The 121,615-nt window shown below is 32.6% G+C and overlaps 1 protein-coding gene and 1 long non-coding RNA gene across 2 annotated transcripts; one reads left to right on the top strand and one right to left on the bottom strand.

Annotated features, from left to right (window-relative positions):
- Positions 1-24,518: 24,518 nt before the first annotated feature.
- On the bottom strand, positions 24,519-25,569 carry LOC127723294 (uncharacterized). Its single transcript, XR_007991986.1, has 2 exons — positions 25,334-25,569; positions 24,519-24,895 (listed from the first exon to the last, which is right to left on the bottom strand). It is a non-coding gene; the product is annotated as an uncharacterized LOC127723294 (long non-coding RNA).
- Positions 25,570-27,390: 1,821 nt separating this feature from the next.
- LOC127723881 (potassium voltage-gated channel protein Shaw-like) lies at positions 27,391-93,450 on the top strand. The gene is made up of 4 exons (XM_052230599.1): positions 27,391-27,544; positions 64,508-65,162; positions 66,329-66,370; positions 93,208-93,450. Exons 2-4 carry the CDS (start codon positions 64,641-64,643, stop codon positions 93,448-93,450), a joined length of 807 nt encoding a protein of 268 aa, XP_052086559.1. The 5' UTR covers positions 27,391-27,544; positions 64,508-64,640.
- The last annotated feature ends 28,165 nt before the right edge of the window (positions 93,451-121,615 follow it).

Genomic DNA, 121,615 nt, shown 5'->3' with positions numbered 1-121,615 from the left:
GGAATTTTATGAAATTTGGACAGAAGCTATTCTATGATCAAACATATCATGTCAGAAGACAGTAATGACATCAAAATTTTGAAAATTTGTTTTTCATTTTTATACGACCGCAAAAAATTTTTCTGGTTGTATAATGCCATCATGTCGGTGTCGTTGACGTCGTCCGAAGACATTTGGTTTCCGGACAATAACTTAAGTTTAAGTGTATGGATCTGTATGAAATTTTACCAAAAGGTTCAATACCACTAAAGAAATGTTAGGATTGTTTTTGGGGGTGATGGTCCATAGGAATTAGGGGCCCAAAACAAGCATTTTTCTAGTTTCAGGACGGTAACTTGTGTATATGTATATTGATTGCTCTGAAATTGTACCACAAGGTTCAATACCACAAGTCAAAGGTTTGGATTCATTTTGGGGGTAATTGTCCAAACCGTTCAGGAATTAGGGGCCAAAAAGGGGCCCAAAACAAGCATTTTTCTAGTTTGTGTATACGTATATTGATTGCTCTGAAATTGTACCACAAGGTTCAATACCACAAGTCAAAGGTTTGGATTCATTTTGGGGGTAATTGTCCAAACCGTTCAGGAATTAGGGGCCAAAAAGGGTCTAAAACAAGCATTTTTCTAGTTTTCAGGTAATAACTTGTGTTTAAGTGTATTGATGTCTCTTAAAATGTACCACAATTTAGAAAAAGAAAATTTTCTTCAAATGTTATTTTTTTAGGAAAGGGGGGGGGCGGGGGGAGGGGTTAAAATAAATTTTTTGGGGGGAACAATTTTTTACTCTCAAGATTTTAGAAATTAACAAGAAAATTTCTTCAAATATTTATTTTTGGAAAAAAAAAGGGGGGGTAAATTTTTGGAAATTGGGGGTCATAATTGCTAATTCTTTGTATATAGTTTGAAAACAGATTTACTAAGTATTGCGCAACAGCACAGTGTATTGCACAGAAGCAAGAAATCTTCAATTGAATATAAATTCAAATCATATACCCAATTTTAAGTTCTTTGACTACATTAATTCTGTGTCAGAACCTATAATGTGTCAAATATTTAATTACAATCCAAATTCAGACCTGTATCAAGCATGAATATTGTGTCCATTTTTGCTGCAACTGTTCAGGGTAGGACCTCTGCGGTCGTATCCAGCTGCGCTTGGCAAAGCAGTTTATTCTGTCAAGTGCTGAAAAAATGACTGAGTTTTAGGAATCAACATATTACTTTGACACAGACAGCAGCAATCTCAGGCAAGAGACAGTGTTCCCTGGAACACTTTAAGAACTTTTTTTTTTTATCTTAATTTGGGTTTGAAGCTTAATGATAAAATCTGTTTCAGTATACTATTAATTTGAAAGAAGGTTGTGTGATGACCTCTATTTTAGTATTGACTAAGGTCTATTTATAAACTATGCTTAACCAGTGCTAGGGGTAGATTTGAATTTGCAATGACCTGTGAGTTTTTTCTTTGTAGTGAATGACTCACTGTTTTATATAAGTTACTTTGAAATTTAAATCACTTTAGCAGAAGACACATGTTTTACTTCAGAAAGATTCAACCATTTTTATTTAAGAAATAATTCTTTCATGCCATGCTTTATGCTCATTTTAACATGGGTAGGCATTATATTTGTCAATATCTTTATACCGAGCGTTAGCGAGGTGTAAAATATTGACAAATATAATGCCTTCCAATGTTAAAATTAGCATGATATACTCTCGAATTTGCACATTTCATTCAAGATCTAGACCGATTGTTATTTGCTATTTTAAAATCCAAGATGGAGGAAGACACCCTACCTTTAGGTGGGAATTTATCAATTTAATACAATTTGTCAATTGAAACACATACAAACATTTATTTTGGTTTAAAATGCCTGTATTCTTACTTTCAATTGAAGTTTCAGTAGCCAACTCATTGATTGCATAAATATTTACATTATTTTGCTTTACTTTTTCTTTATTAAATCTTTGTAAACATTCAGAAAACAATAGAATATAAGATCAGGTATAAAAAGAACAACAGAAAAGTATGGTTTATATTACTTGGCATTTGTCCTGGTAGTCCGCCCATGATCATAAACTTTAAAAAATCGTCTCCTCTGAAACTACTGGACCAAATGTTACCAAATTTTACCTAATGTTTCATAGGGAATCTTGTTGAAAAATGTATTCGAGAATTTTATAAAACAAGCATGGCTGCTGTGGCTAAAAAAGAACATATAAATGCTTTTATCTTCTTCATTTAAACCTGGATGATAGTTTTCTCATTGGAAATCATACTATATCTCCTTAATTTTATTAAGGAAGTAAAATGCAGTCTTTTGCTTTAAATTTTAAAACTAAAGCAGTAAGACTAAAAATTGGCGAATAAAGATGATCAGTAGGTCATGGTCTATCTCCTATGAAATTGTCAGAAAAATTGGACAACCCATTTTATTGCTGCTGAAATGTAATTTTTTTGCAAATTTCAAAGTTGCAGAAATTTTTAATGTGAGGGTTGGGGGGTATCACATGTTTGCGTTCCCCCTCCCCATCCCCTTTATTTTGAACAGTGGTGTAACAGCACAACATAAAAACAAACTATACAAATCAGTTGAAAAGAGCTCGACTCATTGAAGACTCCTCTACTTTTTCTCTGGTTCAAAAAAAGACATAGAAATATACATACATTGTTATAAGCAATAAGCATAAATATTAATTAGTTTTTAAAGATAGGAGACTGACTTGAGTGGAATAGATTGAGATGCCCTCTGTTGATAGGTGGAAAAAAGCAATATCTAATCTGATAGAAGTGAATACAATGAATTAATCTATTATATGAAACAGGAATTCTATTTTCAGTTGTAATTATGAAATACGGTTGTTGATCTGAGATGTATTGATTTGTTATATAAGAGAAGGTTATTGATCTTTGTTGATCTACATTGAGATGCACTTACTACCAAACATTTTTCTTCATACTCAATACTGTATGCTTTTGTTTAATTTTTGGTTTTTTTTTATTTAAACATTTTATTTTTTTGGAATGAGTGGAAAAGCATATATATGTGGTAAAATCAATTAAAAATTTATTTAGAATTTTTTTTTATAGTTCTTGCATCATTCCATGTTTCATCATGATATATACATATCATTTACAAATTGAATTTGTTTAACATATATATTATACATGTACTTTATACAGTTAGAAATACAAACAGATCAATTTTCAGGAAATTTTTAACCAAGTAAAATGCATTAAAGGCAATACTTAGTTCAAAAGTTGTTTTTATTATATAGACTTTATGAATTTTATATTTAAAAATATATATTCTGGGCGTAGAAATATCCTATTGCACAAGAGACAGTAGTTGGATCTGCTTCTCTATATGTTGACAAACATTTACATTTTTTTTGTCTCACCTGTGACAAAATTGGAGAAACAAATCATATACATGGTCTCAGCAACAGTTTGTTAAGTTTGTGACTAGGTCAGTTTAAGGGGAACCACTAATGGTAATCTATTTATATTAGGTATACATTTGTATAAGCATTGACACATCACATGTCCATATTGTTCCACCCACTCAGTCATGATTCATTAAATCTGGAACTTTTGCATTCATTTTATAATGTTTGTGTTTTATGGGGAACCACTTATTATAAGTCTATGATATTTGGTATGCATTTGTAGAAGCATTGGCATTTCTCATTTCCTCAGACAGGTTTTGTCCCTGCACCTTCATAATCATGGTTCATTGATTTTAAATGTTTTACATAGTTTACATGTTAAAGTAATGCCATTTTAATTCCACTTTTGCATTTAACTATAAATAAAACGTACAAGCAAGACATTTGTATGTGTCAGCAGTTTATTGAAACAATCTGCAAAAATTTAATTTGTTCTATTTGTGAGATTGAACTAAGAATTCGTTTTTTTACATTAGAATACCAAACTCACAGAGACACCAATTTTATTTGAAGTCTTAATTGAAATATAAAAATTGAAGAATTGAGAACAAAAACAAAACACATCTGTGAGGGAGGCAAAAAAAAAGGATTGAGAATAATGAGGTGCTGAAAGATAAAGAAGAGAGAAAAATTACATTAAAAATTGAAGAATGAAAAAATGACAGGCCCTCCATCCAGACCCTCATCTGTGTTCTTCACTTTACAGAATTTAGAGGAATCAGCATCTAGTTAAAAAGTTTGCTCCAACCATTGTTAGGGTACTGTCTTGAACTTTTAGTGGAGCTGTGGCTCTTTTCAAAAAAATTCTCAAGACTAAACTTGATGAAATGTTTACGAATTGAGTATTTTTTATTGTAAGAATTTTTGTGAATTAGTCCCATGAGCTTTTACTGCATTTTTAAGAACTCTGACACTGTGACTTTCAGATGAAGAACAGCAATAGAAGCACTGTTCCTTCTCTTTTGGCTTTGCCAAGTGAAATTGATGATTTGGTGTTGTGAATTGAATGTCAACAACATGTAAGAAAGAATTTTGCTCCAACCATAGGTACGGACTGTCTTGAAATTGCAGTGGGGCATTCACTTTTCTACATGTTGAAGGCCTCACTGTGACCTTGAGCAATTTAAAGAATCACCTTTCCTTCTCTTTTGGTCTTTTTGTCTTATCAAGTGGCATTCGTCAAAACTCGGCCGATTCCGTATAGAAGAAAAGTAGCGGATTCACCCGAGCATTGCCGATTGATCAAGTGGCAGTGATGACTTTGTCTCATGAATTGAGCTACCATTTCCTGTCTTCCTTTACAACCTGATTGGAAAATTTTGTATGTAACACTCGTAAATAATTAAGTCAGATTTTGTTACATCACGTCAATTAGAACTTTCACTAAATTCTTTCATATATACAAAGATTTGGTTTGCAATTTAGAATTGTTATTGGATATGGGATATCACTCATCGTATCACATTCTAATTGCTTATAGAGTCTGTAAATTAAGATATGATTCATGTTAACTCATTGATCCTTTAAATAATCTGATCACCAATGGTTAACAATTCAACACTGCAGTAGGATCATTGAGTACTGTTTTATCGGTACTATAACATTGATTTATTTTTTGATAAATATAACATCACTAAATATGTACTGTTATACAGTTATGAAAACTTATTGTCCTACAACATGTCGATACATGTAAAACATACTTATGTTTTGGCATTGCACAAGGTCATGTTTTACTCGGACTTGTTTATGATGTATTTATATTAAATCCGTTGGATGTGTACTGATTGATATTATAGTCTGGGAGAACATTATTTATTGATTAGGTGTAACTGGCTTTGAATTGGCTTTCAGTAGCTGCAAGTACTCTTAGTTATGTACTGTGTGTCCTTTTGTCTCTTTTTAGCTGTGTTTTCCAGCTTGCGACGAAAGTGGCAGAATGCTAGACATAGCAATTACATTCAGGTGTCGACGAAAACTATGAATAAAGCTTTATATTTCAGAGGGTAGAAGACCTGGATACTCCATACCTTGTATTAGATGCCTTATGTTACGAAATCTTCGTCTGTCAAATGTTCATTGTCCATCATCTCATTTTAATTGATCAGTGAAATGCTTAAACAATGCAAAGGTTTTTTTTGTCAAGTGAATTTCTTGTCTTATCAAAGTAAAAGGATATCAATATTTGGTACTTGGATTCCTTCCAAGGTTTTCATGTCCGTTAGACAGGTACATGGCTGTTAGACAGGTGTTTACTTGACCTCGACCTCATTTCATGGATCAGTAACCAAGGTTAAAGTTTTGAATAGGTCCGTTTCTCAGATATAATCAGAAGGTTAACTATATGTGGTGAAAGGATTGTAATGTGTACATGTCAGTCTGGTAGGTTTCATCTGACATTGATCTAATTTTCATATTTCATTGGTCAATGTTAATTTTTTGTGTTTTCGTCTGTTTTTCAAATACTATAAGCAATGGGTCATTATATATCGTGTATGGAATGATTGTAAGGTATTCATTTCTGTATGGCAGGTATCATATGACTTTGACCCCATTTTCATTTTTCATATGTCATTGTTTTAGGACATATGAAACGAGTTTCTTGTAATTATAACGAATAATCGACAAAAATATTTCGTTCAGTGTTTGTTGATCACAAACAAATTTGGCTGCTAATTAACTCTCGGATTTGTTGTCGAAATTTGCCGTGTCGTGACCTTTTATAAACAATTAACACATAATCAAGGAGCACATGATAGATAACTGAGATGATAGAGCTGAAATTCATTTGTTTTATATTTTCCACGCGTATGTAATTAAACTGTAAAACTTAACATTTGTTAATTTTTTTTGTATTAAATTGTTCTTTCAGAATCAATTAGCACGATTTATCTTCAAGTGTACGTTTTTTCACATTCTTTTAATAAGGGTTCTTTCCTCACACTTACGCTGGTCACTGCATACGGAAAAGCAATCGGCGAATTAAAGTACGGGAAGACAATAATTCAATGGCAGTACATTTTTTAAGGTTTTAAAAATACATTTCTTTTCGCTGGAATTTAGGAATTTCCCGTGTGCTTTATATAGTTATACTATTTATATGTTCAAAACTGGTTAGAGCAGTTGTAAAACAGATTCTTCAAATGTAGATCCAGGATTTTTAAAAAAGAGGGGGGTGGGGTGGGCGCGGGCCCCCAAACTAGACAAAATTTGTAGTGGAACCGGTAAAAAGTCTGGATTAACCATAAATGAAGCTTCATAAGGACATGGTATTGTTAGTTCATTTTCGACTTATGAGTTTGAATATCACTTTGATAACTTCCACCTCTATGTTTTAACCCTGCCACATATACACGAGCCTGTCCCGAAGTCTGGAATCTCGTCAGTAGTTGTCTACACCATATTAATAGACAACTTTCGAGTTCGTTGCATTTTCGTCAAAAACTTTGGTATTAGTGAACATCATTCGTGCGTTTAGGGGCGTCGTCACTTCCGTTCCTATGGTGAGCGATTGGTTGAAAAAAGATAATGCTATATTGATCATGATAAAAACGACCGATAAACAATCAACAGTACAAAACACCACATGAAAAACTAAAGAAAAAGCAACACGAAACCTACCGAAGATTTAATTTGTTTCAGAAGGGTTACAATCCTGCTTCAAATATGACTACCGTCGTGTTACTTCTATATAAAAACAAACCATAGATTTTAATATCTCTACTCTCTCCGGACTCCCTTATGTATAGACTTTCAGTGGAAAACGTCTTCAGATATAGAACTATGCATCCACAAGACAAATGACATCGACTTCTTATAAAAATCCATCCGACTAGTACTATTATGTCACAATACTAAGGAGGATAGGAATCCATAACAAGCTACTGAATACAGTCTCATTAATAAATAATTATAAAATCTAACTCAGAAATCTATATTTAAAATTTTAATTATCCATCATTAATACACCCCATTATTAGTAAACAGTCTATCTATATATATATATGTTTGATTGTTTGCTTGTTCCACGTTTGACGTTCAGGTTGAGCAAATAAAACAGACGTTTGAATGAAAAGAATCATGTACAAGGAAATTGTAAGGAAATTCCATTACTTTTTCTGTCATTTTTGTCGCTTGGTGTTAGATAGAGTGTCACTGTGCGTCCAGCGTTTCAAAAGTAACATATCTTTATATAGTGCCATCGCATTTTGCCAGGAACTTTGGTCGAAGGTTATGTTAATTCTGCAAAAGTTGTTAATTGATTTATACGCTTACGATAATTACAAATTATCGATATAAAATATGAGACTTGATCATAAACGTTTACTTATTGCCAATTATATTTATAAAACAAGATCATTAAAGATACTGTAAATACCAATTAACAGACTTTGTAAACATCAAGATACGGCAGCTGATCTCGTTGTATTGATAAATACCCGTATAACATGTCCAAACAACCACGGAGTAACACAAACATTTTATGACGTCTTTAAAACTGAAAAGTTGCATTTAATGAGCGATTTATTAAAATCAAATAAAATAAGAAAGCTAACATGAAAGAAATGAGTAAACATCCTTGGAAGCGGTTTGTACACAGGTTGGTTTGTATGCGAATTGCCCCGGCATTACCGCAGTGACCTGTACAGAAGCGTGCAATTGATCAGTGACCAGCGGCGTGTACACAGAGAATTTCAATGCGATGCGATAATCCACGCAAATGACGTGAATAGATAGGGTTTTGCATGCATGCAATTCATCGATGACCAGCGGCATGCACACAGAGAATTGCCACGCAATACCGGGTATGTTAATTAATTATGTCTTTTCTCCATCTTTGAAATTGATAACATATCGAACATATATTAAAAACGCACCAAAACTTGCAACTGCTTTCAACCAAACAAACGGTGGGCCAGTATGGAAATTCATAAATTTCATACTGTTGTCAGATGCGGATCCCGGATTTTCAGAAAGGGGGACCCAGTGGCCCCAAAACTAGACAAGGTTTGGAGTGGAATAGGTAAAAAGTCTAGATTAACTATAAATGTAGCGCCATAAAGGGGGCCGGGAACCCTGCCCCCTAAATGCGCATCTGGTTGTAATGAATAGCTAATTACTATTGATAGAAATTGAACCTTAGGTTATCTACTGAGAACTTCAAATATATATTTTACGGTTAAAAGTATAGATAGAATACTTATTTTCTTGCTCGCTTGGATCAAAGTACCGATTATCTATCTGCACTTACCTGTAAACTTAATTGTTATTTCACGTGCAAATTACCCATAATATTTTGTAAAACAGTTGTCTTTTTAAGTCAAAGAAATCTGTAAGGAAATCTGTAGCATAAGAAGTGTTTTGAACGTTCATTGAAACTCATAGTTTAACGAAAAAGAATATTTACATATAAAAAAAAATATGCAAGTCATTCCATAAAATTTTAATTCTAAATTCTTTTTCTAAGGAGTAAATCATGAAAAAAACGTTGATTACGTCACGGTCACATGACAAAATTATTTATATGAGTTGATAGACAAAAAATTTCAGCCAATCAGAAGACGTGTTACGTCCAAAATTAAATTATTTACATATAAAAATATGCAATTCATCATTACAAGATGAATATTAAATTATAATGCTCGATGTTTCTTTCGTCATCGGACTCCAAATTAGGAAATGTTCCTCAATTTTCAAGCAAGGATCGAAGTTCGTCAACTCGGCAATTAAAGCGTAGAACCTCGGGAAAGTTCGGAGAGCCGATGACCTTATTATAATCAGCTTCATAGGAAAAGTTGGATGTTTCTAGTAACGTCGAGAATGGAGGTAAAGAATTTTGACAAAGAGTATGTTCATGGTAGCTATAAAAGACTGAAATCTGGGAAAATGTTTTGTTTTCAATTTAAGTATATATATATATATACATCTTTAAATCACACTAGTCTTTCGATCTATAAAATAATTAGAATGATTAATGACCCTTGGCGAGTGAAAGTTATCAATAATTAAAAAGTTACCAAATCAAATGATTAGGCCGCATCACCTGTTAATAAACTAATATTTTGGGAATTATTTTTATCTTTTGCATAATTTTTTTAAGCATTACCTAAGATGGGGGGAAAGCATGATGTTTTTGGAGTGAAAAGAACGACATAAATTTTAAGGTCATTTGATCACTGAATTCCGAGACTCACTGACATATGTCGTTGTGCTCGTAAAAAGAATAAAAAGTCAAACATGCATTTAGTGGTGAACCATGAACGGCGGACGATAAATTGCATTGTAACCACGAGAGATTGAACGTTTTCGTTGTCATCGGTGACACAAATATTGCATAACGGACGTCATCCGAGTCACAGTGAACAACAACTATATTAAAGTAACCTGATCTAGATATGGTAATTACACAAAGGGCTCAACATTTCATTGTGGTGACCTTATCTGGTTACAAGACATGCAACGGTGTATAGTTCCTTGTAAAATACTTAGTACGCCTTTTAATCAACTTTAAATACTAGTTTTGAGCTTTCCTGATGAAGCGCTACGGTCGCACAAAATGTATAATGGATTGGTTTTTTTTTTCACTTACTGTCACTTATCTAAATATCTCCAGTTTCTGAGACGAAAGATACCAATGCGACGTTCAAAGCTCACAAGTCAAACAGAAACTGACAACGTCATGACAAAAAAAATGAAAGACGACGAAAAGGCAAGAAAGTCACTTAGTGCACATAACATAAATAGAAAACTTAGCAACACAATCCTCATTAAAAGCATACTACAAAGTACCTCAATTTTGCACTGATTTACCAAAAGAAGTATGCATAAATGAATTTTTGTGCTGTGATCCTTTTGGTGTGACGCTAAAAACGAGTATAGGTTCGATAGATTAAGACCATAATATGCTATTTCTAACTAACATGTCAAATTGGGATTTATTGACCAATATAACAAGAAATCATTGCTATAACAACAACTAGATAGGAAATATGTCTGCTTGTTGAAAATTGACTTATAAGTAGGGATGTCAACTCGATGAACAATTACTACTCTAGTACTCGTTGGTTTTATCGAGCGATACTCGAGTACTCGCTCGGAAATCTACAACACGGAAACACAAAAATACATACTTTACATTTTGTGGTGTTTGTTGTTCAACGGACGAAAAACCATCTACATAAGTATCTGGGACAAGGAATTACACACCGTAATTAATAGCTCATTACCTACAAGTACTAATAAAGTAAAAAAAAGTATTCTAATCAATATAATTTAATGAACACCTTTTTAAAAATTAATGGCGTTTTGCTTTTGCGCCGATCTGCATTTCACTTGCGCCGATTTTTTATTTCACTTGCGCCGATTTTTTCTTTCATTTGCGCCGATTGTGTACAGGTAAATTATAGGTGAATTGTAAATTATAACATTATATAACTATTGTCTCTTGCTAACCACGGGAAGGGGGGAAGTATAATTTTGAGCAGGATAAGTCAATTTAAAAGATAAAAGCACTCTGTTTACATCCACTAAAATCACGGAATAAAAATCTATTTACAGTATTCAAAGGCACAACATTAAAATCCATAAAAACGGAATACAATGAATTATAAATCTGTTCTTGCCGAGTATTTATATGCTACACAACTGATGAATGCCTTCCTTGTAATTTCATCTCTTCTGAACTTGTACTTGCCAACAACGAAATCCATCTTTTCTTTCTCCGGCTTGCGTACAGAGGCGGGCATTTCAAAAGTTCTCATTTTGACATAAGTAACGGTCTGGACTTTCTTCATGGCATCCATAAAGACATATATGTAAGGGTGGTGCGAATAGAACTGTTCATTATAATGCGAATGAAACGATTCTGGGACGTTTTCGTCCATTACAGTTTTCAACGGGCGCAGCAGCCCAGAAATAGGAGCAAATATAGAATCGGCGCTAATGAAAGAATGAAATCGGCACAAATGAAAGATCGAAAATTTTAAAAATCGGCGCAAATGTCATACGCCCAAAATTATAACAAGAAAAACCACATCGAACAATAGTATTTGGTAATCGTTAAGAAAACACATTTAATTAATGTTGACAAAGGCGTCAGGATTAGAAGTCTCACTATTCACTGATCACGAATGTCACCAGAGGATGCAATGAATTCATTTTATTTGGAAACATTTTCTTGTCAACTATCATTGAGGACAGTCGGTTTTGCAACTTCGTAAACTACAGTTTTGCAGACGAAAATGTTTGCTCTGACGGTACCGGCGTGACAGAGATGGCTAAGACACGTTTAGTTTAAAGTGTTAGCCTATGTATATATATAGTCCACGTATTTTCGGAGGCACATTAAATGACAATTTAGCAAAAGCATTCGAAACAAAATGTATTTTATTCACTAGTATGATTAATCAGTGATGCATATTTAATTTTCCGAAAGAGGTTCTCAAGGGATCAATTTTTTCATGACGTCCCAAATAGCACATATTTGGATTTTCCACGAAAATTCAATGAAAATACGTCAATTTCTATTGTTTTTAGGGGAGTTTGTTTACGGCCATACGTCGACAAATACTATCTTTTAACATATTTTTTGTTATAACACAATCTGACTTGCCTTAATTATGGAATTTGTCTATGCTTGCAATCTATGTTTCCTAGGCCTAAATTTGGTTAAAATCCAGATGATTTTGTCAAATTTCACCAAAGTCTCTACTTTTAGCTTGTTTGGGTTGTAAATGTTAATGCTTTTAAATAAACTTTACAAGTAAACATTCTTTATTTTGAACCAATGCAAAAAACTTAATTTTCCGGCCAAATATTGCCTTTACCGAACTTTTACGGAAAACTTTTAATTCTCTTCAATGATGAAGAAAATCAAAACTGTGTCCGGATATATTTGTAATAATCAGTAATCATTCATTCCGGCTCAATAAAAAAAAGAAAGGATGAACATGTTTTGCCTTGTTAACACCAGCCGATGTTTTAGGAGAAAATGGTTTTCTTTGGTTGTTGGCTTTTGTTTATGTTTTTATGCTCCGTCAATTTAATTTAGCAGAAGACTACAGCTCAATAGTTTTAATGAACAGTTAGGTTATAAAATTAATAACCGGTGTATTCTCCAGATCGATGTCGGTATCACTCATTATTCCGGGGAGGGATCAATATATACGTGAACCATACCGTAGCTGACAGTTTCTCTTATACGTCGAATATATACAAATATGATACATTTATTTCCAGTGCCCGGAGGAGATATAAAGATTTGTTCCCCCAAGAAAATCGTATTTCCTGAGGGCATCGCCGCGGGGAAAACTGACGACTTTTCGAGGGTGAACAAATGTTCATATCTCCCTAAGCCAAGGGAAATGATTGTTTTATTCCCCTGCATGTACTTTTTTTACTGTCTGATATTAAATACTTATTAACATACAATGTTTTATATCCGCCTGCTTCTGTAACTAATCACGAAATATACATTTATAAACCAAACCAATCAAAAGTTAATCATTATTCTCTGACGAGTTTAAGTTTTTCTTTATTTTGTTTTTACGTCTGAAATAATTTTGAATACGATAATGACTATACTATCGCCATTCTAAAAAAAACTGTAAAAAAATTAACCCGCAAGAACAACAAATTACGTCAAATACATGTATGTGTCGAAGTTATTCACATGGTAAGAATCTGAAGAGCTGTTATTCAGTGCGCATTCACACATTATATGTCTCTGAGCAAACCTACCCTTCCTCTAATTTCTTAATGCCGATACATATAATATATATGATATATATATATATATATATATGTATAGGACGTAGATGAAATTATATCGTATTGAAAAAAGAAAAATATTTAGGCACTACAAATATCGATGTTGGTCTTTTTTCCCACGCGAGTGCTACTATTAAACCATGGCTAGTTTTAAAAATATTAGACCTTGAATTAAAAAAGTATAATAAGTATGCGTAGCTAATACATCGCTTTAATGTGTATTTATCAATGTTATATAGGTCCTAATGTAGATATATACTGCATCGCATACGATGTATAGGCAGGTCCATAAAAGTTAAATTTGTATTGATAGTCTTGATCCTTCATGCTTAATTATGTATGAAAGTCTGGATACGGGGTTTACAGAATAAAGTATAATGGGCGAAAAAAAATATAAAGAATAGAGAAAAACGGACCAAAAAATAAATAAAGAATAGAGAATACTGGGGTGCTAAAACATAAATAATGGAGCATAATGGACAAAGAATATAAAGAATAAAGAAAAACGGCCTAAAAATAAAGAATACAAAAATGAAGACCCCCCTTCCAGACCCTTATGTATTAAGAGGTAGTTGGTGACATCACATTCCGCGGAAAATATTACGCAAGAGTTTACGAAGAGAATAACTGAACAATTCATCACTAGGCAAATATACACTAATTAAACTGGTGATTGGATTAATAAGAATGTTAGTATAATCGAATGGGAATACTTATGTAATAAATGATAAGACATTTTGTCTAACAAAAGATAGGTAATCTATGGCCCTACATAAATTGTAGTCAGAAAGTACATTCTTGCGCATACGGAAAACTAGCATGACATAAAAATTAAACAAAGAGACGTGGGGTGATTGCCAATGAGAAAACTACACTGTGTCCATTAAAGAGAAATGGACTCTGAGGAAATGGACAAATATGTAAGAATTATAGGTCACCATAAAGCCTTAAACAATGAACAAAACGTATACACCGTAGAGTATTACGCTATAAAAAAAGTCCCGTTTGATGCCACGACCTTTCGTGCCTAGGTATACATCTCTTTTAAATACTAGACAGTTCATAACCTTGATAAGTTACATTTATTTTTTATATGCAACACTGAGTTAAATATTTTCTTCTCTGGACGGCTTTGACGAAAATGTAGATTGTGGCTACTAAAGAACGTGCTCATCCGATTATTTTCATCAATTTTTTTTTCAATGCAAGTTGGCAGCAATTCGTTGTGTTGGTCTTTATAATTTCCGAAACAGAAAAGAACCCGGCATTTCACTTGATCCTATTTTTACCTAGTACCCCCATTATTTATTACAAGTTATCTAATAGAAAGAATATTCAACTACACATGTCCAGTCCAGGTCTATTTCCCAACTTCTAAGCAAGGACCGAAGCTCATAAACTCGGCGCAGGACTCCGGGAAAGTTCGGAAAGCCGACGACCTTGCTTCGGAAGTTGGGGTATTTCCGTCACGTTTTTGGTGAACTTCAGTCCTACATTTTGTGCTGTTCAACTTCTTGTTTCCATGCATAATAGACGTGTTGGTGTGTACTCCCGTATTTTTGTTCAAACAAATGATTATTTCATGTCTTTACTTTCCCATGTAATAATGTTTACTTTTACACAAGTAGTGTTTTCCCTGTTCTGTATCTGGTACCCTCAGATGATCATCGATTACTGTGAAGTGTTGATCTAGGACAACAATCGATTTCATTTTTCATAACATAATAAAATAATATTTAAGTTATTGATTAGCAGATTCTAAAATTGATTACACCTTCTGCCAAGATCGTAGTGACGTATGAAATAGGGATTTGTTTGTGACATTTTGGTGATTGAGGGTCCCTAAAGGAGAACCTTTTGAGGCTACCCCTATTACGACATCTTTGGGGGGGGGGGAATAAATTTGTATTATATAATATATCAACACAACTCCGTTTATTATTTCTAGACGCTTCAGAATAGATTAAATAAATGTATTGACTCTCTATAGACACCATAATTTATTATTCAGTCAAATCTTACACTCAACTAAATAGTTGGGCTATTTCCATTTTGTCATGAAGATTATATATGTTCACCTTGGGAAAGTCTGAATCCATATTCGACCTACAATATAAGAAAACTTTGCTAATTGTTTCATTTTTGTTTAAAAAACAACAACAACAAAGAAAGAAAGCAAGAAAACTACTAAATATAAAAATTCCATTTTCTAAACTATTTGTTTGTTTCACGATTTTTAGTGTGTTACAGAGATCATAATTTTCACAAAAATAAAAATCATCTGACAAATTTTCCATTATTTTTCGTGAATATATATAGCGACTAAAAAATTGACCCCACCGAATAACTGTTAGACCAGCAGTCGTTTAAGCCTACCACCCATTTCAGTACGTCTGGAGGTAGAAAGTGCAGATGGTCATTTGCGGAGTATGAATATCGTGATTTTATGTTGAGGGTTCTGCATTTTCAAGGTTAAATGATATATTATTATATATATTGTATAAATCATGTAATAATGAATTTGAGAAACTTTCTAGAAAACAAAATGCAATCAATTTACATCGTATTCCGTTTTAACCTGGTTATCGACAAAAAAAATCTGGTTATTAATTTGGGAAAAATACGGCCAATGGGAGGGTGGGAGTACGGGCGGGTACCTCTAGCTGTTTTCGTGCATTAGTTTGGGAATCGTTCGATCAATGTTTTTTTTAATTTTTTATCATGTTACTAATGACAAAATGGAGGTCAAGATCGATATCGAAAGTTTTCACTTTGAATTGCAGCACTACGCGGAGTTATGGTCCCTGATTGGTTTTGAAATGGCATTGTATATCGTTTCCGCGCAATAACTTGAGAAGCCTTCAACCAATTCTTTTCAAATATTGATATGTTGTTACTGAATACAAAATTGAGGTGAAGTTCCATATTGACGATTATTACTTTTGCCTTTCATGAGTTATGGTCCTTTATTGATTGGAAAATGGCACTTGATGTTGATTTCATGCGGTAACTTGAGAACTCTTGATCCAATCCTTTTTAATTTCCAGTATATGTTGTTTCTTATGACAAAATGGAAATTGACACTTTATGTTGATTCTGTGCGATAACCCAAGAACGCTTAATCAAATCTCTTTTTAATTCCCAATATATTGTTTCTCAAGAATGGATTTGACGATTTTCCATTTGCGATCAGGACATATGGCTATTTTAACAGTGACACTACCAAGATAAAAAAAAAGCCCGGTTAGCTGTCATTTGAACGCCTCTTGTTTCTTCTATTATTTGAATATACATATTTAATTGTGCAAGTCTTCCGTGAAAGCCTGCTAATAGCCATTAACTTTTGTAATGCCTCTTGTATGCTCTTTCGTGTTATCATCCTCTTGTACCAAGGTGTAGAAAAGATGTTGAAGCGGGACCGTCCGACCATGCCATACACGAGGATCTTACCCTAGATGGGGTTTACAGAATAGAGAATAATGGGCAAAAAGTGCCGTATAAAGGGCAAAACAAAAATAAGAATAGAGAAAAATAGGCAAAAAATATAAAGAATAGAGAATAATGGGGTGTTAAATTATAAAGAATAGAGAATAATGGGGTGTTAAATTATAAAGAATAGAGAATAATGGGGTGTTACATTATAAAGAATAGAGAATAATAAGCAATATAGATAATTAAAAGAGAATGATGGGTAAAATAGATTTCACTTAGTAAGAAAGGGTAACATTCAAATAACTGTTGTACTCTCAGTCACGTGTTAGATAATGGAATGTTATCGGTGTTCCCACTGTCTGTATCACTCTGCTCAGCTCTTCATAAAATTGCATATCACGGCTTTGTGACGTCAAATACGTTAACACTGGCCTAAATAACTTTGACCCGGACATATCATCGACGTCATAATGAATGAACCGACGTTGATAAGTTTGATCCGAACTTCAGTATCACGTCATCTCCTGGTTTGATGGCGAAAGAAAGAAAAACATGCAAATATACAAATACAATCCGATAAATCGATTATCAGGTTGTATATTTTATAACAATATCATTAATACTGTAATTTTTACTTTCAGTATTGCAAAAGTATCACCTTTCTCTAAAATATCTAAACTTATACGATTTACTTATATAATATGAATGTTGGTTAACTTTAGATAGGTATGTTTGTAAATATTGTCATGTTTGTCTTGGTAACAACCCAATATTTGGATTGTACACTAAAAAAATGATTTGATATGATTTGATTTGGTTGTCTGCATATTGATATTGCAATGTGAAGCCTTTTTGAACTCAATCGATAAAAAAACTTCATATATATTGTGGTTTGCAGCTGATATTTTACAATATCAATATGCAGACAACCAGATAATCGGTACTTATCCTCGTTTTGACCAATAAAACAAGTATTTTGATATGAAATGTGAAAAATAAAGACCATCATGCATCACTTTTCCAAATCCATGAGCTATTCAGGTTTCATATATTTATCAACTTGTCGTAGTATTTCTTTTACCGTCCCTCCTTCACTTATATCACCCTGCTCAGTCGCTCAGTAATTCTCGTATCCCCGCTTTGAGACGTGAGCAGTCATTATCAGTGACGTCACAATGTCTGAGGAGAACTTATCAGCGACGTCGCAGTATGTGAGGAGACATTATCAAGCATACTTTCGTCAAGCGTAAACCTTTCTAAGAGAGTGACAAGAATAACAGTAATAAAACAATAATCAGATTATCGGGTTTTCCTCGTTTCGATATCGTAAAATATCAGCCGCTCGAAACAATGTGTAGCTTTCAAGTTTTGCTCTTTCGCTGCGCTCACTCGCCACAAAGTTCACACTGTGGCTCGCAACTGATATTTTACGATATCGATGTGTAGAAACCCGATAAACTATACATAATAAGTACAAATGTATGTAGTATGTGTTTTATTGCTTACTTCATTTCCGTACGAAATGCATGAAATAGTTGCCACTGAACATTAGGCAAACAACATAGTGAATAGGAATATTGCCACATCCGGTCAGAAACTAAAGTGTTAGAGGCAAGTATAATGTCGAGTTAACAATAGAGGGCGGTTATTTCCAAATAAGCATAGTGTCAAGTCAACATTAGAGGGCGGTTATTTCCAGACAAGTATATATTGTCGAGTAAACCATATAGGGTGGTTATTTCCAGATAAGCATAGAGTCGAGTTAACAATAGAGGGCGGTTATTTCCAGACAAGTATAGGGTCGAGTTAACCATATAGGGTGGTTTTTACCAGACAAGCATAGTGTCGAGTTCACAATAGAGGGTGGTTATTTCCATACAAGTACAGAATCGAGTTAACCATATAGAGTGGTTATTTCCAGACAAGTATAGTGTCAAGTCAACAATAGAGGGCGGTTATTTCCAGACAAGTATATTGTCGAGTTAACCATATAAGACGGTTATTTCCAGACAAGCATAGTGTCGAGTTAACAATAGAGGGAGGTTATTTCCAGACAAGTATAGGGTCGAGATAACCATATAGGGTGGTTATTACCAGACAAGCAAAGTGTCGAGTTAACAAAAGAGGATGGTTATTTCCATACAAGTACAGGATCGAGTTAACAATAAAGGGTGGTTATTACCAGACAAGCATAGTGTCGAGTAAACAATAGAGGGCGGTTATTTCCATACAAGTACAGGGTCGAGTTTACCATATAGGGTGGTTATTACCAGACAAGCATAGTGTCGAGTTAACAATAGAGGGTGGTTATTTCCATACAAGTACAGGGTCGAGTTAACCATATAGAGTGGTTATTTCCAGACAAGTATAGTGTCGAGTTAACAATAGAGGGCGGTTATTTCCATACAAGTATAGGGTCGAGTTAACCATATAGAGTGGTTATTTCCAGACAAGTATAGTGTCGAGTTAACAATAGAGGGCTGTTATTTCCAGTCAGAAACTAACGTCTGTGCGGCAAGCATATTGTTGAGTTAACAAAAGAGGAACTTTATACATGTATATTCTTAAATTTCATGCTATCGTAAATCCTAGCCAATATAAAGACTATCAATCTATTCTGAATAATGCCTTTGATACCCAGTCCCTCTCCCCTAACGAAATATATCTCCTCATTCTGTCTCCATTCCCCACTTCATATATCTCCTCGATCCCTCTCCCATCCCACGTTATATACGTTTGTGTCTCTTCGATCCCTCTCCCATCCCACGTTATATAACTTCTCGGTCCCTCTCCCACCCAACTTTATAGATCCATTCGATCCATCTCCCACCCCACGTCATATATCTATATCTCCTTGATCCCTCTCCAACCCCAAATCATTATATATCATCAATCCCTCTCCCACCCAAAATCATTATATATCATCGATCCCTCTCCCACCCCACGTTATCTCATCAGGTCGTACGAATGTCTTGATTCAAGTGTCGGCGGATTGATTTCCTCTCTCCGAAAGCTTTAATTATTGAAAATAAAATTACAAAGCTATAAATTAATTCTACACCAGGTATCAATATTAGTTGTTATTAAAGGTAGAAATCGTTGAAACGGAAAACATTCATAACTCGTACTGAATTACACTGATGGCTGTGTACTGTATGTCATCTACGAAAAAACATACATAACTCGTACTGAATTACACTGATGGTTCTGTACTGTATGTCATCTCCGAGAAAACATACATAACTCGTATTGAATTACACTATGGTTCTGTACAGTATGTCATCTCCGAGAAAACATACATAACTCGTACTGAATTACACTATGGTTCTGTACTGTATGTCATCTCCGTGAAAATAATCATAACTCGTACTGAATTACACTGATGGTTCTGTACGGTATGTCATCTCCGTGAAAACATTCATAGCTCGTACTGATTTACACTGATGGTTCTGTACTGTATGTCATCTCCGTGAAAACATTCATAGCTCGTACTGAATTACACTGATGATTCTGTACTGTATGTCATCTCCGTGAAAACATTCATAGCTCGTACTGAATTACACTGATGGTTCTATACTGTATGTCATCTCCGAGAAAAAAGGATCATAGCTCGTACTGATTTACACTGATGGTTCTGTACTGTATGTCATCTCCGTGAAAACATTCATAGCTCGTACTGAATTACACTGATGGTTCTGTACTGTATGTCATCTCCGAGAAAACATTCATAACTCTTAATGAATTACACTGATGGTTCTGCACTGATCTCCGATAAATTAATCGAATATGGTGTGTCAGAATAGAAGAGGCTCAACATGTATTTGCATTTTCTCAAGATGGTGCTATAGATGAGGGTCTGGATGGGTTGGTGAATTTCTGCGTTCTTTGAATATTTATATCATTTATTCTTTTCTTGTTTTGTTTTTTTTTTTGACCATTTTTCTCTGTTCTTTAATTATTTTGACCTTTATTCTCTGTTCTTCATTTTTTGGTCTATTTTTATCTATTCTTTATTTTTGTGTCCTTTATTCTGCGCCTTTTCCCCATTATTCTCTATTTTATTAAACCATACAGACCCTCATTGAAGGGGCTCAAATTTTATTTGCATTTTCTCAAGATGATGCTACAGATTAAATCTCATTTTAATGTAATTAATTTCCTGCTCTTTTGTCATTTTCAAAAATTAAGATACATATTTACACTAGAAAACAATTATGACTTTGCATGATGTTTAATCCAATAAAAATATGCAAAGCGATGGTGGTCATCTTGGATGTCGGGTGCGGATATCTTATGAATGTATTTCAATCCAAACAATCTCAGAAAAACTTATAAACTGATCAATTAAGGACATAAATAACAAAAATAACCTGCACAAAAGTTGAAGGATATAACAACAAAAATAATTGACACTGAAGAAGGCTATTTATTAAGCCGAAATATTTGTCAACACGATTTAATAACAACATCTTCGTATAATACCATCTTATATAAGTATCGTTGTGCAAATCTCTAGACTTATATATATATATATGCATTTTGTGTCGCCGAATATTAATTTTCATCCTGTCTTGTTTAAAGTTTTTATTTTCAATTCTTTGCAGGCCAATTTATTCATTTTCAAAATCCTCCTGCCCTCTCCCCCTTTTGAAAATCAAATGATCGTCCTCTAACGGGTCAAACGATCGGCTTAGTTTCTACTTTTCATTATTATTATTATATGAAGTGCGCATGACATGTTTGATATTTGCCAATTGAACGTGAATGATTTCATTCATAACCTCTTGATTATATTGTTTTACAACTTAACTTTTTGTATTTCTATATTTAAAGTTATTTGCACGAATTTGCTTTTATCAAATATAGACAACTGAAATTTTGTAAAGAAATTTATTCTTGATTCCCAATGATGCCGTCCTTCTGCAGACTTGTGCCATCCGAGCTTGTTTCGAATATAATTATGCTACAGAGGCGGATTTAGGGGGGGGGGGCAGGGTGTCCGGATCCCCCTTTAGTTGTTGATTATTTAGGGAATCTCTGAAGCATGACCTCTTTGGCAGTCAGTGCCCCGCCCCCCCCCCCCCCCCCCCCCTTTATGAAAATTTCGGGATCCGCCACTGTGCTATGTAAAGATAACACTATTTTAGTTAAATGTGACTGTGCTATTAAGGTCCCTTTTGGTCATATAGTTCGCCTCGTTTTCAGTTATTTATACATCCTTGACCTTCAAATGTTTGGGTTTGAGCAGTCCTGATGAAGATAAAAACATAAAAGCGCTTCCGACGCACGAAATGTATAACGTGTCATATTTTCATTCATACATTGTTTTTCCTAAAAGGCTGTATGCTTAAGCTACGTCATTTGGTCCCTTGTCCAAAGCTGTCTCGTTGGCAATCAAACCACATCTTCTTATTTGTTATATTTATAATTTCAGAGGAATTTATCGACATTGATATTTTAAAAAAAAATGATCTATTCAAAGAAACAGCGACCCTTAGAATGACTATTGGTCAATTTATAATAGCAGATCCCTTTAAAATAGGTAAAAATAGACTATATATGCATAAAACTTAATTTTAAACTGTTCAAATCAATCATTTTTATATTTCTGTAATTGCATACTTACTTATTACTATATATAAATATATATATATATCGTCGCGACTAGGTAAAAATTGGATTTTCCCTTATTTATCTACATCAAGTAAATTTGAGAATCGCGAAATTAAATCGCCGCGAAATGAACTAGCAAGGGTTAAACGCGAAAAAAAGTATCCGCGAAAATAAGCTGGATTACAGTATAAGCAAGTACGGGTCGACCGGAATGAAGGTCGGGAAATTTGGACTGTCGCTGGAAAATGAGAGTATATTGGATACGGAAAGACATAATTCCTTGTAACATGCCACCTACGACTTCTTCGTCGTGCAGAAAGCATTGCAATTCCCCTACACGAGACATCAGATTCAACGTCGCCATTCCTACCAGACGTGGCTGTGTATTCATACTGTCATTACAATCCCGAATTGTCAATATGAAACGCCTTGATATTGTGTGTGGGGTGGGTGGGGCCGTACTCACCGGACACAGAGAAACATAGACTAATTTAAATTCTATATATTGGGTATCTTTGAATACTCACTTTCAAAAGATTCAGGATTTGGAATTTTAAGCACTCAAAACACATGATGTGTGTGTTTCTATTTGACTGTCATACACGGGTTTAGCTAGCTATAAAATCAGGTTTAATCCACCATTTTCTACATAAGGAAATTACTGTACCAAGTCAGGAATATGATAGTTGATTTCCATTCGTTTGATGTGTTTGAGCTTTTGATTTTGCCATTTGATAAAGGACTTTCATTTTTGAATTTTCCTTGGCGTTCGGTATTTTTGTTATTTTACTTTTCAATATAGTGGCGATTGTTTCATAGAGTTTACTGTGCCGCAAGAAATGATATAAGCCTTGATGACAATAAATATAAAACAAAAACAGATGATCAAAACATTTTCAAGAAAGCGTAACTACAGCTTGAAAATCATTTATATACCTGATGAAAACAGTATACAATCATATAGTAATTCTATGTAATTGAATTGTCTGGATGGGTGTCCTTCATTTTTGTATTCTTTAATTTCTCAGGCAATTTTACTCTATTCTTTATATTTTTTGCCCATTATTCTCTATTCTTTATATTTTAGCACCTCATTATTCTCTTTTCTTGATTTTTCTGGTCCATTTTTCTCCATTCTTTATATTTTTTGCCCATTATTCTCTATTCTGTTAGCCCCATCCACACCCTCATTTAGTGGGTCTTTCTTCTATTGAAGGCCACTGGTGTAGCTTTAGATAGATAATTAATAGATCCAATGTTTTCCTAATTTGCTGAACGACAATTAGCGTGGTTGTTTTAAAAGCAACAGAAACTTCAGTTGTAAAACATTGCTAATGTTATTCAACATCTTGAATATCTGATACTTGTAAACAGGTTTCTACATCATTAGATTAAAATTTAAAACACTATTACAAGATAAAACCAAATTGATGAAGTAATTCAAGATATCTATCTGATAGTGGTGTTGTTATCATCTTATTTATAACCCTAGACTAATTTTTATTTCAAAGTATTATTTCTTTACTACAAAGCACAATTCTCGAATTTTTTTACTTGTGTCATAATAAATTATGATTCAATAATCAAGCAATATTTTCTTAACGTTAAACCCAGACAACATTGGTACGTTGGCACAACATTGGCCCAATGTATCTACATGCATTGGCCCGACGTTGTTTTTAAACGTTGGCCCAATGTATAAGTGCAAAGTGGCCCTATGTTGGCCCAACGTGATGGCTAAACGTTGGCACAACGTTGTAAGGTTTTATACAATACATTGGCCCAACGTTGGTCCAATGATGGAATAATACTTGCCGATGTTGAACAAACGTTGGGCCAACGTAGTAAAACAAACTGTTAACAAACGTTGGCACTCCGTTGGTTCAATCTGTAAACTTTTCTATCCATATGAAGGATACTAAAATCCCTTCCAGACAACAACTGCAATAATTCCTGGTTCTTACATCAGTTCAAAATTGCGAAAGTAATACTTTTTTTAAATGTTGCAATTATTGCGTTTTACAGATCCACTATACCATGTTGTGTCTTACATACTACCCGAAAATTTTGTATTTTGCAACTTTCTCTCAATCTTCCTGAACATGCATGAAATATTTGTCAATGGACGTTTCAGTAACCAACAACCAATCAATCTCTCTCCAGGAATTGTACTTCTGAATATTATACCCATATTTGTATGAACTCAATCAACGTATCCATGTTACCTATTTTTCTTAAATAATATAAATACAAAGGTATGATTAAATATAATTTATTATTAGCTAGACAACCAGCAAATTTAAAAAAAGTCTTTTTTGTATCTATACGTTGCTAAATCAGATCTATAGAATGAAAATTTTAAAGTCTATTCATGATAATTCATTTATCCCATTTGTATAATATCATTACAGTTTATGTTGCAATATCCAAGCTCTGTATGACGACCTTGATAATTCATTTTATACAGCTATTTTTCTAGTTCTGTATTCCAACATGGTTTTTATTCACAAGAGTGTTCTTTTTGTTTTCTGCTACACTTTGTTTTGTCACTATTTCTGGCTCCGTCCAATGTTACATCCTTTTAATATCCAGTTTAGCATATCTTCATAAAAGTTATTTCACTACACGTACCTCTGTAATAGAGTAATGAATAAATGAGTACTCAATGTATGTATATTTAGAATATATTAAATCCTCCTAAAAAATAAACAAAGAGACAAAAAATGCATTGTTTCCGGTGTCCTGGCACATTACAATAGTTAGAAAAAATACTCTTTTTTTATATTTTCCCTAGCCTATACAATCCAAGGCAAAAGGCATATTGAATTCTTTACCATAATGGCTAGACTTAACCTCACTAGCTAGGTTAAGCAGGACAATTGAGTGTAGAAATAGATACAGGAAACTTTGTCAAAAAACGTTCTAAGTAAATAAATAAAACTAGTTGAAAAAAAACACAAAGTCAAATCTAAATACACTAGCATTAACGGTAGTATTAAACATGTTATGCATATATATCTGTGAAATTCGAATCCGATGTAGCATAAATGATGGCTATTATGTTAACTTACTTTCTTAAACTTAATCATTCTGGGCTATCAAATGGTAGAATGCATTTTTTCCCATCTCCATTCCCATGCATTTTCTAGCCAGGATGTTGTCAATAATTTCTATTATTCCTAGCTCTGTATTATTCCTTTTGCCCTCTGAATTATTTTGTCTTCTGTAGTACTCAAATATCTTACCTATAAATTTATATTTAAATGTAAAATTGTATATTAAAAAGAAAAGCTACTTCAAGTAATTCGATCAGACAATAATCTTTATAGTCTTTTTCTTTTATAAATATCCTTATGTGTGGTATAGTCCTTTTTTACATCCCCCCTATTTTTTTTATTTATTTCAAGCGTCAGCTTTTTGTGACTGATATTTACTCCTACAAACTACATGTATTCAAATATCGGTTTTCTTTTGCAAAAATTTTGCCGAGGACAAAAAACTAAATTCAGTCGAGTCCGTATAATTATATATAAATTACAACATTCTTGCAATGAATTTAATAAATAAATACTCTATTTGATATCTAAAACACTGTTACACATGCAAGTGTGTATATGATCAGGTTTCACAAATATATCGTATATGTTTGCATGCGATTTAGAAATAATAAAACTAACAAATTCATTTATATTTCTATGAAGTAGAAATCAATATACCACATTTCTGAAACATTACGGAACAAGGTACATCTTAAGACAGATTGTTTCCATTAACTTCAATAATGGTGATAAATGCAATCGTTATAGATTTCACAAATAAAACATTAAAATATTAGCAATTTACAATTTGTTTGATGATACTTATGTTCAGTGGCAAATATTTCATGATTATTTAGGATTGAAATGGTTTAAACAAAATCTAGAAAATATTTCGCCAGAAACGTATAAACTTCAAGATCAACATTATAAAATGATAGCAATTATATGTTTTAATTTTGAACAACATCCCTCAGATTAAAAAAAAACATATATGTTTGTCATTCACAATCGTATATATAACAGAATTTTTAAAGTTTTAACTTACATGTCACTTTCTTTTTCTTTGAACCTCAGATAATAAGATTTTCTCTTTTTGTTTTCTTCGTTTCACTGCTTTCTTACAAATACACAACAGGAAATAACCACAAAAGTGACCATCCCATTACATTCAGATTTCCTATAAACTTAATTACCATAGCAACTATTTCTATGAAATTTGTCTAACATATGGTCAACCTTATCAGAATGTGCTTGATTAACAGACTGGCTGTATCAAATATCACTCTGTATATAATTGGTCAATTATTATGTTTCACAAAGTTTAATGAATGAAGTTATAATAAATAATGATTGCAATAAATTAAAACTTTTAACCAGGCAATCTATGTTAACGATATATTTATTTTTATTACAGTAATGATATTCCAGTATAAATTTTACCTGACTTATATATAGAGTATAATATAGGGTCAACGTTGGCCCAGCATTGGCCCAACATAGAGTTGTAAATGTAATTTCAGTTGATGAACCCTTTCGGTATAACATTAACTTTTCATAAAGCATGCAGCAATCGAAATCATCCGCCTTCCCAAGAGAAATAAAGCGTAAACTATTTCATAATCAATTTTTATTAACAAAATTTCATATCGGCCCTATGTTGCTACTAACGTAATGCCAACATTGGCCCGATTATTTATAACCAACATCAGATAATAATATGGATTTACAACAGCAGGCCAACGTTGGGCCAATGTTGTGCAGCCAACACCAACGTGCGACCAACGGACCGACAATTTGCCAACGTTGGGCCAATGTTGTGCAGCCAACACCAACGGTCGACCAACGGACCGACAATTTGCCAACGTTGGCCCACTGTTAGTCTGTTGACTGGGAACATCCTATTGATTACAAAGAGAATATACTTAATCAAGATTACAGCTGTCAATTAAAATGGTTATATTGTTTTATTAATATCATATTCACTTCACGTCTTATTGATCTAAAATCAATTTTTGAGTAAAAATACCGATTGTGACGATATCACCCCTATCAACCAAGTCATAATGGAATAGCCCAGAGCTCCAGGAAAATCGATTCAATGACGGTTGTAGAAGCGAACTGATAGAAGAAAAACAGCTTACATCAAAATGATTACACAAAAATTATTTTTCAATTAACGGATATGAGTTCATATTTACATATTATGGATATAGTTTTAACAAATTCTGCAGAAATGCTATCAAGGTAGGTACACGAAACGCTTTATTTTTCTAATTGTCTTTTCATATCTTCGGTTTAATTATTATGCTGAATGTTCGTCAAGTAGAAATCTTAGACATATTCCCTAAAACCAAAGATAACGCATTGAACTGAAGGCTATCATTTGTATTTATTTGTAGTACATATAGAGAAAAGATGGATTAATATGTATGATCGATTTCAACATGTGAAATCTACAAATGAAACATACATGGGTTTGTTGTATTGGAAATAAACACAGTAGGATATGGTTGACAATTTGAAGCTGAAAATTAACATATTTATCGATCTCTGGTTATATTGCATAAAACAGTGCCGAAGATATAGTTGATTCCGATCTCAGAGACATTATTACAAAAAAGACAACGGGCAAAAAGATTATTAAGATTTTCATAATGTTTTGTACGTCGGTTCATAGTTGATTTTTTATTTTCACAATATTTGTCAACTTAGGCCTAATAAGTTGAATGAAGCTCAGTAAAACTAATTTTTGAAAGTTTCTTCGAATCAAGATGCAAAATTCCCGATTCTCACAATCGTGGAAAAGACCAAACAATGATGGCATACATGTAGTTTTTACTGTATGTTTTATATTACGGGAAACAAACTTTTATAGCTGACTATGCGGTATGGGGTTTGCTCATTGTTGAAGGCCATACAGTGACACATATTTGTTAACTTCTATGTCATTTGGTCTCTGGTGGAGAGTTGTCTCATTGGCAATAATACCACATCTTCTTATATATATATATATATATATATAATTCAGAAAATATTGAGTGTCAAGTAATTGGGATGCTATCTCATTGCCTTATATACCTTAAATCCACGTTTATCCATATACATATGGGTTGCTGTTTCATTGAGGTATCACCGCATCTCTGTTTACTCATGTTCAATTGTTCAACTAGCATACACTCTCGTTTATGGAACAGAACTGGAAGATTGAAACTGTCGACACACGATGCAATAGAAATTTTTAAATGCTTTACGAGGGACACCGTTTTGATTTTAATTTGAGTATAATAATAAGAATTAATATTCATTTCACTTAATATCCCGGTATCTTGTCGCTCAGCAAAGCGGAGGATGACACATGTGGGATATAGGGGGTAAAAATGTGGGATCTAGAAAAAGAAGTGAAAAAGTTAGAAGTGGAAATGAGCACCCCGTATCACCCCCACAGCAATATAGAGAAAACTTACACGAGCAAACTGCATAACATACAATAACCGATGAGGTTTACAGAATAGATAAAAATGGCCTAAAAATAATAAAATATAAAACATGCAGAATATAAAAATGAAGACTTCAGACCCTCGTTTATACATGTTATAGTGTAGTGGAAAATATGTTATGCATATGAATTCATCTATGTACGTTATTTTTTTAAATATATCACCAAAAACATAAATATTCAGTTTATATAAACCAATTTATACAACCAAAGGCAATTGACTAATTATGACAGCCTCCCTTTCTTACATTTCACATCTCTTTGTTTACAAGATAATTTTGCACTTAAACAGGAAAAATTGATTGCTTTTAATCCTTGTTCTGTTAAGGGTCATATTGCAATTTCTAATCAGACTGTATGGCATGTTTACAAATACATCGAATCGATTAGATCAAACTTGAAGCCAATCTACTCTACACATTTTATCTTTACCTTATCAAATGCAATTAAATCTGCTAGGTTGAACACGGTTCTATATAGGTTTATTGTAAATATTTTTTTCTGATCGTACACCTCAGATTCTTGCACCTTGCCGTCTATTTTATGATTAGGGCTACCTGTCGAAATATCAACAGTTCACAGTCAAAATGTGATTAAATCTGCTAGGTTGAGCACGGTTCTAAAGGCTGCGATTATAAAGCAGATGTGGATCCAGGATTTTGAAAAGTGGGGGGGGGGGGGCAAACTAGGCAACATAAGAAGTAGAACATGTAAAAAATCTATACATGCGCATTAACCATATATGTACTCAAATAAGTGGCGGGCGCCCTGCCACCTCCTAAATTTGCCACTACAAAGTATTTTGTAAATTTATTTCTCTGACCGTACGACTCAGATTCCTACACCTTGCCGTCTATTTTTACAAAAGAGCCACCTGTCGAAATAACATCGAGTACACCGTCTAGGGAAATTATCACCGTGTGTTTAATAGAATCTAATGGTTTCAACTGTCTTACATTTGGTGAATGGTATTATTTGATGCAATCGTCCTGAACATGCATGAAATAGTTACCACTGGACGTTAAGTAAGCAACAATCTATCATTAGTAGATGCTTATTTAATGCGCTGGTTGAATGGATAAACATCACTTCTAACATGGTGTCGGTAATATGTAATGTCGAACGGCAAAAAGTGGCAACAGTTCTGGAGTGGATCAGTTATTCAGTGTTTTGATTGATGATTGATTGATCTTTGGTGTTTCGGCTACCTCATGGTTTCTAGATTTTATTGGTCGAGGAACCCGGAGTATCTGAGAAAACAAATTGAAGCTGAACTACGAGACCCCCTCATTATTTTGAAGCTTACGTCTTCGGACATCTGTATATATGTTAACAAGTACAATTATAGATTTACTGAACAATCATTTAAGTGTAAATAATGTTATATAAATCAAATATTATATCAATATATCTACATTTGTACCATGATAATAGACATGACAGTTGAGGGTTTTGATGGGGTTTACAGAATAGAGAATAATGTGCAACAAGTGCAGAAAAAGGGCATAAAATATAAAGAATATAGAAAAATAGGCCAAAAAATTAAAAAAAAATTAAAACAGAGAATGATGAGGTGCTAAAATAAAGAATAGAAAAAAAGGGACAACATTGATGAAGAATAGAGAAAAATGGCTTAAAACTAAAGAATGCAGAATTGATGGACCCCATCCAGACCCTCACAGTTGGTAAAGACTGTTTATTTTGGGAATCGAGTATCATTACTTAACACGCTATTTTATCCTACAGCAGGGATGAAAATTAAAATTTTCTAATAGTTAAAAATTTTCCGAAGTGGTTGCCAAGGCTAATTGTTTTGTGACCCAGTGTGATAGGCAAAAATGTTCAAAACATTAGTAGCCCAACTCAAATCAATCAAGAAAGTTAAAAAGACCAAATAAAGTAAGAATTTGAAGAGCATTGCGAACCCAAAATTCCGAAATAAAAGAGACTATCCTGTTTTTCTATTATACATTCTTCAAAAATAAACACATGCCATGTTTAAAGAACATTTATAAAAGTTAAAACATTTTATCGAATAACATGACAGTAGTACCGAAAATAATAGCTTTTATTGCTTCATCTTAAAGTCTCAGTAAGGCCTTCACTATATGGAGTTAAATCTAACACCTTACCGCAAGTTCAAGACGGCTCCTTGAGACGGTTAAAGCGGAATTCTTAGCCTCACATCGATAACGCTGTAGATATGCCAACTATAGTCGTCATTGGTATTCCAGTGGAATAAAATACTCTGCAACTTTAAAAAGATACCTTGAATATTTACCAGCTTAATTAAAGATAGTTGTTCTAATGAGAGACACTTTTTTTCGCGCAGCCACGAACAAATGAAAATATTTTTTTTTATGGTCACATCATGAGATCTGATGTCTAGCGTTGCAAAAAACCTTGTATAACCAAATGTTATTCTGTCTTTGTGGTGATGTGTTCTTTAAAGATATCAATTACATTATCAGTGACCGCTGTGGATAGTAAACTAGGAATTGATAGTAAATATTAAATACACGTTATACTAGTATATTTATGATAATATATCACAGAAAACGCGAAAATAATTTTAATTAAAAGAAAACCAAACTAATAACGGATTTTGCTAATTGTTGAAGGCCGTACGGTGAACGATAATAACTCAGTAAAAATAGGCTTCATTTACCTTATGATATATAGATAGTTCTCTCATTTGGCAATCATATCCTTATTTTATATGACAAACAAATCAATATATTGTTGGTAATATCTCGGACGTAACAGATAACAATATTTCTTGTTGTGTTAAGGACCGTCGTAATCAATAAATAAGAAGGTATTAAGCCATATCGTGCACGTGGTGTCACAACCATATGCTACATCAATTAAACATTATAACAATTAAGGTGTAAAACGTATCAGCCGACTGTTGCTCCCGTACAGCTATTGTTAGATTGTTTATAATGACGTGCTAAATGTTTCCTATATTTAGCATTCATAAGCTATTATATACATATAACATGTTAGTTAAATGGTATTTATTTATTTATTTTTGGCTCTTTTCCTTTTGCTAAAATATTTTTATAATAATTTAATTCGAATTATTTTATTTTTGGCTCCTTTCCTTTTGCTACAATATTATTATAATAGTTAATTTCGAACTAGATTTTTGTTTACTTTCCCCCCATTTTTTATTGTTTTTTTGTGTGTGTTTTTTTTATTCAAAGTAATATAACCAACTTTAAAAGTTTCAAGCAAGCACTGAATGACAGTTCACGAGCAATTGATATTGAAACGATTTGAGAGCGAAATTTTTTAAATCCTTTTCGGTAAATTAAATTCGGATAAAAAAAAAACTAATTGCGACAATTCAATTGTTATGACACTGATGCAGCGGTTCCATAGACAAGATTGTTTACTATAAATGTAATAAATTGTTTGGATTTTATACGGCACAAGTAGTCTGAACAAAGAAAAGTCTCAACCTCTTGTCACCTATGGTGATAAAAAAAAATTACGTCACAAACATTTTATTTCTATTTATTTATTCATCAATAATTTAACACATGTCACTATATTTATTCGATTTAACCCTTATGATATGCTGAACAGAAAATACGGCTATAGATGAACGAAAACCTGCTCTTTAAACTGTTATTTATTTTTTTATTATTTTCTTTGGGGGTGGAAAGGGGGGGGGGGGGTAAATGTTACATATTTGTATTGTTTATAATTGTTTACTTGTTTTAATTATTTAGAAGCAATCTGATTGTTTGGATTTAATACTAATAAATATCTCATATCTTAAAGAAATTTCATATAAATTTCTCCAATATTTAAAAAAAATCTTGTCAACAGTGATCAATTACATGGCTTTCTGCAACTGGGTTGGAACTTTTTGTTCCCTATGTATAAATTGTGGGCCTATTGCCACTGCTCAATTATCAGTATGATTTTGATCATTTGGTACGAAAATATCAAGTTCATAGATTTCTGTAAATATACTAAAACTAAAGTTGCAACTCCCCCTTTTTTTGTCACAAAGCCCCCGAACAATTATATTTAAAACACTCCAAACTTTTGGTCCAGCCTAATTAAAAACCAAACTTTTGGTCCAGCCTAATTAAAAAAACAAACTTTTGGTCCAGCCTAATTAAAAAACAAACTTTTGGTTCAGCGTAATTCCGCAAGCACTTGCACACGGAAATAATCGTTTTTTTTTCGCTATAATAATTTTTGGATATTTTTCTTTATAGGTTTGTTTAAAATAATATTTACTCGTACAAAATTTTTCTATCCAGCCTTTAGGAATAAAATGTATGTCTGAGGCCTGAGCTATAATTGCCAATCTTCTCTCCTCCCAAGAACAAAAAACAATCTTGGGAAGATATTATCCGTGTTATAGGTTGCATAATAGTCTCCACAGGTTCGTGCGAAATATTTCTTTTTATTGGATTATTGTTATCAAAAGAATTGATTTATTATTCGCTGGAATGATTCCATTAATTAATTATTAGAAATGTATTATTGATTAATTATTAGATTGCTTATCAATTGCCATAACTGTTTACCATATAACCGAACGTATGTATATATATATATATATATAGATGTACATGTGTGCATGCGATTGTTCAGGTGTTGATGAGAGATATTATACATCCTTTGTTTAATGAATGATCTAGCTTTTATACTGTTTCTTTTGTCTTCTTGTAAAAAAAACTTCACGAACAGGAACAGCTTAGTTACCCTTCCGGTAGACACGAGTTTACCCGTTTTATGCGGGGTTTAACCTAGTATCCGTTTACCGAGTCCCTGTGTTTAAAAAAGTATAATACAAATTTCCAGTTGTAAGGCAAGTTTCTGAAATCTCCAAGCCCGAATAATCCAGTCGTTAATTCCATTCCGCTCACTCCAAAGCGAAGCAGGAGAGTTGGGACTGAATTTGGGCCAAAAGTATATTACTGTAGCCATGCCATTACCGTATTTACCATACATATAAATAAAACACTGTTTAATGTTTAAACAAAATTGCCATCTTGATGAGTTATTTAAGGGAACAAACTGTTAAAAATCAATGTATTTGTTTGTTTTTATAGTCGAAATTAAACAGGAATATTTTCAAGCTTCTTGACAAGATCACATAGATTTAAGTGTTTCCGGTTTCTTCTTCTTCTTCTTCGGTTTTTAATCATTTTGTCCAAATCGTCTTCAATTCAAACAGACTTGAACAAAATCAATTGGCTTTGTACATTATAAACGATTGTGACGTCATTACTTGTGCAAATTTCACATAAATTCAATGAGAATTTTTATGTCTTAAGACAATGTGCATTAAGAAAGCATTACCTACCTTCAGATACGTGTAAGTACGCCATTATCGTCTGCTTAGCTAGATTTTCAAAGTCTTATATATTGCGCGAAATAAATGAAGTGTAATAAAACTATAATACTGAACAAGAAAAATTAGTGAAGGCATGAAATATTATGAAGTGTTAGTTGTCAAACGTATGTTGCACGCATCGTGGAGGTAATTTTGTCGATTATAAGCTGTAAGTTTCAATGTTACCAAATAGTGTTACATGGACACAGCCATCGTGTAAAGCGAACATGACCTAGAGTATCGGACGTTTATTTGACTGTTACATGGACGCAGCCATAATGTAAGGCGAAAACGACCTAGAGTATCAGACCTGTAATTGACTATTACATGGACGCAGCCATCATGTAAAGCGAACATGACCTAGAGTATCAGACCTGTAATTGACTGTTACATGTTCGAATTTAATAGAACATTTCACGGCCAATTTACGATTACATTCTCATGCGCGTAACGTGCATATTACGCGTGGTATTGATTGATTAGTAGTGAATGTAATTAGAATACCTGGGCGATGAATGAAGTCTCAAGTACGTTCAAAATCTTTATGGTTATTGTACGACCAGAAAGCCTTTCACCCAGAATCTGGACAATTTGATGTATTACATACAGTTATCATAGATTTTACAGTGTCGATAATTGTACTGCCAAATATTCTTTCACACTGAATCTGGACAATTTGATGTATTACACACAGTTATCATGGATTTAACTGTCGATACTTGTATGTTAAAATATTCTTCACACTGAATCTGGCCAATTTGGTGTTTTATTTTAATTATATACAGTTATCATATATTTAACTGTCGATACTATTATTTAATTGCTATGTCATTTTACTGATGATCGCCATGGCAACCACAAAGTTTATACATGTATAAATCCGTTTTATGACGTCTTGGTTATCAATTCTTACAAAGCCCACCTATTTCTGTTAGTGTTCATGGAATATTTGATGATGCATATATTTTGCTGTGTATTATGCGCTTTACATACTAAGTACTGTACATGTATATATAGAGCCGGTAACAGTAACTCAAACGACAAAAATCCATCGGCTTTTTTATTTTCTGTTATTGCATGTTTAGGATTAATTTTTTAAATGTAATAAAATTAAGGTTACAACTTCCTGCGCGGGCGGGAAAGGTTTTTACTTTACTAATGTTACTTGTGTTTCGGAACTTTTACTCTTTAGTGTACTTGGTGAAAGTTAGTCTTTATTTCGATTAATTTCATCATATTAAGCAATGTATAAATTCTTATCATTTGGAATTTTAATTGCAAACGGCTTATCAGATTGGTGTGCAATTTTGCACGTGCAGTGTGTTTTAAGTATGTTAAAGTTTTTATGCATCATAAGCAGAAATTTTGAACCCGGAAGAATACGGAAAAGAAAGAAGTTTCATCTCATAACACCAGATCTCAAAGATACAGTATGTTAATTACCTACCCCTTTTGGTGGAACAAGGTAGGGTAATATGTCTTATCCCTATCTTCTTTGTAGACTTTGATTTTAGACTCAAATAGTGGCGCTTCTGTAATTCTGTATTCATTGGTCTATTAATCTGCAATCATTTTAAATCAATTGGAACGTGTCGTACGCTCATGCAAACTATAGTTTTGTCTTTTTACTGTGAAACCTCCAATTTCTCATAAGTATCGTACGCCACCTTTGACCTCTGTATTGGCGTTATTAGATTCTTCCTAATTATTCATTCACGATGAAAGAAAGAAGCCGCTTACGCAATTCATATTATGAAAAAATAATTAGTTTTTTTTTTTGCATCCCGGGCAGGAGACAAATTCCTCTGTCGAGTACTAGAAGTCATTTTCATCATCTATTCATAATTATATATACATTTATATCTATAGTATAATGAAACTAGATATAAAACAGATTCTTGCTTAGTAAACTTTTTAACTTTTCAAGAATGAGTTACATGTATGGGGGAGCAATATATAATGTTATAAACATCGAAGTTAAAGACTTTAACTAGGAATTTATTATAAAAAGTGTTTACACTTGATAAACTTTCAAATTACAAAAATTCATTCATAGAATTGTCTTGAGTTATTTATCTTTATTTGAAATGAAGGTATAAAAATAAACATTAAAATGATAAGGATGCGATAAATAGCAGACGAGCACTTCACACTTCCGTTTGATGTTGTATACATACATAAATTTAATCTGAAAACGTTTGCTTAACCAGTAAATGATGAATTAATTTTTAAATTATCTTAAACTATAGCTTGAGCGATTTCACTCTTTTAAATTGTTTCGACGCGTTTTCCTATATATGTGAAAAACCGCAATTGTTTTCAAATTTCTCTCAACTTTCTGACTTGTTAATTGATATAGCAAGTTATTTGACCTTTCAACTCAGACATGTAGGTCGAATCCCGGGCCGCAGACCTACGTAAATGATATGCGTTTTGTGTATTTTCAGCTTAGGACTGCATTGTCATGTTGTAATGACTGCCTTGTCATGTTGTTTGTCATTGGGACCCCTTTCCATTTCCGAAAACACTAAATGCGCCACTGCCTACACATCAATGCCGTATACTGTTGCCTATAATTGCTTACATCCACTTCATTTGAACATTGCCGGATAGTTAGTTGTCTCATTTGGAAACATACCAAATCTCCTTGTCGTCTAACATTTAAATATTTTTTGTAAATGTTATATTCAGTAGCAATCCGATTGTTTGGATTTTATACTAATAGAATATCTTATCCTATCTTATCCTTATTTTTGTATCAAATTTTCTACTGATCGCAGGTCGGGAGCGGATTCAGGATTTTTTAAAGGGGAAGAAAACGGCATAGATATCGCCCAAAGGAGAGAGATACAACATTTTGGACTAGTTTATGTTAATAAATGATATATGTTCCTATCAAAGGGAGGCGTATGCCCTCTACGCCCCCTGAATCCGCCACTGCAGGTTACTTCGTGTCTCTTTAGCAGGTGTATTTTATTCGTAGTTTGATCTCAGAGAGGTGTACGCCATCTACGCCCCCTGAATCCGCCACTGCAGGTTTCCTCGTGCCTCTTAAGTAGCTGTATTTTATTCGTAGTTTGGTGTCAGAGAGGTGTATGCCCTTTACGCCCCCTGAATCCGCCACTGCAGGTTACCTCATGCGTCTTTAGTAGCTGTATTTTATTCCTAGTTTGATGTCATAGAGGCGTACGCCCTCTACGCCCCCTAAATCCGCCACTGCAGGTTACCTCATGCCTCTTAAGTAACTGTATTTTATTCGTAGTTTGATGTCAGAGAGGCGTACGCCCTCTACGCCCCCTGAATCCGCCACTGCAGGTTACCTCATGCCTCTTTAGTAGCTGTATTTTATTCGTAGTTTGATCTCAGAGATGTGTACGCCCTCTACGCCCCTGAATCCTCCACTGCAGGTTACCTCATGCCTCTTTTGTAGCTGTATTTTATTCGTAGTTTGATCTCGAATGATATATGGTTGGTGTTATGTTATGATCATGGAAATAAAACCGATCAAACGAGAAAGGCTTTTATTGTTAATGAATGGATAGTCTTGTTTAAAAGTTACTTATGAAAAATACGGTTTTGAATAATTTATTTTGTCGATCACGAGCCAGTTATTATCTGAGTCATCTCTTTGCTAATTACAGTAGCAGAGCTCAATGTAAAGAAAAGCTTTTTAATGAATTAATAGTTATTTTGACAGCCGAAACTAGCTGAGATGTTGCGATAATCTTTGAAAGGGACGCTTGTGACGTCATGATACCTATGTTTAGATTTAATGTCTTGTTTTTTTCTAACATTGTATTATTTTGTGGCAAAAATATATGAATACGATTGAACCTACTTTCTATATATGTATATAGCCTACTGTTCGGTGTGAGCTAAGGCTCCGTGTTGAAGACCGTACTTTGACCTATAATGGTTTACTTTTATAAATTTTGACTTGGATTGAGATTTGTCTCATTGGCACTCATACCACATCTTCTTATATATGTATACACGTGTTGACATAATTTTCATAACGAATCGCATCTGATTCCATCGCTTGTACTTAAATTATTTATAATTAAATACATGTTCTGAAAAAAAAAATAAAAGCAGCAGAATTTAAACGTCGAATACTGTTTCTACTATATACGATGAACTAGACACTCTTCCTGCTATATACGATATACGATGGACTTGTCGTTTGATAGTCGTTTGTTGCTGTATATCATATTTATTTTTCGTTCATTATTTTGTACATAAATCAGGCCGTTAGTTTTCTCGTTTGAATTGTTTTACATTTGTCATTTCGGGGTCTTTTATAGCTGACTATGCGTAATGGGTTTTACTCATTCAGGATTTTTGAAGGCCGTACGGTGACCTATAGTTGTTAATTTCTATGGCATTTCGTCTCTGGTGAAGAGTTGTCTCATTGGCAATCATACCATTATATATTGACACTCTTCCTGCTATATACGATGGACTTGACACTCTTCCTGCTATATACGATGGACTTGACACTCTTCCTGCTATATGCGATGGACTTGACACTCTTCAGAGAGCATTTAATGGATGTACATGTACAGGTACTCTATGCAATGGAAACAACTACTCTTCACAATGGAAAACAAGTACTCTACACTGTGGCAAAAATTACTAGGTTGTTAATTCTGAATCTATGCATTCAATTACTAGTAGTGAATATGTAGTAGTAATATGTTTTAAAATGGGAGGACTTATATTGAAAGGGGAAGGTTGGGCTCCAGCATGTTTAACCCTATCACATTCTGTATGTTCCAGTCTCGTTTCAGTCCCAAGTCAGGAGCCGGTTAATCAATGGTTGTCGTTAGTTGCTGTATACCATATATGCTTTTCGTTTGTTGCTGTATATCATATATGTTTTTCGTTTGTTGTTTTGTACGTAAATCAGGCCGTTGGTTTTCTCATTTGAACTATTTAACATTTAGTTTTGTCGGGGCTTTTTATAGCTTGCTATCCGGTATGGGATTTGCTAATTGTTGAAGGCCGTTTGTTGACCTGTAGTTGCTGACATCTCAATGGTCTCTGATGGACTGTTGCCTCACTGGCAATTATATCACATCTCATTATTTCATATGGCAAAAAAATGTGTGCAATTACACTCATACGGACATCATTTATTGTGAGTAGTTAACGTTCATGCAATGACACATGGTTTATACTTACACACATACATTATACTGACACCATTTATTGTGAGTAGTTAACGTCCAATGGCACATGGTTTCTATGTAATCTCATTTATCTTATGCCTCTTTTGTTTATGAATATTCAGATAACTTTTAAGTGTGTGAGAGCCGCGTTTTTGTGTGTGTGTGTGTTTTTTTCTGTTTTATATAAATATTACCGAGAACATCATATTCTTTACGAATGTCGCACAAAGGCAAGGGGAGCCCATTTACATGAAATTATCGGTTAACTGAACAGTAGTGAAATCTCAAGTATTTCATACTGTCTGTACTTCATTAACTGAATAGTAGTGAAAACTCAAGTATTTCATATTGTCTGTACTTCATTAACTGAATAGTAGTGAAAACTCAAGTATTTCATACTGTCTGTACTTAATTAACTGAATAGTAGTGAAAACTCAAGTATTTCATACTGTCTGTACTTCATTAACTGAATAGTAGTGAAAACTCAAGTATTTCATTCATACTGTCTGTACTTCATTAACTGAACAGTAGTGAAAACTCAAGTATTTCATACTGTCTGTACTTCATTAACTGAATAGTAGTGAAAACGCAAGTATTTCATATTGTCTGTACTTCATTAACTGAATAGTAGTGAAAACTCAAGTATTTCATATTGTCTGTACTTCATTAACTGAATAGTAGTGAAAACTCAAGTATTTCATACTGTCTGTACTTCATTAACTGAACAGTAGTGAAAACTCAAGTATTTCATACTGTCTGTACTTCATAAATGTTCTGTTTCTGGGTAATCTCATTTATCTTAATATACCTCTATTGTCAAAATTTGTTTTGAAGTAGTTTTTATCAATCATATGGTTATAATTAAAACTTCCTAAACATATCAACGCATGCTTATCTGACAGGGGCACGTGTCTTTGCTAATAATAAACACCCCTTCACAATGTCAGTTCATGGAAATAATTTACTTCCATAATGTATAGTAGACAACAGGTTCGTGTGCTAAATAACTATATGGAAATCAAATCAATTGGATTGGAACTATTTTAAGTAACAAAACCACGTGTCGAGGTGTTTGACTTCATTATAAACTTCTTCCGTAGAGTTATATAACGTTGCGCACGATGTTGGTACCAATTCCATTTTGCTATAGATTAGCATAAAAATAAATACGTAGACTGGTCAGTTCGATAAAAATATAGTAATTTCTGATTGAATTCATTCCATTAGACTTGAAATTAAAGAAAAAAAGGAATCGAAATTTAAAATACCAGGAATTATAACACTTAATTATCTCATTTTTACGCAAAAACGTAATGTCCAACGTTTCATTTTATGTGCAAAAGATCAGAGTTCCGTTTCTCTCCTACGGTATTTTTTCTCTGATCATCGTAAAACTTCACAATAATATTGCTATTGTTATAATTATTCGCGTGTTAAAGCAAAATCAATATCACTGAAACCGTAATCCGGAAAATGTTATTTTTGTAAACGGTCTGAAAAATGTCCAACCGTATGCAAAGTAAGTATATTTCGGGTTTGTGCATTTATACCGTGAAATTGAAAAAGCCGAGAGAAAAAATATTTATTATATTTTGAAAGTTTTTTTACTTTTCTCCTGGTTCATGATATTTTTTTGCCGGAAACCATGCGTATAGATTCTATTGCAATGACTTCATAAAGTATAGCCATCTTGTCCCAACGAAAAAAACGCTGTATTTTCTTTAAAATTGAGGTTTTAACCAGCTGTCTATCAAATAAGCATAGTTAGATCATAAAAAATAAAACTTGGCGGTAAAGGTTTTTCTGTTTTTCTTCTTAAACAATATAGTGTTTAATATTTTTTCGTTAGGCAACAAGGTTTTTAGATCGTTTCAAAAAGTATAGCCGTTTTGTCCCAACGTTCGCAAAACGTAATTGATGTCATGCTCTGGTTTTTAATTTTATGGTGTAATTATTTGTTTCCAGTTTAATTCGAATGAAAATAAAAATACATGTATAAATTACAATACAACCAATGTATGAGAAAGGAATAGTTTAAGTTTAAATTCAAATGTTGACCAAATGAGATCAATATAAAAAAAATATCGGGATCTTAGGGTTTTTTTTTTATAGCATATTTGTTTTATATAAGGAACATTGTCTATCTGCAAGTTTTAAATCGTCAAAAGTAACATGTATATTTTTTTGTTAATAAAATAAAATAGAGAAAACCCATTGCTGGCAATTATAACAAACAAAGGATATGCCACAAAAATACGGAAATGAGAAAATTTAAAACATGAGTCCCGAATGTTTAACTTCCTAAATATTTTGCGACAAAGAAAGCATCGGGAAATGATAAAATATAGAAAGGAAACGGAAACGGAAACGGGAAGAAATGCAACAAAAGGAATAAATAAGCAAAAAATAGGAGAATATGAATTCAAAATCTAATTTATATTAAAAATAAATCTGTGTAAATTTGGACATTATTGTATCGGATTCATTAATGCGAACTGCTGCCGAAAGGAAAATTATCAATTATGGCCTGGAAAGACTGACAACTCCTGTAAATGAATTTCATTAAAAAATATCTATACGACCACTTTGAGTTTTATTTGTAAATTTATGCATTTTTTCAGACAAACCGAAAATCGGTTACCAAATTCACAACAGTAAATTGACATCGTCAATAATATGCTTGAACGCCTGAAACTTTCTTTGAAATCGTCGAAATCGCCTTATTTTGAGGAACGTCGTGAAACGCTAAGTAGTACCAACATCGTGCGCAACGTCTATATTATTTTCCTAGCGTGATCTGATTAACAGAGTAGTGTGGCTTTTTCTATGCATGCCGACCAGTTGCATATAGAGAGAATTTTTTGTGGATTCACTTTATTTTCAACTGTTGCTTGCTATAAAATTGAGAATGGAAATGGGGAATGTGTCAAAGAGACAACAACCCGACCATAGAACAGACAACAGCAGAAGGTCACCAACAGGTCTTCAATGCATGCTTTTTTTCACGGTTCCGAAGTGCGAAGAGCAGAAGTTTTTTTTTATTTTCAGCTCTTTCCAGGCCAGGACATCAGTCATTTTCACCCCCTTCCAAAAACCGAAAATTAAATAATCGTCCCCCCGTTAACATTTATAGAGTTTTCAAAATTTAGTATCAATTGATTTTTATGTCGGGGCCATATAGTTTTACCCTTGTCCGTCATTCCGCAACAAACCATTATACGCAATTTTTTTCTAAACGCCTTTAGATATTTGGCTGATTTTTGGTATGTGAGTTAACAATGATGAGTTACAGATCAAGTTTCATTCCACTCTGCTAATATTTGCCGAAATTGCGGGTTTTGGACTGATAAATTGTTGAAAATCACAGTTATACGGATTTTTTTTCTATACGCCTTCAGATATTGGGCTGATTTTTTGGTATGTGAGTTAACCATGATGAGTTACAGATCAAGTTTAAGTTTCGTTCCGCTCTGCTAATTTTTGCCGAAATTACAGACTTGGACTTTGATAAATTGTTGAAAATCACATTTATCCAGACTTTTTTTTTTATACGCCTTCAGATTTTGCGCTGATTTTTGATATGTGAGCCTACCATGATGAGTTACAGATCAAGTTTATGTTTCGTTCCGCTAGCTGATTTTCATGTCGTTTCAACACATCTTAGATCTGCAGTACATCCACTTTCTGTTTGCTGATAGTTTGAAATTTAACTACTCATTGATCAAGGAAATTTTTCATCAAACTAGTATTGGTCTTGAGAGCTGGATTATATCCATGTGATGTTGAAATTGCAGATTTTTCAACTTTTTGAGCATTTGTTTTACGACACATCTAGTTTTGGCTTGCTAACAACACATTAATTAAATAGTGGTATACAACATTGTTGATGATCGACGCAAATCTTTCACCGTTTATTACATATTTTAAAAAAAATTATAAATGTAGTGTTGGCTGCATAACGCACTGTGGGAAATATTTCGTTCAGGTTCAAAGGTTATTCGTTGGCAATAGTTTCTTCTATCACAGATATATAATGTCACACCTTTTTACATATATTTTCAGAACATTTTTATTAAAATTGTTCTACATAAATATTCTTGGTACGTTAGAATACCATCATTACCAATTTAAAAATACTGATTGATCATTATAATGTACTAGTAATTAGACAGTCATCAAGAAAAGTGCAACCCACACTTGTAAGTTCTCACCTACATGGAATATGCACGTAAACATCACACTTATTGTTAGAATTGATTCCTTTGTTCGTTGGCATTCCCTTTGATTGTAGATGATTGATATTTAAGAGTCATATGTGTACTATGATTATACAATTAGATCAGAATAACTTTCTATTAGTACATCTTAGTAGATCGTTTTGAGTCATGTATAATTGTCTTCACACGATACAAAAACCGTTATGCAAGTACATGCACAGTAATAGTTATAACTTGCACTTAACTTAATCACATCAAGGTGTACTTCAGATATGTGACTATATCTATGGTGTGTTATTTCACACGTGACAATTGAAGCCTTATTTCTTTTTATGCCTCGCCTACGATAGTAGTAGGGGCATTATGTTTTCTGGTCTGTGCGTCCGTTCGTTAGTTCGTTCGTTCGTCCGTGCGTTCGTCCGTCTGTCCCGCTTCAGGTTAAAGTTTCTGGTCAAGGTATTTTTTGATGAAGTTGAAGTCCAATCAACTTGAAACTTAGTACACATGTTCCCTATGATATGATCTTTCTAATTTTAACCCCAATTTCACGGTCCATATATATATTAGATGTTTGATGTATAGAAATGATAGATTTAATTATTGCCTATTACTTTTGATCTGCACTACATAGAAATATTCAATAAATTATGTCTGAAAGATTAATAATTAAGGATTAACAAGATCTTTTTTTTTCAAAAGAATAGACAAAATATTAGATTTCAATATAAAAAAGGGTATTCAAGTAAGGTCTATATTTTACTTGATAAATCTGTTCAATAATTATCTAGTTTAATGAATCAATAATTTAGGTTGCACTTATCAGTGATTGGCTTGAAACAGTAAGTAAAATTTCAACTCTTTACCTGAGCAAACCAATATATTTTTTTTTACTTTATTCCCCATCAAATTTCTTTGAATAATATTAAGTCATTTGAATACATGAAGTGTATTTTTGCAATGAAGTGTATTTTTGCAATGAAGTGTATTTTTGCAATGAAGTATGAATTCCTATTTCAATAGAATAAAGATTTTGAATTTGTTTACGTTGACAAGGTATATTTTCAATGCCTTTTTCTGGAAAATATTAAATTACAAATTGAATATAATACACCCTACAACTTTTAGTCTTCAGTGTCATATAATCATAATTGTTTTCAAAATCAATAAGGAATTCTGAAGAGGAGAAAAATAATATACCTATGTTTCAACTAACAAAAAGATCTTATTTTCAAGTTTATCTGTTGGTCTGTAGTAAATGCAATTGTCTGTAATAATGCTTTTTAATTAATGGGTTTTTTTTGTCCACACCATTCCTAGATATAATTTGAAATTACTCAAACTACTCTTTCAATCTTTCCATGACTGATTGCCATCACTTTGATTGAGGTATGCTATGCATGTCTTTTAGATCACATAAATAGCCTACACGTATTCATTATGGTACAAAACTCTAATTTTAAATGAATAGATGGATAGAGAGGGGGCTTACACTCGTTATAGGAAATTCCTTTGGAAAATTTCATTACAATTTTAGACTTTCTTGATCGCTTTTACATATATCAATTGGCAGCTATGTTAAGAAATAGCAAATTGATTGTTTTACTTTTTTTTCTCTTATTAGCATGTGTTTATTTACTTGCCTGTTAAAATGGAAAAGGTAATAGTTCATTCATCAAAAAGTTAAATTACTTTTGTTTATTATTGGATATACATTCTCCAGCGCTTATATTTGGCTTGTCCAAATAAATATTTTCATAGCCAGGAGTAACAACCGTTCAAACTTATAAACTATAGAAATCATAACATTTCTGTATTTATATACTTCTTCAGAGTAAGTTTATTTCCCATCACAGCGATTTTTTTTTTATTACTTTTGTTGTAAGTATACTTCTAACTTGACGCACTCGTAGCCCTTAAATGCAGAGTAAATGGTGCACGATATAAGAGGGTCTGGATGGGTTTTACAGAATAAGAATAGAAATAATGGACCAATACTACTGAAAAATGGACCCAAAAATAAAGAACAGAGAACAATAGGCAAAAAATAAAAAATAGAGAATAATGGGGTTCTTATATATATAAAGAATATAGAATAATGGGAAAAGTTTATGCTAAATATTAATACGAAAGTTTTATTCTGATTCGGTTCACATAATAACAGGACAAACATAAACTCTTAAGAGCTTTTTACAGAATATGAAAAGAGAAAAATGACCTAAACAAATAAAGTATAGAGAAAAGAAGACCACCTTTAAGACCCTCATATAGAACATGGGTGTATCTTTAGCACAAAGTTAAAACTTATAGCCCATTGATTTAACTATAAGAACCTACAGATGTATCTATATATATAAAATATCAATAGCATACACATGCAATATATGCTACGACTTCGTAGATACAAGATAATTTTGTTAAGCGCATGCTGGGAGGTTTAATAGGAAAGTTACACATTCGGTAGAGGCCTTCAAACTACTATTATACACAATGTAATCATACATAAATAGTATACATCAATGCATATACCGTTGTTTTGAGTTGGTTCGAAAACACACGCTTGTTTTGTTTCATCGGTTGCAAAAACAACGCGTTAAGAAATACCAATTAGAAGTTTGTAATATGATTTTAAAGTGTAAAAATGACTAGATTGATGATTCAATTGTCAATAAATTGTGGACTATTGAAAATACAGTCAACCCGTTTATTAGGATACCATTTTTTGGCTGACCGAAAAGTGACCACATATGAAAACGGGACCTCTTAATGAATATAACAGAAAGACAAAGGATATGGGGTATCCATCCATGACACAAAATCAGTCCATGCACAGCTAAAAACACACAAAAAGCAGAGACAGCGCTTTTATGACTGATTAAACGAGGTTACGACATGAGCAGGTTTGACTGTAGTTCAATATAACCATCTGTACCTTCATCCTCATAATTATCCTGAACTGTCTGTGGCATTTTTTCTATACATATTGACAATTGCGAATTTTTAACCTGACAAGAAGAATAGGAATTTTAATAGAACAGCTTGAATCGTAAAGCTGATTAAGTTTGCTTTGGTTTTCACGCTCTTGGCATCGTTTATAGGCATTCCGACATAATCCGAGGTTTTTAACCTGTAGCGCATTTGAAGCACGGTATAAATCTCACAGAATAAAAAGCAAAGTCTACAGCTTTAACTGATGTGTTTTATTATTATTTTAGCTTTGCATTTATGGATTCAATTGCAAATTCATTATCATTACATTCTGGTTATACAGTAGAACACCCCCTCCCCTAACCCCGCCACCCAACCCTCTTTAAAACGGTAAAATTGAACGGACTTTTGTTGACATTTTAACCTCTCGATCTCGTGTGACTCAATATATATATAGAAAACATAAATAAGATATCGATTTTTCAATGAAACCAAAAATCTTTTTCTCTGAAACCACTGGACCAAGTTCTACCAAATATGTATGGTACCAAGTATAAACTTTGAGGTTTTTGTTCCTCGAAAGCAGTGACCAGAAAGAGAATATCAGATCAACAAATAAGTCAACATACCCAAAATCTTACAGATGGTATTGCACTTGAATAACAACATTTACCTATCTAATGCAATTTTACCAATTATATTGAAAACTATTATAGATAGAGAAAACTGTACATAGCAACATTCATCAGTAGCATAAAGAAACCGACACTGTCAATCGATCTCTTATAGGAGTTATGGTCCGTGATGATTTTTATTCCTTTTGGCGTTTTTATGCCCCACCTAGGGGCATTATGTTTTTCGGTTTGTGCGTCTGTTCATTCATCCGTCAGTTCCGTGTCAGGTTAAAGTTTTTGGTCAAGGTAGTTTTTGATGAAGTTGAAGTCCAATCAACTTGAAACTTAATACACATGTTCCATATGATATGATCTTTCTAATTTTAATGCCAAATTAGAGTTTTGACCCCAATTTCACGGTCCACTGCATATAAAATGATATTGTGAGTGGGGTATCCGTGTACTATGGACACATTTTGATTTGGTTTTAAGATAGAGAGAGTAAACAGCAAAACAGATTAGCAAGATAACATCTAAAAATTAGCTAAACTGATTTCAATAAATGAAAATTAAATTTCAAAATGTCATATTACTGGCAGTAGTTTATATTTGAAAAAGAGATCTAACTTATTTTTGTTATTTAAAAAAAAGGTTTTGTAATTCCGATTCAGATGCTCTTTTCACAAAAAAAACTTATGATAAAATTTGATCGTAGGTTATACTGAAATGTTCATGACTTACGAGTATTTTTTATCGTAAGATTTGTTGTGAAATTAGTCATGGCAACCTGATCAAGACTTAGCGAAGCAAACGGTGCAAATCGTCTGTAGATCTTCATTGATCAGATCTTACGTCAAGTAATTGAGGTAACCAAAATATGTAAATGGCATGCGCGACCAACTAGATTAGTACTTAGTACAAGGTGAGGTAATATATAAAAGTGGGTAAAATTGGGTGCTCCTTTCCCAAATCCCCATTTTCGGTATTTTTCCCACTCCCCAATAGCTTTATTCCTTCTTTTTCCCAGATTGCACTCTTTTCCCCCTATATCCCACATTCCCAATTTCTTACCACCTACATCCAGCATCCCCACTTCGCTACCCCCTATGTCCCACATTAGTGTGTTTTGTTTTGCTTTGTTGTGTTTGTTTACTTGTATCAAATGTGTATTGCTAATTGTTTAGATTCTACATAACTTCCTAATGTAAACAACATATAATCCTATTTTATGGGTTTCTACTTAAGTGTATAAAGAATATCTGTCAAATATGATATTTTACACATATTGTTAATTATGATAAATCACTTGTATGTACAGCATTGGTTAGTACGAGGAGTAATGGGGAAATCTCTCTCGATCTCTCTCTTAGGTCAATGATTTTTTTTAATTAATGGACCTATATTGAACTATGTTTATGTATGGATATATATTTGCCAGGTTTTGTCAGTATATCTAGATATATGCCTTAACGTTTCAAGCAGATCATCGAAGTCATTGTACATCATGATGGGTAAAGATGTCATCGAAGTCATTGTACATCATGAGGGGTAAAGATGTCATCGAAGTCATTGTACATCATGAGGGGTAAAGATATCATCGAAGTCATTGTACATCATGAGGGGTAAAGATGTCATCGAAGTCATTGTACATCATGAGGGGTAAAGATGTCATCGAAGTCATTGTACATCATGAGGGGTAAAGATGTCATCGAAGTTATTGTACATCATGAGGGTCAAAGATATCATCGAAGTCATTGTACATCATGAAGGGTAAAGATATCATCGAAGTCATTGTACATCATGAGGGTCAAATATATCATCGAAGTCATATTGTACATTACGAGGGGTAAAGATGACATCGAAGTCATTGTACATCATGAGGGGTAAAGATATTATCGAAGTCATTGTACATCATGATGGGTAAAGATATCATCGAAGTCATTGTACATCATGAGGGGTAAAGATATCATCGAAGTCATTGTATTTTATGAGGGGTAAAGATATCATCGAAGTCATTGTACATCATGAGGGTCAAAGATATCATCGAAGTCATTGTACATTATGAGGGGTGAAGATATCATCGAAGTCATTGTACATCATGAGGGTCAAAGATATCATCGAAGTCATTCTACATTATGAGGGGTAAAGATATCATCGAAGTCATTGTACATCATGAGGGGGTAAAGATATCATCGAGGTCATTGTACATCATGAGGGATAAAGATATCATCGAAGTCATTGTACATCATGAGGGGGTAAAGATATCATCGAAGTCATTGTACATCATGAGGGGTAAATATATCATCGAAGTCATTGTACATCATGAGGGGTAAAGATATAATCGAAGTCATTGTACACCATGAGGGGGTAAAGATATCATCGAAGTCATTGTACATCATGAGGGGTAAAGACATCATCGAAGTCATTGTATATCATGAGGGGGTAAAGATATATAGATTCTACCACTGCATCGAGTGTGATACGATATTTATCCACTCGAGACAGTTAAATTTTCAAATTTAAAACGCGAGGCTCGCCGAGCGTTTTAAATATTTAAAATTTAACTGTCGAGAGTGGATAAATATCGTATTACACGAGATTTGGTGGTGGAATCTGTTTCTCTAATGATTTTCAAACAATACGCAGGCAAATTTATTCCTTCTTTTCGAATGATCTGCAAAAAGATGTGTTCTTTCTATGTGACGTCATCAGGCATGGTCGCCTTTTTTCATGCCGTCACAATAGGAGATTCAGAGGAAAGCAAGAAAATTCAACGTCATAATCGGATTTTAACCAATGAAGAACTGAGATCAAACAAACCACACGTTGATTATTTTTTTTTATACAATGGGTGCAGAAAGGGATAAATTGACGAAGAATTAGAGAAAAGCTATTTAAAAATTTATACGAGTTTATTTATCATACTTTAATCACTTTTCCATTAAAAATTATTCGAAGTCACAAACATCGACACGTTCTTGCTTATTTTCTGTTGTTTGAGACTCAGAATTTACAACTAGTATATTACAACTGGTGTTAGACTGTTAGTGTCTCGATCGGTTATATGTTATTAGGAATTCGTTTTGATGGAAATTTATAATACTATACAACCTTTTAATTCGTTTTTCGTCCTTAAATGATTTGAGCAGTTTCATGCGAAATATATAGGTAATTGGGTGGCACGTTCAGTTTAAGACAGCCAGAAGAGTATATTATATATGATATTGATTTTTGCAACTCTTTGAAACGAATCGTTTAACTTCCTTTAAATTATAATGCTTTTCTGAAGGGTAAATAGTTCAGGAAATATACTGATCGAAAAATAATGGATAAAAAATACTTATATACATGTAATGCTAATTTTTATGTGAAATCACGTCGGAATAATTCCCATTATAGATGATACTTTGATGATATAAAAGATGTTTTCTGTTTTGTATTTTATTTTCATGATTTTATGATTAAATTTGTTTAAGCAACGATATAGCCATTAAGGTGGTATTAAGTAGCTATCAATCACTCAATCGATGATATGATATCTCAGAAAATGATGTAATTATAATAGGCCAAAGAAAATATAGGGTATTTTTCTTATTTTTTTTTCTTTCACTTTCTCATTCATTTTAAAGTTTTTATTGGGTGGAAATGAAAGAAGAGAGTTGAAATAAACTTTTAAATGTTTTGTTTTAACTGAGATATTGATAGAAGGAGTGATTAGGCCAGGTGCAAAAAGGTAATATTTGTTTAGTTTTCGGAAAATCTCTTGACTTGTCCATACGGTATGGATGTGTACGGGCTAAATTTGTGAGCTCTAAATTAAAATTCAATTTTCTTTATGTTGGATTTATGTTGGAACTTTTACTGTACAGTACATACGCAAGAGGTTGGACAAATTGGTGAGGTACGATTTTGTTAATACGACAAAACGTTTAAAGAACTAATAGGGAAATTAATTGTGGTCTGTGGCCATAAATATTACAACTGGAAGTTTCTACTCATATGTATTTTATAATATTGTATGTATATATCAATGCTAATCAAAGTTTTTTTTCTCCCCTAAACGGAAGCTCCTTATGCCCTTGTGTATCCAAAATTGGTAACAAAGTATGTTTTTGTTGTTATCATAAAACATTTCCTCTTGGATTGCACATTTATTTTGAATACTAATATCAAGGCAACTTTCAAAACTGATGACATTCGATAGTGACAAAAAAATAAACAATGTATCTCTTTTGCTGACAATAAGACCGAATCTGTTGCATTCAAAATGGTTTCACTTTAGGATATCGTTTTCTGTATGTTTAGCTGTTTGATTTAAAACCGGTTTTGGTTTACCAGTAATGAAACAAATACAAATGCTTTGGCGTTGGTTTGTTTTTATGTTAAACAACACGAGTTAAGGAAAGCAGTTTTGGGGTTTCAAGAAACCAATGTAAAACCAGTTTCAGTTTCGAACTATTTCGGAACCGATTTGGAAGAATAAATAGAAGGTTAAACCTAGCAGAATCGGTTTACAGGCAACAAATACGTCCTCAATTTACAGCAGCGTTTGCGGTAATGTGTGAAAGATGATTTAAGGTGAACGCTTTCTGGAAGTATTAAACATGTGCGTGCAGTTGGCATTTCTTGTGTGAAAAGACGATTTAATGTGAAAGCTCTCTAATAGTATACAACATGTGTATGCAGATGGCATTTCTTTGTTTATCCAAGCTATCAATCAAAACACCTTTAATCTTTCCATCGAAAGGCTGCATTTGTATTTATGTTGTGTTCTCTGTCGACCTCGTTATCTATGTTTTTGTTCTTCCTTTGTAACTTGCACTTTTAATGTGCTTGTATATATACTTATTCGCTTCTTCCTCAAGACATATTTATAAACTGAGGGAGCATGATGTTCCTCACAAAACACATGGATTTTTTGGAGCTAAAATTAATTTTTTTGTGGTATACTTCAAGCCACAAGAGAAAACAATAAAACTGATTACTTAGTCTAGTTGCAATTGGAAGGGTTGAAAAGGGAAATGTGTAACAATTTGAAAGGATAATTTTTGACCCCTTGAATTCGAAAATAAGAAAAGTTTTAGAATCATTGAAATAACAATGATCTTTTTAGATTTTCACCAGACATTGCATGATTAGTCAGATTTTTTCACACACATGAAATCTTGATACATTTGAGATTAAAAGGCGGATACTATAAAAGTTAATTCTCCACTATTCTCGCCCCCTTCTTTCACAATAAAATAAGACGAAAAAAATACAACTCGACAAAAACGTTAACCTTGTGGTTGATATAGATGTTGTAAATGATGTCGTTAACGATAGGACTCAAGATATACACGTTAGAGATATATATGTTGGTTACTGGATGCAGATTTGTTACGACATATCGTCTATAAAATCAAAAGGGTAGGTTTGTGCGCTAGTAACACTGGTTTGACCAAACCACATTTCGTGACAGTACCAGTCCAGGCATTTGGATTATGTGTTGTTCGTTTTTGTTTCTCTTTGTATGTTTATTTTCTTAGAGAAGTCGGTTAATTGTAGATAGGTGTGGTATTGTGTATTGTCTAACACAATCTGATTAAAATGATTATTATGTATCCAGGATCTAACAGCACTGTGTTCTACTTTCTGTTCTGGTCATTATTACATCAGCCAATAGAATTCCTGTCTACAATTTTTTAAAGGTGTGAATCATTACGACAAAACCAGAGGATCCCGAAAGGTCTTTAAAACAGAACGTAGAATGGACCGTTGTCAGATTGTATGCAAACTTAATTGTGGACACTGTACTTTAATGAGATTGTGACTAAATTTTTGGTATTTTCTATGATCTTCTTTGCATTATACTGACGGAGAAAGCATATTTACTTATATTGAAACTAAAGAAGGAAAGATGGAAAGCCAGTGCCATACTTTTGCAGGTTTTTGTATTACCACCTTTTTTAAAATAATGTTCTGGTTGCCGTTTAATCTTTTGATTCATTCCAAGAAATGTTGGATCTCTACATTTCTTTGACATTTTTTTCAGAAATTTCTTGATGCTCAACACACCTTTTGAAAGACGAAGACTGTTCTACCACTATTGAACACCTCGTAAAAATTTGTGTAAATTAGATAGAATTTTTCTTATCTGAAACAACTAGACAAAAATAACATATGTTTTCCATACATGTATGTAATAATACAGTTTGGGTGTATTGAGGTTTTGTCAGATAATACTTGTCACATAATGTCCTTCAAATGTTTCGGGCCTCTGTGACCAAGTGGTCTTAGTGGTTCATCTACTGTATCACTAGCCTGTCAACACTGCCTCCTCAAAAAAAAAGCTTGCCCACGAAATAGCCAAAGATCTATCAATCAATCCAATTGTTTCTGCGTACTCAGATATGTGATATTACAAGTTTAGTGTACCTATAAAGGTAGTGAATTTGTGTCTCGATTTTATTAAAAAAACTAACATTTGTTATTTTCCGAAAACAGTTCTCTTATTTAAATCTTATATGTACATGTACTGTAAAATATTAAATCTTAAGTTATTCTGGAACCTGGTAATACAAATAAGTTTTATGTTGGTCCCGTAATAATTTACACTTTCACTTTGCTATGTTACGTTGATATTTTGAAACAATAGCAAACTTAATAAAGATTTGGTTAACCAGAAGAAAGAGGAATAGAAGAAACTGACGTGATATCAAAAACAAATATAGGGAAAGATGTCAAACCATTTACAATCTCGAAATACATTCAATAAGATTGTCTGATAAAGTTGTCACATGTTTAGACGTATAAGGGTCATTTTCAAAAAATGTCGAATTTTGAAATTTTGAAATTGATTTAAAGTTACTTATTCAAACAACCCTCGTCATAAGCAAATCAAAATAAACAGAACTTATAGAACAACATATAAAAAGATGCAATCTTGATAATGTCATACAAGAATATATTGAAACATTTTTTGATAGGTAGTGCAATATTTTGTCTCTCCTGTTACCATGTTCAAAAGAAATTTCGGGTTATTTAGAAAAGGTTTCGATAAAATTTTAAGCTTGTTTTTCGTAGCCAATAAAATGGTTTTCAAGAGTAAAAACTTATATATATATTCATTCTGTGAAATAATAGATTATTTGCCAATTTTCCATGTTGTACTGAAAAATGCCTCTAAAAATTGGTTTTCAAATGTTATAAAAATAACCACCAGTAATGCAAGTCTAAGATAGCAATTCATAATGTTCAGCATTTGTTCTCTCTTTCAAATAAACCCAACATCAAGTAAATCCCTCGCACTTTGGTTTACTTTTGTCTTTATTTTTTTAGTAACAGGAACGTACGTTAATGATATATCACTATATCAAGTTCTATCCTGTTACCTTTTTGCCTATCCTGTTACCGATAGCAGTATTGCACCTGCAAATGCTAAATTGCGAAGATTAAGACGTTATAACCTTTAGATGAGTTCAAACAACGAAACATTTCATTATGTGTACAACTATATGTTATTAAGTTAAGGACTTTAAATTTCTAGGGAATATTATTAACTATAGGGGAAATTTTACAAAAACTACTGAAGAACTGTCTAAAAAAGGTATTAAAGTTTTATTTTTATTGGGAAAATATATGTCCAATTTTAATTTTGTTCCCACTAATTTGTCATGTAAATTATTTGATACTCTTATAAGACCTGTTTTGACATACAACTCTGAAATTTGGTTTATGGATAATTTTCAGTCAGCTTTTAGGGCATCTAATAGAGCTGCTGTAAATAATACTTTTTGTGATACTCTTGCATTAGCAGAAAAATATCCTTTTGAGAAGGTTCATTCTAAATTTTGTAAAGCAGTATTAGGACTGAAAAAGACAGCTACTAACATAGGTGCTAGATCAGAATTAGGTAGATTTTCTTTGGACTCTTATATAAAAACTCAAACACTCGTGTATTTTTATAGAATAAACTTTAATGATATTAATCCCCTGGTTAAAGAATCTCTACAAACAAACATAAATTTACATTCCGCAGGAATTTATTCTTGGTACTCATTTGCAGATAAAATTTTTAAAGATATGAAAATAAACCCAGAAAATAACTCTAATATTAATGTACCTTTTAAACAATCAAAAAACGTGTTAAAATGTAATATTAAAAGTGTGTTTCAGAGGAATATGAAAAAACTACTTTAAATAAACTTTCAAAATTGGATTCCTCATCCAAACTTTGTCTCTATGGGAAATTAAAAAATAATTGTCAGTCTGAGGAATATTTAAATTGCAATAATTTTATACATAGGCAGTTTCTCTCAAAATTTAGACTCAGTGATCATTCCCTAGGCATTGAATTGGGAAGGTACAGAAACATTCCAAGAGCACAAAGATTATGTAAAAAATGTGGAGTCCTAGATGACGAATTTCATTTCTTTTTGTATTGTAACATTAACATATCATTGCGTTCCAATTTTTTTGCTTATCTAAAAGACTATGTACCATTATTTCAACATCTTGATGCATTTAATAAACTAAAACACATTCTAAACCCCATCCCTGAACTTGTTTGTCACATTGGAGTCTTTATAAAGCAGTCTTTAGAACTGAGGGGGTCAGACCCATGTCAGACAAGCTTATGATTGTGTTTTTTACATAAATTTAAAATTGAACTCTTAAAATATGTTCTATTATATTGTATTGTATTACATTGTATTGCATTGTATTTAAAAGGTATAATTGTTTGTATTGCTTGACCCTTATGGGTGTAATTTTGCAATAAAGATTATTATAAACTTTTTAAAGACGTTTCTGTCTACTATTGTTTATCCTGTTACTGTAACCATAGCAACCATAGTAACAGGATAGACATAATAGGATAGACAAATTTCTTCATTTTTATACGACCGCAAAAAAAATTTTGCGGTCGTATATTGGTATGACGTTGGCGTCGTCGTCGTCGTCGTCGTTGTCGTCGTCGTCGTCCGAAGACACATTGGTTTTCGCACTCTAACTTTAGTTTAAGTGAATAGATCTCTATGAAATTTTACCATAAGGTTCAATTCCACAAAAGATAAGTGGGGATTGATTTTGGGGGTTATGGTACTAACAGTTAGGGAATTAGGAGCCAAAAAGGGGCCAAAAATAAGCATTTTTGTAACTTCCAGACATAACTTGTGTGTTAGTGTATGAATCTCTCTGACATTGCACCACAAGGTTCCATATCACAAACGGAAGGCTGGGATTGATTTTGGGGGTAATTGCCTCAAAATTTTAGGAATAAGGGGCCAAAAAGGGGCAAAACACAAGCATTTTTCTAGTTTCAGGACAATAACTTGTGTTCAAGTGAATGGATCTTTCTGAAATTGTACTGCAAGGTACAATACCACAAACGGAAGGCTGGGATTGATTGTGGGGGTAATTGCCTCAAAATTTTAGGAATTAGGGGCCAAAAAGGGGCAAAAAACAAGCATTTTTCTAGTTTCAGGACAATAACTTGTGTGTAAGTGTATGGATCTTTATGAAATTGTACTACAAGGTTCCATTTCACAAAGGGAAAGCTGGGTTTGAGTTTGGGGGTAATTGCCTTAAACGTTTAGGAATTTGGGGCCAAAAAGGGGCCTAAAACAAACATTTTTCTAGTTTCCAGACAATAACTTGTGTTCAAGTATATGGATCTCTCTGAAATTGTACTGCAAGGTACCATACCACAAAGGGAAGGCTGGGATTGAGTTTGGTAGTGATGAATCATAAGGGGGTTCAAAAAATTTGGGGTTGGATTTTATTTTCCTTTTTTTCCTTTTTTCTTTCTTTAAAATTTTCCATTTTAAATTGGTTATTTCTGATTTATATATAAAAGCAAATAATAATGATATGGTTTGAATAGGTAAATTAAAATTTTTTAAGTTCTTAGACCACATTAACCGTTAAAAATAAATATTTTAGCATGGGTGTACTGAAAATTCGACATTTTTTCAAAATGACCCATATATCTATGTAAAGGACATCCTTTCAGTCTTCCGGAGGGGGGGTTAGTACAGGGTTTCTAATTTCCCCCACTTTTTTACTTCCTATCTCTCACAGCCCAAAAGCGTGCCACCCCCTCCCCCTTTTCAGTCTTGAGGTCAAAACTTCAAGAGTTTTTGTACCATTTCAAGATTTTTTTTAAATAGAAATCATTAAGAAGCCAATTGCACAATCCTGTTACAGGTCACTCAAAGGACGTTTTTCAATTACGCTGTTGCGTCATATCCAGAATACATCATAACTAAATTTTAAAATAAATGCCTATTTAACCGATCAAGGCCCCAAAAGGGTCAAAATGAGATAAAGTTTTACATGAATACAAATGAGAAACTATTCTCTTGTGGTTTGTTTTCTATAGCAAATGTGTACATGTAATTTTTGTTCTTTGCATGCCTTATGTTGATGGATTCCTTTTTCCTTTCATCTTTTACAAGAATAAGTGATTTACTGTTGTTATTCACAAAACACGAGAGAGACGGAACTAGGGGTCAACTCGAAATATTTCACCATTTCGCTTTCTGAATATAGAGCTAATATACTTGTCATAACTTGGACATAAGTTAGACAATGCTTGTAAATCCCACGGGAAAGCACGAGACTTTAACCATCGCTAAACACTTCCGAGATATCATCTGCAATATTGAAATTAATAATTTCCCAAAGGTTATTTAGAGTATATATATACACAAACGTTGCTATTATAGAACTATTAATAGCTGTTAAATGGACCAATTAATGGTGTCAATTTATAAAGTTATTCACCAAGAAAGTGCTATGAAATTTAAAATATACTTTTAAGTGGGAGTTAAAGGCGGTAATGACCGTTTAAGGTGTTATTTGAATAAAAAAAAATTAATTCATTTACTTTCAACTAATATGTATTGAAGATAAAATAAAAACGAATATTTTCAATATTGCAACAAGAATTAGAGAAAAGAAATTATGTATGTTTTAAATCTAAAATAAAATCCTTGGTCCGTAATTGAGGGTCTGGATGGGGGTCATCCATTTCTGTATTCTTTAATTTTCTAGGCCGTTATTCTCTATTCTTTACAATTTAGCACCTCATTTTTCTCTATTGTTTATTTTTTTTTCCATTTTTCTCTATTCTTTATATTTGCCCATTATTCGCTATTCTGTAAACCCCCACCCACACCCTTATAACTATCGTAGACCCCCTTTTGTTAACACTGTTAACTACTGGCTAGTTCTGGGGAACATATATGTAATTTTCTTTCAAGTTCAGTACAAATATGCTTTTAAAGATATAAATTCTATAAAAAAAGTCATACATATTAAAAACTCATCATGTTCAGAAATTGACTATTTTATTTCAAATTAAAGTAAATAATGATATTAAAATGTTAGTAACACATTGTAAAAAAATATTTTCACGCATAAAATCTATGATATATTGACATGATTTGTTGACAACAGATGTCGCTTCCTCGTATTTTAACACAAAAATATAAAACAGTTCAATAAAGTTCAACATACTTGACATTAGATATCATGCACCTTAGTTTACACCTTAGTTTACACCACCTTCTTAGTTTACACCTTCTTAGTTTACACCTTCTTAGTTTACACCTTAGTTTACACCTTCTTAATTTACACCTTGCTTAGAAAAAAAAGAATACAGAAAACTTCTGAGATATCAAAATAAATAGATAGTACCCATAAATAAAGGCAACAGTAGTATACCGCTATTCTAAATTCATAAATCGAGTGAAAAAAAAAACAAATCCGGGTTACAAACTAAAACTGAGGGAACACATCAAATATAAGAGGAGAACAACGACACAACAGAAATACAACACTAAAATGCAACACACACAGAAACGAACTATAATATAACAATGGCCATTTTCCTGACTTGGTACAGGACATTTTAAGAAAAAATGGTGGGTTGAACCTGGTTTTGTGGCTAGCCAAACCTCCCGCTTTTATGGCTATGTTAAATATAACATTAAAATGACAAGATTACATGACAGGAATACAATGCAAATACATGGGAGAACAAACAGGACAGTTACACACATAAATAATTCCTTCGATCCGAATGCATCATGCTTCTCCCATGTTAAAGATAGATTATAAATGTAACGAGAAATCTCAATGATTGATTTAATTGTTCATTTTTACATAAATTGGTTAATTGAACTCTTTCTTAAAATATGTTCTATTGTATTGTATTGCATTGTATTGTATTTAATTGTATCATTGTTTATATTGCTTGACCCTTATGGGTGTAATTTTGCAATAATGATTATATTAATATTATTGTATAATAGTTATTACTTTTGTATAAAGTACAATTTCCGTTCAATTTGAAAAGATTTTCTTTGTTAGAATCATTTTTTGACCGTTCGGTAAACACACGCAGCTCTATATTTTTCAATTCTACATTTTTTTTTATATCTTAGGAGATGTCGTGTACGTTATTGAGGTACTGTAGCAACCCAACTTAAAGCAATGACATCGAGAGGTCAAATCTGGTCTTCAATGGTCTATTTACCAATTACCGACTTGTTTCCACTTTTATTTTATTTTTTTGCAAGGTTTGGTTTCCCTTTGCCAAAATTTAAAAAAAAAGAAATAAACTCTGTAATTGGAAAATGGTCTATTTTCGAAGAATAATATCTATTTTTAACTCTATGTCGTCTGCAAAAAAATGCCCTTATTTATTTCTTGACATGCTTCCTGTATCAAACAACCGTTTGTTTGGTATCCCCCCCCCCCCCCCCCCCCCACACACACACACACAAACACACATTTTTAAATATGGTACCACTTATCTGGAAAACAATTCGTTCTGTTGACAGAAAAAAAATATTTGCTTTCTTTGTATGACAGTATCGATTATTCCGCCGATCTCAATCTAGTCTTCGATTAACCTAGCCATATAACAATTCCTTTAAAGAATATCATTCCGCGCTCTGTTGACACTACTATAAAATAGCACAAGTAATTGTATTTTAATTGATCAAACACACTTTTTATTAATTATAAATTGAAAATGACAAGTGAAGAGGAATTCTTTATGTTGTAATCAATACACAGTTAAATGAACACTTCATCGCTATCAGTTTGTTGTCAGATCTATAACGTTGCATGTGTGATGTAATGTCAGTTTAAACTTGAGTGTAAAGACCTCAGAGTAAAAAAAAAGTAAAATTAAAATGAGGCTGTCAGAAACATTTAAACTGAGTTTAAAACAAATGTGTGAATCTTTCATTGAATGCATGTGTATATATGTCGTCTGTCGTCTCCAAAATATAAAAAAAAAAACACTAACATATTTTGCAATGAGAAATCCTAAAAATCAAAGTTAAAATAGAGAGTTCATAACTTCATGTCCATTAAAAATAAATTATATTCTCTAAACCCCACTCAGACCCTCATAAAATCCTCTAAATAGACAGGTTACGAGTGTGAATCTTCACCAGGAATGCTAAGAGCGACACATTACATGCAAATAAACGCTTCATTTATAGTTCGTACAATTATATTACATATAACATACATTTTGTGGGCTATATACAATGACAAAACAATACAAAATACAATAGGCTTAATAGGGTTACACACAGACATAAAACAGTATACTATCTAAAGAGGACCATAGAGGAAAGCATTGGTAAAAACATAACAAGCACTAAAACAAGGAAAATTAGAAAATCTTGACACATGTAAATGCACCCTGAGCTACAAAGCAATGTGTTACACAAGGAAATTTCACTCGCATGAATTTCAGGTGAATTTAAATTCATGTGAATATCACATGAAATTAACGTGAATTTCACCTCAAACGAGCTTATATTTTTACACATTGTGACTTGGATGGATAGTTGTCTCATTGGCACTCATACCACATCTTATTTATATTATACGTGAAACTCACGTGATATCAGTTCATGTGCGTTTCACGTGAATCTCATGTGAAAATCACGTGAATTCTAAAAATAAAATTATTCAAATAACATCTTAATTTTCAAATTTAATTAAAATCATGAAAAATACCAATTTTTTTTTTGTAAAGTTCACGTGAAATTCACATGAAAAATTTCATGTACAACCTCATTTGAGGTGAATTTCGCGTGAGCCAATTTTGCCTGTGTATGTATGCGTGAAATTCAAATAAGTAGTTATCGGATGTGTTTTTGACATCCAATGATCATTTCGGAATTGTTGGGACCATGAAATGACAATCGAATCAGAAACACTATGTCCTAATTTAATGGGCACACTTTTGATACGAATGATTTGAAAGTCAAGCAGAATGTACGCCCAGAGTCTATAACTTAAACATAACCAGGTCGAAAAGAAGAATCTTCAGAGTACATGTATATCAACTATAAAGTTTGGAAAATGAGATTTAAAAGTTTCTGTTTGCGTGATTGTTTAGGGGTGCGGTGGTAAAAGGGGGCGGGGGTATTTCTCTCACCTCATGTCCTTCCCCCCTATGATACTCTACTTTGAGGCGTGAAGGTTGGGTATATAATTATATACGCATTTTTTCGATGAAAAAACCTTCGACGCACTACGTTTGCTCTAGAGGAACATGACGGTTCTTGATCTTGGTGTCTTAATTGCGTTCATTGTAAGCATTTAGGTGTTTAGTAATTATTTTTTATAGAATCTTGAATAATTTTCACTTTGATTTCCCGATCCTATTTAATTAATAGCCGACATCACATGATTTGATCATACAACTGGTAATTAAATAATTGATTACTCTTTTTATTTAGTAAATGATTGATACGGGCGTTAAGCAAATCATGGATGGTGTACAGAAAATGTATACATTTTAGTTAAACAACAGACAAAACTGTCTGAGCATTAATCTTCGTTTTATATTTCTTGGCAAAGGTTAAAGAATGAAATATTGAGAGATGTAGAAGGAACTTAAACAATATTCAGAGTATATAAAAGTCGTGGAAAATAAGATTGATTGATTGTTGCATGGTGTTTAATGCTACTTTCAGCACTATTGACTATATCGTCACGGTTAGTTTTTATTGGACGAGAAAGACGCATTGCACGGGGGGAGCCACCGACCTTCCGCAGGTAAACTAACAATCTAAGTCATTCAAGATTGGAGTCGAACTTGCGGGTGGAAAATAAAGCAAAATAGTATCCAAGTTAACTACATATGCAACAATAACCTGTGTACATTTTTAGCTCACTTGGCCCAAGGGGCCAAGTGAGCTTTTCTCATCACTTGGTGTCCGTCGTCCGTCGTCCTGCGTCCGTAAACATTTACAAAAATCTTCTCCTCTGAAACTACTGGGCCAAATTTGACCAAACTTGGCCACAATCATCATTGGAGTATCTAGTTTTAAAAAATGTGTCCGGTGACCCGGCCAACCAACCAAGATGGCCGCCATGGCTAAAAATAGAACATAGGGGTAAAATGTAGATTTTGGCTTATATCTCTGAAACCAAAGCATTTAGAACAAATCTGACATTGTGGTAAAATTGTTTATCCCGTTTATGCCGTTTTTGGTTATTATCTTGAATATTATTATAGATAGAGAGATAAACTGTAAACAGCAATAATGTTCAGCAAAGTAAGATCTACAAATAAGTCAACTTGACCAAAATGGTCAGTTGACCCCTTAAGGAGTTATTGCTTTATAGTCAATTTTTAACCATTTTTCGTAAATTTTCGTAATCTTTTACAAAAATCTTCTCCTCTGAAACTACTAAGACAAATTTAACCAAACTTGTCCACAATCATCATTAGGGTATCTAATTTAAAAAATGTGTCCGATGACCCCGCCCGCGAACCAAGATGGCCGACATGGCTAAAAAATAGTACATAGGGTAAAATGCAGTTTTTGGCTCATATCTCTGAAACCAAAGCATTTAGAGCAGATCTGGTAAAATTGTTTATCAGGTCAAGATCTATCTGCCCTGAAATTTTAAGACCAATCAGGCAACACGTTGTTGGTTTGCTGCCCCTGAATTGGTAATTTTAAGAAAATTTTGCAGCTTTTGGTTATTATCTTGAATATTATTATAGATAGAGATAAACTGTAAACAGCAATAATGTACAGCAAAGTAAGATCTACAAATAAGTCAACATGAACAAAATTGTCAATTGACCCCTTAAGGAGTTATTGCACTTTATAGTCAATTTTTTACAATTTTCATAAATTTTGTAAATTTTTGTAAATTTTTACAAAATATTTTCCACTGTAACTACTGGGCCAAGTTCATTATCGATAGAGATAATTGTAAGCAGCAAGAATGTTCAGTAAAGTAAGATCTACAAACACATCACCATCACCAAAACACAATTTTGTCATGAATCCATCTGTGTCCTTTGTTTAATATGCACATAGACCAAGGTGAGCGACAAAGGCTCTTAAGAGCCTCTATTTAGTCTGTCTTACCGAACGTACCATCGGGTATCAACATGCATGGGAAACCGGCACAGTAAGCCACCACTATACCAATGAGTTTAATATGAGGGTCTGGATGGGGACCTTCATTTTGGTTCACCAGTCGTGAGTTTGGATTTTGTCAGATTTTCATATGGACTTTACGCTTTTGAATTTACCTTGGAGTTCGATATTTTTGTTCACATATGTTTTGCAGCAAGTTGACAGCTTTTTCTACGCGATAAATGCCTCACTGTGACTTTAATGTGAAGAACTGCGATAAGAGCTATCTATGTTTGTTATTATTTGGTTTTGTCAAGTGCCTGTAAAGATTATGTGTCATGAACTATTTCACCATTCTATAACATTACACAATCTTATAATTTTTTTAACATGTTTTATTCCTGTAACCTCTAAACAAACGAAAATACCGACTTTCAATTTTAAATGTACTTATTCAGTAGTCTGCAATTCAGTGGTTGTCGTTTGTTTCTGTATAACATATTAGTTTTTCGTTTATTGTTTTGTACATAATTCTGGTCGATAGTTTTTTTCGATTGAATTGTTTTACATTTGTGATTTCGTGGCCCTTTATAGCTTGCTATGCAGTATGGGGTTTGGTCATTGTTGAAAGCCATACGGTGACTTGCTAACTTCTACGCCATTTGGTCTATGGTGGAGAGTTATCTCATTGGCAATCATTCATATCCTTATGTTTATATTAACCTAGTTTCGAAGTACTTCTAACCTATCATTTCAATTTATTTATGATAAAAATCAAGAGATACACAGAAAAACACACCTAGTTCATTTCCAGAAAAAGAACTCAAGACATTAAAGTCGATATTGTCGACGACAAAAAAGGATCCAATTGTAAATAATTCTAGACTTTGAGATGAATGACAGCAATAAAAGCGCTGTTCCTTTGCTTTTTGTGTTTTTTGCTGTGCATATTCTGATTTTGAGTCATGGATGGATACGTATTTTGATAAAGTTCTTAACAAATTTCATCTTTTTATTTGCAGAAATGTTTTAATGACGGGTAGATGAACCAAGATGGGCAAACGGAAAAAGTGATTTTTAATAATATTTCTTCGAAACCTTTTTTTACTAGGATATTTTTTTTCTGTGAATATTGTTACAATAATAACCACAAAGATGACTATGAATACTATGGACGCTGACAACAGGGTCATTATAAATGTAGGTGGTATACGCCACGAAACCTACAAAGCAACGTTAAAGAAAATCCCTGCAACTCGGTTATCTAGATTAACCGAGGCGTTGGCGAACTATGACCCTGTGTTAAACGAATATTTCTTCGATCGGCACCCAGGCGTGTTTGCTCAAATATTGAATTATTACCGATCAGGAAAACTTCATTACCCAACGGACGTTTGTGGGCCTCTTTTTGAAGAGGAATTAGAATTCTGGGGTCTAGATTCCAATCAGGTAGAACCATGCTGTTGGATGACGTACACTACACATCGAGACACGGCGGAGGTTTTAGCGACATTAGATCGGCTAGATCTAGATACGGACAAACCAACAGAAGACGATATTATGAAAAAATTCGGCTGGGGAGATGAATACCAATCGGGAGATTTAAACTGCTGGCAAAGAATACAACCGAAAATTTGGGCACTGTTTGATGAACCTTATTCCTCTACGCCTGCAAAGGTAAGACTATAAATAGAATGGATTTAATTAACAGGTATTGTTGACCTACTTACAGTTAACCTGTACAAATCGAACCCCGAGTAAACCAGTAACCTGTCTAAAGTGGGCGCATGTATCAGGACAAATACTGAATATGGTTTAGTAATTTAGACCGTGTGTAAAATGAGCGCATGTTTATCCGAACAAAATTCTTACCATACGGGTTCGGTTCAGACAGGTTTCACTGTATATTCTTTGTTCAAGCTTTTTGAAAAGTGAATATTTTTTTAATGATCACGCGGCTTGTATAATAATACAGTTGAAGCAGATCAGAAAATGTTTATCATAGGACACACATACACATATACGTCAACTACGAAGTTAAACAGTTTTACTTTATATTTAAAATTTTGAAAACAATAGAAGTTAGGTTTCATCAGGGAGTTTGTTCTGTATAACAGACAGGGCCTGGTGTAGTTTAGATCATACAAATGACGCTGAACTGCTTGTTTTGTAAGGTTTTCTGTCATTCAATAGAGAACTTACCTTGGGTGGTTTTGGAATGTAAGTTCCTCCATAGCTGGGGGTAGTTACAAAATGAGTTTTTTTTAATTGCTACATTAATCATTTAAAGAGTGTTTCAGTTGAATTAAAACACATCTAATCCGTACCATAATTAAGTATAGAAATACCAGGATAAAAGTATAAAAGAAACATGTATGTATCTTTGGTTAACTGCAACTCTATTTTACAAACTTTGGAAATAGTATCTACATTTTGTAATATGTAAATATTTCATTTTCAAGTTTCTACTGTGTTTCCAATCTTAGATTTTTTGCAAAGGGAAACAAATTATCCATACCTATACAAAGCAATGGGAACCAACAAGGTGAATGGACAATAATACTGACTTTGTTTAGGTGCATTGCACATTTTTAATGTAAATATAAGATATAATGATAAGTGGTTACATCATGAACATTTATAACAGCTTTGATGTTCATCAAATATTGTCCAACCACGTTCCTAAAATAAAGTTTGTATAGGCAGGGATGCTGTTTGTCCTAAATAAGTGTTTTCTCCCTTTGCCAAAAAACTCTTGAATTAGAATCATAGTCAGTAATTTGAAAATGGACTATTCAATGTAGTGTCGACATATCAAATGAATTTATCACATTATGGTTTAGGAAAATATTACATCTAGATATGATCTTCAGCGGCTTAGGGAAGTATGTCTCTCTGTTTTTATCAAAGAACCCACATATACAGAAAGAAAACGAGAGATTTTCCTTTATATCACTTTGAATACATTTATAGTCAAACAAAAGCACACCACTTCTCTGATAATGAATCTGAGGCAGATGAGAAAAATTTAATACATGCAAGACTTCAGATCGTCTTTTAAAAATTAAGCTCACATTCTTTTTCTTTGTGTGTATGTGGGTCCTATGATAATTATTGCTTATTTGATCTAAAACTGGATCCCTGTAGAAAGCAGATTAAAACTCAGCAGTTTAAATGTTTTGCATGGTTAGATTTTTTTTCATTTACTTCAACATTTTTGTTATTTCTATCTCATTGTATGCTTTTTATAGTCATCCCTTGTATATACTTATGTTTGTATAAAAGAATTATCGTGGAACGTCATGGATGACAGATGACGATACATGTGATTGGTTAACCAACGCGAGACTTTTTTAAACCCACTAATGGAAACCGCTGATCAGATTCATGATCACACGAAAATGTCTTCCCGATTTTTTGTTTCTTTTAGTATCAAATAAATGAAATGTGTTCTAGTTATTGCATAGTTTCCCCTGCAGAGCGATATAATCATTAATGCATTGATTACTTACATGACATGTATTGACTAAGACATCAAAATGAGTAATTGGAATGACAAATTGAACACTATTTTATAACTAACATTTCCGAATAAGAAGAAACTATAGTTCGAGATTTAAAGACATAGTTACATATATACAACTGAAGGAGGAAGATGATTCTGCTGAATGCTCGAGTTTGAAGTTAAAAACGAACAATCTTAGCTATTAAAAAAATAGATAAAAGAGGTTTTCTCTATTGCATACATTGTTTATGCAAGATAGGACAAATTGCAATTTGGTGTAGATGAAAACAGAGTTGTGGTATAAAGGGCTTCAAGTTTTAATGGAAAAAATGGTGTAAATGTGATAAATGGAACGATTTGAAAATTGATATTCGGTTAAAACATCTGCTTAATAATGAAGGCCTTGTTGGGACCGCTAAACATACTTAGTGTATATTTTGATTGATCGATTGATTGATTGATTGATTGGTTGATGTTTAACATCACACTTTCAACATTGGTGTCTATTCCGTGGCGGTCAGTTTTTATTGGTGGAGGAAGCCAACCTCCGACAGGAAAACTGAAAATCCTCGTCAATTAAGATTGTAGTCGAACGCACCTGCCAAGTGCGGGGTTCGAACTTACTTTGATTTTGTTTCGATGAATCGCTGTCTTTTTAACATACAATGTAAATGATTGCCCTTTTATCATTATTAATCTTCCTAATACTTTTTATTTATTTTACAAAAAGTGAAGTTTCCGACTCCCTCAGAGAAAGTTGACTTTACATAAGGTTTGACTATGTGTAAGCTGCATTTTGTTAATAAATATTCATTTATTAACCCCCCCCCCCCCTTTTGAATATCCAAACGATTAAATCGCAAATACTGGCCTTTATGGGGCATTTGAGTTCACCCTTGTTTGATGGGTTCGTGCTGCTCAATCTTTAGTTTTGTGAACTGGCGTTTGTCTTTTTGTTAAGTTTATTTTACATCAAAGGACTTTCTGTTTTTTTCTACAAAATATTTTAAGTATCCAGTTAGGATCTTCTTCCTCTCCCCTTTTAATGTCTCTTGTGACGGTAAATAAACATTGTGTCGTTCCGTGTTGTAAGGTTATACTACTATTTCAAGTTAGGGTGAAGGTTGGCGCCTGTTAAAACGTTTAAACCCGCTGCATTTTTTGCACCTGTCCTAAGTCAGGAAACTGTTTAAGTGGTTGTCGTTTGTTGATGTGGTTCTTGAGTGTTTCTCGTTTCTCGTTTTTTATATAGATTAGACCGTTGGTTTTCCTGTTTGAATTGTTTTACACTAGTCATTTTGGGGCCCTTTATAGCTTGCTGTTCGGTGTGAGCCAAGGCTCTGTGTTGAAGGCCGTACTTTGACCTATAATGGTTTACTTTTTACACATTGTGACTTGGATGGAAGGTTGTCTCATTGGCACTCATACCACATCTTCTTATTTCTATTGTTCACTGTACACAGCGGAATAAAGAACATAAACGTATATCATGGATATGACTTTCACTGGATAAGACTATTAAAGTAGGTAGATTTGGTTTGATTGTGCCTCATTGGAGTCTTTATCGGAAAGAATGGTTGTGTATGGAAAGGATGGACCAATTTCCCCTTTATGAGGGTCTGGATGTGGTTTACAGAGTAGATAATAATGGGCAAAAATTGCAGAATAAATGGGAGAAAAATAGGGCAAAAAAAATAAAAAATAGAGAATAAGGGGCAAAAAATATAAAGAAAACAGAAACATGACCTACAAAATTAAAGAATACAGAAATGAAGGACCCCTCTTACTGACCCCCTGTATTTGTTTCATCCAGAATGTCAAATACGCAAGGTTTATGTTTCTTCTCATAGGATTTGGGTGTTTTATTGGTTGTACTTCTAAATAATTTTTATACACATAATTTGAATTTGCCAAAATCTATCCAAATTGCAGTCTTCGGGCATCTTTCAGTGTTTATAATTTAGTCACATGTTCAGAAGTGTAATATAATGTTAGTAAAGCTTTAATACTGAAATATAGTCAAGATTGAAAAATCTTTTGAAGACACTGATTTTAAATTAATTCCGCGGATTCCGAACGTGGTTCTCCCTCTTTGTTTGTTAATGTAAAATATGTAATTACGTTCTATTAAACAAAGGCTGCGTCCAAACAATTTGAATGCATTACGTGTAGTCTCGTATGATCTCGTAAATTCGCGTTGATCCTGGTTATTGATTTGGTCACAAGATTATGGAGTAACATTATCAAAGTTTTGTCCTGTTGGCTTTTTCTCCGAGATTGATTTAATAATTCTAAAGAAACAGATAATTTAATATTTCTGGCAAATACAAGAGTTATTTACATCAGTTGTAGAACAAATCAATACGATTCTCTAGTCAGACGACAGCTCGTGCATTCTGATGTGATTGCTACGAAATCTCTGTCAGACAATATCTGAATAACGAACGCTACAAATAATCATTTTAAAAAGATATGCATTTGAACGTTTCATCACTTTTTATTTGCTCTTCCATTCATTGATTTATTTATGTTTTCTTCTTTCAATATTGCGGATATTGCCACAACGTTAAAGATGAATCAATATTGTACCAGAAACTGATTTCATAAATTTACATATATCATCTCACTTTATAGATTCAATTATTTTTATATTCTAATAATATAATTCAAATTCTCCCTCTTTTTTCAAATTCATGGCAATCATCGCTTGTCTTTTTCTCTTTGATCGATGCTTTGTGATTGTTTTTTTTCCCTTTTTGCTTTGTGATTTTTGTATTTCACGCCGATCTGATGAGGTCTACCCTTTCCAATTCATGTTTACAGTTTGGTGTTATCTTTTTCTGCTACACGAATGTCCCAGTTTAGTGGGTGGTTCTGCGCTCAGAAACATGGCAAAGTCTAAGGTGCAACACCACTAATTTGGGCCCGGCCAGAAAGCACATACCCAGAAAGTAGTACATATTTAACAGAAAATAGTTCCTACGCATGGGTGTAACTTTCAAAATATGTAGAATATTTAGGTAATTTTGGTATCAAATGAAAGCTGAATGACTGGTGATCATTGTAGAACACTGTTTGACTTATAATTTTGAAAAATAAAAAAAAATTGATGAAATTTAAAAAAAGAGGGTACATTTTGCCTGTTTGTCAGATCTGAAGTACCTGTTTTGGTATATCTGAAGTTCCGGGAACCAGTTCTTTCTTATATGCCATTAAAGGTATGTTGATTTTTTTCAGTACAAGGCACCATAAAGTGTTGCTTTGACATGCAATGATTGTCAATTTATTTGAACTTGAAACAAAAGAGCCGTGCCTGCTTGAAATTGGGGAATTTAACATAGAAAGCAATGGGGCCATGAATTAGTGGTGTACTTCCTTAACCCGCCACACCATCTAATTAATGTATAGATCTCTGATTTTGTTTTGCTCATATGAGACTTAAACGAGCACGTGATTTACGATAGATCTGAATTCTGATAAGATTGACCGACCCATTATGCATGTGCCTATCCCAAGTCGGTAGAATGCAACTCAATGGTTGTCGTTGGTTGCTGCCATGCTTGTCTACCGCTTAATATTTTTTAGCATAATTCAGGGGTTTAGTTTTCTATTTTGAATTATTTACCATTCTGTCATGCAGGAGCTATTTATATTTAACTTACATTTTGGTATGGGTTTTGGTAATTGTTGAAGGCCGAACGGTGACATATATATTTTGAAATGAGAATGAAACCCCCCCCCCCCCCCCCAAAAAAAAAATGCCAACAAGTCGGGAGGTGGGGCAAACACAAAGTGTGTAAAAGGGGGGGATGAACATTTGCCATCATCTCCAATGCCAGTGTAAGAAAATAAACTTTACAACACGATCAAAAAGATTCCCTATATCTACTTAAATCATAAGAGATTTATCTATTACCTCTCCGATTGTTTTATTGAAATCAAGAAAACCATGACTAAAGAAACGCACTATAGGCTGTTTAATTTTTCGTTTGAATTGTTTCTCATGTTGTCATGTCAGGGCCTTTGATAATAGCTGACTATACGGTATGGGTTTTGCTCATTGTTGAAGGGCATACGGTAAAATATAGTTGCTTACAACTATTTCAGTTTGATTCTGTTTGGTAATTGTTTCCCTTTGGCAATCATACACGTACAAAATGTACCACATCTCCTTATTTTGAACAGACATAAATTAAGTTAAGAATGATTTGATATGTATTCGGATCTTTTGATATACGAAGTGGAATCAAATAAAACTAGTTAATCCCTGCACAAGCATTATATTTAACCGGTATATTGATCCTGTATATTATATTTGTTTATTTATTTATTTATTTTTTTTTGTACTTGTATTTTTATTTATCTATTATTCCGTTTTTTAAGAGTTAAGTGCTTTTTGTGTACTGGATTTTAATGTATGTTCGTTTATGTACCTTTTATTAGTCGACTGATCGAAATTAAAAAGGGATACGTGTTGAGATATTTAAATAAAAAACCAAGTTAAAACTCTTTATATATTCACGTGCCTGTCCAATGTAAGGGACCTCGTCTTTGCTTGTCTTCTGTCTTATCTTAATGTTTTTGTTAATTTAAACATTTTGTGTAAATTTTTACATCATTGAAAGTTCTAATTAAATTATTTACAACTTTTATATATCTCTGGACCGATTTAGAGCTTGGCGCATTGTGTAGACATCACTCTACTGCTAAAGAACTGCATGCTGTCCTCTAGATGTCGTTTGGTTATTTTTGTTGGTTGGTTGATGTCTTAATGACGCATATCCAAAATCTCTTTTTATTCACTTTCAATGAGTAAATTTTGGACTATACAATACACATATGTTTATTATAGTGACATTATGTACAATATTGAAATATTTCAATTACACCCGGCCCAGTGGACCTATAAGTCACTTTTAATAGATACTAGTATTAATTCAGATTGACAGCAGGAATTTTATATACATGTTAATTGTTTAAATATTAGTGTTGTCTGCTTTTTGTTAATGACTGTTCTATAAGTATCGAGCTGTTTTTCGAGGATATTCAGACAATAATAAATTTAACTTTTCATTGTTATTCAAATTCAATACGGTTTCACTAAGTCCAGAGAATATTTGATTGCGCAGTCCCTTGTAGAGTTGGCATTCAACCAGAAAGTGTAGTTCATTTTCAACGTGTCCGGAGTCACACTTTCTGCAAATTCTTTGATAATCTGGCTCACCAGGCACTATGGATAGTGGAGAAAGATCTATAAACAACTGTCATACAAATGGGAGGTTTAGCTATCTATAAAACTAGTTTTAACCCACCATTGTCTTCGGGAAATGCCTGTGCAAAGTCAGGAATATAACAGTTGTATTTCACTCATTCCGTTGGATTTTAACGTTTGATTTTGCAAGTTTTTATGGACTTCCACTTTTTAAATTTACCTTGGCGCCCGGTATTTTTGTTATACCTTTCATCTTAAGGTAACTTGATAAGTTATTTTTACCGCCGTTTTCAAATGTAACATTTATTGAGAATGTATTGAATGTATATTTAAACCGAATTGTGCGACGCCTTACCAGCGGGTACGTTTCATCTGCAGATTGAAACAAGAGTTACGAGTCGGGAATTACTGACACTTCCAGAACATCCGAGTTACCCTCGTTTTCATATTGGGTTCGTGCTGATCAATCATTATTTTTCTTTCAACTTTTGGTCATATTATTGACTGCATGGTTTCTTTGACGTATGATTTTCGATTGGTTATTGATATCTTCCTTCCCGAGTCGATATTTTGATGTACATGCGCAGGCCTCGACTCTGATAAAGTCAAAGGGTTGTCTGATTTGACACTTGCCGGTGACATTTGTCGGTGACATTCAACTCTTTTTATTTCTCCTCCAGGAAAGAAATTTAATTTTTGTTTTTTCATCTGAATATTTATGATATAAACATCTAATCGTTATTTAAATAATAATTGATACATTTTCCGGTGTTTGGAAGCCGTACGCGACATTTTAGTAAACGCGGGTCAAGTGGGAAATCGAATTTTAATTAGATTATTTGTATTTGTATCTGTTGTATTTCCTGATAATTGGTGTCTTCTGGGAACTAGTTAATTATGCAATATAACATCAATAAAAATGCTTTATGATGATTAAATACTAGAAAACATTATGTGCTAGAAATACATTTGGATATAAAAAGGTCATAAAACTTATTTCCCTACAAAATATTAACTTAAGATATTAAATGGATGATTAATAATTATTAAAGCAATTATCTTGACAGCATGGGTCACATATTGAGAGAGAGAAAATATATTTGTTTTTTTTTCGCCATGCAGTAATATCTACTATATATATATAATTCACCGTTTCAGAATTTGAAGCTGAAGCTAACAACAATCAATCAATTAGATTTTAAAGGATCATGGGTAATTTCGATATTCGTACCCCACATTGAACATTACCGTTTTGTCATTGGATGAATTTCCTTTGTTTATGATGTTTAAACCAATCACAATGTTTTAGTGTAAGCTTTTGAAATATTACCCAGATTGCTACAGGTTCTGAAATGGCGAAATGTAATGATTTTTATGTAGAATAGGAGGGGTGCTTACTTGTGTTGCAATTATATCAATGGTATTGTTTAATTCATTTTACATTTTTGTTTACCAAGAAAGTGGCCGCTTCAATCCTATATTTTTTTTCAGTTTAATTTCATGTTTAGGCACCTTTTCTCCTTTAAATTTTCTCTCTTCTTTAAGTTAGGCCAGAATTATAAGCCTTATTGGAAACTTATTTCTTAGGGGACTTGACCTTTTTTTTCTTCATTTCTCAGTATAAATATACCCTCTGTCCAATCGTATGTTGTGTTGTAATATCTCAATTGATACGTTACACATTGTTTGAGGATTTGTTTGTTTTTTCGTCAGTTTTCGGGGTTTTTTTTCGTCATGGCATGAATTTGTCAGATTCTCTTCGACTTTTGAGTGTTGAATGTCCCATTGGTATCTTCAGTCCCTTTTTTCAGTTGACATTTTTCCTGGATCTTCAAATAACTGAATAATCGCCTGATCTGCAAATTTACCGATTATTTCCATGTTTCCTAACGTGACATTTTGACTGAGATTGCCGATAAGCATGATGGTAGCTGCATGCATAGCAGGAGACGCTTGTTCTGGTATAGTTTTTGCTTATCGTTGAAGGTCGCACGGTGAAATGTAAACTGTCTCTTAAATCCACGTCCTTTGTCTCTGGTTGATATTTTTCTCATTGGAAATCATACCACATCTAATTTTTATACAGTTAAGGATTTCCTAATATTTTATTAAAGTACAAAATCTTAGCATCGAGCATCCTTCAGAACTTTAAACTTATAGTTTTAATGCTTATAGTTTTTAATGCTTATAATTCTTAATACTATAAACAAATGCAGTTTTTGTTTTTAATATTTTCTCTCTCTCTTTTTAATTGATAGCAATTTAATTTATCTTGCAGGTGATAGCAGTTGTTTCCGTCTTCTTTATAGTAACATCTATATTATCGTTTTGTCTTAAGACACATCCGGAGATGCGAGTACCTATTTTGAAAAATGCTACAGTGAACATTTCCAATACAACAATATGGCGGATCGAGAAACTGAAAACAGAACCTCATGAAGCTTTCTTTTATATAGAATGTGCAAGTAATGCATGGTTTACATTTGAAATAATTATACGACTTATAGTCGCTCCGTATAAATTAGAATTTTTGAGAGCTCCTGTGAATATAATTGATATTGTGGCTACGTTGTCGTTTTATCTCGACTTCCTTTTAACAAAATTGAAACAGGAGAGTGACATTTTGGAGTTTTTCAGCATCATTCGTATCATGCGTTTATGTAAGCTCACTCGGCACTCCTCTGGGCTAAAAATTCTTATTCATACATTCAAAGCTAGCGCTAGAGAATTATTGCTGCTAGTGTTTTTCCTAGTTCTTGGAATAGTTGTGTTCGCAGCACTTATATACTATGCGGAACGAATTCAATACAATCCAGATAACGATTTCACAAGTATTCCAATTGGATTGTGGTGGGCCATTGTGACAATGACAACAGTTGGCTACGGAGATATGGTTCCGAAGACGTATGTCGGAATGTTTGTTGGCGCCCTCTGTGCATTACTCGGCGTACTTACTATAGCTTTACCCGTACCAGTTATTGTCAGCAACTTTGCTTTGTTTTATTCACACACACAAGCCCGGTCCAAATTGCCGAAAAAACGAAGACGTGTTTTACCAGTTGAACAACCACGACCGAAAGGACCTAAGGCACCTGGGGTACCAGGTGGCGGTGGACCTCAAGCGAGGAGGGTAAATGCTATAAAACACAACCATCCTGGCGCTTTAGATGTCAAAATTAACAGAATAGGTGGGTATTCATGGTGTTTAATGATTTATTATTTATATAAATGTTATTATGTTTATAGAATCGGTGTTAGAAATTCATACTTTTCCTTCTACAGGTTGCACATCAACGCTTGTCTAAGATATAATGTTTTGAATAATTTATATTTAGTGATATGAATTTTAGGTTTTTACGTTGGATATTTATTTAAATTTGTTAAAAAGGACAGATGGTTCAACATTACATTCAGTAAGATAAATGACTAAATTGAATTTACAAAAGTACACATCAGTAAACTAATCCTTTTTTGCAGAAATATACATTAGCAATGATAGTAGTATAGATTCTCGTGAATGCAAATACTTTGTACTGCTTCCTAAAACGCAGTTGTAATGAAAATATCATAAATTTATTAAATGTCGTGGGTACCTGTTTTCAGGCTTTAGAAGTATTTAAGACTTTTAGTTGCGTAGTTTTGTTAGTTATTGAATCAAAATGGCATGTACTTTCCATTGATACACGACAATCTAAAGTTAACAAAGTACAGTCAAACCTTCTTAAGATAGAGTCAAACCTGCTTAAAATACAGTCAAACCTGCTTAAGATACCACCTGTATTAAGCAAAAACCTGTGTTGTAAGACCATTCATTTTAGGTCCCTCTGTAGTGCATTTCATATAGATTGAACCTGTATTAAAAAAACAACTGTCTTATGAGACAAATTTTGTGCTCTCCTTTAAGTGGTCTCTAAAATAGGTTTCACTGTACTGGATTTAAGATTTGATTTGAATCTCCCTTATGTTATAAAGCGCGGAACATGACATGGATTTTTGTTAAGGGATGGGATGAGTGGAATCTGAAATTTAAAAAAAAAAATGGTGACATATTCTTATATTTATAATTTTTTCTATAATTATTTCGATTTTAGGGGGCGTCCCCGCATTGATTCGCCCTTAGGTTTGGTAAGTGAAAATATTTTTTTTCGGAAAGGAATACTAAATTTTGGTTTATAATTTGTATTTAAATTACTAGTTATATACCAAAACATCACATACATTTTGATTCAGAGCGTTTGATGTGTTTCAGAGGATAAGGTGAAAGACAAAAAATGTAGGAAATAACGAGGAGTTTGTGTTTAATACAATGCAAGTGATCGAATGTACACGAATATTCCAGATAAAGTTTTTATTCGTCCTGTTTGTTTGGATGTTTTTTTTTCTAACTTATAAAATTGCCATACGCAAAATAATTGTGAAATATTCCCTTGTCATTGTGAATCAGACAATATGATTAAGCAGTTTAATTATTAATTGCTTTTAATTGTTTAGATAGAATTTCAAATTCAACATTAAAGGGCAATCATTTATACTGTAGAGTAAATAGGAAGCTTGGGAATATTGCCAGAGACATAGTCTTTGAAGCTATCAAATACTTATATAATTTGCTAGGAATCGTATTGTTAGCCTCAATTTAGATAAGTGTTTGTTATAACATATGTTTTATTAAATGATAAGATACAAGAACATCATATTGTAATGCCGCATTTATTTAATTAAGTCTGCTTTGTCGTGGGTGTCAATTATCATGCTATTTTTAAATTCCTCGACTATCGACTCGACAAACAAATGCTTTGTATTGTGAGACATATAATTTGTGCCTATCACAATTGGTATCTTGTTAGTGGTCAGTTGGAAACTTCAGTGGTGAAGGTTGTTTTGTAAATATATGATGGAATTAAAATAATTATAGTTTCCTGCAACAATTTATTCAATACGCGACTTTAGATGAATGAACACGAGACCATAAAACTGTGGATTTAAGAAACTTCGAAATGATGTGTCAAGCCATTTCTAACTGATTGTTTTACATTTTGTTCAGATTTTGTGCTGTTACGCCACTCTCCAAGGTTAGTGGATAGTTGAACGGTCACAAACATGTTCAACCCCTCTATATTCACCAAGTCAGGATCCCGTAATTCAGTGGTTGTCGTTCGTTGATGTCTGCCATTTATTTTTATTTTTTCGTTTTTTGTCTTTTAATAAATCAAGGCGTTAACGTTTCTCATTCAAATTGTGTTAAATTGTGTCATGTCGGATCATTTAATCGTTTGATATACAGTATTAGTTTTGCTCATTATTGAATGCCTTACGATGACTTAAAGTTTCTAAATCCACATCATCTAAACTCAGTTGAAGAGTTGTCTCATTCGCTATTATACCACATCTTATATATGTTATGTGCTGTTCCCCCGATGGCTTTACAGTGTTTTATGAGCTAGGCCAAGATTACATTATTCTCTGTTTAGCGTGATCTTGCTGGTAGGGTTGATGGGGTTTCAAGTCAAAACAACGCTCACAAATATTTCAAAACTCTTTTCACAATCAACAAATTAAAATGTTTCAGAGGACATTTGAACTTATTAAGTAATCTTTGGTACAAAATAAAAACATTCAAATACATATTATGACATATTGACCCGTCCACGACAACAATCCTATTCTCACTGAAAATGACATTGAACAAGCCGTTGACGCCAGTGCTCGATCATTTTTTTTTTTACTATAAATGACGCTGTTGATCCATTGACGCCTGCAATCTTAGTCTTGCTGTAAATAACGCTTTTGCAGAGTTATATGATTTTCCAACAAAAGATATGTTCTTGGGCGCATTACAGAAAAAAAAACAGTTTCACGATTCACAGTTAGATAAAACCATTTTGTGTAACCCGATTAAGAACTTTCTATGATTATTTATATATGATATACTCTATTTTACATGATTTTAAGCAGCACGTATACATGAATGTAATGTCATTTCATACCACATTCAGTTCAAAATATTTTTTTATTTCAATAACGGAGTGTTCTTTACTCTAGGTCAATGTAAGCAGCCTTCATTATCGAATCACTGTGTTTTTGGAGTTCAAGCGTCTCACGCCGTATTTACGCGTGTATTTGACTTTTTTGTACCTTGACATAGTTTTCGATAAATGTCGGTACATCATATTGAATGTATAAGGTGATGTGGTATGACTAACAATGACAGAATTTTTCACTATTTTCACATTTCCCAACCGATAGTGAAAAAAATTGTTCTCCTCACTAGTGAAATAACTGTTCTCGGCGAATGATTGGTCGAAATTTAATTATGACGTTACATTTTCATGGCTTCTTCTGAATTTCCTATTGTGACGTCATGAAAAAAGGCGACCATGCCTGATGACGTAACATATAAAGAACACAACATTTTCAGCAAAATTTTAAAAAGGAAGGATAAAAATCATTAGAAAAACAGATTAACAATTAGATTTTAATAATTTAAAAAGCTCGGCAAGCCTCGCGCTTTAAATGTTAAAATTTAACTGTCTCGAGTGGAGAAATATCGTAACACACTTGTTGTAGTGGTCGAATCTATATCTTCACGAAAAATCAAAAGGAAAGGATATGCACAATTTACTTAAGTTAACCATGCGGCCTTCAACAAATTCATATTTGCACTGTATAAAAATAAGAAGATGTGGTACGATTACCCATGAGACAACTCTCCACTAGAGACAAAATTTTTGCACTGTGTATGCTCTTATCTGGGTTTTACGGGATTATGAATAATAAACTTTTGTCACTACGAAACGTGAATATGTTCGTGCTTTTTAATCGCAGATGAAATCGGTGATATTTATAAGTTCGGAATATATATAATAACTTGAGAGGTATAAGAAATTTTATAAAACTATTTTATGGACATTAGATGCGATGATTTATTGTACAAAATGAATGCAATAGGTATGGAGAATTAAGGTTTCCAAAGAGCATGACCATTTGACATGACGATAACATCAATAATTCGGAATTAGAACATTTAAGGAATGACTGTAATATTTTTTTCTGTCTATGAAGAAATAATATAAAAAATATGGTGCACACTGAATAACCCGCGTAGCGGGTTATTTAAAAGTGTGCACCACATTTTTTTATGTTATTTCGAATAGACAGAAAAAATATTAAAGTCATTTCTTATAATTTAATTTTAAAAAGGAGTAAATCATGATAAAAACGCTGATGACGTCGCGGTCACATGACAAAATTATGTCTATGAGCTGATAGACAAAACACTGTCAGCCAATCAGAAGACGTGTTACATCCAAAATTAAATTATTCAATCAAAACAGTACATAAAGTTCAATACAGACACGAATATAGCATTTATTATTACGATGTATCATTTACCCTCTAAAAACGTGAGTATTGTTTTGTCATAATTCATTTAGTGTCCTCTATGGATTTTGCGTCAAAGTGGAATGGATAACTCTGAGAAACAAAAAAACAAAAAAACAAATAAATAAATGTCTTAGCCTCTAAAAAAATTCTGGATAAAAGACTATTAGTGTTCATTATGTTCACTTGTTAGAAAATATAAAAATCTTTAACACTCCAAAAGGCTTTTCTTCCTGTTCCGAATAAATTGTATATATCCCAAGGGTTTACGTATATTTTAAATGTAGCTCTTTCTAGAAAGTTGACTCGTACTTAATTATTTTTCGAATCAATGCAGACTTATAGAAATGATGGTTTTTAGGACAGGGTTATAAGATACAAATCAACAAAGATAAAATATAAGTCAGAACTTGAACCCCAAAAACGAAATTATTACAGTAGTATTGTTTTTTTTAAATCATCTGGCACCTCTTGGAATTGTCCTTTTGAATAGACAGCCCAGACCTCTGTTTGTAATAAAATGATCAGGGCAGGTATTCTCCTCTGGTACGTTAAAAGTCTACTTTTGCGGAAAAAACGTGACTTAAGGTGGTACCTAACACTACAGGGAGATAACTCTGTAAAAATCAGCTAAACGTTTTAATTACGTTGTATTGTTAAGGAAATATTAAGCTTCTCAATGATCAAAATTAGTGTTTGTCAAACTGCTATATAACCAAAGAAATTTTTCTGATAAAGTGGTTATTTCAAATTTTTTGAAATTTTTATATTTTTGTCAAAGGGTCAAAGTAAACATTTTGTCAAAATTTTAGGAAAATTAAACGAGCCAAATTAATGTTAGTCAAGGTGTTGGGTACCACCTTTATAATATTCTATCGTCATAATTGTTACGGGACGTGAATTTCAAGCGAAATGTCAGGGGATTCTATGCTCAGAATGTATGTGCAAGTGTGCGTCAGTGTTAGAATTTTGATGAAAATATTACTTCTAAAAACCGGACCTTGGCATCGTTGATGGCAAGGGAAATAATCATAAAACCCTTGACAAACATGATACTTTTCCCAAAAAGAAAGATTCCAATTTTGACTAACTGATACATGTATCAACAGTAATCTAAAGGGGCGTGTGTTAGCTAAGCCCCAAGGGCCAATAGGCGTTGTACAGACAAATGTATAAAAAATTAAGAACAAACCAAGACACCTAGATAAGCAAAAAAATAATTCAAATTAAAACTTTGGCAACACAAACTGAAACAGAAATTTGGGCGGTAAGTAAAACAATAGAAAATTATTACTTATAGCATAGAATTGTAATTACCTACATACTTACATACATAATTACCATTGTATATGATTAATCAATGTTTTCATTACAAGGTGTCAAAATTTCTGCAAAAAACTATCAAATAACTATAATAAATGAGAAAAAGCAAATAATATCGGCACCATCAATGTGGATGTTTTGACTTATGGGGTCAAATGGGGGATGTGGGGTCAAACGGAGAATGAGTTCTTTTAGAAAATACTTACATATAAAATGTACTTATTGCTTTGAATAGATTTTATACTTTTAAACAATGTTAATCTGTCAGATGCGGATCCAGAATTGTTAAAAAAAGGGGGGACTGGGTATTAAACAAGGTTTGGAGTGGGACATATTAAAAGTCTTTGCATTAACCATTAACCATGTATGTAGGTCCATAAGGGGGCGGTTTCCCTTCCTCTCCTAAATCCGCCTGTGTTTGAATACAGTGTTTGATTCTGTCTGTGATTTTTCCATTCAAACATAAATCTTTCTGATTTTTTGAGACAATATTCAAGTTATGTATACTATCATGCTATATCATACATTACATGTACTATTATTTATATTAATTTCTATTCATATCGTAGATGGACTAAACTAAGATTTCGATGTGCCGTTTCAATTGGTAGAATATCAAGCCAATCCATTACATCTTTGTACAATGAGGTATTCTCCATGGAGTCTATATTAAAAATCGTATAATATAATAAATAGAGAATAGAAACGGGGAATGTGTCAAAGAGACAACAACCCATCCAAAGAGCAGAAAACAGGCAATGGCCCTTCAACGCAGTGAGAAAACACGCACCCGGAGGCGGACTTTGGCTGGTCCCTAAACAATAATGTATACTAGTTCAGCGAAATGAACGCCACACTAAGCCAATCTATGTCTCAATAGGTTTTGACACATCTGATTCTTTATAAGAGTAGAAACTGGTTTCCTGCCAGATTGTGTCTGACGATACATTTTCTACACATTACATAACATACATTATATGATTTGGCACAGCTCCTTGTGTTTCAATATCCTTATTTTACGAGCCATTAGTCAGGATTATGTTAAACTATCGTAGATCTACAACAGAGAATTCAAACTTCATTATCTACAATGATTTTGATAAAATCAGAACACAAGGACGTATACAGCTACGTATACAGTTCCGTCTTCGAAGGGATTGTTGAACCTGTCAATGGGATTTAAGATCGCTTAACATCTAATAACATGCCCCTTGAGATTATGGTTAATACAGGTATATTTAGGAGTTAAATGGGAAAATGAAGTTGGGTTTGATAATGATTGAATCTAGATTCGTTATGTCGTTAAATACAAACATTTTTCAAAACAAAAGAGTTGTCCGTGCTTTGTTTTAAGACTGGGATACGTGTTTGCTTTTTAAATATTTGAGCACAGTGTGATGTTGGATAGGAACAGAAATTAATTTGCCTTGCAACAGGCCATGTATGTACATCCCAAAGAGTTGTTGCGGAAGCGCTTCTTTCAAAAATTAAAAAAAATGTCACTTGCTTTCATTCCGTATAAATTTTCAAAACGCAATATTCTATCTTATATTTACAGATTTTCGAAATAAAAACCTATATTTTATTCACATTCTGAATCTGAAAGTAAAACTTTTTACACAAGACTTCGGCAGAAATTATATATCGAGATGAAAGCAGTATGATCATTCCACGTGAAATTAATTAGTATACGTCATTTATTTGAAATTGTCGATTTCAAAGTAGATACCTCGTTAAATATTTATCAAATTTCGATCAGTATTATACATAAAATTGAGAATGGAAACGAGGAATGTGTCAAAGAGACAACAACCCGACCAAAGAGCAGAAAACAGCCCAAGGCCAAAAATAACACAGCGAGAAAATCCCGCACCCGGAGGCGGGCTTCAGCTGGCCCCTAAACCAAAATGTGTACTAGTTCAGAGAAAATGGACGTCACACTCAACTCCGAAACATATAAATGAACCAAAATTGAAAAAAAAAATACACTAACAAAGGCCAGAGGTTCCTGACTTGGGACAGGCGCAAAACTGCGGCGGGGTTAAACATGTTTTGTGAGATCTCAACCCCCCCTTTTTACCTCTATCCGATGAATATCATAGAATATTAGTTTATTATTAGATATGTATATCAATTATCCATATTACAAGATATGTTGTCAACTTTTTCAAATTAATTTAGTTTTTGATTTTTTACTCGAAATATACGAACAGTGCGAACATACGTATAGTGTTGAGTTTTTAAGTAGGCGGAGCTGATAATTCTATAAATTTGGGTTGCTTTCATACGACATGGGCTTGTTTTAAACAAAACGAAATCATATGATAGAATCAGCTTATGAAAGATCAGCATTTGTATGAATTGAACACCTAATGTGAATATGAGAAATAAAATAGGTCAGGATCAAATCTTTTTGTATATAAAGATAATTTGGTGTTGCAAGTTTAATGTTTTCACTTCTGGTATGCCAACATATGACGTGTTTTGTTTTCTGTCTACAACGTCACTGAATTATAAAACAGAAACTTTGAAGCGTTTCAAAACCGAAAAAAAACTTAAAAAATGTAAGACCGAAATCTGCTTAATTAAGAATAAGACTTGTCCTTTAGGGAGATGATGCTTGTTTTTAAACTGCATATTTCAGGTTGTGGATTTTAAGTTGGAATGTTACTTCTTTTTTTAATAGATAGTAATTCAAATCATTTATGTGTAGAATACAATTTCAGATAATTGGAAATATCCAATTATATCTAATTATTGCAGTTGTGAAACGATTCAAATTTTGTTTAATTCAAATAAATTTGAGAATTATCTGATTTAGAATATAAAACAAACTTTATTAACAGTCTAATACAATGTAAACATCACCGTTTTATGATATTTATAATTGAACAATTATAGAATGAAAATAAATTTTATGATTTTCGTGCGTTCGAAGCTTCATTAGAAATGGTGAAACCCAAACATGTGACAGCCAAGGATGTACAAGTACGCAGAAACGTAAGGAGCTATATAGGTTAGGGGAGGGTTGGCGCCTTCAAACGAGTTTAACCCGCCACATTCTGTATGTACCTGTCCCAAGTCAGGAGCCTGTAATTCAGTGGTTGTCGTTTGTTGCTGTGTAACATATTTGTTTTTCGTTCATTATTTTGTACATAAATTAGGCCGTTAGTTTTCTCGTTTGAATTGTTTCACATTTGTCATTTCGGGGCCCTTGTAGCTGACTATGCGGTATGGGCTTTGATCATTGTTGAAGGCCGTACGGTGACCTATAGTTGTTAATATCTCGTGTGGAGAGTTTTCTCATTTGCAATCATACTAATCTTATTTTTATATATGACCAACAGGGACATAAAAAGAATAGCCAAACGAAGCTAAGATTAACCTTGCCTAAGCGACCGAGTTGGAACTCTAGTTTCTTAGTAATTCCTTAATTTATCTATTTCTTTAATACACATAAACTTTACTTTTGTAACATCCTTGAAATAGTTATTATTTTTTTATACAAGCATCGTTATAAAAAGCAACACAATGTCGTACTACTAAAGTACCATTTCTTTACATTGTATTCGTACAAGATTTTCAATGTAAGTTTATTTAGGAAGCACTGTCGGTGTCAACGCTTATATCCTTTGTTCCATGAACATCTATACACTGAATAACCTCTTCAAACCACCCTCTAAATTGTATGAGGATGTGGATGGGGGTCTACAGAAAAGAGAATAATGGGCATAAAATATAAAGAATAGACAAAAAAATAGACCAAAAAAATAAAGAATAGACAAAAAAATAGACCCAAAAAATAAAGAATAGAGAATAATGAGGTGCTAAAGTATGAAGAATAGAGAATAATAGGAAAAAAGTGTAAAGAATACATACATGAAGGACCTCCCATCCAGACCCTCCTGTATAGGAACTATCTTGGATTGGGTTGGTTTTGTAAAGCAAAATTTTACTTTTTTCCAAAAATTATATTTAACGACCGAATCAGAATCCAGCTGTTTATTTGTAAAGCAAAATTTTACTTTTTTCCAAAAATTATATTTAACAACCGAACCAGAATCCAGGTGTTTATTTGTAAAGCAAAATTTTACTTTTTTCCAAAAAATTCATTTAACGACCGAATCAGAACCCATGCGTTATTTTTACAAATGTATTGATTTTGAAGTGCTTTTTGTATGTTATTTAATATGATTGTGTTACAGGGCTGGTCTTGAAAAAAATTATTTTGCTACTATTGACTAATCACTTTCTGACATGGCAAGCAATATCTTTTAATTAAGACGGTATATTAACGACTTTCCTTAATATGTGGTCAATTGCTACTAAAAAAATACCTGTTACCATGACAACCTAAGTATGTTTGGGCAAAATAGAACATTATACTGTTTAGCTCTAGAATTGGGAATCTGATCGATATTCCGCTTGTTATTTTGGTTGAAAAGATCTTACGGTTTTAATTTACATTGGCTTTTAGTAGAAAGATGAGTGAACGAATAAAGCCTTCATCAGAATAATTGTAGTTTTATGTGACGTCACGACGACTTCAAGTGCTACGTAAAAGCATTCGTCACGACTTCCATTTGTGACAGAAAGTTTAATTAAAGTGTCATGTTGAAAGTGTAATTGATTTCTGTTTTCAAAAAGAGAACTGTTATTTTTTTAAAAGAAATGATGAGGTCACACACACAATAATTACAAAGTTGTATGCATCTTATGAACGCCTAGCGAACTTTTTTGTCAAATATTTTGAAGAGCAGATTTACACAGGATACATGCAACAAAACAAAAGCTTTGGTCATTTGGAATTTTAGTTGATGAGACGGTTAGTATATGTACATAAAGAATAAATGTTTTCACTAATAATGTCAGACTTTTGAGAAGAGTATGAGCACTCATATGGTAAACTTGAACATTAAGTTTGTTTAAAAAAACTTTAACACAGCCAAATGAATAAAGGGTAGTTGTGTAAATACTTTGCACAGAAGGGTATGATTAGAATGTTTCTTTAAACAAAATCCAACTAACTAGAACAACAGTTATAACATCTTTACATGGCATGGCATCTTATCATATTTATAAACTGTGTAGGAATTATCATGGATTGGGTTGCATTTGTTAAGCAAAATTTAGCTTTTTTCAAAAATCAAATAATAATCAGAATACAGGTGTTTTTTTTTTACAAATGTACACATTTCTTATTAGAAACTACATGTATGTACAGCGGATTTCTACAAGGGCAGACAACTCCTGTAGATAAAACGAGAGTTCTCTCGTTTGGCTTGAAGATGCATAATTTTAGTTTAATACTGCATTCTTTATAATTAGCATACGGTTGTGATATGTTTATGCATTAAAGTGTTAATTGTATGTAGCACATTCAAATAGAGATAGTCTATATTTATTACATTATATGCTATATTTACAAACATATGGTTGATTTCAGTTAACACTGGAAGCAGCCTCGTTATAGCCATTTCCGGAAGTAGAATTATCTTAATCTTTTTCCTTTTGAGACAAGTTTGAATGATTGGTGTTTTTAATGCGAATTATAAATATAGAAAAAAAATAGTTTCGGAAATGGTGAAATTTTATTAGATGTTTGTTAGTTTTCAGAATACTCCATTTTGTTATTCCCTTTGATTGATTGTTATTGTGTTTTCCCTTTAATTTATTGATTGTTTGTTATCTCCCTTTATCTAGCACAAGGTGGTGCAATACAGGAAATGTTCCCATTCCGTAGTAAGTCAAATGTACCTTATGTGTGCCGCATGCGTATTAGATAGACCGGTGATTGCTCACTAAACCTCTTCCTCAAAATATAATCAAACAATAACCAATAATCAGGCTTCATGGCATGGAACAAGTAGTTAGAATTGTGTAGTCCGTAGAACAGGGCTCTTGCACGCATCTTGCACAGTTGGGTAAAATACATTAGGACTGTAGACAATGCTCAATAAACTATTTATGGGTTAATTTATAAGCTATTTTAAATTTCATTTTTATTCCTGATGATATTTTTACAGGGACATTTCTGTTGAAACTGGATTCTGTATTAAGTAATAAATTCAAACCTTCTTTAACAATAATTGATTATGCTGAATTTCAGAATTTCAAAACTTTAAAGTTTCAAAAACATGAAACATTATCAGACGATCAATTAGAAACATTCGCCGACACAACACCACGTTTATGCTTTAGCTTTTGTTGTATAAAATGCAATATTTTTTATTATCATCATTATTATTAGTGTTATTGTATTTACTTATCATCCTCTTATAACTATAGGTATAAACCTAAATCATTAATCAGATATCGACATCACTAGATTGAACTCTAGGACGCCAGTTTTAATGTCAGACTCAGAGAGTTGCTTGTGTCTGTTATTGTTTGTCTGATATTCTTAGCGAGTCATTGAGCTCGATAAAACGTTTGTCAATCAAGTACAGACAGTATCCTACCATGGAGTTTAACGTCGACTAATAAACAAAAAGGCTAATCTGTGTGACCATAGCAAAAATATTAGACTTTTTTAAACGTGGTGTTTCGTTCGAATAATCATGGGACAAATGCACTTCAAAATGTTAATGAATATTTTTGACAATAAAGCAATTAAGAATAATTATAAAATACCATTTTGATAAATAAGTATATCTATTTCATAATTTGTTAGGTTTTTATTTTTAACTGCAGTCCTAATGAATTTTCCCAAACATATATGATTATATAAACCAAGTGCCATACCATCTCACAATTGTATGGGTTTTGTGTCCATGTAATATTTTTAAAAATATTTTGTTGACATGTTTTAGATTTCTTTTGCCAATTATTTGCTCATCCAAATTTGTCAATATAACGGAACTATATATAAATACCAAACAAGTGGGAGGTTTAGCTAGCCATAAAAACCAGGTTTAACCCACCATTTACTTTGGGAAATGCCTGTACCATTCAGGAATATGACAGTTGTTTTCCATTCGTTTCGTTGGTTAATATGGTCGAGCGTTTGATTTTGTCAGATTATATTCTTCCCCCTTTTTGAATTTACTTTCGGAGTCGGTATTTTATTAATACTTGTTTTCTTCATATTAAATCACGCTGTCTAAGCATTCACTTGACGAAAATCAACTGATCCTTTGACAGAATGTTAACAATGTGCCGTAAAGGTCAAAATGTTTCACATGAACTAGACACATTTTCCTGACCTGTCGTTCTCTGTTTTGTGATTCCGCACCAAGGATGAAGCCAGGGTCTATAATTACTGCATCTATGATATTGAATAACTACTAGTATTCTACTCAGGGGCGGATCCAGCCATTTTTAAAAGGGGGTTCCCAACCCAGGATAAAAGGGGGGGGGGTCCAACTATATGTCCCCATTCAAATGCATTGATCGTCCAAAAAAAGGGGGTTCCAACCCCACCCCCCCACCCCCACCCCCCCCAACCCCCTGGATCCGCCACTGCTACTATCTGGACAAGAACACTTTCAATTCAGTTATGTAAGGTACATTACTAGAACTGAAATTGTTAAAAATTATTCATCTGCAGCATCTGACTTTAGTTAAAATTTGTTGTAAGATTAGTGTTCCTCAGTCTTTAACCATTTGTGCTTGTACAAAAGGAAATTGGATGTATACGGCAACAAAACAACATAGTTGTAATGCTGGATATCTTTTTGCACTCGTTCTTGGAGTGGTCATTGCTTAAAAATAATTATTCCTTTCTTGGTATCTCCCTCTATGAATTTAATGCTAGGTCAGAAAAATTTAGGAATAACTAAATATAAGAGAAATGCATTTATTAACTAATAATGATATTCAGTTAAAAATGTCATTTAAGGAAAATAAAATCAATGCATGAAAAAGAAAGTGTGTGTGGAATTTTCCACATATAAGAGATAAATTATCTAAGAATTTCTGGACACAAAACCCTAACATATGATTATAGTATTCATTGTTGTATCATTGTCGTTCTATAAACCAATTACAACTGTATCTATCTGCCAACAATGTGAGTAAACTGCACTCTTGTCGTCATTACCTCCCTTTGATGTTATTGTTACGTTACTTTTCATTCTTCACATTAATCAAGACACTCGCATCTTAGGTCGAATAACTGTTTGAATAACGATGTAAATCAAATATTTGTTATATTAGTAAGCGGAATCACAATATAACAGCTTATGATTTTGAAATGTTCAGAATTCAAAGGCTCGGTACAGGTTGTTTAGTGCATATATGAGGGTGTGAATGGGGGTTTACTGAACAGAGAATAATGTGTAAAAAGTGCAGAATAAAGGCCAAAATATATAAAGAATCGAGAAAAATCGACCAAAAAATTAAAGAATAGAAAACAATGGAGTGCTAAATTATAAAGAATAGTAATAAATGGTAAAAAAAATATTAAGAATAGAGAAAAATGACCTAAAAAATTAAAAGAATACAGAATTGAAGGACCCCATCCAGACCCTCATATATGATGATTTACTTACAAGGTTTGTTTGAGTGAACCAATGTGTAAATAAAATACTGCTGGAGTCTAATGATAAAGATGAAGTATATTTGAATTTCATAAAAGACGAGGTATACAGAGCGGTTCATCACTTTTCTCAGTCAAGAGTATTTACTTTTTAAAATTATCAGCAGGCTGCAGTACGACAGCAGTACAGAGAGAATTAATGAAGTTACTCTTGTAAACCACCAAGAAGATTGATTTTCAATGATAATAAAGTCATCAAGTCTTATTTATGCACAGTTATTTGAATATTTTTCGATTAAGTGAGTAAGATCCTATCTCAGCAGAAAAAATATATAATCTAAGTGGAATATTTTGTTAAAAGGGTGAGTTTTTTTGTTTGGTTAAAGATGGGGAATTTTTTATCCGAAGCGTATTGATTTCATTTGTTATGATGATAGGGTTTAAGGATGTTTGCTACACTTGTATTTGACTCTTTGTCAGATATTTGGAATCCTCTAGCTTTATGCATGTAGTGCCAATAACAAATTTTGCCCGCTACCCCCTACTTTTCTTTACATAATTTTATTACATATTTTTTAAAAAGTCATCTTTGGAAAATCTTATAAAATCCTTGTTATTTTTTCATAGTTTTTGAAAGAAAAAAGGTGCCGATGTTAAGAGGGAAGCATTTCCCGCCAAATTTTCAATTGCTTATATTTCATAAACAAGGACACTGACCCTATTTTTTTTCCTGCTCTTTAAGTTCCGGTATTTATATACTATCAATTTATAAAAGTCTTTTTAAGAGCTAGTTACATTTTCAGAGTAGCGAACATCCTTATTTCTTAAAAGCTTCACGAATTATATAAGACTTTAAGAAATTCTATCATAACGGAACATAAATTATCTGAAGAAACTGTACATGGTTGAACACAAGTCAAAAGTTCATTTAGAGGTCAAAGACAACGGCTAATTGTAAGAGAAAATTTAGAGAAAACATGATATCCTACAAATTACTTTTTAGCATGTGATTAACTGACGGAGAGCAAGCATAGATCGACACTTTAGTTTAACCTATTTCCAAAAATAAATTGAAAGAATGTATAGAATTAACTATAGGCATTATTTGCAGGCATATGAATTGTACGAGTATAAAAAATGTGACTACAATATGCCAGTTAATTGAGGATATTTTCGTTTTATATATAATCAAAATTATATAACGGTTATGTATCAGTTAATTAAATAGCTCTAAATCAAGTTCTTCTTAAAATAAGTTGTCCATTCTAGAAACGATATCTACTCGTAATTTTACGACAAACTTCCAAAATAAGTTTCCAAAACACATTTCCTTTAAATTCTTTAAAAATGGAAGTAGTGTTTCAAATTCGTTTTTGTCGTATAGTTATGACATTTATTTAAGGGTAGAACTGGTTTGAGGCAGATTACTAGAGAGTGTTTAATTTAAAGTTTCTGCAAGTTCCTCAGTTGATCGAAAGACATATTTAAAGCCTTCTAAATTATATCAAAAAAGCATTCCGAAACAGTACTCCTGACAAATTTTATATATGTATGTTTTACGTTTGCCCTAGTTAAGTCTTCCAAACGAAGTTTGGGAAGACTTATTGGTTTTGCTCAGTTCTTATTATTATTATTATTATTCTTCCCTCTTCCCTCTTCCTGTTCCTCTTCCTCTTCCGCCACTTTTTTAAATGAACTTGTCCGCACCCGTTCTCCAAAACCGCTAGTCAGATTTACTTAAGGTTTCACAATATGTAAGACTAACATGTCTAGTGGTGTAATCAGGGTTTCGTTTGTGCATTGGGGTCTAAAAAGGGGTACTTTGAGGGGCCAAAAGAAGGGAGGGGTTTACTATAGAACCCTACGGGATTTTAATTTTTTGTATTTTCAAATGTTTATAACTTGAAAACCGTTAGTGATAGACACAATCTTTATAATTGAAAATGTTCTACATGATAAAGCACATCAAATAAAATAAAGGGTTAGTCCCCAGGGGTCACCCCCACTCCCTGCCATTTGACAAAGTTCTAATATCTTGTAAGTGGTCAAGATCCCCACCCCTAAACCATATATATTCTGGTTTGTCATGATAAAGCACATTAAATGAAATGAAGGGTAAGTCCCTAGGGGTCAGCCCTACCCCCTGCCATTTGAGAAAGTTCAAATATCTTGTAAATGGTCAAGATCCCCACCCTAAACCATATATATTCTGGTTAGTCATGATACAGCACATCAAATGAAATAAAGTATTAATCCCCAAGGGTCACCCCCACCCCCTGCCATTTGAGAAAGTTCTAAAATCTTGTTTATTGTCAAGATCCCCACCCCTAAACCATATATATTCTGGTTAGTCATGATTCAGCACATTAAATGAAGTAAAGTATTAGTCCCCAGGGGTCAACAACACCCCCTGCCATTTGAGAAAGTTCTAATATCTTGTAAATGGTAGAGATCCCCTCCCCTAAACCATATATTTTCCTATTCGTCATGTCACAAAGATTCGAATTATATATAGGGTCAGTCCCCAGGGGTCCCCCCACCTCCAATGATATTATATCTTGTAAATTGTCGAAATCCCCTTCCCTAAACCATATATATTCCTATTCGTCATGTCAAGAAGATTTGAATGATATATAGGGTCAGTCCAAAGAGATCATCCCCACCCCCTGCCATTTGAGAAAGTTCTAATATCTTGTAAATGGTCGAGATCCCCTACCCTAAACCATATATATTCCTATTCGTCAGGTCAAGAAGATTTGAATGATATATAGGGTCAGTCCCCAGGGATCACCCCCACCCCTGCTATTTGAGAAAGTTGTAATATCTTGTAAATGGTTGAGATCCCCACCCCTAAACCATATATATTCCTGTTCGTCATGTCACAAAGATTTGAATGATGTACAGGGTCAGTCCCCAGGCATTACTTATGCATATAGCTTTACTGGACCAAACCAATTTTCACTGGACTTTGTGATGTCAGGCGACCCTTGGAATGACGAATTATGGGAGCTTCGTTTGGGAGACTTCGTAACACCATCCTGTTACAATCATTTCTTGTTTATGATTAATATAAACACAATTATGGTCAGGTATTGTGCAATGAATGATTCAGGGTTCCATTTTCCCCATTAAAATCGTTAAAAGATATCTCTCAACTAGGAAGGTTTGAAAGCAATGTTATCAATATTAAGTTTTCTTCCAAATTTTAATCTTTGAATATCTTCTGTTGTATTCTTTCTAATGCTTACCTGAAGTTATTATTCTCACAAAAATTTTCAATATTATACATCATAAAAAAAAGCAAGGCGTGTTGCTAAGAAATACAACCAAGTGAATTGGAGATACATCTGGATTGTTCAAGGAAGAGAAAGAAGGGAGATAATCTAGATTGTTTAAAGCAAAGAGAAAAGGGAGATAATCAAGATTGTTCAAGGCAGAGAGAGAAGGGAGATAAATCTAGATTGTTCAAGACAGAGATAAAAGGGAGATAAATCTAGATTGTTCAAGGCAGAGAGAGAACGGAGATAATTTTGATTGTTCAAGGCAAAGAGAAGAAGGGAGATAATCTAGATTGTTCAAGGCAGAGAGAGAAAGGCGATAGATCTAGATTGTGCAAGGCTGAGAGAGAAGGGAGATAAATCTAGATTGTTCAAGGCAGAGAGAGAAGGGAGATGATCTAGATTGTTCAAGGCAGAGAGGGAAGGGAGATAAATCATGATTGTCGAAATCCGAGAGAGAAGGGAGATAATTTAGATTGTTCAAACCAAAGAGAGAAGGGAGATAATCTAGATTTTTCAAGGCAGAGAAAGAAGGGAGATAAATCTAGATTGTTCAAGACAGAGATAGAGGGGAGATAAATCTAAATTGTGCAAGGCAGAGAGAGAAGGGAGATAATCTAAATTGTTCAAGGCAGAGAGAGAAAGGAGATAATATAGATTGTGCAAGGCAGAGAGAGAAGGGAGATAATCTAGATTGTTCAAGGCAGAGAGAGAATGGAGATAGATTGTTAAAGGCAGAGAGAAAAGGGAGATCATCTAGATTGTTAAAGACAGAGAGAGAAAGGAGATAGATCTAGATAATGCAAAGCAGAGAGAAGGGAGATAAATCTAGATTGTTCAAGGCAGAGAGAGAAGGGAGACAATCTAGATTGTTTAAGGCAGAAAGAGAAGGGAGATAATCTAGATTGACCAAGGCAGAGTGAGAGAGTATGAAAATTTACTATAAAAAAATCTTCACTAATTTGAAATATTTCTTAAAATTTCAACGTAAAATGTCACTACTGTAAGAGTGATTTATTCTATTTGGTTAAAAAACTATATTAAGGGTTTTTTTAATTAACTTTTATTTATTTGTTTTATCTTTTTGCAAATTTCATTATTTTTTTTAAACTTCTTGGACCCTTGAAAATATGTTCGCCCTTCATATCAATAACACATAGTTTTATAACTAAGTAATAAATGAACCATTACATAACAAACCTATTTAACTATACCCAACAACTCGTGATAAATCACCGACCCTGCGAGACCCTCATGGGTAGTTAAGGTCGTTAGCCCCCCACCCCCCACCCCCATAGTAGTAGTCGACAGAGAGCATATAATACACATTTGTATATTCCTTTGCGTTGCATGCATTTGTAATGGCAGAATCATTTATTTGATATTCAGCTTTAAATTAAAAATAATGTTTGCTATTAAATAACACATCATTTATATTGAAATACTAGTATCTTAGCTTATATCCTATAATAGCAAAATTAACAATCTCTACTTTCAAACTACTTAAAATAATACATTAATATTGCACCATGCGCTTAAGCATATTAAACATATATTAGACTTGATAATTGAATATAAATTAATACATTGTAAAGATTCAAATAGGTCAATAGCACAAGCACAAATTATTCAATGTACTGACATGTATGATTAATCACTATTTCTGTAGAAAATGTAATATCAACGATTCATGAAATGTTGGTGTGTCTTAGATTAGTGTTTAGTCTATCTGATTGAGATACACATCATGTGACCACACTTCGTTTACAAGGATCTAACATCGCTATGCTCTACTTTCTGTTTTAGAGATTGTTCAGAATCCTCTGGTTTAGTCGTAGTGATACACACCTTCAAATATTTGAAGGCTGAAATTTCATTTGCTGATGTAATAATTACCAGAACAGAAAGTAGAACGGGTTACTGTCAGGTCCTTATGAGCAAAGCGTAGCTACATGATCTGTACTTTAATTAGATTGGTGTTTAGTCACTAATGTTTTGTATATGTATTCTAAATTAGAGAATGTTTACATTGTAGTGTTTTGTTCATAACAGGTGCTTACGGTGCATATCCGTTCGGACAAATAGTTGGTAATGTATTACTGAACTAGCTTGAGGGTGATTTTGCATTTCCATTACCGTTACATATACAAGTCTTCCAAGTCTTAATTATCAATGTGAAAATTAACAAAAACTATTTATCCATGATTTTAACTATACTTTAATTTGTGTATATGAATAACAGAAGATATGGAGTATATATCAATTACAGGGCGACTCATCCACACAAATAACAAAAAACACAACTAAAGAGCAACATTCAATGTTCAACAATAGACAACTGTGTATATAATATATCAATCATTAATCTGCCGCCAGTCTAAAAAATTGTGAATCAACTGTTTTACTTTTCAATAAAAAAAAAGAGTTATGTGTTGGGTGCTACCTTCCGAATTTCCTGAAAAGTGACTATATATTACTTGACTGACTAAGCTTAATTCATTGACAGTACTGAATTTAACGCAACAAACTTACCGAAAATTCTGTACCCTACTTAATAATTTAGATCGCGTTCAGATCAAATTGGTCGTTTCAGAATAAAACTCGTTTACTAGAAGAACAAATAACATTATGACCAAATGAAAGATACCAGAAGACAGCAATAGTCGCATCAAATAAAAATCAAAGATTGAGGCACACGAACAGCAGTTTTTTGTTGTTCTTCTTTGTAGTAGAATAGTTAAATTTGATACATTGTATCTTTTTCTGTTGTTTGATAATTGTTAATTTAACATATATATATATAGACTTGTATTTGTAACGACTTGTTCTGACCTTTTTCTCACTAATGGTAATATGCAGTATTAACTATTCAAAGAGCTATCTGGACCTTTATCATTTTACCCCTTTTATGCTGTTACCTCCGATTATCAGATTGATATCTGGATATCTCACAATTGTACCATCCGTTTTCTGCAATTGTACCCCGTTATCATATAATTGATACAGATTTGCAATTCTCCTTAACATCTTTTTCCATCATTGAAAATTCATAATGCACATACTATAACTCGATCTCTTTTGATTTCTAGCCTATGAAAACATTCTGAGGTTATTTAAGTGTAGTTTATGTCTGATGTCTTATAATAAATCAAATGCAAAATTTATACCAACTTATTTGTATTATATAATTTTAAAATAACTAATTTATGAGACACCTTAATCCAAATGTATATTATTTTACTGGCACATACTGCTGATCATATTTCCTATTAAATATTCAAACGCATTTTAATTTGATGTCGAATATCCCTTAAAATTAATGATTCTGTCAAGGAATATGACAACGTTTGTAGGATTAGGTTAATGGATAAAAACAAGATTTACATTTTTAACAAGTTAAATATTTGTCATAAAGAAATAAATGCTTACAAGGTTTACATATCTTAATTTTCTTTATATTCAACAAATACAAAAGTTAATGCTAGCATAGTTACAAATGCTTTTTCCATAAGAAGAATGCTGACTAGGAAAAGTGCCAGGTATCAAAACTTTTTTTTCCAAATAAAATTGTATGAAAGTTAATACGTATGTGTACTATCCCTAACTTATCAGATTGATATCTGGATATCTCACAATTGAACCAATTTTGAACATAATTTAAAAAACAAAAATGAAAGATTGCTCTTTGAATAGCATATTGTGGGTATTTTTGAATCATTACACATGCGCACTTCATTATTAATACACAGCGCAGGACACGGGGATTTGAGAAAGTATGTTGGCTTAAGCAAGGCTCAATATATATATAGACATTATAACCTAGCAGTCATTTGCATTCCTCGCTAGCTACTATGCATGAAATTGAAAAGAATTCCCATGAGAAGTCCGATTCCAAAATGTTAACGAAAAGTCTAAAGATACTCTAGTGCATCCGTCTAAGGATGTATCTGTCCTCGTTTAGAACTTAATTGGTGTGCGATTTTAAATGTTTTACATTAACTTATCAAAAAGTATAACAAAAATACCGAGCTCCAAGGTAAATTCAAAAAGGAGAAGTCCAAAAAAACGGACAGAATCATACTTTTTGTCAGCAATAAATGTGTGTAACAGCAATATATGAAATACCTACCATGTAAATGGACGGAATCGCCAACGTACGCGCATATTTGCATAACTTCTTAGATAAAATAATTATCCTGTGAAATATTGGTTGGGAATATCAAATCAGAGGCAACAATCGTTTACCATTTTTCAAATGTGTTAAAATAGCCTTAGATTTAAATATTTATCTTGCTTTTGCAAATTTTGTTACAATGTTATCACATGTTTACGATTTGTTTTTATGGTCTGTTGAAATTTGGTTTGCCCGTAGAGGGGATACTTCTTAGTGGCCGAGTGGTCTAAGTAGTCGAACTACTGTATCACTAGCCAGTCAACACTGAGGTTGTGAGTTCGAATTCCGCACGGGGCAGGTGCACTCCAACCCAATATTAATTGACTAGGATTGTAAGTTTTCCTATCGAAGGTCGGTGGTTCTCTCCGGGCACTACGGCTTCCTCCACCAATAAAAACTGACCGCCACGAATAAGCACAATAGTGTTGACAGTGGCGTTAAACACCAATCAATCAATCAAATCTTAGCGGTAAAATCTTTAATAAATTGAATCTGTAACATGGTGAGCGTTGTTTAATCACGATACCGAAACGCATGCTCTTTTACTTTTTATATATGTTTACCTTTGTAACCTGCACGATCTGCTATGGACGTATGATAACAATTTCAGGACGCAAAATAAGTGTCTTGGATAACCTCCTTCATCTTGTACGCCCAAGATCAAACGTTTTAATAAAATACATTTTTCATTGAAATTATAAAAATAGAGGAGGGTTAAAGCAGAACCGACAATGTCGCCAAAGGTAATCATACCTTATTAAGTTTCGACTTCCGGCTTTTAGTACAATTATACAATTTATCCAATTGGTATTGATATAACTCATCTGTGATAGTAATAATATTTATAAGGCATATGCTGTCTCAGCTAGCAACACACTCGAACTTACATGTTTTGCATTGGATATAGATATTATTCTTTTGAGGTTCCCTTTAGTCATAAACACCTCATGTATTGAAGTATTTGTACACCATTGGCTTTCAAACCTTTTTGCATTAAGCGTTCCCGAGTAAGGTAAATCCAGAAAAGCACCAAATTCATAAAGAGTCCTTTTAAAAGAGGCGAAAGATACCAAAGGGACATTCAAACTCATAAATAGAAAAAAAACTGACAACGCCATGGCAGTAAAAAATAAACTAAAATTTAAGCATCTAGCAGCGCCCTTTAAAAAGTAATAACTTCACCCTCCACTTTTTCACAGAGGAGTTATGTCATGTTATCTGTCTATTTTTGTTATATTTACATGGCACAATGTTCAAAATATCATACTTGATATTTTTATAAAAAAATATCAATTTTGTAGAGCCGATTCTTTTAATAATTTGTATTACTTGAGATTTATAGAATGTTCAGACTTCCACTTCAGATCTCACTTCTTTAACATTGTTTAACACACTTCACCCTTATTATACAAGATGGCGCACCAAAACGTCGACACAATTTTGACCTTTTTTGCACTACTCAATGATGTTTGGTTTTAATGCGATCTGATTTACTGGGCAGGAATACGTCGTTCAATTGATTAAGCTTGAAATGAAAACCTGAATGAAAATTTCAATCTCAGCACTTGCTACGTAATTTAATGTCAAATTACAGTAAATAGCTCATGTCACAGATATTTGTCAAATTTTGCATACAGCTGCGGTATGTTAAATTTGAACTAAAAATCGAAAATTTAATAAATTTTGTCTTTTTATTTTCTAAAATATTATTGAATAAATTCTTTTGAAATAGATGTATATTCATAAACTTTTTACAATGTGTCTTAAAATTATCAAATCTCCAATAATCTATGCACAGATTGTTCATAAAAAACTAATATGTTGTTGATAAAAGAATTTACGTTTGACTATGTTACAAATATTAAAAATAATGTTCATAGGGTCACCCAGTTACAAAAGTAAACTCCCTTACGTATCATATAATTACGGACCTTTTGAAAACAAAAACCACCTTTCAGTGATTTTTGGACACACAGAAGTTACAAGCATTTGATTTATTCGATACACCTATATTGTAAACTGCATGTTCTTTTTCAAGTGCTGCTTTAGAAAATGTTAGTTAAAAGACAAATATACGACCATTTCATCGTTTAAATCCAGGTTCGCTAGTGACCTTTTTAAAACAAAAAAACACTTTTCAATGATTTTTGGACACACAGAAGTTACAAGCATTTAATTTAACCGATATACCTATATTGTAAACTGCATGTTCTTTTTCAAGTGCTGTATTAGAAAATGTTAGTTAAAAGACAAATTTACGACCATTCCATCATAAAAATCCACGTTCGCTAATTACAGTGTACCTTCAACATGTAGTCTAAATATTTAGGTTATGTAGATTACAAAAGGTGATTCAGCAATTTGCAATGTCAAAAGTGCATCCGTTGCAGTTGTCTTAGTGCAACTCTTGAGAAATAATTTAATCGTGAAATTATAAATAATTACATATTGATTTTGGCCGCTTGCCACAAGGAAAACATTCGATTATTTTCAGGGTAATAATCGGTTTTCATTGCATTTAATTAGTAATTTGATATCCATGTTGCCGGATTTCCGAAGTAAAGACTTTTTTTAACATTCAATAAGAAATTTGGTCCACCATTAGTCACAAGTGGTTTTACAGGATCTCTTGCGATACCAAATATAAATAGGAACTTTCATCCTCTTTATAAAAGACTTGTGTACAAGAACAAATACATTATAATGCTTTTAAATCACGTGATTATCGATTTTTAAAGTATTGAACATTTCAGCTTTGTTTTAAATATAAATTAAAAATCCAATAACCATTAAATTAAGATTGTTGAAATTCCTTATATAGCGGTTCACAGTTTTGCTTCCTTTATTTCGTATAATGCCCTTAGAATGAGATATGTTTTAAAATACCCAAAAAAAAAAATCTCCTAAAACTGATGTATATATGTTTATATATACTTAATGCAAAAATATTAATTGACCTTTTTAATCAACGAAAAGAAAGATAGACACATTGGACAGTTAAGTGTTGAATTAGAAAAGTTCATAGACAAATTTGTGACACATGATTGTGAACAAAAATAGAAACAGATAGTTAAGTGTGTTTTATGATGTTCACGGTTTTTTTTTTGGATTTGGGCTGACTTTTATGCAGAAAATTCATGGAACTTTTTACATGCAGTATTTATCATATTTTCCATTTTCATAGAATATATAAACACAGTAGCATTTCAATAGACTAAACAAAACATGCAAAAGTGTATTTATTGTAATTGTATATATATTTTTATTGTTTATTTTGGTCTTTAGGATTTACAATGTTGTGTCATTGTCTTGATAATAAGGTTCCTCACAAGATGCCAGGGGACATATTTTATTGTAATTTATAATCACATTTTTAATACTTCTGCAGGTTTTCTTTTAAAACATTGCAATCACTAATTGTTTTATTTCCCCAATTTTTCACAATCATGTGAACTCGGATGTCAGCCATTTTTTCCAAATATTCTTATTAACCATTATATCATATTGTAGGATACTTGCATCAATGATGATAAATTTTGTTCAGTATGTTATATATATATTGCCATAGCTTGAGAGTTCACTTAATATTCTATGAGGGACAATATTGGCCAATATGTTATATATTGCCATAGCTGGCGAGTTCACTTAATATTCTATGAGGGACACTATTGGCCAATAGTAACGTGTAATAACTCTTTAATGGAATAGCACAACTTTCAAAATGACAAAAACACATTACCTACCGATATCGTCATCATTTCAAAGCACTGTTGCACTAGGGAATATTGCAAGCTAATCTTTTGTTTCATTTTATATTATGGAATAATTCTTGGATAAACAATATGACGTTTCTTAATTCTTCAGTATTATTTTGCAGTGTTTTTATTCTTTCATATACATGTTGAAGTATTCCTCATTCAACATAGGAAAAACATTCATATGAATGTGTTTTACTTTCATTTGCTAAAATATATTTGTAATACATGAAAGGCTTTTGTATAAATATTTTAAAGATGAAAAATTCAGCTCAATGGAGTATGCTATTTTTATGATGTTGAATATTGCAATATATTCGCCTAACACAGATTAACATAGTTTAAGTTATATAACAGAGAAAATATTGATTTATATGTTAATAATGCTTTAATTGTTCAAACTTAACACTTATAACATGTGTGTGTTATCGCATGCATGGAGTAGCTGTTTAGCAGACAAATATATTGTACAATTTTACATCAAGCAATGAGTCTATTGCAAATTGTTTAAGTCAAATTTCATTAAAAAGAAGAAATATAATCAGTCAGACGACCGCTACTCCATGTGCATGGCATTGTTAACAATGTTATTCTAATGTTCTGCTCTAGGCCGGAATGGAGAAGAGAGTATTCCGATGTTGATGCTAAATCATACTGATAAAGAGGATTCTCTGCCCCGATCCCGACCACAATCCAATCTTGAAAAGTCTCCACCACGACTTGTGGAAATAAGTTCCAATCCCGGTACGCCATTAAAAGTAACTGAAATTAAGGCATCCGGTTAGTATTGCATACTGTTTCCGTAATGGAACATAACATTTCGTCTTTATTTCCGCTTCCTGTTACTTGTGAGAAATTTCGTTTTATGAAATGCCTTTTTCCTTAATACTTTCTTAGCCTTCCTGCTTTGTTACCCTATGCTTTATATGCTTACCCCCGTGTTTTCCTAGCTTTAATCGTTCCACACTGTATCTCCATTCCATTTATATATACAGTTTTAGTTTACTTTGCATGCCATGGTACACACACTAAGCAATCTGGTCAAGTGTTTTCTACATCATTAATAAACAAATTATATTATCTATAATGAAAAGAACTATATGTAATAGTTTTCTGTATTATAGTATTTTTGTGTACATTTTTCGTTATTTTAGGTAAATTTGTCATTCATTGACCATATAAGAGAACATGTGATCAGATTGCTAATTCTTGTACTTTAGTATTTTAAGTATTTATTTTGTATTAATTGTATTAATTCTATTTTTACTTTAATATTATCATTAGATTAAACAGGTATGGTCAGTAGAAGTCATGAATCAAATTCAAAAAGACCGAGCCTCGTCAAACAATACCTTGAGTATATAGTATTTGATGGTGATTCAGTTAGAATTCACCCATACTGGTGTTGGGAGAAACAAGGTGATAACTGGTGATTTGGAGTGATAGTGCCCTGATTTATGATCCTGTAATATATGGCCGATACCTTTTCTGGTGGAATGTTAGTCCCCGAGGGTATCATTAGCCAAGTAGTAAAACATGAAATAAAGATATTGTTTGAATAAAATTTGCTGATATAAAATCTGAAAATCATTTTAAATTAAATAGAATAGAGACTTGAAAAGGGGAATGTGTCAAAGTGAAAACAACCGGACCAAAGTGTAGCTGGCCCCTAAACAATAATGTATACCAGTTCAGATATACTATAAAGAATGTATTTCCCTCATACGTGAAATACGGATTCTGCTTTTATTCAAAATTGAAAAGAGACAAAAACTAATGTTGATATCTATTTAAAAGTCAGCGGTATATTTCAGCGTGTACCATCTACAACCACTAGACTTAACTGTGTTAATTCCCTAAGAACCATTTTGACTGAATAACCCTGTTTGTACTGTATATTTGAGCTCGTGTGAAAAGGTCCATAGATACAAAATTAACTGTGTGAATTCCCTAAGAACTATTTTAACTGAATCACCCTATTTGTACTGTATATTTGAGCTCGTGTGAAAAGTTTCGTAGATACAAAATTAACTGTATTCTTGTTTCAGAAAACAAAATGCTATGGAAAACATTTCAGCAAAACTTTCTAAAATATGTAATAAAAAAGAAGAAAATATTCCGAAATGCTTGCTATTGTTCATAACCTGTTAAGTTTGCTTATAATGTATTTTTTTTTGTTTTTGTTTTAACAAATCTTTTCTGAGAAATAAGGCATATATTTATTTACTGTTTCATTTTCAGATGTCGATGAATATGGTATGAAATATTCAGCATAGGTTTCTTCTAAAATCAGTTAACAGCTTTTTCTTGATTTTCAATGAAATTCTTTTTCTTTTCTCTTTCCAAAATCACAACTATACATTATTCAGGAACAAATATTCAAAAGTAGAAAAAGAAAAATATAAGAATGAGTTTTAAACCTGATTGCAATTATTTAGGAGCCAGCCGGTTTTCATAAAAGTGGAAAATGTTTTCACATTTAATGCACAAATTAAACAAATTAGGTGTCACTAAATGCATATCACATATTGATAACTAGCACAGACAATATCAATGTCGTTTTGATAAAAACAAATTACTTAGTCACCTTGTTCAATAGGGAATGTAAAGTACAGTATAATTGTGGAAATATATTAAGTCAGTGTGTTTTTTTTAAATACAAGTGAAGAAACAGAAATTTCGGCTCGAAAAACTTCTTTAAGTTTTCTTTTGTAAGAATTAAATGTTAACTTTTATTAAAAAGATACCAGTAAAAACAAGAATAGCTTTTTTTTTATTTTTCACTGAACGTGTATATGAAATTCAATTTTATAAACGGTAATATGGAATTATGGGTTGCTAAGAAAAATGTTAAGTATACATAAAAAGAAAAAACAGGACTTACCAAATATTTTGAACCCCACAACTTACCACAGCAAGCACTTACATCTTATTCCATAAAAAAACATAATTGCATAATCAAAGACAAACAACAACGAACAACAGCTAGTCCGGATAGTCTGACTAATAACTAGTACACAATGTGGTAGAGTTAAAGAAGTTTTACATGCACACACACATCGTTCCTTGATAATCATAACCACATGTCGTCGCCCACACCATGAAAATAATCTGCATAGTGCAGTTAACAGAATGACCACAATCTTGAACAATGAAGCAAAATACAGCGCAAGATTTGAAAAAGCATAATCAAAAGCTGTTGATAGAATACTGTCACTCGACACACACGACAGTGTATGATTTTGAATGTTTGATCAAAACCTGTTGGTGGAATACTGCCACCCAACTAAAACTCGTGAGCGCATGATTTGAAAAGCATGACCAAAAGCTGTTGGTGGAATACTGCCACTCAACAACACTCGACAGAGCATGATTAGGAATGTATGACCAAAAACTGTTAGTGGAATACTGCCACTCAACAACACTCGACAGAGCATGATTAGGAATGTATGACCAAAAGCTGTTGGTGGAATACTGCCACTCAACAACACTCGACAGAGCATGATTAGGAATGTATGACCAAAAACTGTTAGTGGAATACTGCCACTCAACAAACATTTCTGATCCGTTTCATATAGTATCATCATAAAATTTATTGACATCGATAGTATAGGTGATAGGCACGTAGATAATAAAACTGGTCAGATCATTGGAAGGAAAATGAAATAAGGGAGACACCGTAACCAAACGACAACCATAACCAAACCACATATCGAGGGCAGCATACAACTTATCATGCATAATATTGTTGAGAATAGAATTATCATTCATAATGTTTTTCTTCTGGAAAATTTAGTTCAATAGGATCAAACACTAAAACTACGAAATTAATACTTTTTAAAGTTTCAATTCAATAAAAAAAAATTATTATACCTACTGATTATTGCATGGCTTAAATAATGTCTGTTCTGGGGAACATTATTGGACGTCCTAAATATACTTGCAATTTTGTTTATATATATAATTATATATATTTATATAAACAAAGTGGTCTTATTATCACACTGATGTATTAGTTGTAGTACACATAACCTTGCTTAGATAAAAGTAATAGTTACTGTTGTTTTTGTTTTTGAGTAGTTTTTTATTTAATTAGTGGTATTTCGTTTATTGGTTTTCCATTATTGTTTAATTACTTGTACTATTTTTTTCATATTTTCAGATATCCGATGAACAGTTAATTTAAACATTCATTTTAAGTAATAATGTTATTGGCCTCGTTTTAATTGAATACCGGTATCATAATCCCCTCTGTAAATTAAATCATGCTTTATCAATATTTGTGGACTTCAATAAAACATAACATAAGTTTCTTTGAAGAGTTTATATTTTCAAAATAAACGGTATTTCATTATAGAATAATGCATCGTGTTGAATATGAATAACATTTCAAGATTTCAGGCCCTAACATTTGTTTTGATTTAGAGAAATGTTATGTTTTGATTAGGAAATGATTTTCTTGTTTGGGCTGTCGATTTTGTAAAAGGTCGCATTTGTATATAGATATTTAATATGTTAAGACATCTTATTCACTACCAATTCAGACAGGTATTAAGGTCCATCATGTAATATTTACTGCTAATGAAGACTCTAAACAGATTTTGGTTACAACATAATTTTGTAAAATCTAGGCAACTGAAATTAAGGCAGTAGAAATCCTTTCCAATTTAATGATTTTCTGACAAACACGTAGAAATTCCTTATTCAAATAGATCCTTAGTAAAAATGTTATACACAGCAAATCTTAAACAAATAAGAAATGAGCAGCATTTTCACTTACTGCATTTACCTTCATCAGGAAAAGAGAGGCGAAAGATACCAAAGGGACACTCAAACTCACAAGTCGAAAACAAACTGACAACGCAATGACTAATAAAAAGAAAAGGACCAAAAGACAAACAACAGTACACAAAACACAATATAGAAAACTAATGACTGGGCAACATGAACCCCACTAAAGACTGAGCAACATGAACCCCACTAAAGAACGTTCATACGTTAACAGTTGAAAGCCAGGGGTGAATAAATACGTAGAGACGTTAGGAGATATATGACCAAAAGGGACATAAAAAGAATAGTCAAACTTTAAAAAATTTACAAACATCATTATGTTTATATATCTACACATCCACTTGGCTTACTGTTGTAACCATGAATGCAATGTAGATAAAAATGAAACATGTGATTTAAATTATAAGAACTTGTAAATGGAAGACAATCACAGTGTGAAAATCTCTTCATATACAATATACACCAATCATGTGGTCAGAAGACCATAATCGTCTTTGAAAATCAATTTAATGATAAATATACATGGGGAATTTTTGTCAAACAATACGAAGACAAGGATGTAAAGCAAAATACACTTCGCTTCGGAGGAGTAATTTTTAGAATGTATATATTAAATATAATTTATTGCAAGGTGCAATGCGAAACTGATACAAATCAGTGCTATCTATGTCTGAAGCTCATAGAGAAATAGAACAATTAAAATTATAAATGAAAATGATGCTTTTTCTTCAGATACACAAGGGACAACAGCTCTTACAAGTTTGATAATGGCCCCAAAAGCTGCGGGATTGGCCCCTAAGTCCACAATCATACCTTCTGCTACTACACATCCTAATTCTGTATCCAGTTCACCACCGATGCCACGATCCAGGGATACAAAACGTACGTAAACATGTTCCTATTCGTTTAATGAATTAGCAATCATACCACATCTCCTTATTTTTATATAGAAAATAAAGTTTAGGAATTAAAAATAATAACGAATAAGCAGTCTAAAATCATTGGCAAAACTGGAATACATTTTACATTGAACGACTTATTTCGAAAATTTGTGCTATTTTTTTTATACCTAAACACCACTTTGAATACCGTAAATACGAAGTCGATGACCCTATTATTATTTGACATCAATAAAGTTTCCGGAAATATACGTATTAAAACATATGTCATTATGAATTTTTACTTTAAAATAATTTTCTGTTGCTTATTGTTCTCTTGCTTTTGCTGAGTTAACCATCTTTACAATGCATAAAATGAAAGATACATCGTTTACCTCATATTTTTTATGAACATGTTTTTGTGGCCTGCTATATTTATATAATCTTTATTCTGTACAAATTTTATATTAATATGATCATCCTTTTTGAGCAGTTATACCAAACAGTGGACATGTCGAGAACGGAAAACCAGATACCAAGGTCTCGCCAATCGATACAAACAAGAACTCTGAACAACGATCTGCAAACCATACACCCTCATCTTCACCTCCTACATCTAACAATTTAGTAGCTGTAAATACGTAACGAACACTTCATGGCTCTGTATAGTAAAGTCACGTGACTAGAAAGTGATCTATATCACAATTGGGACGTATGTGTTAGTTTTGAATAAAGTATAGAGTACTGACAGGATGGAAGTCGCTTCAAGAATCCTGGATGAAAGCTTCGAATGAATAAACCATTTATATTAAGCTAACATATGGAAATGTTGTTTTGCACCGGCATTTTTTATTTAATCGATTAAAAGATAGATGTATTAAATGGCCATTTTAGGAGATCTGAATATTTAAACATTAATGTAAATTAACAAATCCCGAAAAAAAGAGTTATAGTTTGTTTTAAAGTTGTTTCATGATAACGTTAAAATTATTGTTATGATTTAAGTTGTATTTTAATGGATTTTGTATTTAAAAAAATTCATGGAGACATAACATGTTTTAAAAGGGTGCTACAGTTTCACACAGATATAGTCAAATAATATAAAACTCGTTTAGTAAAATCGAAAAGTGAAATGATGGCATTGATTTTAAATTAGCGTTTATTCAATATCGTCTGAAATAAATTAAATGTCTCTGCCCTGAAAAATCATTTTCGTTTTTGTTAGGTCGTTACGATCATTTTGTTTACCAAATCACATCGTCAGGGCTTATTGCTACAGTAGGAACTACAGTTATTAATTTCAACGTTTTCAGATTTATAACAACATGTTTTGTTCAGTCTGCAAAATTTTGACCAAACACAATAAAAAATTAAAACACATAATGTTATAGTCTCACCTCAGTAGTGACTAGAATTTGTTCAGATTATGATTTCCACGCAATGAAAATAAAATCCTTAAGTATGTTCGCTAGTCATGTTTGTGATTTTTGTCAGATTTTTGGAATACTCTGGGTTCATCTATTTGAATGCTATAAATATCCCCCCCCCCCCTTTACATTCATTTTTCTTTTCATAAGTCTTTAACATACAAGATAAGAAGCCTTTTGTGAAAATTTATAAAATCTTTGTTATTTTCTAATACGTTGTGAGAAATAAAACTATTCAATTATAAAGCTATTAATAACAAGAGAGAATATTCTTCCCCCCCCCCCCCCCATATTTTCAATAGCTTATATCTCTTAAACAAGCACACGGACCTATAATTTTTGTTCGCTCTTTTAGTTCCTGTATTAATCCCCTATTAATATTTAACAGTGTTATGCAAAGCTTTTGAAACTCAATAGCAAACATCCTTAAAACACTTTTCGGATGTTTAAACACAGTATAGTACAGACACCTTGTCTACGACAACTTAATACATGCCCAGTATTCATATGTATGGCTAGTGTGTGCAGTAGCTTGTATTTACTTGTGCTTAATTATAAATACCAAATTTTTGAACAATCATGGAAAAGACCCGAGTTGAATGTGGTGACCGCAAGTCTACAAAAAATTTGGTTCGTCTAAGAAGACTAACCCCAAAAAACCTTGAAACAATTTTTATGCTTCATTAAAATTTATCCAGGAGATTCCCCTTTAATTTTAACATGCATTCCCTTTCTATTCATGTTATTTGCACTCAGTCATGTTTTGAACACATTGTTAATACAGCTGAGGAAAATGTTAATTTAGAAACCCTTGTAATTAAAATAGTTATTTTCCATTGCTAAATATATAATAAATTGATGCAAATTGGTGCATTATTGTTTTTCTCCGCAGCAACCTCTCTTTATGATACACGTTTCCTTCAAAATTTGTATCATAAACTTTACTTATTAAAGACAAAGCAGTTATTCGAGCGTCACTGAGTCTTTTGTAGATGAAACGCGCGTCTGGCATACAAAATGTTTTGCTTGGTATCTATGATTATTTTATTTTTTGGAAGCAAAAAAATAAGATCGAACATTTATCAGATATCACAATTTTGTACATATAGATATTCATGAAATATTAAAAGGAAAATAATCACCCACATGCTATCAAATAGAGGTGTTGAAAAATTTTATACTTTTCAAAACGTAGTTTCCAAAGTTATCTGTAATAAGATGTCACTGATCTTCAGTTCCAAACTATAGATTATGTAAAATTGTCATTTTGTGTTTAATCTATTTACAAGGGAGAAGTACCATCAGGCTCCATAAAAAAACAAGAAAAAAACAAAAAAGAAATCATAAAGATACAAATGTGATGTAAAGTTTGAGAAGTTAACCTTTGTAAACAATGCTTTAGGTGGTACATAACACTACAGGGAGATAACTCTGTAAAAATTAGCTGAACGTTTTAATCACGTTTTACTGTTAAGGAAATATCAAGCTTCTCGATGATCAAAATTAGTGTTTGTCAAACTGCTATATTTCAAATGAAATTTTTCCGATAAAGTGTGTGGTTCAAGTTTTTTGAAATTTTAATATTTTTGTCAAAGGATCAAAGTAAATATTTTGTCAAAATTCTATGAAAATTAAACGAGCCAAATTAATTTTAGTCAAGACGTTTGGTACCACCTTAAAGTGTTTTAGAAAAAAAATATTATTGATCACCGTTTCCATCTACCTAACAAAACATCTTTAATTTGAACAACGGTAAACTACTTTGGTCTGAATTTACTATAGAAAATATAAAGAAATTTAATTATCGGAAATATTTTCTCTGATACATGTATATCAAAGTTTTTTTAAGTAATAAATCTAAATTGTCTAACTTCATTGATGAATATATACACACTGTTTGTCATCCCTTGTTGCGGACACACTATTGTGTCTCCGATGCAACCTTAAATTCACACTAACAACGAAATAATGAACACAGATGTTCTAATATGTATAGTATGGATTTGTATACCAGTGATTCAAAGTTCCTTACGATATCTTTTAATATTTCAATTTAGATTTTTTTTCAAGCAGAAGGTAATGCGAGTTTGATTTCGTAGCGTCAAATATAACAAACATCATCTTGTTTTAAGTATTTATTTAGTTTTTATTTAATGAATTTTCTCAAAATTTGACATCTATAGATATATTTCCTAGTATCAAGGTGCTACTGTGATACAGTGTCTAAATCATATATAATATTATACATTGCTCTGTCAAAGTTGTGTATATAAGGTCTAGTGCAGATGATTCAAATTCAAGTGTATGGCTCAATGAAGACTTTCAAACCTGAAAGTTAAATACTCAAAACTGGTATACAATACTCAAATAAAACGCCGAACATGTATACCTCAATTATATAAGAATATATCGTTTAATAATATTTTACAGAAATATTAACGATAAGGGTAATCTGCTTCTACTACTATACAATGAAAAGGGACGCTGGTGTTCGAAGTTGATATAATGACCACTGGACATTTATTTTAAACAAGGTGAGAAATCAGAGTTGATTTGGGTTTTAGTTTCATGAAAGCATTAGATAGATATTCAGATCTCCCTTTGCAGGGTCCAAGCAACGCTTTATTTATAATGATATTGAATCGATATTTCAATCATCTTTTACATTGTACACATTAAATGATATATTGTATTTCAATGTTACCATGTGCACACGTTTTTAATTATCAAAGGGAGAGAACCGTTATTTGTTCATGTCAGATCAACGAGATTTGCAAATCAGAATTTGTTATGTTGAGTATGTTGTTTATTAGATTGTTAGAAAACTGTTGATTTTATTTAAATTTTATTGTGTAGATACATTTTGATTGACAGTTTGTTTTGTGAGAGTTTATTACTCACCAGGAGGTAATGATTTATCAATTAAAACCAATTCGTCTCTGATAATGGCTCTTTCTTCAAAGAAGAATTACTGTGAGATATGTTCCCTTGATAATGCCAAATATGGTAATTCTCCTCAGTAAAGATGTTATAAAAAGATATTTGTTATTAAATCATTTCTATTACTGTGTATTCCCTATCATGAAATATAAATTATAAACATGCTATATATTGTACAAATTAATGTCTTTATTTAGATTCTATCGCACTACCCGTTGGTTACGATATTTATCTTCTCGAAATAGTTAAATTTTCAAACTTGATGATGCATTTTTTACTGAGCATTTAAACAAATTTGAAAATTAAACTATCGAGAGTAGATACATGTTGTATTTAACAGGGTTAAGTGGAAGAATCTGTTTCTCTAATGATTAGATGAAAAATTCCAATTGCAAAAAAAGTTTAGCAATGTTTCGAATGGATATGACAGGAAATTCGTGTGGTTTATTAAACTAATCAGATAAATTATAGCACACATAATTGTAGAAATATATTTATTACAGTAAACAAGATTTCCTTTCTTTTAAAACTGAAATGACAAAAGTAAATTATATAGATAAAGGATAAAGACAGTGTTTGCCATTTAAAGTACGCCTCTATGAAAACTATGTTTGATAAACTTATGTTCTGTACAGTTTTAAAACAGATTTACACATTTTTTATATGCTTGTTGAATAAATAATTGCATATTTAGATTTTTTTTTGATTTTTTTTTGTTATTTGTTAACCTCCGGACGAACCACTTAACACATATGATATCATTTGTTAGATTTGCGTGACAAAAGGGGGACAACTCTAACGTCAAAATGTTAAATTACCCGCTATTTTCATCAGATTCATAAATAACGTCCATTCGCTGACTCAGATGCTAGTATTCGGATCTAAGATTTCTTGTTTTCTTTTTTTTCAATGTTTAACTTGTCTAGTGGCCAATATCGAAAGTGATAACAATACTAAATTCTTTTTTTAAGCCAAATGACCTAATTCAGTATAAGTTCCTCATATATCTTCAGTATGTTAACCACTAATATCTAAGAGTCTAGTGCAGAATGCGACATCTCTGACATAAAGGCATTTTTTTTTCTATCAGATTTGGAGAAGTTGGTGTTATGATATATATATACAGGTCTTTACGTAAGTTTTGGGTACCCAAACTTAAATGTATGCCTTTTATGTTATTTTTTTTCTCGAAAAAATCCCACACCAGTTATCAGTAAACCTGTGATATTTGACAAATACTACCATATATGCATCGGCATTTGTATGTTTGAAATCAATCTGACGCTTGTTACCATGTAGATCTCAGAAATCAAGATGGGGCTTACAGCTATCCCTTAATAAAAATTTAAGAATAAAAGTCCTAGGCACGTTTTGTGATGTAGAGAATATCGATTACGGTTTTTCCTAAGTTTACAATATAAGTATATGTTTTCTTGTACAAGCCTTAACTATCGTAGGAATACACACTCACTGCACTTACTGATGACGTCACACAGGCGCCCGTAATTTTAGAAGTTTTTCGGATAACTCGACACAACACAGTCGTAAAATGGGCATTTGAAAATTGATATCCATTAATAGGAAACGCGCTCAATACATTTCCAATCAATTTATATTTTAGAAAAGCAAAACGAAGGACAAGGATGAAAATGTACGTGTTATTGTTAAATTTTTCTTGAAAATTACAAGAAATGCCTTTGCGCAAATCACTAAGTTTTTAATCCTAAATTTTTTGGGAGGATGAATTTTTTTGTGTCATATTTATGAATTTATTGTCTCTTTAAAATATTAAATTTATAAATGGGTGACTTTTGTTGTATTTATTTCCACATGAGAGTCAAAATTTTAATTTTAATTTTTTAGATTCATTATCTTTTGTGCTTATTTTTTAAAACTAATGCATATAAAAGGATGGAACTGTAACTGTTATCGATACTTTTACTGTTTACAAATGTAATACATTAATAATTTCATATTGTGATATTTGTGGCATATCTGGATATTATTAATTACAATTTGCCAAATTTGTTGAAATTGAAGATATTATACGATTGAATAACATATATAAAATAGATGTAAAGTATAGATTGCATAAATCCAACTTTTATAATTTCATTTCGAACGCAAAGGTACCATACACCTTCAAATGTAAACAGTCAACTGTTTCTTGCACGAAGAACAACCCTGTCATTTTTTGCGTCAATAATTTTTTTTTAGTTACAAGTCTTCGAGTAATAGTTTCAAAGACAAGCATATGACATGATCTAAATAATGTTTTAGTGTTTTCTACGTAGGCTTAACCGTAACAACTATTAACATATCTGATATCATCGGACATTGTACATTGTCGAGACTTCTTCCTGGTATAACAACATATCAACTTATAGGAAGTCAATGAAATGAAACACGATTTTACTATCATTTGTAAACCATGTAATGGATTGAATTTTTGACCTCATTTTGTTAACTATTTTTTGATTTGGAAACAATCTTTTCGGCTTTTTCTCTACTGTCTGGAAGTATAAATATTGAACATTTCTTTTCTAAAACAATATCAAATGAATCAAACCTATCCCGACCTATCCCGACCTGACTTTAAGGTCCTCCATATTAAATTATAAGATGGTATCCTTGATGAGTTTCTATAAACAACTCATGCATGACATGGCTTTTATGCTTTTTCAATTTTGTACGAATTTATGAACAGAAAATGTGATTTTTTTTGGTAAAGAATATAGCATCTTTGGTTACATTTTTATTGGTAAAAAATATAGCATCTTCAGTTACATTTTTATTGGTAAAAAATATAACATTTGCGGTTTCCTTTTCATTCATCAGCCATTCTTACTTAGATATATAGGTCCTATATCCACTGCATATTATCTCCTGTCCATAATAATCCAAGATTGATTTTGGTAATCTGGTTTCTGATAGCAGTGAGCGATGCTTACTGTTAGACAATGAATATTAGACTTTGGAAACAAGATTTTTTTCTACAGGTCAGCATGGTCAAGATGATTTGTTTAAAACATGAGGATCTGGGTTGGGGTTTATCATTTGAGGGGGTCGTTATTCTATCGTCTTTAAATTGTAAAGCTATTTTTCACTATTCTTAATTTTTTTTTTTAATTATTTCTTTATATTTAAGCAGTCCATTTTTCTCTATGCTTTATTGTTTGTTGACTCGTTTTTCTCTGTTCTTATATTTGACCCATATTTCACTAGTTTTATAAAAATAAATCTGTAAACCCCATTCAGACCCTCAAACATGCAATCAATAAAGGTTATTTTTTTTTAATATGAATTGCTATAGAATAATCATTTATCTCTTGATTTTTAATCAAAGATATTATGTGATTCTTCAGTGGACCTAGATGATTTTAGATACAATATTTTCTATTGGGGTTAGCTATTTTTTCTAGTGATATCATCAATGTGCTTGTATTACGAATTCACTATTAATATGAGTTCGTAATGTCACTGTAAATTGTTTGAATAAAACCACAATCTTATCTGATGTATTGCATCAAGAAATAAACTTGTTTAATTTGTATGATTTTTTTTTGTATTATTTATTGTAAGATTTTACCAGTGAAACATGAGCTTCTATACCAGAATTTGTAGGGTCTTATGATATATATAAGTCATAGATCATTGAAAAAGAGGGAGAAAATACCATGTTGACAAAACAAATACCAAGTTGACAAAACAATAGACAACACAATGTCCAAGAATAAAATGACAAAAAGCAGTTTACAAGACAATAAAGTGAAAATTAAAGATTGTTTACCATCAACCCCAATTTAAAGTTATGGGTTGTCAGAAGTTCGTGATTCACTAGTAACACCCGTCGAAGAGGATCTTATATTTGTCCTAAATGTATGACACCATAGGTGCATAAAGACCATCCTTACTTATATTACATAAAGTTTACTCAAACGTATTATTCCAAAAAAAATCTTAAGAATACATAGAAAAATAGCATACGTTTAGTGTCAGTACAATATTATGATACAATTAACAGTGGATGGCGTCGTACATGTTGCTCAGCAGTGTCAATACAATATTATGATACAATTAACCGTGGATGGCGTAGTTCAAGTTGCTCATCAGTGTCAAAACAATATTGTGATACAAATAACCGTGGATGGCGTGGTTCATGTTGCTCATCAGTGTCAATACAATATTATGATACAATTAACCGTGGATGGCGTGGTACATGTTGCTCATCAGTGTCAATACAATATTATGATACAATTAACCGTGGATGGCGTAGTTCAAGTGGCTCATCAGTGTCAACACAATATTATGATACAATTAACCTTGGATGGCGTGGTTCAAGTGGCTCAATCTTTGTTTTTTTAATTGTAGTATCTTATGGATTTGTTTGTCTATTGCCTTTCCCTTTTGAAAATGGTTTCGTCTGCTTTTTTCGACTTACGGTTGTTTTTGTTTTTTGGTCGCCCATACTTTTATTTTCTCGTTTTACACAATTGTATAATTTGACTAGGAAATAATTTATGACAAGAACCTACTACGTTACATAAAAAGTAATTTGTAAAAGAGAGGCGAAAATACAAGAGGGACATTCAAACCAATAATTCGAAAATAAACTGACAACGCCATGGCTAAAAAAGAAACAGACAAACAGACAAACAATAGTACACAAAAAACAACATAGAAAACTGAAGACTGAACAACACGAACCCCACCAAAAACTGGGGGTGATCTCAGGTGCTACGGAAGGGTAAGCAGATCCTGCTCCACATGTGGCACCCGTCGTGTTGTTACTTCCAATTGTAAGATTTCTGTTCTACCATTATAATATCAAACAAATGTATTTTCAAATCTCCCGAATGTGTGTCTTGTCGTAAACTTTTCTTTTTCAAATTTTACAAATGTTAGAAACTATCACAATAACAAAATCGTTTGTATGCATATCTGGCATAAAAGATATTTATACAGGAAATGTCACTTTTTTTAACAACTTTCAGTAAAAATGCTTTGTTTGACGCTTTAAATCCATGTCTATTAACCGAAATATTTTACTTAAATAAATCTGTGTTGCAAATACTTGTTCAGATTACAAATTTTCCATTCTGTGGTGACCTTCAAATGTTTGGATTTGTCCCACACTTTTATTTTTTATTTTTTTTTTTTTTTTCCATAGCGAATCGGATGCTTTATCATAAAGTCTCCATTTAATGCATCCTGTTGTTTTGTTAACAGGAAAACAATTACAAATCATGTAACGCAAAATGTACGATTTTTTAATACTAGTACATGTATGTAGTTAAAATCAATGTCATCCTTCCGAAAGTTCTTCGGACGCCATATTGACTTGGTTGACCGTTGTGGATTATCTTAGTCACAGATGACCACAGATATGTTCCAATTGCATTATGCTTAATCTCGTCCTCTTTTCTTCGATTTTAACATTACGAATTAGACGTATCATTGAATTTGCATCAGCAAGGAGCAACACGACGAGTCCACATGAAGAACAAGGGTCTGCTTAGCCCTCCAGACACCTCATAGCAACCCGATGTTTGGTGGGGTTTGTGTTGTTCAGTCTTTAGCTTTTTATATAGTATTTTGTGATTGTTGATTGTTCGTCATTTCTCGTTCTTTACCATGGTGTGGTCAGCTTTTCTTCGACTTGAGATCTTTCATTGTCCCTCTCGTATTTTATGTCGTCTTTAACAGTTTTATTTTGCATGCAATTGTAGCATGGGGGAACTGCAATTTAATATCGAAAATTGATTATAGAAACTTCAATTCTTACCGAGATACTATTATATCTAATGAACTATACGTCAATAAGAAACGCAAATTTATAGACTACATAATCTTTCAATCTGTTTAATTCAAGTCTGGAGTTGGCATGTCAGTAACTGCTAGTAGTTCTGTGTTAGTTTATGTTTATCATTGTCATTTTTGCTTAGTTTTTTCTGTTACCTATTCTCCCATCGAACTCTTACTTCTTTTTAATTGAATTTTATTGTGCGTTTTGCTGTGTGTTTGTTTATTCTACATTGGCTATATGTAAAGGGGGATTTAGATCTCAAAACCATGTTTAATCCCGCCGCATGTTTGAGCCTTTCTGAAGTCATGAACCAATCGTGTTTCATTTCGGTACGTTGTGGTGCGTTTATGTTTTAATATGTTGTTGATTTGTAGTCATATCTTAACTGACCATGTGCTTATTCTGGAAACGGAATTATTGAAATAAATCAAGAACTGATGACGGGTTGAACAAACTAGCTTCAGGATACCAATTCATACTGACTAATTCAACCTGGTAGATCGAGAAAAAATTAACACTTTATAAATTTTATGTGTCCAAATCGCTTTTCTGTATTCACCTTCGTCAGGAACGCTCAAAGCCGTAAATCAGCTGCACACAATATAGGTTCTTTCGTTTAGTAGTATATATTGTTGGTCTTCGATCGTTTTTATGGTAAAACTGCAAAACGTTGTGACTGGTCAATAAACTCATCATAGATACCAGGGGATTGTATGCGCTATACGCCAGTTGCGCTTTTCGACTACAAAAGACTCACCAGTGACGCTCGAATCAAAAAAGTTAAAAAGGCTAAATAAATTACGAAATTGAAGAACATTGAGGACCCAAAATTCCTAAAAGTTTAAGCTAAGGTTATCTATTCCTGGGGTAAAAAATCACCGTCCTCAACATTGGAAATTTAACCAGAGAGGTGACTCTATTTTCGTTTAAGGATGAGAACGATGAAATTCACATGTTTCCAACTGCATGCCATCTACACAAAAAATGTGGGGATAACTGAACTTTCCCAGTAAGACTTCAAATGTAATGTAGTGAGAAGTGTCATAGCTGGGTACACTTATATAGATATCTGTCCAAAGTCATAGTGATAGTGTAGATATTTAAGTAGTACCTGTAACATACAAAAAACGTGTAGGTTACTTCGAAAGGTGTCGTGAAATGCATTGACTGATGAAGATAATATGCAAGTGTCCAAAAAAGAAAAATGTTTTATTAATTAAGAAGTTGTTTTTAATTGATATAGATAACAAAGTAAAAAATATAAAAATTCAAATTAAGTAAAAGTTCATTTATGATATTCATTGTTTGAAAATAATTATTTATGTTTTTGAAATTTACAACTTATCTGTTTTCTACTCCTAAAAAATATCGGGTTTTTTTCGATTTGACCAAAAAAAATGATCTAAAAATTTAAAGAAAAGTAAAAGAAAACGACTCATGGAAATGAATTAAAAAAAAAAGTTATGTTTTTTTTAAGATTTGTTCGCGTTTATTTATCTATTATTATTTTTTATTCTGTCTTTGTTATTTTACACAAAATATTTTCAGAATATCTAGGTTAATTTTTCTTATTATTTGAATGATTCATTTTTTTTTCATCTTTAAAAGATATTCATTATATAGTATGAGGAGAAAAATAACGTTTCTCCTTTTTTATTGAAATTAATTTACCATTTCTTGTTTATTATGGCATGTAACCTAAATATACATGTGGATCAAAAGCTTAAGCATTTACCTCAACATAAAACTTTGATGGTTCTCAAATTATTTTCAATTAGGAAGGAGAATATTCATTGTATGATGATGGTGTTTTGTAGGATTGTAAGTTGGCTTATCAGGGGCAGGCCAAAAAACATAAAAGCACTGAGTTTTCATATACGTTTGATTTGACGTCCATAGATCTTTCAAAAGGATGACTCCAACTTTAACAACATACCAGCGATTTAACATCGTACATTTTGCGTTATTAAATCAAACTTGTAATTGTTTTCCTGTACTCAAAACAAAGGATACATTTAACGGATACTTTATAAAAACATATCCGATAATATACGTTAACAACAAGTGTAAATTACTGGAACAAATCCAGACTTTGTCAGGTCAGTTGAGGGTGGATAGTTTGTAATCTAAACTGGTACAACTGTTATTTACTTTACGACAATGATTTGATTCCAATTAGGACAACTATCTTTTTATCAATTCTTCTGACTGATGATAAAACTTTATATTGTAACGTTATTAAAGTATCTTGTATGAGAGATTTGCTGGATATTAGCTACAGACTTATTATAGAAACATGTAGGCTAATTGACATGAATTTAAAGAGTCGCGCAATGCATTCTTTGGCAATGAGTAGTTAACATGTGAATTTGAAATGAAACACTATAATCTAATTTATATACTCGCGATTATGATGTCTAGGGCGTCTTCTAGTACAATCTATTTATGTTGATCTTGAATCAATTGATGAATTTGTAATCGTTTTTTTTTAAATCGCGCTGTTTCAAAAAAAACTAACATTAATGATATCAATTTCACTGCACCAGATGGGCATTTCGACAACTAATATCTCTTCAGTGATGCTAGAGGCCAAGCTATTTGAACTTTCAAAAACATGATACAAACGACAAAAAGCTGATAAAACCATATCGTTTTTCCGTGTATGAGGCCGTAGACAATATGATCTTAAAGAATAATAATTTAGACAAAATCTATAGGTTGCATTTCTGTAAATATTGACAATGCAATTTCCCATAGGAACTCCTTTTACAGCTAAAACTGTACCACTTTTACTATGAAGTTTTGAAAAAAATCATATCCTAGAATGGAAAGTTCATATGCACTACAATTTTTTTGCAAAGGTCAAAATATAGGGCTGTGCGGCATATTTTCAACGTTTATATGCCCCGAACTTCTAAGAGTTTAAACTAACACTAAATTTCTTAACTATCCCTACCTTGTGGGTCTCATTGGGGTCTAAGCGTGACGCGGGATTGCCGATTTTTTGTAAGCGTGACACGTGAAAGTCAAATTATTGTGCCGTGAAAACGGGAAATGATGTCTAGCGGGATACGGGAAATTACAAAAAAAATGAGAATTGCTTACGTACATAGTGTAAGCGGGATACGGGAATCTGATAAAACAGTAAGCGGGATGCGGGATCAGAACCCCCCAATGAGACCCCCTACCTTGACTGTGGGATTACCATAGATTTCTATATAGACAATATGCATATGTATATTTACTGGTAACATTCCCAAGTTATGTCTCTATGAGATGAAACCTAGAGATCGTAACTGGGAACCGGTATGTAAACAAAATTAATTATCTATGAATATTCTATATCTCCCCAAAAGAGGCGTGGTTTGAGAAACAGCTGTATTTTCAAAGTGCAACCTATATGTGTGCGTGATAATGGTTTGACTCTCGTTTAATTTGCTGATAAATGTGAACAAGGTTATGCCAAAGACAACCCAATGCAAGATGAAAACAATCGCTCTAATTTATATATATAAAGTGTACATTACTGGAACAAAATTCTCTAATTTATATATATAAAGTGTAAATTACTGGAACAAATCCAGACTTTGTCAGGTCAGTTGAGGGTGGAGAGTTTGTAATCTAAACTGGTACAACTGTTACTTACTTTACGACCATGATTTGATTCAAATTAGATTAACTTATATATATATATTGTTTTCATAGTAGAACATCCACCTACACGTAAACGGACTCTTTTCGAGTAAAACATATGTAAAACTTTTTTGCAATCGACTGTTGTCCATAAAAACAAACAACTACTGTCTTACTTTAAATTTTCTATGTGAAACCCTCTAGGATAAAAGAAATGGTATAATATGGAACTTTAGTGATACATGAATCTCACGGAAAATACAAAGAATGTAGGTTATCATCAAATTTTTCAATCCTCAAAAATGGACTCCAAGAAAATGTACATTAATGTGAGAAATTTTGCCAGCAAATAGACCATAAAACATAATTCAACAAAATCCTACAACGAAAACTAAGGACAGAGTATCAGGATCCCTAGACAACACCGGGGTTGATTTCTAGTGCTCCAGAAGGCTAATTATATCCTGCTTTGCATGTGGCACCCGTTAAGTTGCTCGTGAAAGTACAAATGCAAAAGCAAACAACTTACCTTACTATGCGTACAATACTGTATCACATATCTTGTGTATGAAATGTGACGAATCAGACGTCTGATATTCCCTCTTCTCTAGAGTTTCTCATTTCTGAATATTCAAAACAAAAATATATTGCTTAGATCTTTAAAAAAACAGGTATTAATTACAAGTGTTAACTACCTTTGAATATGTACTCTCAAATAGATATGTCACTTTTAGTATAACATAATGAAATTCTTCTCAAAACAAATCTCCATTAAAGCCAGGACTTATATATATAAGTGTAATAATCCAAAGATAAAAGGAATTAAATGCATACCAATTAATGAATATACGTATATAATGTATTTTCTTTATTGTAATAATTGTAATTATTATATTATTATTTTTTTAAATCACAGTTTATTTTCAACTTATGGGTTTGAGTGCCACTTTGGTATCTTTCGCCTTTCTTATATCTTATGGTTTTCTTCATAAGTGTTACAAATTTGAAAAAAAACTGTAAACCAAAATTAATGCTGAACTACAGATGTTTTTTTTACATTAGGTTTTGTAATGTCATAATGCATTTCCTCAGGTAATATCCGATATAATGTTGCTGTATATCATATTTGTTTTTCGTTAATTATTTTGTACATAAATCAGGCTGTTAGTTTTCTTGAATTGTTTTACATTTGTCATTTGTGGGCCTTGTATAGCTGACTATGCGGTATGGGTTTTACCCATTGTTGAAGGCCATACGGTGACCTATAGTAGATAATTTCTGTGTCATTTGGTCTCTTGTGGAGATTAGTCTCATTGGCAATCATACTTTTATATTATAAAGATACATTTTACTTTTTAATCCTTTTATCTTAATATATGTCTTCCAGGGAAAGCTCACTTAACTGCTCTTGACAAGGGATGTAACTCTGTAAAATAGAAACGGATGAATAACACATCACCTCGGCAAATAGATTGACAGATCTTCTATAAAAATCTGATATAATTGAGGTCTATTGAACATTTGAACTAATAGCAGACAACCAAAAACACAT

This window comes from Mytilus californianus, unplaced genomic scaffold (genome assembly GCF_021869535.1).
Source record: "Mytilus californianus isolate M0D057914Y unplaced genomic scaffold, xbMytCali1.0.p SCAF_13, whole genome shotgun sequence".
In the NCBI taxonomy this organism is placed as follows: domain Eukaryota; kingdom Metazoa; phylum Mollusca; class Bivalvia; order Mytilida; family Mytilidae; genus Mytilus; species Mytilus californianus.
The sequence above is the reverse complement of the archived record's forward strand: the minus strand, read 5'-3'. Positions and strand labels throughout refer to the sequence as shown.

Excerpts from the sequence above, each read along its gene's own strand:
- LOC127723881 (XM_052230599.1), top strand. The coding sequence starts at position 64,641 with ATGACTATGAATACTATGGACGCTGACAACAGGGTCATTATAAATGTA. Across the intron at positions 65,163-66,328 it reads ATTCCTCTACGCCTGCAAAG|GAAAATATTACATCTAGATA; the intron begins GTAAGACTATAA and ends ATTATGGTTTAG. Across the intron at positions 66,371-93,207 it reads ATCTTCAGCGGCTTAGGGAA|ATTGTTCAAGACAGAGATAG; the intron begins GTATGTCTCTCT and ends AGATAAATCTAG.